A 112,000-nucleotide genomic window follows, 5' to 3' on the forward strand; every position below is an offset into this window, starting at 1 on the left:
TGAATTAAACTGTTTCTCTATTGCAATTCCCCCATCTTGATAAATTGGCTTAGTTGAGGCAGCGGGTGAGAAGAACCCATTGGGCAGTTACATCACTATGTTGCCCAGGTTCGACTCGAATTCCTGGGCTTGAGCAATCCTCCTGCCTCAGCCTCCCAACATGTTGGGATTACAGGCATGAGTCACTGCACCCGGCCAAGTCTGTCCTTAATCAGGGTTCTTTTGGGTCTCATTTTCCTAAGCTGCAAAAGCCATTGGACCAGGTGATGTTGCCAACCCCTTTAAGCTGCTGTAACCGTAGTTTCGGCTCCTGGGTCTGCTTTCAATTAGTTATGTTCCCCATCACTTTGGACAAGTCATCCCAACTCCCTGGCTTGTTTCTGTAACTCGATTATGGTCCAGAAGCCCGAGTTCTAAAGTGCTGATTCTGATGAGGGCCCACTTACCAGGCACTCTGATCCCATCATAGCATCTACTACAGCCTGGGAGGTGTATTCAAGTGTGCATTCATGTTAAGCAGAAACACCAATCAAATCACTTAAATAACGTAGGTAATAATCCAATAGCACAGCCAGACATGGTGGCTCACACATGTAATCCCAGCACTTTGGGAGGCCGAGGTAGGCAGATCACCTGGGGTCAGGAGTTCGAGACCAGCCTGGCCAAGGTGGTGAAACCCTGACTCTAAAAAAATACAAAATTGCCGGGCGCGGTGGCTCAAGCCTGTAATCCCAGCACTCTGGGAGGCCGAGACGGGCGGATCACGAGGTCAGGAGATCGAGACCATCCTGGATAACATGGTGAAACCCCGTCTCTACTAAAAAATACAAAAAACTAGCCGGGCGAGGTGGCGGGCGCCTGTAGTCCCAGCTACTCAGGAGGCTGAGGCAGGACAACGGCATAAACCCGGGAGGCGGAGCTTGCAGTGAGCTGAGATCTGGCCACTGCACTCCAGCCTGGGCAACAGAGCGAGACTCCGTCTCAGAAAAACAAAAACAAAAACAAAAACAAAATTAGCTGGGCGTGGTGGCGCATGCCTGTAATGCCAGCTACTTGGGAGGCTAAGGCAGGAGAATCGCTTGAACCCGGGAGGGGGAGGTTGCAGTGAGCTGAGATTGCGCCATTGCACTCCAGCTTGGATGAGAGAGTCTAAAAAAAAAAAAGAAAAAGAAAATAATAATAATCCAACAGCACATCCAAACAAGGCTGAAAGTTGTAAAATAAAATTACACTGTGTGGAGGGTGTGCGTGTGTGTTAGAGACGAGGTCTCTGTCATCCAGCCTGGAGTGCAACAGTGCCATCATACCTCACTGTGGCCTCCAATTCCTGGCCTCAAGCAATAATCCCGCCTTGGCCTCCCAAATAGCTGAGACTAGAGGCACGTGTCACCACACCTTGTTTGTTGTTGTTGTGTGTTTTTATGAGACGGAGTCTCACTCTGCGCCCAGGATGGAGTGCAGTGGTAAGATCTAGGCTCATTGTAACCTTCACCTCCCAAGTTCAAGCGATTCTCCTGCCTCAGCCTCCCTAGTAGCTGGGAGGCTACGCACCACCACGCTGGGCTAATTTTGAGGCGGGGTCTCGCTCTGTCGCCCAGGCTGGAGTGCAGTGGCGCGATCTCGGCTCACTGCAAGCTCCGCCTCCCGGGTTCCCGCCATTCTCCTGCCTCAGCCTCCCGAGTAGCTGGGACTACAGGCGCCGCCACCACGCCCGGCTAATTTTTTTGTATTTTTAGTGGAGACGGGGTTTCATTGTGTTAGCCAGGATGGTCTCGATCTCCTGACCTCGTGATCCGCCCGTCTCGGCCTCCCAAAGTGCTGGGATTACAGGCTTGAGCCACCGCGCCCGGCCTAATTTTTGTAATTTTAGTAGACGGGGTTTCACCATGTTGGCCAGGCTGGTCTTGAACTCCTGACCTCAGGGGATCCGCCCACCTCGGCCTCCCACAGTGCTGGGATTACAGGCGTGAGCCACCATGCCCGGCTAATTCCTGTATTTTCATACTCAGTTGTAGCTCCTATTAGGGCCTTGAATCCCGAGTATAATTTTGTACTCAAATATAATTTAAAAATATGGCCTTAGCCTCCCAACAACGTCAAAGCAGCTAAAAAGTCAGTCCTCCCAACCACTGACATTCCCAGCCCCCAGCCCTCAGTCCCAGCCCAGCAGGCTAACTAGGGTCCGGTCGCAGAGAGGGTCTCAGGGATCCCAGAGGCGGGAAAGTCTCCGGAGGCGCAGGCCCCGGTCTCCAGCTTCACCAGGGTCGGCCGCAGCTGGGCTGTGCGCGCCGCGGCCCCACGCCCACTTCCGCTTCCCGTGCTGGGGGCTGTGGCAGGGCCGGTAGGCGGTGGCGGCTCCGGGTCCCGGCCTGGGCGCGGCCCTGCGCAGCCCGTCCCCCAGCCGCAGGGGCGCTCCTGAGCTAAGCGGGGCCGCCGCCCGGGCTGCCTGCGCGGAGGGCGGGGCGGAGGGCCGGCCGTGGCCGACGTGGGTGTTAAGTGGCCGCCCCAGCCGGCGACCCGGAGCCGAGAGCGGCGGCAGAGCCTGAGCGGGACGCGGCCACGCCGGCGCGGCGGTGAGCGCAGCCCGGCCTGGCGCCTGCAGCGGCAGGGAGCGCGCCAGGCGGAGGGAGCGGGGCGCGGGGCGGGCCTCAGTGTCCGGGCGGCGTGACCTTCCCGGGCGGCGGGGGAAGCAGCCAGCGTAGCCGCACACGTGCCGTGGAACCCAGAGAATCTCGGGGTCGTCGGCCTCCTTCCCGCAGTGCCCACCTAGTGGGAACTTTTGTCCTTCTTTGCCCGCAAGTCGTGTCATTTGGCTGCGGGGCTCCGCACCCCCGGGGCGCCAGTGCTGGGCAGCACAGAGCCGCTTCTGAATGGAGACTTGCAGGCTGTCCAGGAGTGGGCGGCTGGGCAGCGGCGGCGAGCGTTTAGGGCCGGGCAGAGAAAGTTGGAAGTCGTCTCCCTGACCTGTTCCTTGCGAGGCCCGGGAAGACACGCGCCTGGCTGGGTCCTTGGCGGCAAAACTGATTGGCATCTCCACGCCTTACCTAAAGCCCGGGCTCTGGGGACTGGATGGCGAGCTGGCCAGCGGCTCATGCCGCCCCAGCTTTAGCGAGAAGCCAGGATCTTCCCGCAGCGGTTCATGTTCGCTCGTGGAAAATGCAGCCTCATCTACTGACTCTCCCTCCCATCCAAAAACAAAACAAAACAAAACAAAAAGTTAATTTCCCCAAGGGTGGAGAAAAATGGGTGGTTGGCACTGTTGTTCCTCAGTCGCACCCTGTTGTAATTTGAGAGAGGGGTCAAAGGCGCTGAAAAGATTCTTTTTTCTATTCCAAGTGCTACAGCAAGCTCATAAATCAATTTTAATTCATGGTGAAGTCTTGCCTTCTCCAAGCCCTGTGTCTTCTCCAAGCCAGAGCTACACATAATGTGAATTAGTTGCCCACTCCTTCTGAGTGAATCTGTTAGTACCCGTCATCGTTTTCTATCCTAGTAATTCTAGTGGCTATTTGTAGAATTTATTTATTTGTTTATTTTTTTGAGATGGAGTTTCGCTCTTGTTGCCCAGCCTGGAGTGCAATGGGGGCGATCTGGGCTCACTGCAACCTCCGCCTCCTGGGTTCAAGCTATTCTCCTCCCTCAGCCTCCCTAGTAGCTGGGATTATAGGCATGGCCCAGTACGCCAAGCTAATTTTGTATTTTTAATAGAGACGGGGTTTCTCCGTGTGATCAGGCTGGTCTCGAACTCCCGACCTCAGGTGATCCGCCCGCTTTGGCCTCCCAAAGTGCTGGGATTACAGGTGTGAGCCACTGTGCCTGGCCTATTTGTAGAATTTAATGTGTTTAAGTTTGGCCCACCTAACAGGGTTTAATTCATATGGACAGACAGAGTGTGATGTGATGTGACTTTCCTTCAAAGTTAAGAGAGAAGTGTCTGTGCCAAAAGAAATAAGCGCATTGAGGTTTATCTGGGAGGCCACATTGGATTTGCCTCTGTCTGTCTTCTCAGTTGCCCCGGTTTTTTTCTTTCCCTAAAATACAGGGTTGGGTGTTTTGTGTTGCCTTTGGCCAGGTTGAAATACTCAGATTAAGTGTTGGTTTGTAGGCACAGGCCTGAAAGGACAGGACTTTGAACTGAATCCTCTGTCACTGACAGTTGGGTGGCTTTGGTTGACCTTGCCTTGCTCCAGGCCTTAGTTTGCCTTCTGGGAAGGGATTAGGACCCTGATAAACTTTTTTAAAAATGTTTTTTTGAGATGGAATCTCGCTCTGTTGCCCAGGCTGAAGTGCAGTGCCACAATCTCAGCTCACTGCAACCTCCGCCTCCCGAGTTCAAGTGATTCTTCTGCCTCAGCCTCCCGAGTAGCTGGAACTACAGGTGTGCACCACCATGCCGGGGTCATTTTTATATTTTAAGTAGAGAGGGGGTTTCACCATATTCGTCAGGCTGGTCTCAAACTCCTGACCTCGTGATCCGCTGGCCCAAAGTGCTGGGATTACAGGCGTGAGCCACCGCACCTGGCCAGGACCCTGATAAAGTTTTTTAGGAAGATACCAGATGGCCGCCACCTTTTCAGCCTAGTAAATGGTCCTGTCTCTTCAGATCTATCAACAGCGTATAATCAGTGTCTTGCACTTCTTAGTTGCTTTATTAAGTAATGTGCTGTTGTTGCCACTGGTTTTAAATTTTTTGTAAATAAAGGAAAATTATTGAAGTCTGGTCATTGGCAAAATGCTTCAAGAGGTTTAAACAACTTCTCCGCAGCCAGTGTTTCCTGTTGACGTTCAGGGTGACATTGGTGTTAGGAGGGCACTTGGTGTTCATCTCTGATCCAGCACGATGGGTCATACGGCTCCTCAATGTGATGAGGAATAAGTTGTTCCTTATTATTTGCAAATAAGTTACTGGCACGGTTTGAAAGTTATACAGGATTGGTTGTTGAGTTGGATATTTTAGTCAACGTTTATTAAGCCCACGCCTCAACAGTGGTTGACTTTTGTCTTAAGGGAGAGAAAGAAATTCTCTTTTTCCCAAATATCCAAGGCTCCAACCCAAACATACTGAATCAAGATTTCCAGAAGAAAGTCCTGGCAATTTGGATATTTAATAAGTACTCCAGGTGATCAAGCGGATTTGGACACAACGGGCCAGGTGTTGTATCTCAAAGTGTGAGTTTGTGGACTGGCATTGTCCGCCTCACTTGGGAGCTCATCAAAACAGGCAGAATCTCTGGTCCTGGCCGAGGCTACTGAAACAGAAGCTGCGTTTTATTTAGCAAGGCCCCCCAGGCGACTCTTGCGCACGTTTACATTTGAAGGGCTAGTGGACTGTGGTGACAGGAAGATGTGTGTGACAGGAAGGTGCTTGTGCAGGGCCTTGTTCTAAGAGCACGTGATGCTTGTGCACAGTGGGGCGTCCCATCAGTCTGATGTGGCTATTTGTGACTACCTTTGTTTTACAATATTTTTATTATTCACCTTGTACAGATGAGGACTCCCAGCTGTAGAGGCTGAAGGAGCCACGCTGCAGGTAGAGCAGGCATTCACTGAGGCGTATGTGATCCAGGGTGCAGCTCCCAGCCTTGGCCACCTGCGTGTTCCTTTCCAGACCTACTGTCTTGTGAGATCCCCTTAGGCACCCAGCACAGGCTGCTGTCTGAATTTAGAACTGAGCCTGTTCAACTGCTGGCTCAACGTAGGCCTCTAAAAAAACGAGTCTGATGCGGTTTGGTACTGTGATTGGCTTACTTATTTGGTGTTCATTTTTTCAGTTTTCAGAAAGGTCACTTGAAGTGCTGCTGGTGGCTGTAGCATTGATACGCAGGGGAGGTTTTTGATCTGTGAGTTTTCCAGGGGGCAGTTGCTAAGCGGCACTGATACCTTGAGCCCCTTTCCTTTGGAACGATGTGGAGCCCAGTTCATGGCTCCCAGAAGTTTGGGTTCCGTCATTTGGCTGCAGGCCTAGAGAACAGGATGCTGCAGACTTGGACTAATGGTGAACTCTTGCCTCCCTGCAGGGATATGTGGTGCCTGTCATAAGCTCCAGAGAGTTGCCTTCCACAAGACCAGCAGAAGAGTGGGCAAACATGAAGTCCAATCCGGCTATCCAGGCTGCTATTGACCTCACGGCGGGGGCTGCAGGTACAGTCATGTGCCTTATCACATGTTTCTGTCGGTGATGGACGGCGTATCTGGTGGTGGTCCCATGAGATTATACTACCGTATTTTTGCTATACCTTTTCTGTGTTTAGGTACATTTAGATGCACAAATACCACTGTGTTATAGTTGCCTACAGCATCCTGTACAGTAACATGCTGTACAGGTGTGTGGCCTAGGAGCCACAGGCCATACGGTCTAGCCTAGGTGTGGAGTAGGCTATGCCATCTCGAGTCGGGTGTGTATGCTCAGTGATAGCACAATGATGAAGCTGTGTGATGACGCGTATTTCAGAACGTGTCCCAGTCATTAGCAATGCCTAACTGTAGTCCCAGAGAAAACCCAGTTCTCTGTATTCCTCAGCTACCCTGTAAATGAGATCAGATGAAAGTGGTATGAAAATATTACCTCTCTCCCTCCAGAAGCGACGTGCTTTACCTTTGGGATGAATCCATTTGATGGAAGTATAGTATTGGTCAGAGCGTGGCAGAAGGTAGAGGAGTGTCCATTATTGTTAACACCTTGTGAGTCAGGGTGAGGGGTGGAATGTGCCCAGTACAGCTGGAAAACAGCTCAGAGGTGAAGCCGCTTGTCCATTGTCACCTGACTGGGATATGCAGGTGACATGGTTCTTCACTTCAAGCCTGACAGTCTTCAGAGCCCTTGTAGTGCAAAAATAACACCATAGCATCTCCTGGGAAATACCACTTACTGTCCCTGCTAGTGTTGGGAAAGAAAGGAGGACACTTTTAGAAATGTCTTTAAAAGGCTGGGCGCAGTGGCTCACGCCTGTGATCCTAGCATTTTAGGAGGCCGAGGCAGGCAGATCACCTGAGGTCAGGAGTTCAAGACCAGCCTGACCAACGTGGAGAAACCACATCTCTTCTAAAAATACAAAATTAGCCAGGTGTGGTGGTGGGTGCCTGTAATCCCAGCTACCTGGGAGGCTGAGGCAGGAGAATCGCTTGAACCCGGGAGGCGGAGGTTGTGGTGAGCCGAGATCACACCATTGCACTCCAGCCTGGGCAATGAGAGGGAAACTCCGTCTCAAAAAAAAAAAGACATGTCTTTGAAAATGAGATTGATAACGGACTGTGTCTCAGAGCTGTGAAAGAAGTTGTGGGATTTGCTGGGAATGTCAGCTAACCTGAGCCCAGGGACCTAAACCCAAGAGCCTGAGGCTCCCCCAGCACGGGGAGGTGCTGCCTGTGATAAGGGGGTAGTGCTGGCATCGTGCAGGCTACTCCTTAGAAAGATCAGCTTGAACCTGCAAGAAGAGCAGGACCCTCAGGCTGAGGCACAGGCAGAATGGGAAGGGCGTGGTGGTAATTTGGTTCTCCAGAGTCCAGAAGTAGGAGGAGCAGCTGGAATGCCGATTGTCCAAAGGGAAACCCCGGACTACCCTGGCCTCCCACAGGATTCTCGTAGTAGTTGCAGCTCCCTGGAGTGGGGAGGCCAGAGGGCGTGTTGTCCAGTGCCGTCCTTCTCCAGCACACCCCACCCCACCACCAGCAGATGAGTATAGTCATGAGTGTGGCCACCTCATCAGTCATTTGCCCCATTGTGAAAAATAAATTGTTCAGGGAAGAGCAAACTGTTTTCCCATGAGCCAAAGGTCGGCCAAGGTATGCTAATGAGGAGGACTGGAGAGAGCGTGTCACTGACACTAATGAGGAGCACTGGGCAAGGGTACTTCTCCCAGGGCAGAACCCACAAGGCGCGTCCCGGCCCCAGATGCCTGGGGAACTGAAGGCTGGTGGGGGTCTGCCCAGTAGTCTCTTGCCCACTGTGTGCCTTTAGGCTACAGCCTCCTGGGCCCCGGGCCCCCTCCCCTCCCCCATGGCACACTGGGGAGGATGCTGACCCTGAGAATGGTGCAACCATCTGCCTGCCCCTGGCCGCCTGTCACCAGCAAGTGAATGCTCCTGGGCTCAGTTCTGTGTCTGCAGTAGGAGGGTGTTTAGCCACATGTAGTCTCAGCTTTTGACATTTTATGTCTTTCAGTCAATCTGTCAAAGATCTAGAACCTATGGTGATAGAATTTAAAAGTCTACCTTTTCCTATTTATGTGCATACAGGTATTTGGGTACCATATTTATAATTTACCGTTAGTTTGAAAGATAGAAATTGCAACAGTATGGTTGGGAGGCTGGTATGTAAGGCATCTGCTGGTGGGCATGTTTTGAACACATATTGGTCCCTTATGTGTACTGACACACTGTCCCCATCACTGTTGGACAGGTATTTCTCCCTGTGCTGGCGACACAGAGATGCCCCTCACTGAGTAGAGCTGCGATGGGTAGTCTAATTTCTGAGGACAACGAAGCCCATTCCTGGGGGGATGGGATGGGGAAGAGGAGGGAGACTTGGTCTTTAGGTTGGGGCCTGGGCAGAGGAGGTGCCCATCAGTGACACAAAAACCTCTGTTCTGCTGTGAGGCCCATGGGATGCAAATGGAAAGCAGATTCCCACTTTAGAGGATCGTGGAGTCTTTGAGTGCTGGAGCTAGAGCGACCTTTAGACATTGTTGGCTCCAGTGCTCGTTGAGTATGTAGAAAAAGGCCCACGAGGAGCAGTAGATTTGTTCAAGGTTATGCAACAAGATGGTGCGAAGACAGGGCAGGACCGAGGTCCCTGGGTCCGTTGTCTGGTGGTGGTGCCGTCTCTGTTTTAGTACTCCGTAATGCGTCTGCAGCACACTGGAGGGGAGGGTGAGTCTGGAGCCTTTGGGCCCTGACTTTCTGGATGTGGAACTTGCTGGGCTTTGGGATTTTTCTGCCAGCCATTGGATAGGAGCAGAGGACCTGTAGTGTTTTGTGGCAGAGGTCACCCATGGAAGCGATCTGACTGTAAGCACACAGCCAGCTGCTGCCCGAGGTGATGTGGATAGAGCTTAAATGTGTTGTGGTGTGTATTTCTTCTTTTCCTTTTAAACAAAGTTTTCCCCGCCACAGAGGTTTTCAGCCAGCTCATCTAGTCTAAAGTGCTGGGAAGTTCTCATTTCCCTATCTGCAATGGCTGTAAGAGATCTAGGTCCCTAATCAGCTAGGACGAAGGAGGATTTCAAGAACTTAGTTAGGTAATCAGATAATTATTGAAATGGGGGCACGTGGATCCCAAAAGTTAAATAGTCTTGGAGGGAAACTTGGTACCACTTTAAGAGTTAGTCATTCAGCAGCTCTAAAACAATGCAGTCACTACTTTGACTACTGTTGCAGTGTAGCTTGTTTGGCGTAGTTGGGGAATGTGGCATTTCAGATAATTGAAGTTTATCTTCTCAAATGCCAAAATTAAAAACAACCCCAAACCTGTTTTGATTGGAGTTTCTTGAAAATGATATACCTCCCTGCCCTGTTAAACCTTTACGGATGGCCTCCAGAGGGGATTGAGGGCCTCACCTCTGCTCGGGTGGACCTGTCCTGTGGTGTGAGTCTGCTTCTCTCTTCCCACCTCTCTGCCTTCTTCAGAGCTGTCCCTTCCCTGAGACACTGCCCCTGCCCGGATAGATTTCGTCTGTATCTCAAGATTTAGTGATTCTATGTCAAGGACTGAAAATCCAAACCACCACCCTTGGTAAAGTGTTAGGTACGACATAGTCTGAGTGCCTTTCCTGCGGAATAAGGTGCTTGGCTGGCCACCACACCGCCTAAAGAATGTTGTTATTTGTCTTTTAAGGAGAATAAGATCAGAAGTCTGACTTCTAGGCAAGTGGAGAAATATAATATTTATTCATGGCTTTATGGACTTGATAGATCTTTAAGAACCTACTAGGTGTCAGGCTCCGTGGTTGGTACTGGTGTTAGAACAGTCTTCTCTCACTTGAGGGCACCGTGAGCACCATGACCGTGTCATTTGCGGTAAATTACACAGGAAGTTAGCTTACCCTCGCAGAGGACGGGAGACAGTTGTCCTAGCATTTGTACATTCATTAGCCTCCCCCTTCTCCCTGTTGGAAATGTAACTATCCCAGCTATACAGCAAATGTGTATTCTAGTAACCTGTGATGCCTGAACTGTTCAAGATGATCAACTTCAAAGATGAATGTGCTGAATTAAATGCTTTATGGCTAGATGCAGCTTATCTGCATCTAGGCTCTCTGAATTACACTCCCACTTAAAACATTCTGTCACCTCTTCTCTTGGAATAATTAAATTATTTTAATGTCATTCAGATATCTTTTTATCCTAGCCCAGCAGTACCTGGGAGAGAATGACTCAGGATTAATCATGGTAAAATCATATTAACTTATATTCCACTAATTCAGAATTGGGGATTATTTGGCAGTTAAAGGCAGAAGTGTGTCATTCCTCTCCTGGAAGAAATGAACAGTAACGATGGGCTCACACAGATCATATTGCTTGTTGTTTAAAAAAGAGATCAAAAGCTGGGCGCGGTGGCTCACGCCTGTAATCCCAGCACTTTGGGAGGCCGAGGCAGGCAGATCACGAGGTCAGGAGATCGAGACCATCCTGGCAAACACAGTGAAACCCCGTCTCTACTGAAAATACAAAAAAATTAGCTGGGCATGGTAGCGGGCGTCTGTAGTCCCAGCTTCTCGGGAGGCTGAGGCAGGAGAATGACGTGAACCCAGGAGGCGGCAGAGCTTGCAGTGAGCAGAAATCGTGCCACTGCACTCCAGCCTGGGCGACAGAGCGAGACTCCGTCTCAAAAAAAAAGAGATCAAGTGGTTTTCAGACTCTTTGGAAGTGTTGGCTTATTTGCCAATAAATAATTGAGAATTATTCTTAATGTCCCTTCCCCCAACTCCACTTTCCAGAGTTTAGGTGGAATAACTATGTATAATGTCAAAGTCAGGAAGTTGCATTTGTCAGATATTTTCTGTAAGCCTTCTTTTGCATTTTGATGAAGGTTTAAGAGCTCCTCTCAGGTCCAGGAGGAGATGGTAAATGCTAACCACTGGGAGTTCCCACGACACCAACCCTGCTACAGGGTGTGGGGATGTGGTAGGGTGGTTACAGTTCATTCCTTTTCTGCTGTTTAGAATTTTTATTAAAATGATTTCACGTGGCTGGGCATGGTGGCTCATGCCTCCCAGCATTTTGGGAGGCCGAGGCAGGAGGATCATTTGAGGCCAGGAGTTCGAGACCAACCTTGGCAACATGGTGAAACCCCCATCTCTATGAAAAGTACAAAAATTAGTCAGGTGTGGTGGCGGGCACCTATAATCCCAGCTACTCGGGAAGCTGAGGCACAGGAATTCCTTGAACCTGGGAGGTGGAGGTTGCAGTGAGCTGAGATTGCACCACTGCACTCCAGCCTGGGTGACAGAGCAAGATACCATCTCAAAAAAAAAAAAAAAATATTTTGTGCAATGTAGACTTTGCTGTATTTAATATTCTTATAAAAGTATATAAATAAAGGATTTAAGCTAAGCATAAATAAATTTCAGTCCATTCTCTAAATACACGTTATTAATCGGTAGAGCTCAAATTAAAGAGGTTTTTCTATAGAATGAAATATTTAGCTCTTTGGGGATTAATTAGCCAGACTCCTTGTTTCCTTTCTGTGGTGCCGGGTCTGATCAGTCCCACTGGGCGTTAGGCAAAGTGAGTGATGAAGTCTTCCCACATTTCCCCTCCCTTTCTGGGGTTTCCGTTTCACACACACACAGTAGCCACTGGTTACTAACCACTTACGTAACTGGTGCTGTGCTAAGCCTGTCTCCTCCATTTTTATTTAATCCTCATGCTAACCCTATGAGGTGGCATGGATGAGGAGCTGAGGCTCAGAAGTTACGTGGCTTGTCCAGGATCTCGCAGCAAAGCCGTAGTCCCTCTGACCCTATTGCACAGGCTCCTACATGCTCACTGCACTGCTGCATCCTCTGCCTGCCACTGTTGAGCACATGTCTGTCTCTCTCCCCTGCCTGGCATGAGCTCCTTCAGGGTGCGACTTAGATGCCAGGCACATCAAGGGCCTGCTATAAATCGTTTGCTGGACATGGCTGGAAGGTTTTGGAGGAAAAGAGGTTGAAATGAACTGAAGCAGGGGTAAGTTCTGGGGTAGGCTGCCTGTGCCTTCTTTCCATAGATAATGGAAATGTAGCCTCATACTAGAGCAGTCATCTGTCCTGATTCCAGGGGGCACAGCGTGTGTACTGACCGGGCAGCCCTTTGACACGATGAAAGTGAAGATGCAGACGTTCCCTGACCTGTACCGGGGCCTCACGGACTGCTGCCTGAAGACTTACTCCCAGGTGGGCTTCCGTGGCTTCTACAAAGGGACCAGCCCAGCACTAATCGCCAACATCGCTGAGAACTCAGTCCTGTTCATGTGCTATGGCTTCTGCCAGCAGGTGGTGCGGAAAGTGGCTGGACTGGACAAGCAGGCAAAGCTGAGGTGAGTCAAGGACACACGCTTTGTTTTATTTTTAAAAACCCCACAAAACTGGGAAGGCATGGTGGCTCATGCCTGTAATCCCAGCACTTTGGGAGGCAAAGGCAGGAGAATGGCTTGAGGCTAAGACTTCAAAACCAGCCTGGGCAACATAGCAAGATCCCCATCTCTACAAAAAATAAAAATTAAAAAACATCTACTGTTGTAGGGTCACAATTTTACTGATGCCTTATGTGGAAGAACATTTCTTTTTAAAAAAAAAACTGCTTTCCTTTTATTTATGAAGTTATACATTGTCATCATATAAAACTTTGATTTATGATTGTCATCATGTAAAACTTGGAAACCACATATGCACGTCACAGAGGAGACCTGCTCGTCATCCACCACTGAGAACGAACCGCCCTGCGGTTTCAGTTTTCTCCAGTAGAATGCTGTTCAAATGCAGCTGGCGGTGCTACCTGTCGTCAGCAGACATGCTGCACTAAAACTGTAGATGCCGCTTATGATCCACGTTTTAGCTTTTCTTTCATTAGCAAAAAGCAGAGTATTGGAAGAGGTTGTCTGAGCCAGATGAGTTGGAGGAGTTTTGGGAAGGGTCGGAAATGTTTGCAAAGATGCAAGGGAACCCACCTTTCACTGTCCGGATCTTCCCAAAACATCAGACTTCGCCTGGTTCTTGGTCTTGCCTTGGGTATTTATTATATAGAGGCTAAAGAGAATTCGGAAACCACTGGGATGTTTAGCTATCCCTGCTTTGAACGTTGATTTCATTTTATACCACTTAAAATTATTATATAAGCTTCAAGATTGCAAAGGGCAGTCTTAGTTATTTCAGTAGGAGTTTGAAACCTGATTGCAGCTGCAGGTCCCACACAACTGAATTCGGTTCCTTGTGCACAGCAGTGTTCTCTGGAGGTGCCTGGAGGTCTGAAGGTATGCCCTTTTCTAGGCAGGAATTCCACCATGATGAGTAGAGCTCGAGGCTTGGGACTGGATACGATTGCCCAAGAAGACGGTGTAGACAGCGAGGAGGGCTGAGCATGAATGAGATGAGCCTCCAGCACAGAAAGGGCAGGCAGGAGGGCAGTAAAGAAACAAGCAGGGCACAGACCAGGAGAGTGTGGCGTGCCACGATGGAGACTGAACAGAAGCAAAAACCACAGACGACTGTAGTTTTGTTCCCTGTTGAGGGAGAGACACTCTATTAGAGAAGACCTGGACTTCAGTTCAGTTCAGTTTCCTTAGCAAAGGACAAAATGGGGAGGGAAGACAGGGAAACAGTAAGCAGCCACGTGAGATTCTGGAGAAGACCTGTGTCTTCTGAGCAAAGCAGCCCCTCCAGCCGCAGGACAGACAGTGACTCCTGTCTTGCATGAGCGAAACCACTGGGGATCTGGCCCTGCCTGCCCCTCCACTTTCTTGCTTCCTTAGCCTGTGAACAAAGTGAAGGACAGGTAAGAGCGTATTGCTTTTCTGCTGAGAACAATCTAATACCTTACAGCTGCATTTCCCCACACTGCTTTCAGAACATTGAATTGCTGGGTGTCCTTAAGAAAGAGTTGGGAAATTACGTCACAGTGTCTCTCTCATGAAGAATCACTCTGGGTACATTTATTTCATGTAGTGTATGTGTTATTTAGTTCATTAAAGATGCTTAAAGCTGGGCATAGTGGCTCACGCCTGTAGTCCCAGCACTTTGAGAGGCTTAGGTGGGCAGATTACTTGAGCCCAGGAGTTTGAGACCAACCTGAGCAACATGGCAAAACCCCATCTCTACAAAAAATACAAAACTTAGCTGAGTGTGGTAGCACACGTCTGTGGTCCCAGCTACTGGGGAGGCTGAGGTGGGAGGATTGCTTGAGCTCAGGAGGCAGAGGTTGCAGTGAGATGACACCACCGCACTCCAGCCTGGGCAACAGAGCGAGACCCTGTCTCTCAAAAAAAGAAAAGATGCTTAGTTGTTTTGCAGTAAAGAAACCATCCTGATGAACGTCGTCTAATCCAGTGCTCATCTTTTTTGAGCTTGGGCCTTTTTTTTCTTTTTCCATTCTGAGGAACAGTGTTTGCTGGTTACCTGTTGGGGAAATGCTTAGAGTCTGCAAAGCTCTGACATGTGTATCATGTCTCCGTAGCCCTCACCGTGATCCTGTGAGAAGAGCAAGGCAGATGTTCTCTCTGTTAGGGATGGAGGAACTAAGGTGCCGATATTGACATGCGCAAGGTCACCCCGCTAAGGCCTTGGACTTGTGTCCTCTGAGCTCCTGCCCAGTCTCCTTTCCATCAGACCACGGTTGGGGATCTGGAATGTTTTATAAGGGTCAGTTCTAGAGAGAAGATTAATCAGGAGCAGTGAAAGGAAAGAACTGCTTGTGAGAGCCTGTGGTGAATTTCTGCAATCACACTGTAAATATTTGTCTGTTCCCGGTTTCAGCATGACCCAGAGCGTTGTTCCGCTTTGACGTTTTGCTGGACAGGGTCTTACACAGCAGGAGGGCTCAGGTCCATGTTTGTTGAATATATGACAAACGGATGATTCTTACAAAATCCCATCCTATACTTACTACCATTTCAATTCCAGTTCTGCACATTCGTACTCCATGCAGAACCAGGGGCCCGTGCACCTCCTCCTGTGCACTAGTCGATGAAAGTATGTATCGGAAAGCCAAAGTCCACTGCATATCTGATTTGACCGTGTCCTTGCACTATAAGAATGTGCTTGGTGTTCCTTCAGATGCCTGAGCCATTATTATATCTTCAACTCAATAGACTTCTACATTTATTGACGGCCACCTTTGTCCTGGCAAACTTGGCAGACCGTGGTTAATGCTCCTAATTGACTATTGCCTGTCAGCAGGTTAACACAGAGTCCCTGAGGGAGGCCAACTGTGGATCTGCAGGCTGACTGAAAGACAGCAGAAACCATTTTAAGCTTTGGTTCTAACAAGCTGCTAAGGAGTGAAGTGGGGGAAAGGAGTGGACTGAACAGCACTGGATGGTTTCCACAAGCCATAAAAGCATGTGCAAGTACATTTGCGTACCTGGTTCTTCTTTGTTAATGGTTTTAGGCTTAATTCTCTAACATCAAAAGGAAGTCTGCACTGCAAGCAGTGTCTTCCTACTGAAAGAAAGCCCCACTCCAGGCCAAGTCTTCTGAAAGATTTGGGTGTATCAAAGGCCAGCTCAGCCTCTGGGAACCCCCCCTTGCATCTGGCCATGGCACAGAAGCTAGACCGCCAGGGACTAGCAAACCAGGGCCAAGACTAGCGCAGCCTTGATTTTATATTAATCTTTAACACTGGAAAAACTTTAGTGCCCCTGAATGTGGTAGGTCCCTCTGTGCTTTTTTTTTTTTTTTTTTTTTTTTGAGAATGGAGTCTCACTCTGTTGCCAGGCTGGAGTGCAGTGGTGTGATCTTGACTCACTGCAACCTCTGCCTCCCGGGTTCAAGCAATTCTCCTGCCTCAGCCTCCCAAGTAGCTGGGACTACAGGTGCGCACTACCATGCCCACCTAATTTTTGTATTTTAGTAGAGATGAGGTTTCACCATGTTGGCCAGGATGGTCTTGATCTCTTGACCTCATGATCTGCCCACCTCGGCCTCCCAAAGTGCTGGGATTACAGGTGTGAGCCCCCGCGCCCGGCTCCGTCTGCGCTTTTGCTCACACTTTGGAGAAAAATTGTTAGGGGATTCTCTCTCTACCTGGGTAGTTAGCTGAGGAGATTCCCACCCACCCTTGGGGGTTTTTGGAAATCTGTGAGGGCGATCTTGGCTGTCCAGTGAGAGCGCGATGCCAGCATTGAATGGGTGTCAGGGAACCAGTTCAGTTCTTCCTCCCCAATGAAGGATTGTCCCACCCCAAATGCCAGTCATGATCCTATGACGCAACACTCTTCCGGGGCTGGAAGGGACCTTCTATCCCGACTCCCGTGAACCATGAACTCGCAGAGAAGCCTTTCTTTTGAAACACTTCTCAGACTTTTCCCCATATTCATTTTTTTTTTGGAAAGCGTCTCACTGTGTCGCCCAGGCTGGAGTGCAGTGGCATGATCTCGGCTCACTGCAACCTCCGTCTCCCTGGTTTAAGCGCTTCTTGTGCCTCAGCCACTGGGGTAGCTGGGATTACAGGCGTGCACCACCAGGCATGGCTAATTTTTAGTAGAGACAGGGTTTTGCCATGTTGGCCAGGCCTCAAGTGATCTGCCTGCCTTGGCCTCCCAAAGTGCTGGGGTTACAGGTGTGAGCCACACGCCTGGCCTCCCATATTCTTGAACTCTTACTGGATTCCAGTTTCACAACCCTGCTAGTGACCTTTGGCTGCTGGTACTAAATCCATACAGGAGGCGAATGTTTCTGTTTTTGTATTTGTGCATTCATCGCGCTGCCTAGTTTAGATTTCCAGTTCAGCCATTTCACCTAATACCATTGAGCTTGCAGACTTGTACTGGCTTCACCCACTCCTGTGGCACCATTTTACCCTCTTCTGTGTTGCTGAGGTGGTAGGTCATCAGCTGAACTGGAAAATCTTTTTGTGATGCAGCAACTTTTGGTTAAAATTTTTTCTGGCTTTTCATCTGTGGCAGTTACATTGCACATCTGGCTGCTCCAGGTTGGATTGTGGGCGTGTGGGGATAGTCTTAGAGCCTAGCTTTGTTTAAAACTTAGGGCAAATACACTGAAGTATTAATAGTGTGTGTTTTTCAGTGGGGGACTATGGGTAATGTTTTTCTCCTTGCCTTTGGGTTTTTTTGTGGAGTTTTATTTTGTTATGTTGCAATGTATCTTGGCTTTGGCTGCTGTAACAGAATACTACAGACTGAGTGACTAAAACAAACATTTCTCATAGTTCTAGGGGCTGAAAAGTCTAAGATCAAGGTTCCAGCAGATCTGGTATCTGACGAGGGCTTGTTCTTAATTTGAACATAGCCATCTTCTCACTGTGTCCTCGTATGGCAGAGAGTGAGCGATCTCTCTGGCCTGTTCTTCTAAGGGACTAATCCCATCACAGTGGCCCTATCTTCATGACCTCATCTATACCTGACTATTCCCAAAGGCCCCATCTCCTAACACCATCACCTTGGGGGGATCAAATTCAGTCCATAGCGCTGTGTGTAATCAAAAGAATATGGGTGTTGCAGTCAGGAAGACCTGGGTTCACATCTTAGCAAATAGTAGCTGTGTGACTGGCCACATTATCTCATCTCTAAGTGTCACTTCCCATAGGGAATTGGGGTGCTGCTATCTGCCTTACAGGGTTGTGGGATCCTTAGATGAAACAGCACATGCAAGTTTCCTTCCTTTCATCATTTTTTTAGACATGGAGGTCTCTCTTTGTTGCCCAAGCTGGAATGCAGTGGCTATTCACAGATGCAGTCATAGCACTGTAGCCTAGAACACATGGACTCAAGTGCTCTTCCCACCTCAGTCTCCTGAGTAGCTGAAATCACAGGTTCATGCCCTCACAGCCGGCTCCTTACCCTGCTTTATCACCAGAGTGCCCTCCGTGTGGTGGGTGCCGAAGGAATGAAGAAGCTGAGGGGTAACTGTCTGCTTGTGTGCTTTCAGTGATCTGCAGAATGCAGCTGCCGGTTCCTTCGCCTCTGCCTTTGCTGCACTGGTGCTCTGCCCCACGGAGCTCGTGAAGTGCCGGCTGCAGACCATGTATGAGATGGAGACATCAGGAAAGATAGCCAAAAGCCAGAAGTAAGCACCACTTGGGCACAAACGTCAGGTCTCTATGGCCCTAGTGAATTGGATGATTTCTCATTTTATATTGTACTAAAGTGGCAGATGTGGAAGCCGATTTATCTACTCAAAATATTGTTTCTAGAATGCTTTCCCCTATCAGTCAGAGATTTTCTGAAGGGATTGGCTGTGATTAGACCCACCACCCACTGCATAGAAAGTCTTAGACAGATATTTAATACCCCAGAACTGGAGAAACCAGGAGCTTACCACCCTTTTTGGCCTCTTGGAAACGTAAGGCGTGATCTTCAACCATTTTTGGAGGTACATAGTGGGTGGCTTCTGAACTTTGCCTTAGACCTGAGCCTTCATAAGTGCCAATTTGGATTCTGAGATGAATATTTGATGCCCACTTCCAGGTTTCACATGGGTATTCAGGCTGATTGCCCCAGTTCCTAGAGGTAACTTTCCTTACCCCACTTATCCCCAGTCCTTCAAGTGTACCTGCAAATGGTCCAAGTTCTGAGAACATTAATCAATACTTTTGTAAGCATAGCTACTCTTCAATGATTAAATCACTCTCTAGCTCACTCTTGAAAACACATTCCCATTATCCTCGGAGAGTGCTCTGTCATACACAATTTGATTTACTTGAATTGGAAAGCAATTTATTATCCTTATTAACTGCAAAACTTGCCTACTTATCTTGACATCTGGCCGAGTTCTGACCAAGGATATTGCTGTGGTTAACTCAAAGCCTATAAATCTGCTGGGAAAAAGCAGTAGATAAATTGACCATTTTCAGGGATCAGTCCCTACTCAGTGAGAATGGGGTTTGGAAGAGTGCCCTGTTTTCTACACCCCTGAGACACATTACAACCAATTTGAATCTAATATTCATTGCGTAGAAGTCCAAGAGTGTAAGTCTTTAAAACTTTTTATTCAGATATACACATAGTATCATGAATGCACATGTAAGTCACAAGTATGCAGTTCTATATTTAGTGACACAATTTATGTGCCTTTGTAACCTGTGTCCAGATTAACAGATAGAACATTAACACCACCCAGGAAGCTGCCCTCATGTCCCTTGGAAGTAATTCAAGGTAATTAAAAGATAGTAATAGTTATATCCAAAGGACTTAGGCAGATCGACACCTTGAATTATCAGCTGACTTTGTATTTGAGGTCTAGCAGTGTTCACACAAAGCATATGGTATGGTAACTTGGGGCTAAGCCTCGGATTGGAAGGGAGGTTAATTGTGTTGAGCTGGATTACTTTTATTAAATTCCATGTAGCAGTGCCTTCTGAAGCTCTCGGAAGGAAAATAGTTATTAAACGTCTGTGGCCTTTATTACCTTGGGACTTGATCCTTTATCTATCCAAGCCAAGTCCCCTTCTTACTGAGAACCAAGTGTGGAGAGAGGGATTCACTGAGTTGCACTGAGTGTGTGATTTCTTGGCCTGTTCTTAGCAGGGATAAACCCGCCCTGGTAGCCCCCCAGTATGAAGGGGAGTCAGACAAAAAGTGTTCTGTGTTCTGGCTGCTACAGGAGCAGGGCTGTGATCTGCTTAGAAGAAATTCTCCTGCATCCCTGGTGCTCTGAGAAATAAATTCTTGGTGCTTCTGCATAACAGGAGCTATAACTTGTTCTCAGAATTTGTCTTGCCTTCAAACAACATTTACTCCTTCACTCATTTCTCTGCACTAAAACAAAACAAATCCTATAAGCACCTGAACAGATTTCCCAAAAACACACCAGAAAGATTGAGGAAATAGGCCGGGCGCGGTGGCTCAAGCCTGTAATCCCAGCACTTTGGGAGGCCGAGACAGGCGGATCACGAGGTCAGGAGATCGAGACCATCCTGGCTAATATGGTGAAACACTGTCTCTACTAAAAAATACAAAAAACTAGCCGGGCGAGGTGGTGGGCGCCTGTAGTCCCAGCTACTCGGGAGGCTGAGGCAGGAGAATGGCGTAAACCCGGGAGGCGGAGCTTGCAGTGAGCTGAGATCCGGCCACTGCACTCCAGCCTGGGCGACAAAGCGAGACTCCGTCTCAAAAAAAAAAAAAAAAAAAAAAAAAAAAGAAAGATTGAGGAAATAGGAATCACGGCAATAAAGGACCGGGCAATAAAATGCCATTTTATGCTTGCTGAGTTTAGATAATTCCTTCCTGTAAATAAATTTCCTTCCCACAGAAGGATGCCTTTTAGTCTCAGTTCCTGGCTCTTCATTCAGAAAATCAGCTTCTTCCTTGCTAGTGCTTGACCAGATCTGTTAACTGGTTGCAAATGCCCTTGTCCTTTCTTCCTTCCCACCTGCCATAACCATGCTCTTTGTGTTTCCTCCCAGTACAGTGTGGTCTGTCATCAAAAGTATCCTTAGGAAGGATGGCCCCTTGGGCTTCTACCATGGACTCTCAAGCACTTTACTTCGAGAAGTACCGGGCTATTTCTTCTTCTTTGGTGGCTATGAACTGAGCCGGTCCTTTTTTGCATCAGGGAGATCAAAAGATGAACTAGGTAAATGTGTTTGCGTTGACAGCAGTGGGGTGTGATGGTGTTTGCTCCTTACAGGTGTGGTTTCTGTGGATTCTCTGCCCTTTGTGCTCTCCTCCCCACATTGGTGGCTGCATCTGGCACAGGGAAGCTTCTGGATGCCAGAAGGTAACATGGTGGCAGGCAGTTGATAGCACCCACCCTCCAGGCCTGATAATTTCCTTAGGACAGGGCCTGAAGCAGTACATCCCAAACTTTCTTACTGGAATAAAGTTTGTTAATTTTTCTGGATCTATATTAGGGGAGAAGAAATCCAGAAATGACTTTCCCAATTGGGGAATCACCTATAAATAATCTTGAAATAAGCTTAAAACTTGGTCATCTTAATAGTGTTTTGAGAGCAGCGGAAACCATAGTTCTTTGTAGCTTATCATGTTTAGCTGGTTGGTTTAACTACACGCCATGTTTGGCTCACATAAGTGAGTTGTTCTTACCATCTCTCTCAGTGTGTGTTGAATCTATTCTGTGGTTAGTCAAGCTCCCAGACTTAACTGCTATGTTTAATAAAAACAATTTTGGCGTTTAATGGTAAAGGAAGAATCAGGGCTATTAAAATACTTAAGAGTGAGAAAGTTGAAAAAAGACGTAGATTGTGTTTGGCCTGTCTTCTCCCCACTGTAGGGGGTTGCCACTCAGCTGGAGGCCTGCTGGTTCATGTGGGCCAGCCCTCGATACCTCAGTGACCAAACTAAATATAACCCTCACTAGGGCTTCTTGTACTTGGCATGACCCAGGGGTAGACCTGGGCTACCAAACAAAACCTTGTGTTCTTAGAGCTTGGTAACAAGAGCTTTGACCGTTTCCTCAAAGAATTGTATTCTGCCGCATTAGCATTTTTATTTTCATCTACCTGCAGCCATTGCTACATTGACTTCTGGAAATGCCACATCAGCTGTTCTTGAGACAAAATTCCATTTGCTATTTTTTTTTTCTCTAGGCCCTGTCCCTTTGATGTTAAGTGGTGGAGTTGGTGGGATTTGCCTCTGGCTTGCGGTATACCCAGTGGATTGTATCAAATCCAGAATTCAAGTTCTTTCCATGTCTGGAAAACAGGCAGGATTTATGAGAACCTTTATAAATGTTGTGAAAAATGAAGGTGAGTAAATACCTGTTTCTCAAGCATCCATATACATGTTAAAATCTGAGATATGGGCCAGACGCGGTGGCTCATGCCTGTGATCCCAGCACTTTGGGAGGCCGAGGTGGGCAGATCACGAGGTCAGGAGATTGAGACCATCCTGGCTAACACGGTGAAACCCCATCTCTACTAAAAATACAAAAAAGATTAGCCGGGCGTGGTGGTGGGCACTTGTAATCCCAGCTACTAGGGAGGCTGAGGCAGAAGAATAGCGTGAACCCGGGAGGCGGAACTTGCAGTGAGCCGAGATCGCACCACTGCACGCCAGCCTGGGCGACAGAGCGAGACTCCGTCTCAAAAAAAAAAAAAGAAAAAAAAAATCTGAGATATGAACTTCTCTGTTTTGATTGGAGAAAGAAAGAGGACAGTAACACAGAAACTCTGTGTCCCAAATAGAGCACAGATACCTTGTCTATTACTCATAGTAATCCTCCCTTAAATCTGTATAACAGGTAAAGTTTTACAAAGTATTTACACCTTCCTTCCTTATCTAATTCAATCTTCATAACCACCCTGGGCAGTACTAATAGTATAAACAGGTCTCCGGCTTCAAGGTTGGTGCTCCTGCCACTGCCCAGGTGAAGCTGCAGAGCTGCTGCCACCTCTGTCTCCATGGTTGCCTCTGTCTGGCCATCTCAGGCCTTAGCTCTGCCGCATCCATATACTAAGAGTGAACCAAGCATGGATTTGGGGTATGTTACCTGAGCATCAGTCAGTTTTGCCAGGAGACCTGATACTTGTCCTTGTTTCTGTTAGTCTATTTAGGGAAAGCTGGGAATGCATCCTTCCATGACTTGTGCTAGCACTGTTGTCTGGGTTTGCATATGTAAATATACCGGTGCTATGCAGCTGCGTGGGTGTCCCCAAAGGAGGGATTGTTGCAGTCTTTGATCGCCCTTTTATTTGCTAGGAATAACGGCCTTATATTCTGGACTGAAACCTACTATGATTCGAGCATTCCCTGCCAATGGAGCACTCTTTTTGGCCTATGAATATAGCAGGAAGTTGATGATGAACCAGTTGGAAACATACTGAAGTGTCTTGGTGAGCCTGAGCCAAGCACAGGTGTTTGAGGACTACAGTTCATCTCAGGGTTTCTTGGAGTACAAGACCAGTGTGAAGTTATTCTGATTTCTTGGGAATTTTGCTTTTTGTCTTCCTTTCTACCCTACATCTTAAACTTTATGGAAGAACCTCTATTTTGCATCATATTGTTTCTGCCCATAATCGTACTGAAATAGAAAAGTCACCTCACTTGCTCTTGGTAAAATATAGAGTGGTCAGTAGCCTTATGCGCCTAATTCAAACGGCAGAATATAGTTCCTACAACCTCCACTTGTACATGCAATTTGGACATTATGTGTTGAGGGAAACACAGTTTGGTTCCATGTTTATTTCAAATATCAGAAAAACCCAGAGGTGATCATTTCTCATGAAGATGCTTATAAATGGTTGCTTAACCCATTCTAGATGTAGGGTCTGCTTAATGGGTATACTTTTCTAAGTGGTTGATTATTATTATTATTTTTTTGATATGGAGTCTCACTCTGTCACCCAGGCTGGAGTGCAGTGGCATGATCTCAGTTCACTGCAACCTCTGCCTCCTGGGTTCAAGCAATTCTCTCACCTCAGCCTCCCGAGTAGCTGGGATTACAGGTGCGCGCCACCATGCCCAGCTAATTTTTTTTGGTATTTTTTGTAGAGACGAGGTTTCATGTTGTCCAGGCTGGTCTCGAACTCTTTACCTCAAGTGATTTGCCCACCTCGGCCTCCCAAAGTGCTAGGATTACTGGTGTGAGCCACCATGCCTAGCCAGTGGTTGAATTTTTAAAAAAGTGTTCATGGGGTACTTGAAAACGAAAATATTCTTCTAGATTTGTAAGACAGTATACCTGCATACTGGTGTGGCTTCCACACTTGAGTAAAAGCTTCAGAGTAGGCATCCTAGATTTCCCCAAGATGCTGTACTCTTAAAAGAGTGCCATTCATTTTCTTGGTGGGATCATATTCCACACTGACTATATTGCTGGGGGTGGCCCAGAGGGTCAGGCCTTTGGGAAATAGCACGGCCTTTACCAGCTTCCCTTCTCTCCCCAAGAACTTCCCCTCTTGGACTTTAGATTGAGGAAGGGGCTGAGTGGTAGGCAGTGCCGCTGTGCTTTGATGAAGACCCACGTGGCTGGCAACAGCTCTTACCTTTTGTCTCTGGGTCCTGGCCTGGGTAGGATTCCTGGGTGTTCTGTTGGCTCATTTGGGGCCATCAGTCCACTTTGGACCACTCACTGTCTGCTCTGCCTCCACCAATCGGAAACCCTTCCAAGGAACAGTGAGAGCCAAAGCCAAGAGAAGCCTTCCTCCCTATTTGGTGATTGTGTGACCGTGGGTAAAATCCTCTCTCAGAACTAGAAAGAACTCAGTGCTTTTACTCTATAGTGAGTAATGTCAGGGCTGACCCATCCTGAAGTCTATCTTGCCATGCTTTTACAGCGTTGGAGGCTTCTCCATTTGGTACTGGCAGTCAGCAAGTCTTAATGATGACTGTATATGGGATATGAGTTTATAAAGCAATGCAACATAAGCAATTGTAGGCCAGGCGCGGTGGCTCACGCCTATAATCTTAGCACTTTGGGAGGCTGAGGTGGGTGGATCACAAGGTCAGGAGTTCGAGAACAGCCTGACCAACATGGCGAAACCCCATCTCTACTAAAAATACAAAAATAAGCTGGGCGTGGTGGCGTGCGCCTGTAATCCCAGCTACTCAGGAGACTGAGGCAGGAGAATCACTTGAACCCGGGAGGCAGAGGTTGCAGTGAACTGAGATTGTACCACTGCACTGCAGCCTGGGTGACACAGCGAGACTTTGTCTCAAAAAAAAAAGAAAAAGAAAAGCAATTATACTTAACCATGCCATATATATGTGTTCACTGACCACAAATTCACTGACCAACCAACCAAACTCCACACTTCATCTGATCCCCCACAGACTTGGGGATGGACAGCTGTTCTTTGGCTATATGGTATAAGAGGGTCATTCTTGTCACTACTAAAGTTAACCTCATCATTTTGTGCTGCTCCAAGACCAGCAGGGTATCTTCCAATAAAGTGTTCCTAAGCAGCCTGTATACTGAGTGCAAGCAGGCTAACAATTTGAGTAAGAGTCCATACCATGTATGTGTTTCTGTCAGCAGAATGTACATGTTGTACAAAACCTCCAGGTTCCTTAAGCTTTTTGCTGTCCATGAATCCTCTGTGGCAACTGTCGTCATAGAGCCAGAAGCCAGAGGGTCAGGGATATGAGGGACTGACAAACAGCAGGGGACATCTGGGGAGGAGATCCCTGTCATGTCTCTTGTGCCACAGGGCTATTATGGCTGGTCTTCCATTTGCTTTTTCTTTCTTTAAGTAAAAACCATTTTTCTACTTTGCTTTTCTCTCCATACTTAAATGGTCAGTAGCTACTGAGTGGTGCTTTATCTGAATAGGCCTGGATTGAAGCAAAATATAAATGGGACTGGCTTTCCACAGGAAGTAAACTGCTTCAGAGCCCACAGTCCCCTGCTCAGTGCCCAGAAACAAGTCAGTCATCCCTGTTGGCAGTAAATCTTCCCACAGGCTGTCCATTAGAGATTTAACTATAGATCTTCAATAGAAAGAGTCTGAGGCAAGTGGGAGTGAGGAATGGAAGCTTAGGTTGGGAGAATTTTTTTTCATTCTGTTTGCTTAATTCAGAGTCCCGTTTGTGGTATTTCATATCTGTACTCCAGGCAGAAATATAACTTGAAAATACTGTGTCTAAAGACATTTCAGTGTTCTATCATTAAATTATTTACTTAATATTTGAGTCTGATGAATTTCATTGAAGTTCTTTACATCCATGTTAGGAACCAACTGTCAGGAATGTTAAAGAGTTATGTGTAGTAGTGTTTCAAGGCAGCGGTTTTACTGCAACAAGCATTGTATTCAGTCAGCAAGACACCTGATGTAATTTCACTATAGGTGACAACAATATTTCTATGCACTGAAGTTATGGAACTTGGCTCACCAGAATTACTTTCTCCCTCCACCTCTTTTTATCCCTCTATTTTAAAAAATAGTTAAACTGTCTCCTCTTAAGTTTTGGATGATTCCATTCCAAGTTACTAAATTCTACTTAAGAAAACACGTATCTGAAGTGCCAAGATGGCTGACTAGAAGCAGCTAGTGTGCGCAGCTCTCACAAGAGGAGACAGAGTGGTGAGTGAACACGAGCTCTTCAGGTTGGTCATCCAGCAGGTTGTGTTGGGATTCAAGGAAGCAGTGGTGAGTCATGGAGAGCAGAGGGGAATAAGGCAGGACAGCCACCCACCTGGGATTGGTGCAGAGCAAGGGGAGGCTCCCTACAGCAGGGAAAGGGTGAGCGAGTGAAGGCTCCTGGGGACTCACACTTCTGCCATGGACCTTTGCAATCCCCGGGCACAGGAGATCATCCATGACTCCACTTACCCTCCCCCCGCCACACACACACCCTGGGGCTCTAGACTGACACAGAGAGCTGCTTGGAGTCTGGGCAGAGCCACTGCTCAAACCAGTGTGGATCCCTGAGCTGCTATGGCCCCAGCTGCCATAGTCCGGCCAAGGTAGGCCAGGCTCTCTCGTGTGCCCCTAGGATAGGGGCCATCTCCATGGTGCTGAGGAGTGGACAGACTGCAGGCCTCACCTCCGCTGCACCTTGCCAGGCAAGGCCCACTGGCCTGGGCCTTCATCGCAGCCATCCTGCCCGCTGCCTGTACACTCCAACTGGTCACAGCCCTCATTTCTCTGGGATGGAGCGCCCAGAAGTAACCAACAGACCCTCTGCCCTGCCGTAGCCTGTGCCCCTGCTGCCCTCAGGCTGGAGAGGGAGCAAAAAGCCCAACAGCTGTCATGGGCCTCCAGCCTGCCACACCTGGCATATGGAAAGGCAACCCAGACCGTTTTCCACACGAGTCCCTGGTCCTGCTGCTACTCACTGGGCAGGATGGCTCCTGGCTTGGGCCCCCAGCATAGCTCCTGCCTGATCACCAGTTGGTGGTGGCTCTGTGTTTCTCTGGGATGGAGCTTCCAGAGACAACTGACAGGCGTCTGCAGTTGCTGCCACCACAGTAGCCACTCTTGCTTCCCCCAGGCTAGGGAGGGAACGAAGAGCCTGACTACTTTCTCAGCATCCTGCAGAGAGGAGGCCGGACTGTCTTCTGGGTCGGGTTGCCTGACCTCCCTGCTCTTCAGGCAGGGCCCCCAGCTTGGGCCCAGCCGCACAGCTGCCCCAACCCTGGCTGATAACAATTGGCTGTGGTTTTGCATTTGTCTGGGGTAGAGTCCCCAGAGGCAACTGATAGGCCCTCTGCCATTGCCACTGCCCGGGTCTACACTCCTGTTGTCTCTAAGCTGAGGAGGGAACAAAAAGCCTGAGCTTGCCCTGGGGCTGCAGCGTGGCAGCTTGGGAGTGCCAAGGCGAGATCTGTAGCAGGCACTAGAGCAGGAGAGGAGCCCACACTCTCAGAGTACTGAGAGGGCTGTTACATGAACCTGTGGGCTACCACAGCAGTGGGTGTGCCTCCCTGTGCAGGGCCAGCTGGCTGGGAAAAGGGTGGCCTATTTCCCTACCTCAGCCTCTGCCTGAGGGAGCACACCTGACAAAAGAAACACGGGCACAGTGCCATTGGTTGGAAGGGGCTCCCCCAGGGCCCAAGAGCGGACCTGATGAGGTGGTCACCTCTCTTCCCACTGTACCGCAGAGCACAGCCAGAAACACCAGGAAATACAAAGGAGCCAAGTGGCTAAGATCTATCTACCGACCATTACTCCTAAGTGCCATCTACTGGAATTCAGCCCAAACTACAAAAATAGTTTGCTAATATACCTTCCTGTAAAACCAAGGTAAGAATTCAAGCACAAATAAAGACCCTGCATGGAGTCTTGGCCCTCGGAAAACATGAAGAAATGCAGCCAACTGACTATGCTCAACTTACACCACAGTTAAAGGAATACCAACCCTCTCAGATGAGAAAGAATCAGCGAAAGAACTCTGGCCATTCAAAGAGCCAGAGTGTCCCCTTACCTCGAAATGAGTCCGCTAGCTCCCTAGCAATGGTTCTTAACCAGTTGGAAATGGCTGAAATGACAGATGTAGAATACAGAATCTGGATGCCAAGGAAGCTCATCAAGATTCAGAAGAAAGCTGAAAATGAATCCAAGGTTTCCAGTAAAGTGATCCAAGAGCTGAAAGATGAAATAGCCATTTTAAGAAAGAACCAAACTGGATTTCCATAGCTGAGAAATTCACTGTAAGAATTTTATAATACAATTGGAAGTATTAACAGCAGAACAGACCAAGCTGAGGAATCTCAGAGCTCTTCTAACCAACTCAGACAAAAATAAAAAAAGAATTTAAAAAAATGAGCAAAACTTCTGAGAAATACTGGATTATGTAAAGAGACCAAGTCTGTCACTCATTGGCATTCCTGAGAGAAAAGGAGAGAGAATAAACACTTGGAAAATATATTTGAGGATACAGTTTATGTAACTTTCCCTAATCTTGTTAGAAAGGTTGACATGCAAATCCAAGAAATACAGAGAACCCAAGCTAAATACTATATAAGATGGTCATCCTCAAGGCACATAGTCATCAGATTCACCAAGGTCAATGGAAAAGGATAAAGTCTTAAAGGAAGCAGAAGAGAAGGGCCAGGTTATGTATATAGGGAAGCCCATCAGGCTAGCAGCAGACTTTTTAGCAGAAACCTTACAAGCCAGAAGAGATTGGGGATCTGCTTTCAGTGTCCTTAAAGAAAATAAATTCCAATGAAGAATTTCATATCCCACCAAAAAGCTTCATAAGTGATGGAGAAATAAAATGCTCAGAGAAACAAGCACTTAGGGAATTCATTTTAACTAGACCAGCCTTATAAGAGATCTTTTAGAAAGTGCTAAACGTGGAATTGAAAGAACCTGCTACCACAAAACACATTTAAGCACATAGCTCATAGGCAATACAGAACAACCACACAAACAAGTCTATACAACAACCAGCTAACAACATGATGACAGGATGAAAATCTCACATATCAGTACTAACCCTGAATGTAAATGGGCTAAACTCCTCACTTAAAAGGCAAAAAGTGACAGGCTGGATCAAAAGACAAGACTCAATCATCTGCTGTCTTCAAGAAACCTACCTCACTCCTGATGACATCCACAGGGTGAAAGTAAAGGGATGAAGAAAGATCTATCATGCAAATGGAAAACAAAAAAGAGCAGGAGTCGCTATTCTTATGTTAGATAAAACATGTTTTTAACCAATAAAAAGGACAAAAGAAGGGCATTATAGAATGTTGAAGGGTATTATAGAATGTTAAAGGGCAAAATCCAACCAGAAGACCTAGCCTAAATATGTACATAACCAATACTGGAGCGCCCAGATTCATAAAACAAGTTTTTCTTGGCCTACAAAAAGATTAAGACAACCACACAATAATAGTAGGAGACTTCAACACCCCACTGACAGCAATAGACAGATCACTGAGGTAGAAAACTAACTCTGTGCTTAAACTTGACAGTTGACCAATTGGAGCTGATAGACATCTACAGAACACTTTACCCAATAAACACAGAAGATACATTCTCATGTGCTCACAGAACATAATGTAAGATCAACCACATGCTTGGCCATAAAGCAAGCCTCATTAAATTGAAAAAGTTTGAAATCACACCAAGCACACACTCTGACCACAGTGCAACAAAAATAGAAATCAGTATCAAGATCTTTCAAAAATACATAAATACATAGAAATTAAATAACTTGCTCCTGAATCACTCCTGGGGTGAACATTTAAATTAAGGGAGAAATAAAAAAATTCTTTCAAATTAATGAAAATAGGGACAAAACATATCAACATCTCTGGGATGCAGCTAAAGCAATGTTAAGAGGAAAGTTTACAGCACTGAAGGCCTTTGCCAAGAAGTTAGAAATATCTGAAATTAATATTCCTACTTTGCACTTAAGGGAACTAGGAAAAAAAAAGAATAAATGAACCCCAAAGCTGGCAGAAGAGAAACAACTAAAATTAGAGAAGCACGAAATGAAGTGTTTTTTGAGGTGCTGTTTTTTTTGGTTTTTTTGTTTTTGTTTTTGTTTTTGAGACTAGATGCAAAAATCCACACAAAAGATCAATTAAACCAATAATTAGTTTTTTTAAATAAACAAGATTGATAGGCTGATAGCTAAACAAAGAAAAAGAAGAACCAAATAAGTACAATCAGAAATGACAAAGATGACATTACAACCAATCCCACAGAAATACAAAAGATCCTCAGAGAATACTATAAACAACTCCATGCAAACAAATTATGTCATCTAGAGGAAATGGATAGGCCAGGCACGGTGGCTCACGCCTGTAATCCCAGCACTTTGGGAGGCCAAGGCGGGTGGATCACGAGGTCAGGGGTTCAAGACCAGCCTGGCCAACATAGTGAAACCCTGTCTCTACTAAAAATACAAAAAATTAGCCGGGTGTGGTGGCAGGCACCTGTAATATCAGTTACTCTGGAGGCTGAGGCAGGAGAATCACTTGAACCTGGGAGGCAGAGGTTGCAGTGAGCCAAGATTGTGCCACTGTACTCCAGCCTGGGCAACAGTGCGAGACTCTGTCTCAAAAAAAAAAAAAAAAAAAGGAAAGGAAATGGATAAATTCCTGGAAACATAAAATCTCCCAAGATTGAATCAGAAAGAGATTGAAACCTTAAATAGACAAATATCGAGTTCTGAGATCAAATCATTAATTAAAAAATCTACCAACAAAGAAAAGCCCAGATGGAGCCACAGCTGAATTCTACCAGATGTAGAAATAACTGGTACTGGGTCTAGTGAAACTATTCCAAAGAATTGAGAATGAGGGGCTCCTCCCTAATTCACTCTATGAAGCCAGTATCAGCCTAATACCAAAATCTGGCAAAGACACACACAGAAATAAAACTTCAGGCCAATTACTCTGATGAACACAGACACAAAACTTCTTAATACTAGGAAACAGAATCCAGCACATCAGTAAGTTAACACACCACAATCAAGAAGGCTTCAGTCCAGGGATGCAAGGCTGGTTCAACATATGCAAATAGGCTGGGCACGGTGGCTCAGACCTGTAATCCAAGCACTCTGGGAGGCCGAGGCGGGCAGATCATGAGGTCAGGAGATCGAGACCATCCTGGCTAACACAACGAAACCCCATCTCTACCAAATATACAAAAAAAAAAAAAATTAGCCAGGCGTGGTGGCGGGCACCTGTAGTCCCAGCTACTCGGGAGGCTGAGACAGGAGAATGGCGTGGACCCAGGAGGCGGAGCTTGCACTACTGCAAGAGTGCAAGATCGCACTACTGCAAGAGTGCGAGATCGCACTACTGCACTCCAGCCTGGGTGACAGAGCGAGACTCCGTGTCAAAAAAAAAAAAAAAAACAAAAAAAAAAAAAAACAAAAAAAAGCAAACATGCAAATAAATGTGATTCACCACATAAACAGGACTAAAAGCCGAAACCACATGATCATCTTGATAGATGCGGAAACAGCTTTTGATAAAATCCAACATCCCTTCACATTAAAAACCTCAACAAATTAGGTATCAAAGGAACATACCTCAAAATAGTAAGAGCCATCTATGACAAAGCCACAGCCACCAACCTACTGAATGAGCAAAAGCTGGAACCAATCCCCATGGGAAATGAAACAAGACAATGATGCCCACTCTCACCACTCCTATTCAACATAGTACTGGAAGTCCTACCCAGAGCACTCAGTCAGGAGAAAGAAAGAAAGGCATCCAAATAGCAAAAAGAAGCAAACTCTCTCTCTTTGCTGATGATATTATTCTATATTCAGAAAACCCTGAAGACTGCCAAAAGGCTACTAGAACTGGTAAACAACTTTAGCAAAGTTTCAAGATAAAAAAAATCAATGTACAAAAATCAACAGCATTTCTATACACCAATAATGTCCAGGCTGAGTCAAATCAAGAACAGAATCCCATTTACAGTAGCCACAAAGAAAACGAAATACCTAGGAATACAGCTAACAAAGGATGTGAAAGATCTCTACAAGAACCACAAAACACTGCTGAAAGAAATCAGAGATAACAATTAAATGGAAAAACATTCCATGCTCATGGACTGGAAGAATCAGTATCACTCAAATGGCCATACTGCCCAAAGCAGTTTACAGATTCAGTGCTATTTCTATCAAACTACCAATGTCATTCTTCACAGAATTAGAAAAATGTATTCTAAAATTCATATGAAAGCAAAAGAGAGCCTGAATAGCCAAAGCAAATCTGAGCAAAAAGGGCAAAGCCAGAGGCTTCAAACTATAACACTATAGTAGCCCAAACAGCATGGTACTGGTACAAAAGCAGACACAGACCAATGGAACAGAATAGAAAACCCAGAATCAAGCCTTACACTTAACAACCATCTGATCTTTGACAAGGCTGACAAAAACAAGCAATGGGGGAAGGACTCCCTAGTCAATAAATGGTGCTGGGGTAACTGGCTGGCTATATGCAGAATAATGATACTGGACCCATACCTTTCATCATATACAGAAATAAACTGGAGATAGATTTAAATGTAAGACCTCAAATGATAAAAATCCTAGAAGAAAACCTCAGAAATACCCTTCTTGACATTGGCCTTGGCAAAGAATTTTTAAGTCCCCAAAAGCAATTGCAATAAAAACAGATTGACAAGTGGGACCTAATAAAACTAAAGATTTTCTGCACAGCAAGATAAATGATTGACAGAGTAAACAGACAACCTACAGAACAGGAGAAAACATTTGCAAACTATACATCCAACAAAGGTCTAATATCCATATAAGGAACTTACAGAAAATCAACACGCAGAAACCAAATAACTCCATTAAAAAAATGGGTAAAGAACATGAACACATACTTCCCAAAAGAAGACATACAAGTGACCAATGAACATATGAAAAAATGCTTCATGTCACTAATTGTCAGAGAAGTGCAAATCAAAACCACAATGAGATACCCTCTCACACTAGTCAGAATGGCTATTAATAAAAAGTCAAAAACAACAAATGCTGGCAAGGCTACAGAGAAAAGGGAATGTTTATGCATTGTTGGTGGGCATCTAAATTAGTTCAGCCACTGTAGAAAGCAGTCTGGAGACTTCTCAAAGAACTTAACAGAGCTACCATTTGACCCAGTAATCCCATTATTGGATATATACCCAATGGAAAAAAGATCATTCTACCGAAAGACACGCACACTGATATGTTCATTGCTGTGCTATTTACAATAGCAAAGATGTGGAAGCTGTGCTATTCACAAGAGCAAAGATACGGAATCAACCTACGTGCCCATCAGTGGTGGACTGGATAAAGAAAATGTGGTACATATACACGATGGAATTCTACGCAGCCACAAAAATGAGTGAAATCATGTCTTTTGCAGCAGCATAGCTGGAGCTGGAGGCCATTATCCTAAGCAAATTAATAAAGGGACAGAAAACCACATAACACATGTTCTCACTCATAAGAGCTAAACAACAGGTACTCTTGGACATAAATATGGGAACAATAGACACTGTGGACTACTCGAGGGGGATGGAGAGGAGTGCAGGTTGAAAAACTACCTATTGGGTACAATGCTTACTACCAGGGTATGATATACTGATGTGACAAACTTGCACACATACCCCCATGTTTAAAATTAAAGTCTTAAAACATGAGTATCATTCTGATATGTTTCTTGAGTTGTTCAAATAATCATTCATTTTGCATTCTAAGAAAGCAATACCCAAAGAGGTCTTAAACAAGTTTTCTTTGAATAAGCAAAAGCAGAATAGTGTAACAACTCATGATTTCCAGAAATTTTGGTGAGTCTTGGAGGTTTGGGGAAGAGAAACCTTAATGGTAATCTTATTTCAGAAAGTGAAATTCTTAAAATAAAAAAGGGGATTTCTTTTCTTCCTGTATTGCTAGTATTGAAAAAGACAGATCTTACTCTTCCCTGAGCCAGCTAAGTATTTTCCTCCATATTCACCTAAATCCAGGACATAATCTGCCCTCTGTAAATTACTGCTGTGTGAATTTTAAATGAAATAGTCCTATGTTGTGCCTACACATGTTTCTGTAATATGAATGGCAGGGTATAATAATAATAATAACATGAAGGGAATTTGAAAGCATGTTATATGATTTTTTTTTTTTCCCTCAAAGTGGGAACCAGATTAGCGGGAATAAGAACATAAGCCTTTAGTTGGGCTGCTGCCCTGGCAGTTGGAACCTTTCTTGGAATATTTAGAAGAGGAAAAATCACCTGCAGCTAGGCTGCGCACCAGCCTCGTGGGGCTCTTGGCTCCTGGCAGGTTGCTGCCTTCCATGCCCACCATGGCTCGGGGCTCTACTCTCATCTGCGCCACTCTGGTACCCGCAGCCCTTATATATTCTATTTCCACTCAAAAATAAAAAAGCTCCTATGGCAAACTCCAGATATTGAGCTGCTGAGGTGGGTGGTCCAAATGGTTAGTGTGTTGGTTACAAAGTTGTTATGCTGTAGTGGTTTGCCTTGAACTCTCAAACCCTATATTTTCGTGAACTGCTTCTTTTTTTAGTGCCTTCTGTAGAGTGCAAAGTTTTTCAGGAATGAGTATATCGTGTTTTAGCAGTGACCCTTGTCTTATTAGTTGCTACCTTTCATTTCCTGATGAATTCATCTTGGTCTAGATTGTTGAGAGCCTTGTCCATAAAAGGAAAATCATTCAAATAAGATTAATTTCAATAAAGCCAAAATAGAACTTTTTCAAGGACAATCATGGCCTGAAGATACAGTGGCAATGAAGGTACTTTGAATAAAGTAACACCCACAGGCTGGGCATGGTGGTTCATGCCTGTAATCCCAACACTTTGGGAGACTGAGGCAGGCAGATTGCTTGAGTTCAGGAATTCGAGACCAGCCTGGGCAACATGACGAAACTTCATCTCTACTAAAAATACAAAAATTAGCCGGGTGTGGTGACGTGTGCCTATAGTCCCAGCTACTCGGGAGGCTGGAGGTGGGAGAATCACCTGAGCCTGGGAGGTCGAGGCTGCAGTGAACCAAGATCACACCACTGCACTCCAATCTTGACAACCAGAGTGAGACCCTGTCTCAAAAATAAAAAATAAAAATAAAAAATGTGTTTTAAAAAAGTAGCACCCAGCACCAAAGAGGAAATAATAATGATTTCCCATAGACATAAGGCTAACCAGTGTTTATAATGAAAAGATTACCTCCCTTCAGAGTTCCCCCATTCCCCCAAGCTCAGGTGAAGTTAGTTGTGAGCAGGAGTAGTGGATTTCAAAATAATACGCCTAGATTACTCTAAGAACAAATATTTCTTTTGATTCACTTACAATTTTATACAAAAACAGAAGTTACTGAAGATTATTTATCCTTCATATTTTTTACCACGATCTTCTTACCCCAACCCCCATGTCTGTGTGTAATTAAAGGAAGCTTGTTAAGTAAGCTACTCATTTCGTGCTTGGAATGAGAGAAAAGAGTGTGTGCTGGGAGTTGGGGGACTGCCTGTGTGAAACATTTCTCTCTTCTGGATTTAAAACTTAGTCTTTGCTGCCAATCTGTTAACAGACAGTTTGTAAATGAAGTAGAAGAAAAAAATATAAATTAGCTTTCTAATAAATGTGAAATTACAAATGTGAAACAAAGCAGGGAATAAATACTTGACCAAAAGTATGTAAGTGGGTGTTGGGGAATCACAATTTTTAAATATCTCAATTATTTTGATATGAAAGTTCTATTTCAACGTTCTTCAGAATGATGCCTAATGTTCCTGCATACTGTGTTCCAGATTTATATAAATACAAGATAGAAACTGTGAAGTATATGCCTTCAAAAAAGAAAAAAAAAAAGACATTTTATCTATATATATTTAATAGCTTTATCAAGAACATATGTAAACCTATATAAATATAGATATACCATCAAGGAAGATTTAGAACATGTAACTATGTGGCAGGGGTTGGAAAGAACATAATTCTTTCCCAGAAGGGGAAGGGGGAACTACACTTAATCAGATACCAGCTACAACGTAACTATAAGTCATTTCTAATAAAAAAAAAAATCTCTACTGCAAATTCTGGTGGGTAAATTTTCCATGTCTTTTGTTCATGTGGATTATCCAATTCCTTTCTTCGTGGTTTAAGCCTAAGAATAGAAAAAAAAATTATTACATTTTTATATTGGGGCTAACTGAAAAGCCATGCAGTTGGGTGCTCTTGTTAGAGCTTGAAGAAATAAGAAAAGAACCTTACCATGAATAGAACCTCAGCCCCTTTTTTGTGTCTCATTTGGCTCCAGCAACACATCAGTAACTGATTCTTTTTTTTTCTTTTGAGACCGAGTCTTGCTTTCTTGCCAGGCTGGAGTGCAGTGGCCTGATCTCAGCTCACTGCAACCTCCTACTCCCTGGTTCAAGAGATTCTGCCTCAGCCTCCTGAGTAGCTGGGAGTACAGGCACTCGCCACCACACCCAGCTAATTTTTGTATTTTTTAGTAGAGACAGGATTTCACCATGTTGGCCAGGATGGTCTTGATCTCCTGACCTCATGATCCACCTGCCTCAGCCTCCCAAAGTGCTGGGACTACAGGCGTGAGTCACTGTGCCCGGCCGCTGATTCTTTTTTTTTTTTTTTTGAGACGGAGTCTCCCTCTGTCGCCCAGGCTGGAGTGCAGTGCTGTGATCTCGGCTCACTGCAAGCTCCGCCTCCCGGGTTCAGGCCATTCTCCTGCCTCAGCCTCCTGAGTAGCTGGGACTACAGGTGCCCGCCACCACGCCCAGCTAATTTTGTTTTTGCATTTTTACTAGAGACGGGGTTTCACCATGTTAGCCAGGATGGTCTCGATCTCCTGACCTCGTGATCTGCCTGCCTTGGACTCCCAAAGTGCTGGGATTACAGGTGTGAGCCACCGCGCCTGGCCGCCTGGTCTCTGATTCTTTTAATATTGCTTTTTATGGAATTAATGACATTCAGGTTTAATAAAATATCTAAATTTCAGAAATCAGGCTAGGTATGAATGAAAACCCAGTAATAAAATACTATATCCCTTTAAATTTATGTGTGAGGTTGCAATTTTTTGAATTTTTACGATCAGACCTTGGAGATGACCTTGAGCAGTAGTATATAACTCCCACACGCTTAGCGTTCCAATAATAGAACACTAGGCATAAATTTGTTAACCCAATTATGCCTAATATTCTAAATGATAGAAGTTGGCATTTTTGGCTATAACAATCTCATAACAAAAACAGCTTTGCCAAGTAGTATGTAAATTTAAACGTTACAGAAATCTTTAGAAATTTATATAAAAGTGAGAATAAAAGTGATCTAACTTATTGCTGCTTCAAAATGAAAATGGTGTTTTAAAGGAAAAAAACTATCCTTTAGCAAGAACCACTTTTGAGGAACAGCATCAAATGAAGCTCCACCCAGCTCTCCAGCATCAAACGAAGCTCCATCCAGCTCTCATTATTTGAGACTTTGCTCATGTTAGAAGAAAAAGTTTATTGTTTGTATACATTCAAGAAAAAAAAATTGTAAAAAATTTCCATCAAATCCAAAGTTCACTCTATCAAAATCCATTAAACGTATACACATTACAGGTGTGTAGACCACAGGTTTAATTTACCGTTGCCTTGCTGGACTTAAGGAGTTATTAGATCCAGTCCACATCTGAAGAAAAGATTAGGACTGGATGTAACAATAACTATCAATTCATGCCGCATATAATCATAGCCACTTCTTCAACTCTCACCTAAATCATTTAAAAAATATTTTCTCCTTTTGTATTGAAGAGTATGGTTGATTAGAAAAAAATCTCAATTTTTCACCACCACAGAACAAATGCTACTTATAGTGGATAACTTCTAGACTGAAAAATGAGTTTCCAAATATGGCAGAAGGTTTTTTTGGAACAATAATCTCCAAATCCAATTAATAATTTTTCAGAAAGTTTTCCCAATTCAGTTATTAGAAAGCCACATTTAAATGGGAGGTTATTACTTAATGATATTTTTTTAGCTGTAGTCCTTAATACTTATTGTGTCTTATAACTTCTCCTAGATATAAGTGTGTCAGTCAGCTTTTCAGCTAGCTGAAGCCTCCCTAGGTCCTGCCTTACTTTAGCACAAAATTTGGTGGTGGTTTGTCATTGGTAAATCAGCACCTACTGAGGACCTGACATATTGAAAGTACTGAGCAGACTCATATTGAACTTCTCTGGGAAGAATTTGCTATCACACTTAAGATCTGGTTATAATATTTTTGAACTCATAACACAGTCCTATGGCATGGACCTTAAGGATACTGCAACAGTGGGTCTCAAGAACAACTAACTGTATTTTTAAAATAACCAAATTAAGAGGAGTAAGGCAATGGTCAATGGTGGCTTGAGGAGTTTTTGCTTTCTATAAAGTTCTTGACAACCAGGAAAAGACTTGCCATTACACCTTATACATAGACATTGAAGATTAGGCTGTTTCTATAGGTTTATATTATATCCATATCTGTTATTTTGTATAAAAGATGTGTTAAACCAGAAGAAAAAAGGACAGTTGTCATAGTATTTAGGAAGATCCTAAAAAGAAAAAAAAATTTTTTTTTCAAAGTAAAACTGATACCAAGAACTAATCATTCCAAAGAAATTAAACTTCATTCCTTTATATATTTACCAAACAATTATAACCATTAAACACATAGCACTCTGCAGTCTACAACAATAAACTCAAGACACAAAGGAGGAGGCTTAAGAAAATGCTATTGCATTCTCTTGCTGTTTCTATCAAAAATTCAATGCTAGATATTTAATTTAATATTAAATTAAAATGTAAATGCTGATATTTGAATCTAGTTTAGATAGTGCTAAACAGAATCTACTAAGGACCTATGCCTAAGGACCCAAGTATATTGTAGTGAATTCTTACAATTTTTTTGTTGCCTCAGCATCCCTTTTAAATATAAATTGGACTTTCTGATATCGGAAGCAGGGTTCAGTCACCCTCAGCAGTTTCCAGTTCACCTCCTCCCAGTTTCTCAATGTGACTGATCCTGTTAGCTACCTTATTCAACCTTCTCCTGGGGACTACTTCATTATGGGACAGCTAGATATAACCTACTTGACTTACCCCACAGACCCCCATACTCCACATGAACCATGTGGATATAACAGTGACCACCTCTCAGTTACAACAGAGACTCATGGCTGCTTGCATTAAACCAAATTGGACCTCCCTGTAGGAAACCTGCTCAGATAGCACCTTACATCCCAATAAAGAATTCCACTCCCAGGCCCCTTCCTCTCTCTCGCTATTGATCCCCATTGAGCACAGGTCTCCTGGATGACTCTCCCTTCCAGTTAGCCCTGCGAAGTGTGCTGCCCTCTTCTCTCTGGAATAAAAAAAACTGCTTCAGTTATTTGATGTGTTTTATTGTGCTGCCTTCTCTGTGTTTCACCCAACGGAGTCACCCAAACTTAACTCTCTTTCCAGTCAGTGCTCCGAGCTACTTGGGAGGCTGAAGTGGGAAGACTGCTTGAGTCCAGGAGGTTAAAGCTGCAGTTAGCTATGATCACGCCACTGCACTCCAGCCTGGGTGATAGAGTGAGACCCTGTCTCATTTTTTTTTTTTTTTTTTTTTGGAGACAGGGTCTCACTCTTGTTGCCCAGGCTGGAGTGCAGTGCTGCAATCTCAGCTCACTGCAACCTCCGCCTCCCAGGTTCAAGCGATTCTCCTGCCTCCGCCTCCCGAGTAGCTGAGATTACAGGCATGCGCCACCATGCCCAGCTGCTTTTGTATTTTTAGTAGAGACAGGGTTTCTCCATGTTGGTCAGGCTGGTCTTGAACCCCCAACCTCATGTGATCCGCCCGCCTCGGCCTCCCAAATTGCTGGGATTACAGGCATGATTACTTTTTTAATTTAAAAAAAGATGCAAAACAAAATGTAATCATTGCTATGCAGTAAAACATAACTTTGGTTTTTTTTAGCATCTTGGCTTTTTGTGTGTGTATTTTGTATTTTTTGTATTTGATAATTAACATATGTAAATTTAGACAAATTTAGAAAATTTACAATTTAGAAAAAACAAGTGAACAAAAATTATTCAAATTACATATGTTCTTTTAAAAAAATTTATTATAAATCTGATTTATTGTTTTTCTCCCCCTCCCTCTGTGGGATGACATCTATCATCTCCCTTTTTGGGAATTGTAGTAAAGCAAATCTTAAATAAAATCATTCAAAAGACCAGACAAGAACAATGGCAGAGGCTGTTTCTTGATTACTCACCAAAGAGAAAAACTGCACTTTCACATCATCATGCAGAGGCGGATAGTTGAATACATCAATTACTGCTCTATTTCAGTGTCATGAAATACCTGTGAATGAACACATGGAATTTAGAACTATAAACCTAACTAACGATAACAATGAAGTTTCCTTTCACTTATTATGACTTCCAATATTTATCAAGTACTTTTGGTCTCACAGCCCAATCACTACATGTATAAATAATTATTAATCTTTTCTAGTTGTAATACTGTTGTTTATGTGTGTGTGTGTGTTTGAGATAGAGTCTTACTGTCACCCAGGCTGAAGTGCAGGGGCATGATCTCAGCTCATTGCAACCTCTGCCTCCCAGGTTCGAGTGATTCCTGTGCCTCAGCTTCCTGAGTAGCTGGGACTATAGGCACATGCCACCACACCTGGCTAATTTTTGTATTTTTAGTAGACATGGGGTTTCATTATATTGGCCAGGCTGGTCTTGAACTCCTGGCCTCAAGTGATTTGCCCACCTGGGCCTCCCAAAGTGCTGGGATTACAGGCATGAGCCACTGCACTGGGCCTGTTGTTCACGTTTTTTAAATGCCAACATGTTTGAGGGTTATCATGAGGCACTTTTCTTTTTTTTTTTTTTTTGGAGACAGAGTCTCGCTCTATCACCATGCTGAGTGCAATGGTGGGATCTCGGCTCACTGCAACCTCCGCCTCCCGGGTTCAAGCGACTTTCCTGCCTCCACTTCCCGAGTAGCTGGGACTACAGGCATGCACCACCAGGCCGAACTAATTTTTGTATTTTAAGTAGAGACCAGGTTTCACCATGTTGGCCAGGATGGTCTCGATCTCTTGACCTTGTGATCTGCCCATCTCGGCCTCCCAAAGTGCTGGGATTAGAGGCATGAGCCACCATGCTTGCCCATGAGGCACTGTTAAAAAGTGCCTCACTTTTAAAAAATATTGAATTTTCTATTAGACTTTAATCAATTAATTATTATAATTTAATGTGTGTCATTTGATGTTCATGCATTAGGGCCTCTTTTGAGAATACATTAAGAAGCTCAACTTTAAAGCTAGCATTGACATTCAAAAAGCAATGTGTAACTCACCAAGGTTTTTTATTTTCTAAATTTAAAAAATAACAACAGGGGCCTGTAACACTTGGGTGGTGGGTCCACCCGCCCCTCCCGAGGGAGGGGAAGAGCGGGGTCCCCCTACTCATCATGTTTTATCAGAACTCTTATGTTTGTCAATGGGATCTTTGGACTTGACCATTGCAGGTTGGTAGATGAAGTGACCAAAGATAGGTCAAGTTTTGGAATGAATGACTTCGAAGCTATACTATTTCTTTGACTCACTCTCCTATAAATAATGGCACCCACAATAAGAAAGGTCGAGGTCCTGTGAAAAACACAAAAGGAGGTACAGACTCCGTAGGTTTCTTCAGGGAGCTGTACACATAAGAAACAATAGTAGAATGGTATATAACTCAATCTGTATAATGAAGACTGGGTGTGCTGTTATGCACTATTGGGGGCTAGTTAACACGAGGTGCAGAATGCAAAAATTTCACTGAGGAGGTAAAAATTGAATTGGACATGAAACAGTTTAGATAGAGGAAGAAGGGCTCTGAAAATAGAATCTAGTCCATACAGAGGGAAAAAGACCAGCAATAATGCGAAATAGAAATTAGAAAAATAGGCTGGGCATGGTGGCTCACGTCTATAATCCCAACACTTTGGGAGGCCAAGACGGGCAGATCACCTGAGGTCGGCAGTTCGAGATCAGCCTGACCAACATGGAGAAACCCTGTCTCTACTAAAAATACAAAAATGAGCCAGGCGTGGTGGCGCATGCCTGTAATCCCAGCTACTTGGGAGGCTGAGGCAGGAGAATCACTTGAACCCACGAGGTGGAGGTTGCAGTGAGCCGAGATTGCACCATTGTACTCCAGCCTGGGCAACAAGAGTGAAACTTCATCTCAAAAAAAGAAAAAGAAAAAAAGAAATCAGAAAAACAACAACAAAAAAGGTCAGGCAGTGTGGCTCATGCCTATAATCCTGGCACGTTGCGAGGCTGAGGTGGAAAGGCTGCTTGAGCCCAGGAGTTTGAGACCAGCCTGGGCAACATAGCAAGATCTGGGCTCTATAAAAAATAAAAGAATTGGGGGATTGCTTGAGTTTAGGAGGTCGAGGCTGCAGTGAGCCATGATCACGCCACTGTGCTACAGCCTGGGTGACAGAATGAGACCCTGACTCAAGAAAAGAAAAAGAAAAGGAAGAAAGGAAGGAAAGAAAGAAATAACCAACTAACTAACTAAATAAATTAGAGTTGTGTTCCAAGAGCCAAAGAGGATGACCCAGTTTATTTGGAATGAAGTCTGTTGGTCAAACTACTGATGGAAAAAGCTCAGGTATTACATTAGGGCTATTACATCTTAAGAGCTCAAGAGTCAAAGAAATAAGAGTGAAGTTGTTGAAGAATATGGTGGGGCATTTCCTACGTGACAAAGATGCCTGATAATTATCACATATAACACTTATTTAGTGATTTATAGTTTACAAAGAAACTTCATATATATTATCTAATTTAATTCCCATAACACTTGAGATATGATATTTATTTTACAGATAAGGATGTTGGGCAAAAGGTGTGAACTGGCTCTGATCACGGGCACACAGTGTGTCTTCTGCTCTACCTACAACTTTTCACAATGAGAGAATATTCCAGGATGCATATTTGAGGATTCTATACATTGCATTATATAAGGAGAAAGAAAAGGTAAGGAGACCATTGTAGAAATCTAAGCATGAGCAAATGAGGTTCTGGACAGTTAGTGGCAGTGAGAACAGAAAGGAAGGAGAACACAGAAAAATTTCAAAGGCATAATCAGCAGGGATTGATAACTAACTGGATTTAGGGAGCCGAGGCAAAGAGAATCAAAGCACAAGGCCTGAGTTGGAGAATGCTGGTGCCATTTGCAGAAGCAGAGAAAGCTCATTGACAATTCAGACTGGCTAATGCATTTGAGTTGGAGTGGAAACTGTTCATGTTGTAGCTCCTGCATCTACAACTCAGTGGGTTCTCATAAACATCTGACCAGTAAATGAACAAATAATAGTTTAAGTAAGGGGAATGGGTCATTCTTCAACCAAGAATGAAGCATTTGCTAAGAACAGAAAGCCAAGGGTCAGGCCTGGGTGAATGCCCTCAGTTGAGAGAGGCCAAAAAAAGAGCAGGAGAGAGGGGGCGATGCAGAGAGGGAAGGAATAGGGTAACAGGAGAATCTGAGACAAAGGCCTGGGTAGGAAAAGTTTATGGTTATTAGACCCATGAAGGAAGCTTTCTTATTGTTTCAGAAAAGGTATATAGTTTTAGGCATTTCTTCATTGCAGCAAAACATTGACTACCAGGTCCTTTTTGCTTTGGATAAAGAGACTCCTCCCCAGTTCATTCACTCTTGCATTATTTCTCATAGGGTCATCCCACAGAACGTCTGACTTAGAATCACCTGGGACATTGCTAAGTCTGTAGATTCCTGGCCCCCATTCCAGATTTCCCGAATCACACTTTGGGGGTACAACCTAAGAATGTAAATCTTTACAAGCTCCTTGGTGGTTTTCATGCACACTAAAATTTTAGAATCAGTACTATATAATTAAAGATAAAATGAACAACAAGAGAATATGGCTGTAAAGACCAGATATGTAAATTAAAATCCTTAACACATTCCTGGGAACATGCTCAGCATTTATGGAAAAGTGAAAGGCAAAGCAACACTGAACAGAAATAAATTCTGGAAAGGACCCTGAAAAAACTGTTTTGAACAAACAGGTTAATTTATCTCTGGTTTGCAACCAAACCCAGTGACACCAAGTTGGATGGTAACCAGAAAGCGTTATGGACTCTCTATGGTGAGTGATAGTTTAGGGAGGTGAATATTGCTGCTTTGACATTCAGCCTTAAAACAAACATCAGATTTTTTTCAATTCACATGCTTTCTCTTACCTAACAATTTCTTAAATAAGTACAGGAAAAGACAACCTTTTTCTCTATTACTATTTTGACTTTTAGATCATATCCATCATCTGCTCCAACACCTAAATGAAATTTAAAAGTTAGGTTGGTTAGCACGAAGATCAAAATGTCTCACCAATTAACATCATGGATGAAAAAGAGAAAAAGTTATCCAAGCTAACAATGTATCAGTAGTTACTATTTGGTCTTGCATGGATTTTGTCCTTGAAAGACAAGGCTTCAAGCCCAGTTCTGTCTCCTAAAGCAGATTTTATAAGTCTAGAGAGGAGAAAAAAATTTACATATAGTTCAGCTTTAAAGACTTAGAATCCCATCACTATATCTTTCCAGAAAAAATATCTGGGGAAGGTGGGCCGGGCACGGTGGCTCACACCACCATAATCCCAGTACTTTGGGAGGCCGAGGTGGATGGATTAGTTGAGGTCAGGAGTTCGAGACCAGCCTGGTCAACATGGTGAAACCCCATCTCTACTAAAAATAACAAAAATTAGCTGGGCGTGGTGGCACGTGCCTGTAATCCCAGCTACTCAGGAGGCTGAAATAGGAGAATCACTTCAACCTAGGAGGTGGAGGTTGCAGTGAACCAAGACCGCACCACTGCACTCCAGCCTGGGTGACAGAGCAAGACTCTGTCTCCAAAAAAAAAAAAAAAAAAAAAAAAAAAGAAAGGAAGGTAACTTGCAACCTTTCTTGCTAATATGTTGCTTTCTTCAGACTTCTAATCATGATTCTTAATAATAAATACTGTAGTCTAAACTACTTTGGCCCTACTTTAAGTCTAGTTCCTATTGTAATCCCTATAAAAATATATGATAGTTATATCCAAAAATTCCTGTGGTGTTCAGCATATATTTACAGAAAAAGGCTCTTTTGCCCTTCTTTTCAATTCAAATGACTCACTTCCTTTAGCATTTCCTCAAAGACTTGGTTTCTCAGCCAATTAACTCTTTATTGCTTTACTCTCAATTCTACATTTTTAATTTAAATATGCACAAAATTAAAGGTAGAGAATTAAAACAAATATTTTAATAAACTAGTGTATTAATTATTCTTGATTGCTCATATTGTATGCTGTTTGTTTTCTTTTCATTTAATTTTGTTTTCACTAACACTATGCTATTAATTTGTCATTAGAAATCACAGTTTCTTGCCTCAGTTCCCTCTTTCCCATTCCAGCTGCAGAACTTCTTTCTATTGATGTCTACCAGAAATCAGTGAAATGTAGAACTAAATTCAGAAAGCTAAAAATACTAGGCTGTCTGTGTGGAAACCAGCATCCTGGCACCATGGCACCTATAACACCCAGCACTGGCACCACCTCAGGTCCACTAGCTGGCTGCTAGAAGAGGTTTGTTTTAGGGGTTCAGAAGCATCGCCTCCTCCCTGCTACCTCTCTGGCAGTGGGAGTGGTGAGACCCCATCCCTTCCACACAGATACATCCTGCTTTTCCACCTCCCCTGAGTGTAAGCTGGGAGTGAGAGGGTTACAGATGGACGAGACAGGGGAAAGGGAGAGCCCAGGGTGATAAGAAAAAAATATGCCTCTGAAAGAAGGTGAGAAAATGATATGGTATGGAGACACCTGCACCAAGACAAGCTCTGAACTAGAGGTGGTTATGAGAAATAACTAGTCTTGAGGGCACATGGGTCCTCCTCCTCCCTCATCAGAGGCTCACTCTGCCCTGAAAAGTCCACCCTGGGTTGAGACCAGAGGAGCAACAAGAACAGGAGAGATGGGAAGGGGATGAAGTCCCCCAAAAGAAAAAGTGAAGAACATCTAAGGGCTGGCAATCAATGGACAATTGCAGGAGGATGGGCATACATAAGGAGTTCATGTGTGAGGATATGTAAAAAGACAGATATGAGTTAGGATCATCTGTATATGTAACTATGAGCAAAAGCCTCCCAGAGCGGAAACATTGGCCCTCCTGCCCAATTCTCCAATTATACATAAAGCACTTACCATGAATTGAATAAATAATGAATGCTTTTATAAAAAGTATCCTTCTTGGAGGGAGATTCCAGTTGTAGATATGTTTCACTTGTGCAAAATATCCAACATATCTATTCTGAAAAGCAACAGAAGCCTCACTTGAAGTGGAGATGAAAAGTCTAAAGTCAGCGTTCCTATATATATATATATTTATTTTATTTTGCATAAAGCTTTTTAAGGGAAGTAAGTAATTAAGGAAACATTTAATGGATGACATTATATAACTAGACATTTTGAGGGATGCTGCCTCACAACTAATACCTTGGGGGTAAAATACTGAATTAAGTGCTATGGGGAATTAAGAAGGATGGAGCCAGGTCTTGTTTATAGGCTGCTTACAGTTGAGAGGGCAACTAATCAGAACCAACAACAAAACAGTTACAGCATTATCAGTGTACAGATAGAAGCTTGGTTGTGACTGAGTTAGAGGAAGGTTTGTGGTTTGGTGAAGAGCAGCTTGCTGGGCATGAGAGAATGGTATATGTGAAAACTCAAGAGGAATACCTCCATATCTCAGTAGCAGATTTCATGTCATTCTCTTGTTCCTGACAGCTACAACTTCTTCACTTTCCATTTCCCCAATTCTGTTTTCACAAGTAAGCCCTAGAATTCTCTTAGCCTGGTCCTTTCCCTGGGGCAGGCCATTCACAACTGCTCTCCTTGAATCTTTCTTCAAGGTGTTGAAGAGCTCTGGTACTGAATCAACTGGTTCAGAATTCAAAAGTTGGCTGGGTGCTGTGGCTCACGCCTGTAATTCCAATACTTTGGGAGGCTGACATGGGTAGATCACTTGAGGACAGGAGTTTGAGACCAGCCTGGCCAACAGGGTGAGACCCTATCTATACTAAAAATACAAAAATTAGCTGTGCGTGGTGATGGGCACCTGTAATCCCAACCACTTGGGAGGCTGAGGCAGGAGAATCGCTTAAACCCAAGAGGTCGAGATTGCAGTGAGCTGAGATTGCACCACTGCACACCAGTCTGGGCGACAGAGCAAGACTCTGTCTCAAAAAAAAAAAAAAAGTTCACAGACTATTCCTTACCCATTGGGAAATGCTCATTAAAGTAACTAACTGACATACTTTCCTTTAGAAAGGGCCAGTCATGAGGAAGGCTCATGAAAGTTCTTAAGAGTAGATGTAAGGCTGGGCACGGTGGCTCATGCCTGTAATCCCAGCACTTTGGGAGGCTGAGGCGGGCGGATAACAAGGTCAGGAGATCGAGACCACGGTGAAACCCCGTCTCTACTAAAAATACAAAAAATTAGCCGGGCACAGTGGTGGACGCCTGTAGTCCCAGCTACTCAGGAGGCTGAGGCAAGAGAATGGCGTGAACCCGGGAGGCGGAGCTTACAGTGAGCCGAGATCGCGCCACTGCACTCCAGCCTGGGGGACAGAGCGAGACTCCATGTCAAAAAAAAAAAAGAGTAGATATAGTCAGTAGAATAGCCCCCAGTGCAGGATCAGAATGTGATGGTGTCTGAGAATCACCAGCAGACACACAGGTTACTCTGTCCTGAGGTCTTGCCAACACAGCTCTCAAACATGCAGCAGAGTCCCTGTGTTGCTTTCTCAGTGATTCAGAAGAGATTCAGTTGCAGCCTTTGGTGTGCTAGTTCTGGACTAAAGTTTGGGAAACTATGCATGACTGCAGAAGAAATGGGGATGGGGAGATGTGTGGGGAGAGGTGTTGAAGGAGCTCCATCTAGCATCCCCTTAGCTCCTGCCACCAGATTCTCCACCTTCCCCTAAAGGCTGTAGCCTACCAGGGCCCCCAAGCTGCTTGTGCTCCCATGCTTCCTTCTCCTAAACTTAAAACAACATGGATGTGTAGTAGAAATTAATACAATCAACACATAGGAGCCACTCACTAACAAACAAAGAAGATATTATAAGAAAAAGGTGGAAAGATGGGTAAGCCATGGACTTTGCCTTTAAAGGCGATACAGAAGTCACCACTTCAAATACCTAGAGAATAATGAAAAGTAATGTAGTCCCTAAGAGAAACACAAAGGGCTTAAAGAATTGAAAAAGCAAGACTACTTCAGGTTGAGAAGGGAAAGAGACTCCAGGAAAAGGGGCATGAGCAATGGCACAAGGGAATCACGTGTCCACAGGCTGGGAAACAGCACACAGCCTAAATGTGTTCAAGTGTGGGATGTGTGCATGCACACAGCGGAAGAAAAGGTTGGAAAAGTCAAACTGCGGCTTCTGAGTGCCAGGTTGAAACATTTAGCTTATTGCCATTGGCAGTGGGGACATAGTATGGATTCTGAGCATGGAAGTGGCATGATTAGGGCTGCACTTCAGTAAATTCACCTATTACTTTTAGCTTAGGGTCTATGACTGTCTTTGTTTTGTTTTGTTTTTGGCTGGGGTGTGGGAGAAAAGTATCAGTGGATAAGGCTGAGTTCTTTTGACCCAAACTAAGGGTTTAGGGCCAGTAGTTACAGTGTTCTTCTAACGGGGCCAAGAGTACTTACTCAGCTCCCACCACTTAAAGAAAAACTCATTTACAGCCACATCCAAATCTATTTAAGAATTCCCAACCCACTCTCACTTCGGTTTTAGGGGCAATACAGAAAAGGCACTATAAATGAGAAGCAGTGCACAGCAATGGCTTCAGGGTCTGACATCTAGATTTCAGTCCTTGGTTCAAAAGTTACTTTCTCTGAACCTCAGTTTTCTAATTTATAAGATGAGAATCATAGTAGTGGCTACTCATAGAGTTACTGAGAATACTAAACGAGCTGGTGAATATGTAACTCTTAGAATAGCTCAGCAAAGTCTAGAATGTTGTAAATGCTATAGGATAAACATCCTGGTTTCTTCAATAAACAAATTACAAGTAATAAAAAATGGTGAGAAATCCATGAACTTAGATTCTTAAAAGAGACTTAGGAGACAGAGCAACCAAATGAAATGTGTGGGCCTTGTTTGAATTCTGGTTGAAACAAACTAAATTTTTAAAGATTTTAAGACAATTTTGGAAACAAACATGGACTACAAATTTGATATTAAGGATTTTTAAGGTGTAATATTTTTATATATGATAAAGAGTATTCAGGGTTTTTTGTTGTTGTTGTTAAGAGTCCTTAAATGTCATACTGAAATACCTGTGGGATAAAATGATCTGAGGACTGAAATTTCCTTTAAAACAACCCAGGTTTAGGGAAAGCAAGAGTAGAGAGTGGGGTTAGGGGTGTGAGTAGAGTGGGAAAAGAATGGATGAAATGTGGCTGGTTGCAGGCTGAAATGACTTGCAGCAATGTGATGACTATATGGGGATATATTGTATGCTTCTCTGGACTTTTGTATATGATTAAACTTTTCCATAACAAATGTTTTTCTTTTTTTTTTTTTTAAAGGAGTTTCACTCTGTCACCAAGGGTTGGAGTGCAGTGGCGCTATCTCAGCTCACTGCAACCTCTGCCTCCTGGGTTCAAGGGATTCTCCTGCCTCAGCCTCCTGAGTAGCTGGGATTACAGGCACCCGCCACTACGCCCAGCTAATTTTTGTATTTTCAGTAGAGACAGGGTTTCACCATGTTGGCCAGGATGGTCTGAACTCCTGACCTCGTGATTCGCCCCACCTTGGCCTCCCAAACTGTTGGGATTACAGGCATGAGCCACTGTGCCCAGCCAACAAATGTTTTCAAAAAATAGAGTAACAGTGTATATTTCACATAGGTGTTATGGGTATTAAATGAGATATGTAAAGGTGCAATACTGTCTGATATATAAAGAGTTTTTGTAAAGTTTATTTCCCCTTTACTTTCTCTTTTAACATACACCTCCCCTACAACACACAGAAAAGACACACACACACACACACACACACACACACACAGGAGTCACCCAAAACAGTCTTTGTGATGTTCTGCAGGGTTGAATTGCCCAAGTAAGGGTTTGTGAAAGACTTGGATCTTTTTTATATTGAAATCAAAGGCTGGTGATTTTAGATAAACTTCAGGGTCCTGGAGCCTTAGGTATTGGACCTTCCTACTTTGGGAAAATAATCACCTCCTGAGCTCTGTAAACAATAACCAGTGTACCAGGATGCTCTGAGGAGAAGCCAGAGCCCCCAGCCTGGGAAGCATGGCCCTCAGCCTCAGGGAGGGACAGAGGCCTGTCACAAGGTGCCCAAATGCTGCTGCCTGATCACCAAAGGAGAAGAGTCTAAAATGAAATCAAATAACAGGTGGCAATCTTAACCCATTGCCCTAAAAACACTCCCCTTTTAAAAAGGAAAACTTACCTGAGAAGGAGTTTCTACTCCCTGAAATTCAGTGCTGTTGGTTTTATCTGTTCGCCTTTCTCCAAAATAACACAGGCTTTCCTACAAAAAAGGGTCTAATCCAACCATGGTTCATTTCTACACTCTTTCCTTGCATATATTAGGTACCCTTAGTGTTTCTATGGCCACCTTCTTTCCTAAAGTCAGTGATTTTTTTTTTTTTTTTTTTTGGTAGATTCTTGCTCTGTCACCCAGGCTGGAATGCGGTGGTAGGATCTTAGCTCACTACAACCTCTGCCTCCCAGGTTCAAGTGATTTTACTGCCTCAGTCTCCTGAGTAGCTGGGACTACCACCATGCCCAGTTAATTTTTTGTATTTTTAATAGAGATAGAGATTTTGCCGTGTTGGCCAGGCTGCTCTCGAACTTCTGACCTCAAGAGATCCGCCTGCCTCAGCCTCCCAAAGTGCTGTGATTACAGGCATGAGCCACCGTTCCCAGCTGCAGTGATCTTTGGGCAGAGGCTACCCTGCCACATCAAGGACTTATCTCATTCAAGGATTCATAAATTCATAAAATTTTAGAGCTGGAAAGACCTTAGAAATCACTTGGTCCAACCCTTCTTTCCATATTACAAATGAGAACACTGAGACCAAAAGAAAACCAAGCAATCTGCCATGGAGATGCTGCAGCCAGTTAGAGGCAGGTCCCTGGTTCTCACTCTAGGGCTCTGGATCAATGGCTGTCAATGACTTTCAAAACCTTTGTTTTTTAAGCTGCAATCCACATTAATAAACCTAGGAGACACACACACACACACATACACACACTCCCACACACACACACACCCAATACTTAAACCTTTTGATATTTTCCATTCTGCTCTATTTACTTTTATTTTTAAAAGATGTTAGTCACAACCCAGTCACTTTATTTTACAACTCACTGATAAGTCATGATCCATAGCTTAAAAAACACCATCCTAGAACATCCATTTTCTAAATCTGTGTGTCTCAAATTAGAAAAACCAAAGATGGTGGAATTGGAGTGCTGGGCATTGTGCATAACCACCACTTCTTCCCTAGACTGTAGGCCAAACAACTCGAGCGGAGCTGCTGGAATGGTAGCATCTCAGCAAGAAAATGACAGAAAGAAAAATGACCGAGAACTCTACTTTAAGTGGAAACAGCCCACCTTGTCTTTTTTTTTTTTTTTTTTTTTTTTTTTTTTGAGACGGAGTCTCGCTCTGTCGCCCAGGCTGGAGTGCAGTGGCTGGATCTCAGCTCACTGCAAGCTCCGCCTCCCGGGTTTACGCCATTCTCCTGGCTCAGCCTCCCGAGTAGCTGGGACTACAGGCGCCCGCCACCTCGCCCGGCTATTGTATTTTTAGTAGAGACGGGGTTTCACCATGTTAGCCAGGATGGTCTCGATCTCCTGACCTTGTGATCCGCCCGTCTCGGCCTCCCAAAGTGCTGGGATTACAGGCTTGAGCCACCGCGCCCGGCCTACCTTGTCTTATCTGAAATTTCTAGAGGTCAGACTCCACATGTATTGACTAAGCAAAGATATTTACATTCAGGGGATGCTTTGAGTTGCAAAATGTTGCTTTTATCTATCTAAGAGTTGTGAGGATGGCCAAGGCTCTTTGGAGAATTTATCTAATTAAGCCTGATAATATTCTCACCAGGAAGGAAGAAGTCATGGTGAGAGACACGACTAGCTGGATTTCCTAAGTTGACTAAGATTTCCTAAGCGTAGCTGGGGAAGGTGACAGCGCCCACCTTTAAACATGGGGCTGGTAACTCAGCTCACACCCAACCCATCAGGTAGTAAAGGGAGCTCACTAAAATACCAATTAGACTAAAAGCAGGAGGTAAAGAAATAGTCAATCATCTATCCCCTGAGAGCACAGCGGGAGGGACAATGATCAGGCTATAAACCAGGCATTCGAGCCAGCAGTGGCAACCCACTTTGGGTCCCCTCCCATTGTATGGGAGCTCTGTTTTCACTCTATTAAATCTTGCAACTGCACACTCTTCTGGTTCGTGTTTGTTCCGGCTTGAGCTGAGCTTTCACTCACCATCTACCACTGCTGATCGCCCCCGTCCCAGACCCATTGCTGACTTCCACCCCTCTGGATCTGGCAGGGTGTCCTCTGCACTTCTGATCCATCCAGGCGCCTATTGCTGCTCCTGATTGGGCTAGAGGCTCGCCATTGTTCCTGCGCAGCTAAGTGCCCGGGTTCGTCCTAATCGAGCGGAACACTAGTCACTGGGTTCCATGGTTCTCTGTGACCCACGGATTCTATAGCTATAACACTCACTGCATAGCCCAAGGTTCCATTACTTGGAATCCGTGAGGCCAAGAACCCCAGGTCAGAGAACAAAAGGCTTGCTGCCATCTTGGGAGTGGCCCGCCACCATCTTGGGAATGGGCTGCCACCATCTTGGGAGCTCTAAGAACAAAGACCCACTGGTAACAATGGTACTAGCAGGAGTAAGAGCAGGGCCAGGTGAGGTGAGGGAAGCACTATGATTACTGAATGTTTTTGTATCTGTGTAACATGGCTTTACTCCCTTCACCTTAATCCGGCCCCATCAGGTCTTGTCTTTATTTAAAATGTTGATATTATATACATCACAGATTTTAGCATTAATTTTTATTGTTAAAATATTGCATTAAAAATTATTTATTTTAATGCAATTTTTAGCATTCCCTTAAATTTTGCACTTCATTGACCTTACTCTAGTCTTGGCCCAAAGAGATTTTCTTAAGTCAGCTACTAACTACTGCATGTTAAATAAGAAAGTATCAAAAACAGGCTTTCTAAAAACTACTTCTCCAATTAGTTTCACTAAGCACCATGACTAAATCATCTTAACATCCTACCAGTGATGTTTCAGAACTAGCAAACTCAGTCATCATAAGACAAAGTTTGTAGTAACATCTTTCATACCTTTGCAGTTAAAACTAGTTCAGAGGCAATAAGGAAGGCACAAACCACAGTTCCAGTTCTTCCTAGAAAAGAAGTTAGTTCAAGGAACATACGTGGTATAAAAACACACTCAAAAATATTCAAGGAGTTCATTTTAAATTGATTTTCTTTCTTTTTTTGAGACAGAGTCTTGCTGTGTCACCCAGGCCGAAGTGCAGTGGCACAATCTTGGTTCACTGCAACCTCCACCTCACAGGTTAAAAATACGCAAATTACATTTACAGTAAAAATATTTCTCACCACCTCTCTACAAAAAGACATGATGAAGTTTTTACTAAATCTATAAGAAAGCAATAATTCATGTGTTTATAAATTTTTTGGGATAATAGTAAAAAAGAAAAATTCCTTTAGTCAACTTGTTTAGTACACTAATATAACTGATTCCAAACTTGTACAAATATAGAAGAAGAAAAGATAACTTTATACCAGTCTATACACATGAATGTAGATTTAAAAATATACATATTTTCAAAATGAATTCAGCAATGTAGAAACACCATGTATCAACACCAAGTGCCATTTCTCTTAAGAATGCAAGGATTTTTTTTCCAAGATGGCAGATTACAGGCTTTTAGCATGCCTCAGTCATTTGGAAATAGCAAGCTAGTACATAAAGATAAACTCTGTGAACTTTAATTCAAGAAAGAAAATGGCAATTCCCTGGAATTATGAAGGACACCCCAGATCCTGGGGAGGACAATGCAGCCCAAACAGCCCTCATTACAGCATTCGACTGATAAAAGAGAGTGAAGCCTCAGTATGTGAGAAAGGCAGACAACATCCTTCTGTCTTACCTTTCCACTGGGGATTCAAGCAACCTGGGGATTCAAGCAACCTGGGGCTTCTCCCAAGCCCTGGAACTAATTTGAGGAGAGAGTGGGAGACTTTGTGAGGGAAAGACACACGGAAAAGCTGCAGGCATTTTCCCAAATCTGAACTGAGAGAAGGGCAATATTGGGGGACTTTCCCCATCTGGCTCCACCCATGTTGTACCCCCAACACCCCTACCCCTAAGGCTGAGGAGGGAGCTCAGATTAATGTATACTCTGGGAATCAGTCCATTGCCTGAGGCAACAGAAAGCTCCTCTCCATAAACAAGGATCAAGTATATAGCCAGCAGCAGTGGCCACAGCCAGCTCTTACCCATGGTGCCATCTACTGGCTTGTAGGTCAAACCACACACCCAATATAAAACTTTCTGACCGAAGTGCATAGGGCTACAGAAGCAAAGCCAAAAGATGCCATCTAGCATGCTCTACAGTCACACCCCCTAGGGAAGAGGGAAAGGGAAAGAAGAAGAAAGAAGAAAGAAGGAGAAGGAGGAGGAGGAGGAGGAGGAGGAGGAAGAGGAAGAAGAAGAAGAAATATAATAATAATATCATCATAGGAAAGGAAAGGAAAAAAAAATCTACTCAAAGAAAAATAATTACAAAAACTAGAAGTGCTAGCATCTCCAGATGAGAAGGACCAGTGCAAGAATTCTGGCACCATGAGAAATCTGAATGTAGTGACACCACCAAAGGATCACACTAGCTCTCTGGCAATGCTTTCTACCAAAATGAAAACTCAGAAATGACAAAGAATTCAAAGCATGGGTTGCAAGAAAGCGCAATGAGATTCAAGGTTTAAATCAACAAAAAGAAACTTCTAAATCAACCCAGGAAATGAAGGAAGAGATAAACATCTTAATAAGAAATTAATCAGAACTTCTGGAATTAAAAAAACTCACTTAAGGAATTTCAAAATACAATTGAAAGCTTTTATCAATAGACTGGACCAAGTAGAAAACATAATTTCAGAGCTTGAAAACTGATCTATTGAATTAATGCAGTCAGACAAAAATAAAGAAAAAGATTTTTTAAAAGTGAAGAAAGGCTTTCAGAGATATAAGATTATGTAAAGTGATCAAACCTACAAATTACTGGCATTCCATAGAGAAAAGGAGAAAAAGAAAACAACCTGGAAAACATATTTGATGGAATAATTCAAGAAAATTTATTGACTCTTGCTAGAAAGGTAGACATCTAGGTACAATAAAGCCAGAGAGCACCTGCAAGATACTATAAAAAAATGAACATTACCAAGGCATATACTCACCAGACTGTCCAAGGTCACCATTAAAGAAAAAATCCTAAAAGGCACTAGAGAAAAAGGCCAGTTCACATACAAAGGGAGCCCCATCAGGATAAGAGCAGACTTCTCAGCAGAAACCTTACAAGCCAGGAGAGATTGGGGGGTCTATTTTCAGAATTCTTAAAGAAAATAAATTATAATCAAAAGATTCATATCCTTCCAAACTAGCTTCAGGAGTGAAGGAGAAAAAAAAAAAACAAAAACATTTTTCCAGAGAGGCAAGTGCCAAGAGAATTCATTACCACTAGACCACTCTTACAAGAGATGCCTAAGGGAGTTCTAAACATGGAAATGAAGGAATGATGCCTGCTATATAACATACTTAAGTACATAGCACACAGACCCTATAAAACAACCACACAATAGAAAGTACAAAATACCAGCTAACAATTTCACGATAGGGTGAAAAGCTCACAGGTCAATATTAGCCTTGAATGGCAAATGGTTTAAAGACACCACTTAAAAGTCACAGAGTGGCAAGTTGGATTACAAAAACAAAAAAAATTAAAAAACAAAACCCATCTGTCTGCTGTCTTCAAGAGACCCATTTCACATGTAACAACACCATTACATTCAAAGTAAAGGGTTGAAGAAAGATCTATCACACAAACAAAACACAAAAAAGAGCAGGGGTCACTATTCCTAAAACCGATAAAACAGGCTTTAAGCCAACAATAGTAAAAAAGGACAAAAAAGGGCATTACATAATGATAAGGAATTCAATTCAACAAGAAGCCTTAACTATCCTAAATATATATGCACCCAACATTGGCTCACCCAGGTTAATAAAACAGACACTTCTAGACCTGTGAAAACACTTAGCCACACAACAATAGTTAGGAAACTTCAACATCTACTGATAACATTACACAGATCATTAAGGCAGAAAACTAAAAAAGAAATTAACTTTGGACTTAAATTCAATACTTGACCAATTGTACCTAATAGAAACCTAAAGAACACTCCACCCATCAACCACAGAATATACATTCTTCTCATTTGCATACCAAACGTATTTCAAGATCAACCACATGTTCCACCATGAAGCAGGACTCAATAAATTAAAAAAAAAAAAATTGAAATCATACCGATCATTCTTTTGGACCACAGTTGAATAAAAATAGAAACCAATACCAAGAAGATCTCTAAAAACCACACAATTACATGGAAATTAAACAACTTGCTCCTGAATGACTTTTGGGTAAACAATAAAATTAAGGCAGAAATAAAAAAATTCTTTGAGGAAGTTGGTTCTAAGATGGCCGAATAGGAACAGCTCCACTCTGCAGCTCCCAGCGTGACTGATACAGCAGACAGGTGAATTCTGCATTTCCAACTGAGGTACCTGGTTCATCTCACTAGGACTTGTCAGACAGTGAGTGCAGCCCACAGAGGGTGAGCCGAAACAGGGTTGGACATCACCTCACCTGGAAAGCACAAGGGGTCGGGGGATTTCCCTTTCCTAGCCAAGGGAAGCCGTGACAGACTGTACTGGGAAAATCGGGACACTGCCACCTAAATACTGCTTGCACTTTTCCAGTGGTTTTAGCAAACGGCACACCAGAAGATTATATCCTGCGTCTAGCTCAGCAGGTCCCATGCCCATGGAGACTTGCTCACTGCTAGCGCAGCAGTCTGAGACTGAACTGTGAGGCGGTATGCCTGGCTGAGGGAGGGGCGTCCACCATTGCTAAGGATTGAGTAGGTAAACAAAGCAGGTGGGAAACTCGAACTGGGTGGAACCCACCGCAGCTCAAGGAGGACCACCTGCCTCTGTAGACTTGACCTCTGGGGGAAGGGCATAGCTGAACAAAAGGCAGCAGAAGCTTCTGCAGACTTAAATGTCCCTATCTGACAGCTCTGAAGACAGCAGTGGTTCTCCCAGAATAGTGTTTGAGCTCTGAGAATGAACAGACTGCCTCCTCAAGTGGGTCCCTGACCCCTGTTTAGCCTAATTTGGAGACAACTCCCAGTAGGGGCGAACTGACACCTCATACAGCTGGGTGCCCCTCTGAGATGAAGCTTCCAGAGGAAGGATGAGGCAGCAATATTTGCTGTTCTGCAATATTTGCTGTTCTGCAGCCTCCACTGGTGATACCCAGGCAAACAGGGTCTGGAGTGGACCTCCAGCAAACTCCAACAGACCTGCAGCTGAGGGACCTGACTGTTAGGAGGAAAACTAACAAACAGAAAGGAATAGCATCAATATCAACAAAAAGGGCATCCACACCAAAACCCCATCTGTAGGTCACCATCATCAAAGACCAAAGGTAGCTAAAACCACAAAGATGAGGAGAATCCAGAGCAGAAAAGCTGAAAATTCTAAAAACCAGAGCACTCCTTCTCCTCCAAAGGATTGCAGCTCCTCACCAGCAACGGAACAAAGCTGGACGGAAAATGACTTTGATGAATTGACAGAAGTAGGCTTCAGAACGTTGGTAATAACAAAGTTCTCCAAAGTAAAGGAAGATGTTCACACCCATCGCAAGGAAGCTAAAAACCTTTAAAAAAGATTAGATGAATGGCTAACTAGAATAAACAGTGTAGCGAAGACCTTAAATGACCTGATGGAGCTGAAAACCATGGCGCGAGAACTATGTGACGCATGCACAAGCTTCAGCAGCCAATTCAATCAAGTGGAAGAAAGGGTATCAGTGATTGAAGATCAAATGAATGAAGAGAAGTTTAAAGAAAAAAAGAGTAAAAAGAAATGAACAAAGCCTCCAAGAAATATGGGACTATGTGAAAAGACAAAATCTACGTTTGATTGGTGTACCTGAAAGTGAAAGGGAGAATGGAAGTAAGAAAACACTTCAGGATATTATCCAGGAGAACTTCCCCAACTAGCAAGGCAGGCCAACATTCAAATTCAGGAAATACAGAGAACACCACAAAGATACTCCTCGAGAAGAGCAACCCCAAGAAACATAATTGTCAGATTCACCAAGGTTGAAATGAAGGAAAAAATGTTAAGGGCAGCCAGAGAGAAAGGTCAGGTTACCCACAAAGGGAAGCCCATCAGACTAGCAGCAGATTGCTTGGCGGAAACTCTATAAGTCAGAAGACAGTGGGGGCCAATATTCAACATTCTTAAAGAAAAGAATTTTCAACCCAGAATTTCACATCCAGCCAAACTAAGCTTCATAAGTGAAGGACAGATAAAATCCTTTACAGATAAGCAAATGCTGACAGATTTTGTCACCACCAGGCCTGCCTTACAAGAGCTCCTGGAGGAAGCACTAAACACAGAAAGGAACAACTGGTACCAGCCACTACAAAAACATGCCAAAGTGTAAAGACCATCAATACTAGGAAGAAACTGCATCAACTAATGGGCAAAATAATCAGCTAACGTCATAATGACAGGATAAAATTCACACATAACAATATTAACCTTAAATGTAAATGGGTTAAATGCCCCAGTTAAAAGACACAGATTGACAAATTGGATAAAGAGTCAAGACCCATCAGTGTGCTGTATTCAGGAGACCCATCTCACATGCAGAGACACACATAGGCTCAAAATAAAGGGGTGAAGGAAGATCTACCAAGCAAATGGAAAACAACAAAAAAGCAGGGGTTGCAATCCTAGTCTCTAATAAAACAGACTTTAAACTAACAAAGATCAAAAGAGACAAAGAAGGGCATTACATAATGGTAAAGGGATCAATTCAACAAGAAAAGCTAACTATCCTAAATATATATGCACTCAATATAGGAGCACCCAGATTAATAAAGCAAGTCCTTAGAGATCTACAAAGAGACTCAGACTCCCACACAATAATAATAGGAAAATTTAACATCCCACTGTCAATATTAGACACATCAGTGAGACAGAAGGTTAACAAGGATATCCAGGACTTGAACTCAGCTCTGAACCAAGCAGACTTAATAGACATCTACAGAACTCTCCACCCCATATCAACAGAATATACATTATTCTCAGCACAACATTGCATTTATTCCAAACTTGACCACATAGTTGCAAGTAAAGCACTCCTCAGCAAACGTAAAAGAACAGAAATCACAACGAACTGTCTCTCAGACCACAGTGCAATCAAATTAGAATGCAGGGTTAAGAAACTCACTCAAAACTGCACAACTACATGGAAACTGAACAACCTGCTCCTGAATGACTACTGGGTAAATAACGAAATGAAGGCAGAAATACCAATGGTCTTTGAAACCAATGAGAACAAAGATACAACATACCAGAATCTCTGGCACATATTTAAAGCAGCATGTAGAGGGAAATTTATAGGACTAAATGCCCACAAGAGAAAGCAGGAAAGATATAAAATTGATACCCTAACATCACAATTAAAAGAACTAGAGAAGCAAGAGCAAACACATTCAAAAGCTAGCAGAAGGGAAGAAATAACTAAGATCAGAGCAAAACTGAAGGAGATAGAGACACAAAAAACCCTTCAAAAAATCAGTGAATCCAGGAGCTGGTTTTTTGAAAAGATCAACAAAAATGATAGACCACTAGCAAGACTAATAAAGAAGAAAAGAGAGAAGAATCAAATAGACACAATAAAAAATGATTATCAAGGAGTTATCACCACCTCTCCCACAGAACTACAAATTACCATCAGAAAATACTATAAACACCTCTATGCAAATAAACTAGAAGATCTAGAAGAAATGGATAAATTCCTGGACACATACACCCTCCAAGACTAAACAGGAAGATGTCGAATTCCTGAATAGACCGATAACAGGCACTGAAATTGAGGCAATAATTAATAGCTTACCAACCAAAAAAAGTTCAGGACCAGACGGATTCACAGCCGAATTCTCAAGAGGTACAAAGAGGAGCTGGTACCATTCTTTCTGAAATTATTCCAATCAACAAAAAAAGAGGGAATCCTCCCTAACTCATTTTATGAGGCCAGCATCATATTGATACCAAAGCCTGGCAGAGACACACACACACAAAAAAGAGAATTTTAGACCAATATCCCGGATGAACATCGATGAGAAAATCCTCAATAAAATACTGGCAAACCGAATCCAGCAGCACATCAAAAAGCTTATCCACCATGATCAAGTGGGCTTCATCCCTGGGATGCAAGGCTGGTTCAACATACACAAATCAATAAACATAATCTATCATATAAACAGAATCAAAGACAAAAACCACATGATTATCTCAATAGATGCAGGAAATGCCTTCGACAAAATTCAACAGCCCTTCATGCTAAAAACTCTCTATAAACTAGGTATTGATGGACCTTATCTTAAAATAACAAAAGTTATTTATGACGAACCCACAGCCAATATCGCACTGAATGGGCAAAAACTGGAAGCATTCCCTTTGAAAACTGGCACAAGACAGGGATGCCCTCTCTCACCACTCCTATTCAACACAGTGTTGGAAGTTCTGACCAGGGCAATCAGGCAGGAGAAAGAAATAAAGGGTATTCAATTAGGAAAAGAGGAAGTCAAATTGTCCCTGTTCGCAGATGACATGATTGTATATTTAGAAAACCCCATCGTCTCAGCCCAAAATCTCCTTAAGCTGATAAGCAACTTCAGCAAAGTCTCAGGATACAAAATCAATGTGCAAAAATCACAAGCATTCTTATACACCAGTAACAGACAAACAGAGAGCCAAATCATGCGTGAACTCCTATTCACAATAGCTTCAAAGAGAATAAAATACCTAGGAATCCAACTTACAAGGGATGTAAAGGACCTCTTCAAGGAGAACTACAAACCACTGCCCAGTGAAATAAAAGAGGACACAAACAAATGGAAGAATATACCATGCTCATGGATAGGAAGAATCAATATTGTGAAAATGGCCATACTGCCCAAGGTAATTTATAGATTCAATGCCATCTCCATTAAGCTACCAATGACTTTCTTCACAGAATTGGAAAAAACTGCTTTAAAGTTCATATGGAACCAAAAAAGACCCCGCATTGCCAAGACAATCCTAAGCCAAAAGAACAAAGCTGGAGGCATCATGCTACCTGACTTCAAACTATACTACAAGGCTACAGTAACCAAAACAGCATGGTACTGGTACCAAAACAAAGATATAGACCAACGGAACAGAACAGAGCCCTCAGAAATCATACCACACATCTACAACCATCTGATCTTTGACAAACCTGACAAAAACAAGAAATGGGGAAAGGATTCCCTATTTTTTTTTTTTTTTTTTTTTTTTTTTTTTTTTTTTTTTTTTTTTTTGAGACGGAGTCTCGCTCTGCCGCCCAGGCTGGAGTGCAGTGGCCGGATCTCAGCTCACTGCAAGCTCCGCCTCCCGGGTTTACGCCATTCTCCTGCCTCAGCCTCCCGAGTAGCTGGGACTACAGGCGCCCGCCACCTCGCCCGGCTAGTTTTTTGTATTTTTTAGTAGAGACGGGGTTTCACCGTGTTCGCCAGGATGGTCTCGATCTCCTGACCTCGTGATCCGCCCGTCTCGGCCTCCCAAAGTGCTGGGATTACAGGCTTGAGCCACCGCGCCCGGCCAGGATTCCCTATTTAATAAATGGTGCTGGGTAAGTTGGCTAGCCATAAGTAGAAAGCTAAAACTGGATCCTTTCCTTACTCCTAATACGAAAATTAATTCAAGATGGATTAGAGACTTAAATATTAGACTTAAAACCATAAAAACCCTAGAAGAAAACCTAGGTAATACCATTCAGGACTTAGGCATGGGCAAGAACTTCATGTCTAAAATACCAAAAGCAACGGCAACAAAAGCCAAAATTGACAAATGGGATCTAATTAAACTAAAGAGCTTCTGCACAGCAAAAGAAACTACCATCAGAGTAAACAGGCAACCTACAGAATGGGAGAAAATTTTTGCAATCTGCTCATCTGACAAAGGGCTAATATCCAGAACCTACAAAGAACTTAAACAAATTTACAAGAAAAAAACAAACAACCCCATCAAAAAGTGGGCAAAGGATATGAACAGACACTTCTCAAAAGAAGACATTCATACAGCCAACAGACACATGAAAAAATGCTCATCATCACTCGCCATCAGAGAAATGCAAATCAAAACCACAATGAGATACCATCTCACACCAGTTAGAATGGCAATCATTAAAAAATCAGGAAACGACAGGTGCTGGAGAGGATGTGGAGAAATAGGAACACTTTTACACTGTTGGTGGGACTGTAAACTAGTTCAACCATTGTGGAAAACAGTGTGGCGATTCCTCAAGGATCTAGAACTAGAAATACCATTTGACCCAGGCATCCCATTACTGGGTATATACCCAAAGGATTATAAACCATGCTGCTATAAGGACACATGCACACGTATGTTTATTGCAGTACTATTCACAATAGCAAAGACTTGGAATCAACCCAAATGTCCATCAGTGACAGACTGGATTAGGAAAACGTGGCACACGTTTCCACACCATGGAATACTATGCAGCCATAAAAAAGGGATGAGTTTGTGTCCTCTGTAGGGACATGGATGCAGGTGGAAACCATCATTCTCAGCAAACTATCTCAAGAACAAAAAACCAAATACCACATGTTCTCACTCATAGGTGGGAATTGAACAATGAGATCACTTGGACACAGGAAGGGGAACATCACACACCAGGGCCTATTGTGGTGGGGGGGAGGGATAGCATTAGGAGATATACCTAATGTAAATGATGAGTTAATGGGTGCAGCACTCCAACATGGCACATGTATACATATGTAACAAACCTGCACGTTGTGCACATGTACCCTAGAACTTAAAGTGTAATAATAATTTAAAAAATCCTCAACAAAATACTAACCAATTGAATCCAAAAGCATATCAAAAAGATATGATAGCAGGATCAAGTGGGATTTGTCCCAGAAATGCAAAGGTAGTTCAACATACACAAATCCACAAAGAGGACACATCACATCAACCGAATGAAGGACAAAAACCATATCATCATTTCAAGAGATCTAGAAAAAGCATTTGATAAAATTCAAAGTCTCTTCATGATAAAAACTCTCAACAAACTAGGTATTGAAGGAGCATATTAATACCTCAACATAATAAAGACTACATATGACAAACCCACAGTTAATATCATACTATCATAGCGTTCAGCTTTTCCTCTAGGAACTGGAACAAGGCAAGGATGTCTATTTTCACCACTCATATTCAACACAGTACTGGAAGTCTTAGCCAGAGCAATCAGGCAATAGAAACAAGTAAAAGACATCCAAATTGGAAGAGAGGAAGTAGAACTGTCCCTCTTTGCAGATGACATGATCTTGTATCTAGAAAAACCTAAAGACTCCACAAAAAACTCCCAGATCTGATAAATAAGTTCAGTAAAGTTGTAGGATACAGCCGGGTGTGGTGGTTCACGCCTGTAATCCCAGCACTTTGGGAGTCCTAGGCAGGAAGATCACCTAAGGTCAGGAGTTCAAGACCAGCCTGACCAATACAGTGAAACCCCATCTTAACTAAAAACATAAAAATTAGCCAGGCATGGTAGCATGCGTTTGTAGTCCCAGCTACTCAGGAGGCTGAGATAGGAGAAGCACTTGAACCCAGGAGGCGGAGGTTGCAATGAGCCAAGACTGCTCCACTGCACTCCAGCCTGGGCTACAGAGCAAGACTCTGTCTCAAAAAAAAAAAAAAGAAAAGAAAAAAGAAAAGAAAAAAGAAAAGAAAAAAGAAAAAAGTTGTAGTATGCAAAATCAACATACAAAAATCAGTCGCATTTCTATACACCAATAATAAACTAGCTGAGAAAGAAATCAAGAAGGAAATCCCACTTATAAGAGCTAAAAGAAAATAAAATACGTAGGAAATAAATTTAACCAAGTAGGTGAAAACCTCTACAAGGAAAACTACAGAACATTGATGAAAGAAATTAAAAAAGACTTAAAGAAATGGAAAGACAATCCATGCTTATGGATCAGAAAAAATTAATGCTGTTAAAATGACCATACAACCCAAAGCAATCTACAGATTCAATAAAATCTCTATCAAAATATCAACGTCATTTTTCACAGAAGTAGAAAAAATAATCCTAAAATTCATATGGAACCAAAAAAAAATAGCTCAAATAGCCAAAGCAATCCTAAGTAAAAAGAAAGCTGGAGACATTATACTATCTGGCTTCAACATATATTACAATGCTCTAGTGATCAAAATAGCATGGTATTGGTATAAAAACAGGTATAACATGAAACAGAATAGAAAACTCAGAAATAGATCCATACATTTACAGCCAATTGATTTTCAACAAAGGTGTCAAGGACATTCATTGGGGAAAGGATATCTTCTTCAATAAATGGTGCTGGGAAAATTGGATGTCCATATGCAAAAGAACATGACTAACCTCCTACCTTTCACTATATACAAAAATCAACTCAAGATGGATTAAAGACTTAAACACAAGGCCTGAAATCATAAAACTACTAGAAAAAAACAGGGGAAGCACTTAAGGACACTGGTCTAGGAAAAGATTTTATGGCTAAGACTTCAAAAGCACAGGCAACAAAAACAAAAGTAGACAAACTGAACTATATTAAATTAAAAAGCTTCTGCACATCAGAGGAAACAACACAGTGAAGAGACAACCTGTTCAATGGGAGAAAATACTTGCAAACTATTCATCCAACAAGGAATTAACATCCAGAATATACAAGGAACTCAAACACCTCGACAGTAAAAAATAATAATTCCATTTAAAAGTGGGCAAAGGGTCAGGCATGATGACTCTTTGGGAAGCTGATGCATGTGGACCGCTTGAGCCCAGGAATTTGAGACCAGCCTGGGCAACATAGCGAAACTCCATCTCTACCAAAAAAAAAAAAAAAAAAATTAGGCTGGGACTGGTGGTTCATGCCTGTAATCTCAGCCCTTGGGGAGGCCAAGATGGTATGATCGCTTGAGCCAAGAGTTCAAGACCAGCCTGGGCAACATAGTGAGACCTCATCTCTACAAAAAAATCAAAAAATGAGGTGAGAGGATCACTTGAGCCGAGGAGGTTGAGGCTACAATGAGCAGTGATTGTACCACTACACTCCCATCCCCTGTCTCAAACACACACACACACACACACACACACACAAATAAATAAAAACTTAGCTGGGCATAGTGGCACATGCCTGTGGTCTCAACTACTCTGGAGTTGAGGCAGGAGAATCATCTGAGCCCAGGAAGTGAAGGCTGCAATGACTCGTGATTGCACCACTACACTCCAGCCTGGGCAACAGAGCAAAACCCTGACTCCAATAAATAAATATATAAATAGTGGGCAAAGGACATAAATAGATATTTCTCCAAAGAAGACATACAGGTATATGAAAACATGCTCAATGTCATTAATCATAAGGGAAATGCACAATAAGGTATCATCTTCACCCAGTGAGAATGGCTATGATTAAAAAGACAAAATAATAATGGATGTGGGTAAGGATGCAGAGAAAAGGGAACTCTTATGCACTGTTGGGTGGGAATGTAAATTAGTACAGTCACTGTGGAAAACAGTATGGAGATTTCTCAGGAAAAGGAAAATAGAACTACCATACATTCCAGCAATGCCACTACTGGGTGTTTATCCAAAGGAAAGAAAACTAGTATATCGAAGGGATACCTGTACTTCCATGTTTACCACAGCACTATTCACAATAGCAAAAATATAGAATCAACTTAATGTCCATCAACAGACAAATAAATAAAGAAAATGTGGGCTGGGTGTGGTGGCTTACCCCTGCAATCCCAGCACTTTGGGTACTCAGGAGGCTGAGGCAGAGAATTGCTTGAACCTGGGAGGCAGAGATTGCCATGAGCCGAGATCGCACCACTGCACTCCAGCCTGGCCAACAGAGCGAGTGAGACTCTGTCTTTAAAAAAAAAAAAAAAAAAAAAAAAGGAAAATAAAACAAAATGCGGTATGTACACACACACACACACACAATCAAGTACTATTCAGCCATACATAAAAAAGAATGCAATCACGTCATTTGCAACAACGTGGATGGAACTGGAAGTCATTGTTACATGAAGTAAGCCTGGCACAGACAGACAAATATTGCATGTTATCACATATGTAGGAGCTAAAAAAGTTGATGATGGATACAGAGATACCAGAGGCTGGGAAGGGTGTGTGGGTTGGTATGGAAAAGTGGTTGGTTAATGCGGTTAGATAGAAAGAATAAGTTCTAATGTTCTATAGTAGACTAGGGTGCCTACAGTTAACAATGTATTGTGTATTTCAAAATGGCTATAAGACTTGAAATGTTCCCAACATATAGAAATGACAAACACTTAAAGTGACAGATACATTAAATACCTTGACTGATCATTACACATTCTATGCATGTAACAATATATCATGTGTACCCCATAAATACGTACAAATATTTGTTGTGTACCAATTAAAAATAAACAAAATTTAAAAAATAAAAATATGGTATCTCCACACAATGGAATATTATTCAGCATTAATACACTGCAAGTTGGATGAATCTTGAAAACATGCTACATGAAAGAAACAGTGCATAAAAGATCACAAATCTGGCTGAGCATGGTGGCTCACGCCTGTAATCTCAGCACTTTGGCAGATCGAGGCAGGCACATTGCTTGAGCTCAGGAGTTCCAGACCAGCCTGGGCAACTTGATGAAACCTGTCTCTAAAAAAAATAATTAGGCGGTGCACGCCTGTGGTCCCAGCTACTGGCTACTTACGAGGCTGATATAGGAGGATCACTTGAGCCTCTCCTGCTTGCTTCACTGAAGGCATCAGGCAGTTTCATGTCTGGGAAAAACTTCTTGAAGCAGCTCCTAGTAGGACTGGGTGTCCACATCCAGGATATGGCTCCTGTAGAGAGTTTGGAATACTTACCCCTCAATCTTGGGGGAGGAGCAGGGGCTGGCGCCATGAGGACTTACTGTCCTTCTGACCAGTCCTGATGTTTCCAAGGTATTGGGGTTTTCAGGACAGGATAAGACTGTTCTAAGGCCACAGGGTGGCAACTGCAGCAAGTCACAGGCCAAATCCTCAACTCTGGCACTGTCTAAAGCACCTTTCTTGAGCGGGTGCAGCGTCTCACGCCTGTAATCCCAGCACTTTGGGTGGCTGCGGTGGGTGAATTACTGGAGGTTAGGAGTTCAAGAGTAGCCTGGCCAACATGGTGAAACCCTGTCTCTACTAAAAATACAAAAATTAGCTGAGTGTGTTGGCATATGCTTGTAATCCCAGCTACTTGAGAGGTTGATGCAGGAGAATAGCTTGAAACTGGGAGGCAGAGGTTGTAGTGAGCCAAGATTGCACCAGTACACTCCAGCCTAGGCGACACAGCAAGACTCCATCTCAAAAATAATAACAATAGTAATTTTAAAAATAAATAAATAAAAATAAAGTGCCTTTCTTGCCCATTCCACGTCTCACCACAACTCTATTAGGCAAGTATTAATGGCTCTCCATGGCTATAATAGAGGAAATCTGGGCCTTAGATTCCACCCTTCGCCCAAGTGCCTAGTGGAGGTTCAATATAACAGTAGTCAGTATTATTACTATCTTATTACCACTCTCTCTGTGAAATTCCAGCAAGGAGGGTTTCCGCATCTTGTTGGGGGCCAGTTCCTGAGCAGGGCTTTGAGCACCCACTCGAGGCAGTGGCGCAAGGGCCCGCGGGGGCTCTGAGGCTCTTCCTGGGTCTTGTGGGCCCTCACAAAAATGGCAGGGCATTGGAGCAAGCTCCTCAGGCTGTGCAGGCTGAAAGGTCCCTCGGGCATCCAGAAAGCTCACCTGACCCTCACCAGTGAGGTTGGACCCCTACTCATATCTTGGGGAAACCATGGAGGTGGAATTCAGTTTCAACCAGTGAAGTCAACCAAAACGGCCATGCTGAAGCCTGAGCAGAGCTCCCGCCAGGCCCTGCTCTTGGTGCCAGGCTCACTGGGCAGCGCCTCCTCCCAGAAGTCTCTCCTGTGGTTCCTTCATTCTGCTAAATGGTTAGTGAGCATCAAGCACATGCTGAACTGGGGACAGACAGTGAGCTGATACACATGGACTCTGACCTCCAAGAAGACAGATAAGCTAGCGAAAGTCACTATACAGTGTGAAAACTGCTAGAATGAAGAAAGGAAAGGACAAGGAGAGTCTCCTAGAGAGACACCTCTTTCAAAATAAAAGGGAGGGGCTGGGCACAATGTCTCACGCCTGTATTCCAGCGGTGGCGAGATTACTTGAGGTCAGGAGTTCGAAACCAGCCTGGCCAACCTGGTGAAATACCGTCTCTACTAAAAATACAAAAATTGGGCATGGTGGCATGTGCCTGTAGTACCAGCTACTCAGAAGACTGACGCAGGAGAATCGCTTGAACCCAGAGGCAGAAGTTGCAGTGAGCAGAGATCATGCTATTGTACTTCAGCCTGGGTGACAAGAGTGAAACTCTGTCTCAGATAAAAAGCTTTTTAAAAAACTAGTTTTAAAACATAAATCATTTTTATTGAAGTGTATTATATCATGCCCATAGTATTTAATTATTAAATTTGACTTTTATTTAAAAAAAAGTATCACACTTAGATAAGCATATGTAAGTAGAACATACATGGAGCTTATATTGTTGCGGGAATCAGGAGGATGAGAGACCTCAGGGAAAAGCAGGAGGATCTTTATTGAGTGCACTCAGACCCAGTGGATTAACATCCAAAAACTGGGCCTAAAACAAAGGCAGGTCTTGGCTTTTATATACACTTCAAAAAGGGGGTGTGCTAGCTTGAACCAGGCTTACAGTGGCATGAAAGCAAGGATAGAGAGGCAGAACAACAGCAGTTAATCAAATTGTGACAGGTGAATCACTCAGGATTACACATGACCATTGCCAAGCAACCCACATGGCCGTTACCTAGGTTTTGCTCAAGAGCCTTGCACTGATTTCTCTCATGACCTTCGCTGTGGTGCCCAGACGGCTGTAGTTCAGGCCTGCTCAGGCTTCTCATGACCTTCACTCCCCTGATTAGATAAAACAATACTTGAAGTCACTAGTTGCAGAGAACAGGAATCTATAAACTCATACCATAAGAGAAAGGAAAATTTGTTTTTCTTCTCCCTATGTTAAGGGAGTGCTGGGAGAGTCTCCAGACTCCAGACAAACATTCCTTTGTGTCCTGGCTTCTTAGATAGTATTATCAAGAGTTTTCCTGGGTCTGGGCTGTGCCTGTTGCTGCCTCTGGGATAAGTCAGCCTAATACAGGAAAGCTTATTTCTTTTTCTTTTTAATTTTATTTTTCTTTCTATAATTTCCCACCTTAATATAGTAATTATATTTCTTTTTCTCTTTTTTCTTACACATTCTTAAATACAAGTCCTTTGTTTCTATAGGAGATATTCTCAAAGTGGGATGTGCATCTACGTTATGAAGCATAACAATTAAATAACATCCATACACCCATCACCTCATGCATAATGAAATATTTCTAGTCTTGTCAAAGCTACAGGACTGCTGGAATTTCTTCTCTGATTCGGTCCCCTTGCTTCACCACAGAGGTGACTACTCTTCTGAAGGTTATATTCATAACCCCTGTGCTTTTCTTTATAGTCTACATATATATCTATGTATAGAGAGGGGAGGTGTAGGTATAAATATACACATATCTAAAAATATATTATTTTGTCATATTTATTTTTAAGCTTTATAAAAATGGGTATCATGCTGAAATGGTATTTACCTTGAAGCACACTGTGATCAAAAAAAAAAAAAAAACAAACCACCATCACGCCCAGTGGTATAAGCATGGCTCACATAGCTCATTCTGGCATTTTGGGAGGCCGTGGCAGGAAGAGTTCAAGACTAGCTCTATAAAAAATGGGACCAGGAGTTCAAGACAAGCTCTACAAAAAATGAGACCCAGTCCCTACAAAAAAATTTAAAAATTAGCCAGGCATAATAGCATATGCCTGTAGTCCCAGCTACTCAGGAGGCTAGGGGAGGATAATTGTGTGAATACAGGAATTCAAGGCTGCAGTGAGTTGTGATCAGACTACTTCACTCCAGCCTAAGTGACAGAACGAGACCCTATCTTAAAGGACAGAAAAAGGGAGAGAGGCAAAGATGGCTGATTCAGAGCTGCTGCGGTCCATGGCTCTTATGGAAAAGAATGAAAACAGTGAGTGAATTCAGCACCTTCAACTGAAATATCCAGGTTCTCACATTGGGACTGACTAGGGAGATGGCTTGACCCACAGAGAATGAAGAAAAGCAGGGTGGGGCGATGGCCCACCTGGGAGCAGCATGGAGTCAAAGGAATCCTATCATGGTTAATACTGACTGTCTACTTTATTGGATTGAGGGATACAAAGTATTAATCCTGGGTGTGTCTGTGTGCATGTTGCCAAAAGAGATTAACATTTGAGTCAGTGGGCTGGGGAAGTCAGATCCACCCTTAATCTTGTGGTCACAATCTAATCAGCTTCCAGCAAATATAAAGCAGGCAGAAAAACATGAAAAAGACGAGATTAGCCTAGCCTCCCAGCCTACATCTTTCTCCCATGCTGGATGCTTCCTGCCGTTGAAGGTTAGACTCCAAGTTCTTCAGTTTTGAGACTTGGACTGGCTCTCCTTGCTCCTCAGCTTGCAGACAGCCTAATATAGGACCTTGTGATTGTGTAAGTTAATACTTAATAAACTCATATATATATATATATATAGTGAAACTTTCTATTCTGTTTTGTCTTAATTACTGATGCATGCAGCCCCAGCCTGTACCCCATGCTTGCTCAATTGATCACAACCCTTTCAGGTAGACCCCCTTAGAATTGTAAGGCCTTAAAAGGGACAGGAATTTCTCTCTTGGAGAGCTTGGTTTTTGAGAGGCAAGTCTGCTGACACTCCTGGCCAAATAAATCTACTTCCTTCCTCAACCTGGTGTCTGAGAGGTTTTGTCCATGGCTCATCCTGCTACAGATCCAACTCTATGTTCCTTCCACCACTATCCCATACCCTTAATATCCATTCCCATGCCTGTTCTCCAGATTGCTGTTTATATAAATTAGAGAACTCAAACAGTTCAAGTATAGCACACCTCCTCATGGGTCACTCTCAATCTCATCCTTAGGGGCCCACCAGGACTTTAGTTATAGGTTTAGATGCAAACGGAGGTGTTGAGGGTGGCCTCTGAGGAGACTCAACATTATCTTGCCTGGCAACTGGCTCAGGGGAGGCCATCACTGTTGCTGCAGGCAGCATAGGGTTCTATTACATATATAATAGAAAATATATATATTTTCTATTCTGTCCCTCTAAGAGAACCCTAATACAGATTAGATTCTGGTACTGGGAGTATGGTTCTAGAGGAACAGAATATAAAGGATGGAGTTCTTTTGTTGGTTTGGGGGTCTCCGGGGTTGGCTGATTAATATAATTAGACCCAAAAATGCTAAGGTCTCTACTTCTAATAGTATGGAGAACACTGATAGTTTTTGGCAGAAACTGTTTAGAGAGTTATACAAAATAAATGCATTTAATTCTCCTGATTCACCACTCGTGAGAGGCAAGGAGTTTAGTGACTCTATACATATCTTTGACCATATGTGGAGAATCAAGGAACATAATGAAGCTAGTTGGTTGCTCCTAAGTTCAGCGGACAAAGTGACAAAAGACAATGATGAACTCAAGGATTCTGTCTCCTGGGTTTAGAAGCAGATAGGGAGCCTCAAATCTGCTAAGACTGCCCTGAATGAGAGTCTTATCTCCTGTAGAGAAAGAGCTGAAATTGTGGAAAAACAGACCCAAGCTCTTACATAAGTGGCTGACCAGCAATGAAAGATGCATGCACAGCCTCACCAAGTGTCTACTGTTAAAGTGAGGGCATTGATCGGAAAAGAATGGAACCCGGCAACTTGGAATTGGGACATGTGGAAGGACCCTGATGAAGTTGGGGACACTGAGTTTATAAACTCTGATAAACCTTTTTTGCCAGAAGGAACAGCTTCCCCATCCCCAGTAGTGGCAACAAAGCCTCCCTGACCTATGCTGCTATCAGCCTTTCCACCTTTGTCCGAGGAGAAGAACCCTATGCTGCCTGCAGCAACAGTGACGGCCTCCCCTGAGCCAGTTGCCAGGCAAGATAATGTTGAGTCTCCTCAGAGGCCACCCTCAACACCTCCGTTTGCATCTAAACCTATAACTAAAGTCCTGGTGGGCCCCTAAGGATGAGATTGAGAGTGACCCATGAGGAGGTGTGCTATACTTGAACTGTTTGAGTTCTCTAATTTATATAAACAGCAATCTGGAGAACAGGCATGGGAATGGATATTAAGGGTATGGGATAGTGGTGGAAGGAACATAGAATTGGATCTGTAGCAGGATGAGCCATGGACAAAACCCCTCAGATACCAGGTTGAGGAAGGAAGTAGATTTATTTGGCCAGGAGTGTCAGCAGACTTGCCTCTCAAAAACCAAGCTCCCCAAGAGAGAAATTCCTGTCCCTTTTAAGGCCTTACAATTCTAAGGGGGTCTACCTGAAAGGGTTGTGATCAATTGAGCAAGCATGGGGTACAGGCTGGGGCTGCATGCATCAGTAATTAAGACAAAACAGAACAGAAAGTTTCACAATGCTTCCTCATACAATGTCTAGAATCTATATATAATACAAGCAGTTAGGTCAGGGGTTGAAATTTAACTACCAGACCAGGCCTGGTGTGCGGGGCCAGGCTGCCTATTGATCTCATTTTTCCTTTCTTTAACTTTTATTTCCTCTTTCTTTTTCTGAGGTATGAGACAATAAGAGGTGGTCTCCTTCCTCATTCCCCTCTTTGAGAATCTCACTTATTAGTGGGAGTTCTCACTTTCATCTTCACTACCCAGGTCTTCCTGCAAGATAGACTGATAATGATTCATGTAATACATTTGAGCCTTATCTGTACTTGCTAGTTTCACATTCCTTGAGGCTCAGCAAGTTCCTCCTTCACCTCCCTAGTGCAGCTGCAAAGTTACAAGGTTTATACAGAAACATGGTTTCCCAAGGATGTGGAATATGTAGTATAGATAAATGTAAAAGACTGATCAACTGCCTTTGTTCTTGCTTCTGTAAGTACGCTTCCTGCATCATGTAGCTTCCAGCCACTGACTGCTTAAAAGGTGGCTGCTTTCTTTGTCTGGGGCTCAGACTTTCCTGGACACTAGTCCTACTGAGTTAGGTGATCACCTTTTAATAAAGACCTTTCCTGAACTCACTCTGTTCGGTCTCTCCCATCTTTGATTGTCCCGCAACAATAATAATTATAAAACAGAAAGACTGCTTTAACTTGTTGCCCTATCCCAGTGACCTGATGAATACACTGGGAACAGTCCTCCATGCAGGGAAAATCAGTGAAAGTCCTTATTATATAAGACCAAATTTTAAGGAGAATAAGTCCCATGATAAGTTTCCTCATGCTTCAGCCATGCGTAGATGAGTCAGCTTCTGGGTGTAACAGGAGCAGGGCTTGTCGTCCTTCTCAGAGTCACTTTGCAGGGGTTATCTGGGCTTGCACTCTCACCTCCCAGGTCTCAGAGGCTGCAGGTTTCACATGGCTGTGATGGATCCAGGCTGGGATTCCTTCTATCTTTACAGCTGTGGGGGTGATCAAGATGACGGTCTGGGGTCTTTCCACCATGGTTGCAAGGGGACTACATTCCAATCCTTGATCCACACTTGATCCCCTGGGGAGAAAGGGTGAACTGGGGAGAATAAGCTGATGGGGCACCTCTCATTTACCCAGGATGAAATTGTTTGAGCAATTTCTCCTCAGGCCTGTAGCTGTCATTGTAACTCAATTTCACCTAGCTCTTGTGGAGTGTCTGGGAGTCCCTGTAGTATGGGAGGGGGTCTATGATACAATATTTTATAAGGGGAATATCCTATCCTTTTAGAAGGGGTACAGCTTATTTCAAACAATACCATCGGGAGAGCCTGTATCTATTTTAATCCTGTTTCCTGACACACTTTCCCTAAGCTATTCTTGATAGTCCGATTCATTTGTTCCACCTTTCCAGAACTTTTAGGTCAGGAGGCAGCATGCAGTTTCCATGTGATCCCTAATACCTTTGCTGTCTTCTGTACCAAGTCAGCCACAAATGCCTGCCCATTATCTGAGCCAATTCCTAAGAGCAGTCCAAATCTAGGAATAAGATCTCGAAGAAGCATACAGGTTGCTTCACAAGCTTTCTCAGTTCGTGTTGGATAAGCCTCCACTCACCCAGAGTAGATACACATGAGAACTAGTAAATACTTGTTACCTCCACACTTGGGCATTTCTGTGAAGTCCACCTGGAGATCTTCAACGGGAGCTGCTCCATAAACTTGTATGCTGGGCAGAATGGCTGGACCCTGCCTCGCATTGAACTGTCGGCAGGTTACACACCACTGCGCCACTATTTTGGCAAGGGCTGACAAATGCGAGATGTAGAAGTACTGGCCTATCAACTTTTCAAGTGACTCCTGACCTAGACAGGTGGTTTCATGCACAGCCAGTACAACTGCTGCTCCCAGCAGCTATGGCACAGCTACTTTCCTATCTGGTAACCAGGTCCATCCTTCTTCCATCACCTGTCCTCCCTCTGCCTGTAGAAAGTCCTTTTCTTCTTTAGAATAAGTAGGTACAAAGTCAGGTGCTTGAGGGGGACTATGACTGATGCCCAGTAGGGGGCAGATGCTGCTTTTTGAGCCTCTGAGTCACCTTGGGAGTTTCCCAAGGCAACTGAGGTGGAAGCTGGCTGGTGTCCTCTGCAGTGCATGACTGCCACCTTTTGAGGTTTCCACACTGCTTCTAATAATTCCAAGATTTCTTGCTGATATTTTATGTCCTTTCCCCTAGAGTTCAACAGGCCCTTTTCTTTATATAATGCTCCATGTACTTGGAGGATTAAAAAGGCATACCGGAAGTCAGTGTAAATGTTTACAGCCTTACCTTCACTGAGTGCTAAGGCCGGAATTAAAGCAATGAGCTCGGCTTTCTGGGCTGAGGTACCTTGAGGCAATGAGTCGGCCTGAATGACAGCGTCCAGGGTTACCACTGCCTATCCCGCACACCTTTCTCCTTGTGCTTTGACGAAGCTGCTCCCGTCCATGTACGGCTCCCAGTCCATTGATGCCCAAGGTGGGCCCCGGAGGTCAAGTCTGCTCGAGTAAACTGAGCCTAACACCTCTACACAGTTATGCTTGACAGGGCTCTCTGATACCGGGAGCAAGGTGGCGGGGTTCAGGGTGTTACAAACTTCAATGGTTATGCAGGGATTTTCACAGAGCAAGCTTTGGTACTTTGTTAGTCTAGCATTCATTAGCCAATGATGTCCTTTGGTATTCATTAAAGTCACCACAGCATGGGGGGCCTTCATGTTCAGGTTTTGCCCAAGAGTTAGTTTATCTGCTTCTTGTGCTAGCAGGGCAGTTGCTATTAAGGCCCTCAAACCCGGGGGTCAACCTTTAGAAACCCTGTCTAGTTGTTTAGAGAGGTGAGCCACTGGCCTTGGCCAGGGCCCCACAGTCTTGGTCAAAACCCTAACTGCCATTTTTTCTCTCTCTGACACATATAGTGTAAATGGCTTTGTCAGGTCAGGCAGACCCAGGGCTGGGGTTGACACAAGTTTTTCTTTTAACTCATGAAAAGCCTATTGCTGTTGGGACCCCCGTTCAAAAGGTTCCGTGTCACCCCGCTTTGTAACTTGGTACAGAGGTTTGGCCAGTACTGCAAAATTTGGGATCCATAACCTGCAGAACCCCACACAGCTCCTAAGAATTCTCTCACCTGCCTTCTGGTCTTAGGCTCTGGTAGGTTGCAAATGACCTGCTTTCTTTCTGATCCTAGGCTATGCTCCCCATGTTGGATAGTAAATCCTAGGTAGCATACCTGCTGTCTGCAGATCTGAGCTTTCTTCTTGGACACCTTATACTCACAGTCCTCCAGGTGCCAGAGCAGGGTGTCTGTTCCTTTGGCGCACCCAGCTGCTGTGGGGTGTCCCAGCAGGAGGTCGTCGACATACTGGAGCAACACACAGCCTAGGTCTCTGGTGGGAAACTTTTGCAGGTCTCGAGCCAGGGTCTCCCTGAAGATAGTGAGGGAGTTCCCGAACCCTTGGGAAGCCGGGTCCAAGTGTACTAAGTGGTGACACCTGATCCCAGATCTTCCCACTGGAAAGCAAACAGTTTCTGGCTCTCAGGAGCTAGTCTGGTGCTAAAGAAAGTGTCCTTCAAGTCCAGGCAGGTGAACCAGCTGTCCTCAGCTGGTAGTAACCCTAACAACATGTATGGGTGAGGTACCATTGGGTGCAAAGTCATTGTAGCTTGGTTAACCAAGTGCAAGTCCAGTACTGGTCTGTAATCCTTGGTTTCTGGATAGAAAACAGACACAAGAGGCGTGCTGCAGGGAGACTTGACAGGGGGCTATAATTCCATAGGTCTTCAGGCGCTGGAGATGGATCTGGATACCTTCAAGAGCTTCTCTGGGTACTGGGTACTGTTTCTGCCTGACTGGCTGGGCCCCAGGCTTAACTTCTATGAGTATAGGGGCTTGGTTGACTGCTAGCCCCAGAGAATTATCTTCCACCCACACCCTTGGCCACTGCTTAGCTGGTACTTCAGGCATGTGCTACTATGCCCTGCTAATTTTTGTATTTGTGGTAGAGATGGGGTTTGACCATGTTGGCCAGGCTGGTCTTGAACTCTTTACCTCAAGTGATTGGCCCGCTTTGGCCTCCCAAAGTGCTAGGATTACAAGAGTCAGCCACCATGCCTGGCCCTCTTTTCTTTATGAATTACCCAGTGTCAGGTATTCCTTTACAGCAAGGCAAGAACACACACAATCCCACAGGACAAAATAAATACCCATAAATCCATATGGACATAAATAAATAATTCAATAAATAAATATATGAGAGAAGAGACACTTCTTCCTTACAGAATTCCAGTTAATCAATGTAGAAGGAATGAGTAAAATAAAAAATCCCCACTAGAACACCACAGTAGTAACTGTTGACAAGATCCACCAATGAATGCGAAAATCAGCAGGCAAAAGTTTGAGAAGAAACAGGATGCTAGCACAGTCTCAAAGCATCACTCCAAGATGTCTGTCATTTACAGAGGGAGAAAAGTAACTTTACAGTAATGAAACGTGGGAGAGTCCACCTTAACCAAGTGATCGTGGTAAATATCACTAATAAGCCACGTTGTCATCCTGTACCCCTGATAGGAAATAACAAGAGCATTTCACCTTGTGATCTTCTTCCCCAAACCCCATCACTGTAGTCTAATCATGAGGAAAACATGGACAAACCCAAACTGAGGATCATTCTACAAAACACCTGGCCAGTACTCATCAAGAGTCCATGAAAGACAAGGAAATACAGAGCAACTGTCACAGATAGGAGGAAACTGAGGGGACATAGAAACAAATGCAACATGGGATCTTAGATTATATCCTGGAATATTAAAAAGGCATGGTAGGGGGTGGGAGGGGATGGTGAAAATCAAAGGGCTATAGTTTAATTCATAGTATTGTATCATAGTTTAATTCATAGTATCGTATCAAAGTTAATTTCTTCATTTTGATTATTGAACTACAGTTATATAAGTTTTTAACATCAGCGGAAACAAAGTGCTCTGTAGTATTTCTTCAAATTTTCTGTAAGTCTAAAATTATTTCAAAAATAAAATAAATACACACGCATCCACAAAATACTAACTATGGAGAGGTGATAATGTGTTGATTAGCTTGATTTTGATGGTCATTTCACAATGCATGTGTGTATCAACCATCGAATTGTACACCATATATAATTTTTATGTCAATAAATCTGTTAAAATATATAAACATAAATGAATAAAATAAAAAATAAATTAAAAATAAGAATAAGCTCCACCTGAAGCGCTACTTGCATAGTGCACATGGAAAACCACATCCTGCTGCTGCTGGCTGGAGGACTTGAACACCATTCAGAATTTCCCCTAGCCCTGTGCAGCTCTTCATCTAAAATCATAACTACAAAATTGCTGGCAAGGTACTCTCCTTGGTCCTCAATTTTCCACACCTATAAAATGAAAATGTTAGGAAAAAAGATATTATTCTTTCTCAGTTTTTTTTTTTTTTTTTTTTTTGAGATGGAGTCTCACTCTGTTGCCCAGGCTGAAGTACAGTGGCACAATCTCAGCTCACTGTAAGCTCTGCCTCCCGGGTTCACGCCATTCTCCTGCCTCAGCCTCCTGAGTAGCTGGGACTACAGGTGTCCGCCACCATGCCTGGCTAAGTTTTTGGTAGTTTTTGTAGAGACAGGGTTTCACTGTGTTAGCCAGGATGGTCTCGATGTCCCGACTTCATGATCTGCCTGCCTCGGCCTCCCAAAGTGCTGGGATTACAGATGTGAGCCACCGTGCCTGGCCTTTTTCTCAGTTTTGAAATTCTGTGCTTCATGCTTCATAATTCTCAACTCTTCTTAGCTTGGCCTTCATTGGCAAGTTAAGCTAACAGCTTTGGTGTAGAAGTGACAGAGATTATATATACCAGTTTGGGGCTTAGTATGTCACCACATTAACCAAGGACAGTCAATGTATGTGGCAGAGGTAATTTGGTTCTTAGTTTTCTTTTTTGTTTTCCTTTTTTCTTTTTGAGACACAGTCTCACTCTGCACCCAGGCTGGAGTGCAGTGGCACGATCTTGGCTCACTGCATCCTCCGCCTCTGCTTCAAGTGATTCTCCTGCCTCAGCCTCCCAAGTAGCTGGGATTACAGGGATGCGCCACCACGCCTGGCTAATTTTTATATTTTTGGTAGAGACAGAGTTTCACCATGTTAGCCAGGCTGGTCTCGAACTCCTGACCTCGGGTGATCCACCCGCCTCAGCCTCCCAAAGTGCTGAGATTACAAGTGTGAGCCACCGCACCTGGCCAGGTTCTTAGGTTTCAATATCTCAGAAAGCTAATTAACGATCTTAATCTCATTTAAATCTCTTGATTTTATACACAGTAATAACAGTGAACACATGGTGAATTTCAGCTCATCTAACTCAGAAACTTCATTTTAGGACAATATTTCAAACACCTTTCCCATCTAGGCATTTTTCAGTAGCAGACATGTGGCACACCTGACTCCCTTCACTTCCCTCTTAGTGAAGGTTTAGGGATTAGAGATGTACTCAGAGCCAGAACTCAGTGGCCTAAATCACCAGTCCTTGCATTACTACAAGCTCATCTAGAGCATAAAAGATCAATTCTCTTTATGCCCATTGTGATGCTGGAAACATTACTTCTCTCCTCAGTTGCTGTTTTTCACTTAGCATCTCATTTTGAAAATCTTTGTTTCTCTGTGGCCACTATGACATTTGCTCCACTGAGCTTTCTGGCTTTAATTTTTGTCCCCTCAATCAGTTCCAAATGCCCTACTGAAGTAGCCCCAGAAACTTGCATTGCGATTCCACTCTTCAATGATTTCTCATCGAAATATTAACCAGCATCCAACATTCCTGCATTTGTGGTCATCTTGTCAGTACATCTCGCTGACCTACATGAAGAAATTCCTATTCCTTTTACTCCAGATTATCCATATAATTCTTCTTCAAAGCTACTCTTGGGATATACTGAGGAAAGTACTTCACTTTTGGAGTCTGCTGATCTAGGGTTTAAGTGCTGGCTGCACCACTGAGCAAATTTCAGAAAGGTATTAAATTCCTATAAATGGGAATAATGTCTACTTTATAAGATGTCTCAAAAATTCAGTGATAATGTATGTGATATTCACAGCACAGGGTCAGTCTGTCCAGCAGGACCCTGCTACTGGTGGCTAAGAAGATGATGATAAGTACCTATGGGGTGCCATGAACAGAGCAGTCACCTCTACTGACCTCAGCCACAAAACACTAGCCCTTCTAGCTTCCCTGGATCCTTTGTTAACTGTGCTTTTTTCTGGGATAGTATGTGTTTCTCTATTTGGCTTGAGAACTGAACAATCCTTCAAAGGGTTGAAGTATCGTTATTATATGTATGGTCTGTGCTTTATCATACTAATTTTTTTTGGAGGCAGGGTCTCCCTCTCTTGTCCAGGCTGGAATGCAGTGGCATGATCACAGATCACCGTAGCCTTGAACTCATGGGCTCAAGTGATCCTCCTGTCTCAGCCTCCTGAGTAGCTGGGACTATAGGCACACACCACCAGGTCTGGCTAATTTTTTTTTTTAGAGATGGGGTCTCACTATGTTGCCCAGGTTGGTCTCAAACTCCTGGGCTCAAGTGATCCTCCCATCTCGGCCTCTCAATGTGTTGAGATTACAGATGTAAGCCACCTTGCCCAGCCCTAAATTTTTTTTTCTTATGGTAAAATACACAAAAATGTACCATCCTAACCATGTTTAAGTGTGCAATTCAGTGGTGTGAAGTACATTCACATTGTTATGTAGCCATCACTACTATCCATCCCCTGAACTTTTAAAAAATCATCCCAACAGAAAGTCTATACCCATTAAACACTAACTCTCTATTCTCCCCTACCCGCAGCCCCTGGAAACTACTTTCTGTCTCTATGAATTTGCCTATTCTAGGTTCCTCACATATGTGGAATCATGTATTTGTCCTTTTGTGACTGGCTTATTTCACTTAGTATAATGTTCTCAAGGTTTACCTATGTTGTAGCATATATAAGAATTGCACTTCTTTTTAAAGCTGAATCATAGTCCATTGTAAACATATACCTCATTTTGTTTATCCATTCATCCACAGATGAACATTTGGGTTGTTTCCACATTTTGGCTATTGTGACTTTATCCTATTTTACATTCTGCAGCAATTTACATCTTTATTTTCAGAACTATTAAGTTTCCTCATATTAACAGTCACAGGAAGAGAGTCATGAAAGACTTTTATTTGATTTCATTTTTTGGCCATTTATTCTTTTTTTTTTCTTTTGGCAGTCACAAAGACTGGGATTTCTAATTCTAGTTATGATAAGTAGACAATTTAAGCCATTTATTCTTTTTTCTGTTTCCTTTTCAAAAGAAGAAAATAGTATTTTTATAAAATATGATGTCAGTTTGGTCTATTTTTATGTGTGTTAAGGAGAGCAACAATAGACAAAAGAACAACAATATAACGATTAGGTATTTCGTTTTTTTTTTAAAGTAGAAGATGGGGCAATAGATAGCCTGCCTCTTCTCTAACCAATTTGTTAACTGTTTAAGAAATTGACAACAAAGAATATGGCATATGGAGGCCAGAATGTTATTATTATTATGAACAAAGCTGATTTGGGAGAATGCAGCTTATCTCTACTTGCAGGCAGACGGCCATCTTAATTCTACACCCCAGAATTAAACAGGTCTCCCAGCCACTCACAGACAGGTCTCCTGCAGGGAAGGAAAGATTATCAACTGACAAACAGTCTGATTAAATTGCTTGTCTTTTATACCTGCTATGGTTTGAATGTGTCTCCTCCAAAACTTAGGTGTTGCTAATGTGATGGTATTAAGAGGTGGGGCCTTTAAAAGGTGATTAGGCGACGAGGGCTCCTATCTTGTGAATGGGATTAGATGCCCTTATAAAAGGGCTTGAAAGAGGGAGTTCATCCCTTTTTGTCTTTTTGCCTTCTGTTATGAGGACACAGCATTCTTCCCCCACTCCTCAAGATGCAACAGTCAAGCCACCATCTTGGAAGTAAAAAGACCAGACCCTCACCAGGTAACTGAACCTGCCAGTGCCTTCATCTTGGACTTTCTGACTTCCAGACCTGTGGGGAAACAAATTCCTGTTCTTTATAAATTACCCAGTCTCTGGTATTCTGGTATAACAGCTTAAAACAGACTAACACTTGCCCTCAACCCACCTCTCTGCCTTGGCACCCATCACACTGTGTAGCAATGAATCTTGGCCTGTCTCTTCCCTATGAGCATGTTGCCTTCATCCATTCTTCCACTCCCTCAACTGGTTTTATTGAGTGCCTATTTTGGGCCTAGCAATATGCTAGGTCTTGCATTCAAGACCTCACAGAGGTGACAGAAACTGACACAACCCCTACCCTTGAGGAAAGCAGCATAGAAAAAAATATCATAAAGGAGACAGAGTGCGGCATTGACAATAAGAAGGGCAGAGTGACTTCACAAAGTGGGGGAAGGCTTTTCTTGGGAAGTCACATTTTTGATGATGCCTCAAGGTTAAGGAGTACTTCACCAATATATTATACTCTGGTGTCCAGTAGAGGCATTGTATGTAGCAGGGCTCAGTAAATGCTTAACAAATGCATGAATGAGTGATATATGTGAAAACACTTTATATGCAGTCAAAGTACCACACAGATGTTAACCATTATCAAATAGTTAATATGGAGAGATCTACTTTTATTCAGCTTCTCTGGAACACCCAAAAAGATATATGGCAGTGTCTGGAGACATTGTGAGTTGTCACAACTGGAGTTGAGGGGAGATGTGGTAATGGCATCTAGTGAGTAGAGACCATAGTTGCTACTAAACATCCTACAATATACACAGCAATCCCTCAAAATGTCAATAATGCCACTATTAAGAAATCTGATTCTAAAATAATTACTGCATTTACATGTGCATTCATCTGTTTTACAGTGGAGAAACATTTCACTGTATAAACATAATACAATGAATGCTAACATTTTTGTATTCATTCATTCAACAAATAATTACTAAACACCTACTATAAGATGTCATAGTCCTCAAGACTGTGGCGGATTTTTATTTTATTTGTAGAGAAAAGGGGCTTGCTCTGTCTCCCAGGTTGGAGGGCGGTGGAAGGATCATAGCTCACTGCAGCCTTGAACTTCTAGGCTCAAGTGATTCTCCGGTCTCAGCTTCCCAAGTAGCTGGGACTACAGACATGTGCCACCACTCCCAGCTAATTTTTCTAATTTTTGTAGAGACAGGGTCTCACTATGTTGCCCATGCTGGTCTGAAAGTCCTGGCCTCAAGCCATTCTCCCACCTCGGCCTCCCAAAGTGCTAGGATTACAGGCATGAGCCACCACATGGATTTTTAAAATATTAAAGACACATCCTCGACCATCTGGAAGTATGTGAGATACTTTAAGAAAGTTACTAAGGTTCTAAATAAATAAATGTGCTAAAAGCTCAGGAGAGACCACACCTGACTGTGAAGAGGAAAGGCTTTACACATCCCTAAGGGCTTTGGAGAGTAGAAGCATTTACAAGAGTGAAGGGGTGGGTCTCCAGAGGCACAGGGAATGGCAGAACTGGAGCACTGGGGTATGAAAAGACACTGCATCAGGGAGTATGGAGAAGCCCAATTTGCCTCACGTCCAGGACTTGACTTGAAAATAAAATCAACGCAGTGAAAAATACAGATAAAAATCAAGCAGAGCTGGGCACAGTGGCACGCCTGTAATCCTAACACTTTGGGAGGCCGAGGTGGGCTGATCACCTGAGGTCGGGAGTTCGAGACCAGCCTGACCAACATGGAGAAACCCCATCTCTACTAAAAATACAAAATTAGCTGGGCGTGGTGGCGCATGCCTGTAATCCTAGCTACTCAGGAGGCTGAGGCAGGAGAATCACTTGAACCCGGGAGGTGGAGGTTGCGGTGAGCCAAGATCTTGCCATTGCACTCCAGCCTGGGGCAACAAGAGCAAAACACTGTCTCAAAAAAAAAAAAAAAAAAAAAAAAAAAAGAAGAAGAAGAAGAAGTTAAGAACTTCCAAATGCTAGACTAAGTTCACTTATTAAAATTAAAAATTAATAGTATCCTAATAGCATCTTTTACTCTCTAATCAAGGCTAGTCCCCTGAGTCTATCCTTACCCCTATACACACAATCACATAGCATTTATATCTCCCTTTTGTTTTCTTTATTCAAATAATGCTCTCACCTCTATTTTTTAAGTGGCTAAAATCAGCATTTTTAATGCAAATATTAAAGTAAGCACCGTAACATTATATAAAACAGTTTAAGTGAATAATTGAATTAGAATGTTATATTCTAGTTTTTTCTATGAAAAGGATCATTAGTTTTGCAAAAAGAATTTAAAAAGCAAAAGGCAGACTTAACAAAAAGAGAAGCCCATTTACCCCTAGGTTCTTTGACTTCTTTTTATCAGATGATTATACCATCTGCCTTTAGCAAAAAAAAACTTTCAAAATTTGCACCTTAAAATACGCTAACAAAGTGCTAACATAGGGAAAACTGCCAACATTTTTAATCAGACATCAAGTGATGGTATATGTACATGGGGTACGTGGTCTCGAGTGTTTATTTTCTTTAGGAGCAAAGAAATGTAATTAACAATTGTTTTCATAATAAGAAAAATATGAAACCATGTCACTGGTATAAGGGTGGAGTATAGCATCTTTAGTGTAACTTACATGTTTAAACTCTACAAAACAAATATTTCATAAGAATCTCTAGAATTCCCTAATTATGATTTTTTTTTTTTTTTTTTTTTTTTTTTGAGACAGAGTCTCTGTCACCCAGGCTGGAGGGCAGTGGTGTGATCTCGGCTTACTGCAACCTCTGCCTCCCGGGTTCAAGTGATTCTCCTGCCTCAGCCTCCTGAGTAGCTAGGATTACAGGCATGAGCCACTATGCCCAGCTAATTTTTTATAAAATAATATACCACCAATATATTCTCATACACGGTATTAAGTGATAGTACTCTGGTTACTTTGAAGTGTCACTTCTGGTATATTCATCAAAAGAAGACAGAAATCCAACAGCTGGCAATAACACAGCAACAGTTACTGAAAAGGACTGTTAATGTTATCTGAAAGATTAAAATTGCATCTTGCTCCTTTAATTTTCAACTCATCTAAAAGATGAGGGCCTGGAAAGTACTGTGTTCATCACCACACTAAACCTGGCCACAGGGCACCCTATATTCACCCTTCATGTTCCTGTAACTATGTACACATTGTCTATAAAAAGTTCCTTGTTTCACCTGAAAAGCTGTACAGACTAGCATTCACATCTACTGAGAGCCTTCCTGACCTATGTAATTGTGTAGTATGAACAAAGACGCCTTTATAAAGCCAAAGGCCAAGCTAACAACAACCTGTTTCAGCCGAGACAAGCTGACCTCCGCTTCTGAAATTATACTTAATCATTCACCAAAATAGCTGCATGTAATAAACCACTTAAAGCAGCTTTTTTTAAAAAAGGTAAAGGGGGCTGGGTGCAGTGGCTCACACCTGTAATCCTGGCACTTTGGGAGGCTGAAGTGGAAGGATCACTTGAGCCCAGGCAGTTGAGACTGCAGTGAGCCATGACAGTGCCACTGTACTCCAGCATAGGCAACAGAGTAAGACCTCCAGCAAAAAAAAAAAAAAAAAAAAAAATTGGAGGGGCTAATTTTCTATTAATTCCCTTTTACACTTAATTCACGTTCACTGCTTGTACTTTCAAATGTTTCAATGTTTTTAAAAATGAAATTTTAAGTCTTGATTCTGGCAGATAGTTCTAGAATTGGCACTAGTACAATTCAGAGGATTTTATTGCAACCATTAAGAAACGATCTTATTTTCATTTAAGTCAAACACTTTAAAAGTTAACTTAAAACTTTGGTAGTTTGCTTGAATATTGTTCTCATATGTACCGGGAAGGCTCTCAAGATGTTAATATCCCAAAAGAGGATTCACAGGTTATCAGTAAGAATCCCTACTGTGGGGTCATTAGTTCCCAACATCATATGTATTACCATCCACCTCTAAAGTCTCCTCTGCATAGCACAGTTTACTTTTTTTCCAATGAAAGAAACTTCAAAATTAAAGAGATGTCATTACTCTTAAGCAATCATGATATCCAGACACCACCATCTTAAATGGTAAGTAAGATCTCACTTACCACTACAGGCTAACATGAAGGATCTTTCCCAGAGACTAAAGAGCTGGGGCAATTTATCGGCAAACTTTTGAGAACCATATACTTCAAGACTGTACTCATTAAATAATTGCTTCCCTGATCTTCAGAATGCAACCTTCCCAACATACCCTTACTGAGCTCTTTGCACATTTAATTGTTACATCAAATTCCTTTGTCTGATAATAGCTCAGTCTTCCTGAGCTCAACTGAATACATCTACCTTTGTTTTTAAAGTAAAATATTTTTATAATCATTTTTTAAACGCAAAAAATGGCAATGAAAGGAGAAGACCTCAGAAGTCTTCTCCCAAGTTTCTAACAGCTCATTTCAAATGCTTGTTGAGTACCTACTCTGAGCCAGAAACAGCGCTGGTACATAAGGACACAGCCTCTGTTCTTCTTAAAGAAATTAATCAGAAGAGACATTCCCAAAAGTAAAAACACTCCAATATGTGTCATGTGTAGTGACTGACCTGTGTATCAGGAAATAATGAGTTATCCTGAGGGAAATACGCTAAAATGTCATCAGTGGTGAGTCTGAGTGATTACTTCCTAAGCTCCTTTCTCTCTTCCAGGTTTTCTATGATATGTTATAATATGCATTTACTGCTTTTACAGCCTGAATAAAAATCTAAATAACCAAAATAAAACAATAGGAATAGTACTAGTAACATTTATCGACTTTTATTATATACCCTGTGTGCTACATGCTTCACATACATTATCTCACTTAATAGAATCACCCTATTAAAAAAAGACTATTATTGATATTTTAGAGAAGAGGGAGCCAAAATATGAAATAATTTGCTGGAAATGTCTTTTCAGCTAGAATTTTTACTTATTTCCTCAGAAATAAGCAGGGGTTGAGACAAAAACAATCAGTTGCATAAACAGAAAGAGTCGGAAATAGGTGCCATTTGTTGGATGTATAACCATAAGCAAGCAACTTAATCTCAGTGAGCCTCAGTTTCTCCTACTGTATTGTATTGTAAATGATTTAGTAGGCCCTAACTCATTTAGGGTTCTCAAGAATAAATGATATTATGTATAAAAAAAATCAAGAACCCTGTCTGACAAATAACTGACGAGAGAATGCTAGTATCAGTATCTTCATCAGTATAATCAGCCAAAAAACTTGGGCAAATTATTTAACATCTCTGGGTTCAGTTTCTCTACCTGAAAACTGGGGATAAAAATACCTACACCATGCAGTAACTATGAGAATTACATGAGATAATACACAGTACAGTGAAAAATTATGTAGAGTAAAATTCTTCTTTTAAAAATATATGAATATATATTACAAAATATATGAAAAGTAACAAGAATACATTCCAAGATCTACAATTTGTGGATCTTTATTTTTAACTAACCCAGTTAAAAAAAATAAACAATTCTCACTGTTATCACCACCACTGTATGAAGCAAGACATTAAGACAACAATTTTGGCCGGGCGCAGTGGCTCACGCCTGTAATCCCAGCACTTTGGGAGGCCGAGGCGGGCGGATCACAAGGTCAGGAGATCAAGACCATCCTGGCTAACACGGTGAAACCCCGTCTCTACTAAAAATACAAAAAATTAGCCAGGCATGGTGGCAGGTGCCTGTAGACCCAGCTACTTGGGAGGCTGAGGCAGAAGAATGGCATGAACCTGGGAGGTGGAGCTTGCAGTGAGCTGAGATCGTGCCACTGCACTCCAGTCTAGGAGACAGAGCAAGACTCCATCTCAAAAAAAAAAAAAAAAAAAAAAAACCAGGAGCATCATGCCCAGATACCCCATTCCATTCCATTATCACCAGGATTCTCTAACATATATATATTCTTCTCTGAACATTAAAAAAAGGGATCCACTTTCAAACTTCAAAGTGAAGAGAAAAGGAGGCTATTTTGTTTCTGAGACACATATTTTATTTCCCACAATTCCAGGCTTTCACATTTTGTATTGTTTAATACAGAAAAATTATTCTGACTGAAAATAGGAATACAACAACATTTCCACAAGGGCAAATTCACCCCAAAAGACTGAGAATTCTAATTCTTAAAGGGAATAAAAATTAATGCCAGGCACGGTGGCTCACGCCTGTAATCCCAAAATTTTGGGAGGCTGAGGCAGGTGGATCATGAGGTCAGGAGTTTGAGACCAGCCTGGTCAGCATGGTGAAACTCCATCTCTACTAAAAATATAAAAAATTAGCTGGGCATGGTGGCGGGCACCTGTAGTCCCAGCTACTCAGGAGGCTAAGGCAGGAGAATTGCTTGAACCCAGCAGGCAGAGGTTGCAGTGAGTCAAGATCACGCCACTGCACTCCAGCCTGGAAAACAGAGTGTGACTCCGTCTCAAAAAAAATTTAATTTTTAAAATGACTATTTCACAATATAGGTGACACTAAAGTCACAATTCTGAGACCGTGACCAGAGAATAGTGTCATTAAATTAACAAAATGAAATAAAAATATTATAGTTTCTTAATTTCTAAAAAATTAATAGGCTAACATGAAAGGTGATATTCAGTAAAAGGTAGAAATAACTATCAGAGATACTGAAAAAATAATGAATCCTGGCTTGGAAAAAGCATATTAAATATTATATTGTAAAATAGTTAAGAAATGCTATTTCATTAATTTCAAGGTTTTACCTCTTTCTCTTCCTACTTTCATTGCAAATTATATATCACTCAAATTAATAACACTTAACCACTGACTACACATGGATATGCAACATTCATTCAACCTTGAAGGTGGGAAAGAAGAGAATTCTCAAAAGCATAGAAATCACCCTTAATCACCCTTGTAGCTTAAAAGCTGCAAATTTTACAGAATCTCTAATACTAAGCAGATTCTCCCCAGCAAAATGCATCTTCTCTCAATTTACAAAGAATCAAGATATCTGAACAGTGAAATACAATCAAGATATCTGAATACATGCAAAACAAAATATTTTAGTACTGTTCTCTCTTAGTGTCCACAAAGTAAGCCTCAGTAACTCACAGATTTTATTTTCAGTATTCTAATACTGTCTCCCTCTACTGTATTAAAAAGGAAATTGAAAGATTTTTATCATTTATTTCCCTTAAGACATAATTAAGAAAAACTTTTCAATTTTTTCCCCAAATAGTTTTTAGAGTTAGTAATCTAACAAGAATATATTTGTGTGTGTGTGTGTATGTGTGTGTGTATATATATCTATAGATATATAGATATATATATGGAGATTCCAGGGTCAAGACAAGAAAAATAATCATCCTTTAGAACAAATCCTTAGAATCTAAGTTCTTCGATTCAAAACTTAGAAAAAACTAAGCAAAGATGCACTAGTTTGGTTGGGAGTCAGAAATATATGTATGTCTCCTGGGCCAGGCTGAGCAATTTAGTTAACTAGGTAAACTTGGGGAAAGATTTAGAGTCCGTTAACTTCAGATTTTTTCCACCTGCAAAACTAGGACTAAAAATACTCTGCCAATGTCTAACAGGACTAAAACTAGAACCCAATTTTGATTCATTCACTGAACTAAGCACCCGCTGCACAATACACACGGCAAGGGCTACCAAGTTTAGCAAACAAAAATACAATACAGAACATACTTATAAAATAAAAAATTAGGCCAGGTGTAATGGCTCATGCCCATAATCCCAACACTTTAGGAGGCCAAAGCGGGCAGATCACTTGAGGTCAGGAGTTCAAGTCCAGCCTGGCCAACATAGTGAAAACCCATCTCTACTAAAAATACAAAAATTAGCTGGGTGTGGTAGCACATGCCTGTAATCCCAACTACTCAGGAGGCTGAGACAGGAGAATCGCTTGAACCAGAGAGGCAGAGGTTGCAGTGAGCCAAGATTGGGCCACTGCACTCCAGCCTGGGCGACATAGTGAGACTCTGTTTCAAAAAAAAATAAAATAAAATAAACATTCATTGTTTATCAGAAATACAAACTTAATTGAGCATGCTGTACTTTATCTGGGAACCCTAACTGGGGCACATACAAAAATACAAGTAAGACATGCTTCTTATCCTCAAAGACTTACATAGGCATGAGGGATATGAAATGTACACATGAACTGCTATACAAGGAAGAAAAGTAGTTACTTAGCATTTAAAGAGGAAAGGGGAAGAAAAGACAAATTGAGAACATAGTAAGTAGGATTGAAGAATGGTTAAAATCAACAAATGCAAGATTCAAAACAGAAAAAACAATGGGAGATGAGAGTGCTTAATTACATCCTCAATTCTAGCGACACAGACCTGTGTATTTACCGCACATGCTATTCTTCCACCAGTATATGAGATGGCTCAGTAATACAAGTTCTTAAGTCATTTATCATTTATTCACACTCAATGTGAATTACTTCAAATGGACCTGCATTAGCAATCTCTTGACAGACATACACCAAAAAAATCAAATTCATAATTTTCAGAACTACATCCCTTTCAAATCTACCTAGAGTTTTGTGCTTGATTACTCAAAAGTATTTTATTAAGCAAATTCTACACTATGTGGATAGGACCAGAGACAGACCAAAATCCTGATAAGGGCTGGGCATGGTGGCTCACGCCTATCATCTCAGCACTTTGGGAGGCCAAGGTGGGTGGATCACCTGAGGTCAGGACTTCGAGACCAGCTTGGCCAACATGGAGAAACCCCATCTCTACTAAAAATACAAAAATTAGCCAGGCGTGGTGGCATGTACCTATAACCCCAGCTACTCAGGAGGCTGAGGCAAGAGAATTACTTGAACCCAGGAGGTGGAGGTTGCAGTGAGCTGAGATCGTGCCACTGCACTCTAGCTTGGGCAACAAGAACGAAACTCGGTCTCAAAACAAACAAACAAACAAACAAAAATCTTGACAAGATTTCATCCCTTTTCTCACTTTCTATTGTCCCAAGCAGCTTTTCATAAATCTGCCTCATAATTAAACAGCTCTGTTCCTGACAATCTTTAAATAAATAAATAGGCAGATCCTTTTTAGCTAGATGCAAAAAACTACTTCACTTTACACTTCCTGCTCCAACCCTCTGAACCTGTCTCCTTTCTGAAGTCCCAGTTACCATTCTCCACGACACAGGCCAACCCTGATCCTATTCCACAATAGGAAACTTCACATGTCCTTAGAACTTCAAGTTAATAAATAGTAGTAACACAGTATGCTACAGGACTTTGTATAAAAAAGGTGTAGTGGCCAAGCCTGTAATCCCAGTGCTTTGGGAGGCCAAGGCAGGCGGATCACTTAAGGTCAGGAGTTTGAGACCAGTCCGGCCAACAATGGTGAAATCCCATCTCTGCTGAAAATATATAAATCAGCCGGGCATGGTGGTGGGCTCCGGTAGTCCCAGCTACTCAGAAGGCTGAGGCAGGAGAATCACTTGAACCCAGGAGGTGAAGGTTGCAGTGAGCTGGGGTTGCACCACTGTACTCCAGCCTGGACAACAAAGCAAGACTCTGTCTCAAAAATAAATAAACAAATAAAATATAAAAAAGGAGTAGTAATGGAAAAAGCCTATCTATATCATGTATTCGCATTAACTCATTTATCATTATACCTTCATATAATTTTACAGCTGAAAGGGTTCCAGAGCTCATTTGGTCCACGGACTTCCTTTCAAAGGTACTGAAAATTTAGTCATAGTCATTTTGTGCCTAGACTAAATTCACAGGGCAAGCAAAGATCCAGAGTCAGATTTCTTGATTTTCAGTTCACTACTTTTCTTACTAAACCACACTATTATCTCTATATATATATTTTTTAACTGAGGCAGAGTCTCACTCTGTTACCCAGGCTGGAGTGCACTGGCATGATCTCGGCTAGCTGCAACCTCTGTCTCCCGGGCTCAAGTGATTCGTCTGCTTCAGCCTCCCGAGTAGCTGGGATTACAGATACGCCACACCCGGCTAATTCTTGTATTTTTAGTAGAGATGCGGTTTCACCATGTTGGCCAGGCTGGTCTCTAGCTCCTGACCTCAGGTGATCCGCGCAACTGGGCCTCCCAAAGTGCTGGGATTGCAGGCATGAGCTACCGCGCCTGGCTATTATCTACATATTTTGAGTAACGGTTACATATTATCTGAATATTAATTCTATTGTATATCTTTCTTTTTGAAAATATAAAGGAATCTAAAACTTAGTTACTTAAACTGTAATTTAAATTATTCACTGTTCCCTCATAATAAAGTAACGTAAAATTCAGCTTAATTAAAAAACAAAACAAAAAAGCAGATTCATCTTAATAGTAGTTTGTACTTTTTTTTTTTTTTTTTTTTTGAGATGGAGTCTCACTGTGTCACCCAGACTGGAGTGCAGTGGCATGATTTTGGGTGACTGCAACCTCCACCTCCCAGGCTCCAGGGATTCTCCCACCTCAGCTTCGTGAGTAGCTGGGATTGCAGGCACCCACCACCACACCTGGCTAATTTTTGTATTTTTAGTAGAGACAGGGTTTCACTATGTTGCCCAGCCTGGTCTTGAACTCCTGACCTCAACTGATCCTCCTGCGTCAGCCTCCCAAAGTGTTGGGATTACAGGTTTAAGTCACTGCACCCAGCCTAAAAAGCGTTTTAAAGAAAAAGAACATATATTAGTAGGCTTGGTGCGGTGACAAGCACCTGTAGTCCCAGCTACTTGGGAGGCAGAGATAGGAAAACTGCTTGAGCCCAGGAGTTCGAGGCTGCAGTGAGCTATGATGGCGCCACTGCACTCCAGCCTGCATAACAGAGCAAGACCCTGCCTTTAAAAAAAAAAAAAAACCATTAAAAGTTACTCTATTCAATTCCACCGTAATTTTTAATAATTGAAAAGACTTGAAGGCCTTCATGTCCAAAACAATAAACATTACACTGAATTACAGATAAACATTTCCAATTTTCCTTAACTTTTGTCTTAGCCTATCATAAAAAGCCCTACAAGTGATTCAAACTGTTGGACCTAAATCAATGTAATAAGGTTTTAGTAAGGAACAGATAAAATAATCATTTTGTTCATACTAAAATATACCAAATCAATTTTAACCACACAATAAATTCATTGAAATAGCCCAATAAATTTCATGACTAGAAACTTCTATATCTATCAAAAATGATTTTATTTCACTTCCTAGAGGAACCAGTGCTTAAATGGAATTGCTTAATATTTAACTGACAGAGAGCTCATCCTGAGTCCTGACTTAAGTATATTTGGTACTTGAAATTTAATATAAGTAAATAAAAACATGAAGAATGAAAACTCTGGACGTACCATCTCAGATTCTGAGCCTATTAAAACATAAAAAGGAAGCATTTTCAGGTGACAGTACATTTATAGGCAAAGGTATTCATATGATTTTTATTGCACAAACATACTGATGAAGCAAGCCAATTCTCCATACCTTTCAACTGAAGAAAAGTAGTTTCATTTTGCCTCCTGAATTCATTTTAGACTCCTTAGTCATTTCTTTTTTTGAGCTGGAGTCTCGTTCTGTCACCCAGGCTGCAGTGCAGTGGCATGATCTCAGCTCACTGCAGCCTCCGCCTCCCAGGTTCAAGCCATTCTCCTGCCTCAGCCTCCCGTGTACCTGGGACTATAGGCAGGCACCACCACGCCCAGCTAATTTTTGTATTTTTTTTAGTAGAGATGGGGTTTTACGATGTTGGCCAGGATGGTCTTGACCTCCTGACCTCGTGATCCACCTGCTTCAACCTCCCAAAGTGCTGGGATTACAGGTGTGAGCCACCATGCCCAACCTAGACTCCTTAGTAATTTCTTACTAAGAATATTAATTCTATTGTATATCTTTCTTTTTGAAAATATAAAGGAATCTAAAACTTAGTTACGTAAACTGTAATTTAAATTATTTACTGTTCCCTCATAATAAAGTAACATAAAATTCAGCTTAATTAAAAAACAAAACAAAAAAGCAGATTCATCTTAATAGTAGTTTGTACTTTTTTTTTTTTTGAGATAGAGTCTCGCTCTGTCGCCCATACAAGTAAATCCACCCAAATCTCCTTTTCAACATAAGAAGCTAGGCAAAACCAGTGTAATTTTGGAAGTCTATATTTAAGGAACATGTATTATTTTAAATAAATTATAAATGTAAAAACAAATTTGTTTAAACCAAAAAATTTCAAATGTTTACTTCTTTTTAAATTGAAATACCACGGGAGACCTACATACCATTCTGAGCTTCTCAACACCTTTTAATTCAGTCACTGACATTAAAATCTGCACCTAGAAAGAAAAAAACTATCACATCACTCATCTCCACAACCTATTAATCAGCAAATAATTATTAAATACTTACTGCACCCCATGCACTGTTCTTGGCACTGGGGAGTCAGCAGTGAATAAAACCTGTCTTAACAGAATTTAATGGCAAACTGTTATAGCTATAAATATACCCATAGTTTAATATTTAGCTGTTCGTCCTGAAACATTTTGATTTTTTAAATTAATTTTAACTATGGTCAACCTAATTTCACAGATAAAAATAATGTACATTTCCCTCAACCACTCTGCCCTTAGAGAAGTTTCCTCATACACACAACAAAGTCAGAACTAAATCAGACTCCTAATATGCCATTAGTTAGGTTGGGGAGGAGGCTTGGTAACTGGGAGCTGAGTTGAAGCCCATAAGCCTTTACCAGCCCCAGCTTGCTCTTCAATGCAGCTACCTCTTCAGTCTACTATTCTCTCAGTGGCTTTATCTGTTACCATGCCTTTCCTACCAACAACGAGAAGCATCTTGAAATTCCGTAAAGTTTTGTCATATCTCCAAGCTACATGGCAGTCGAGAGGCTACAGGTGATAAATTATATACTTACAGATAATAGTGTAAATATTACAACTTTTTCATCTCTGGGGACACAGAACAATGATTACATTTAAACACAGTGCATAGTAAAATAAGTTAAAAATATTGAAAGTACTCTAAATAAAAGCTTACTAATTCAAGATAACTGTAGGCAAGAGCAATCTGGAAATTTTAAATTAAAAATTTCTTAAAATTTCCCAATTTACTAATTTATAAAATAAATACAACTACATGGGCCTTAATAAAAATTTTAAATACACTGTCACACACACACTATATTCTAGAGAAGAACTATTCCATCAAAATCCTAGCTTTGAATAACTTATTATTTTAAATAATCAGTAACTAAAACCAAGCAATCTATCACACAGAGAGGGGAAAAGGTAATACTCTGAGTTATAAATTTTTTACCCTGTCTCATAAAAATAGAAGCATAAAAGCTTAACTTAAATTTTTCCTGGATTTAAATTTATAGATAAATTTGCTTTTCAGTGAAATATCCTCAATAGCAATTTTACCAAGGAGGCCTTCTTCTGAAGGCCACCTCTGAAATAATTAGAGAATTAATGTCAATGGCATGATATTAAGATGTTATTCGGCTGGGCGCAGTGGCTCATGTCTGTAATCCCAGCACTCTGGGAGCTAAGGCGGGCAGATCATGAGGTCAGGAGTTTGAGACCAGCCTGGCTAACATGGTAAAACTCCGTCTCTACTAAAGATACAAAAAATTAGCCGGGTATGGCACTGTGCGCCTGTAATCCCAGTTACTCAGGAGGCTGAGGCAAGAGGATCACTTGAACCCAGGAGGCAGAGGTTGCAGTGAGCCGAGATTGTGCCATTGTACTCCAGCCTGGGTGACAGGGTGAGATTCCATGGAGAAAGAAAGGAAAGGAAAGAAAAGAAAAAAGAAAAGAAAGAGAAAGAAAGAAAAGAAGAGAAAAGAAAAGGAAAGAAAAGAAAAGAAAAAAGAAAAAAGAAAAAAAAAGAAAAAAGAAAAGACAAGACAAGACAGATTATTCAAGAAAAGCATTTCAGGGCCAGGTGCAGTGGCTCATGTCTGTAATGCCAGCACTTTGGGAGGCCAAGGCAGTAGGATCACTTGAGGCCAGGAGTTCAGAGGCCAGTCTGGGCAGTGTAGCAAGACCTCGTCTCTACAAAAAAATGTTTAACGAATTAGCTCAGTGTGGTGGCACGTGCCTGTAGTCCCAGCTACTCAGGAGGCAGAGGCAGAAGGATGGCTTGAGCCCTGGAATTCAAGGCTGCAGTGAACTATGACGGTGCCATTGCACTCAAGCCTGGGTGACAGAGCAAGACTCTGCGCCCCCAGCCCCCAAAAAAAGAAAAACAGGAAAGGAATTTAGGTAGGAAATTTTTCTATTGCTCTTAAAAGTAATAGGACCTAGAAAGGTAGAGGATGAGGCCAGGCACAACGGTTCACACCTGTAACCCCAACACTTTGGGAGGCCGAGGCAGGCGGATCACTTGAGCTCAGGAGTTCAAGACCAGCCTTTTCAACATGGCAAAACCCTGTCTCTGAAAAAAAAAAAAGCAAAAATTAGTCAGATGTGGTGGCATGTACTTGTAGCCCCAGTTACTTGGGAGGCTGGAGTGGGTGGATCACTTGAGCCCAGGAGGAGGAGGGTGCAATGGCCCAAGACCGCACTATTGTACTCCAGTCTGGGCAACAGAGTGAGACCTTGTCTCAAAAAAAAGAAAATGTAGAGGACGGTATGACTCATGTTTTTTCAGGATTTTCACATATGTATCAAGGCACTAGATAACTTGACTCTAGAATTTGCTAGGAGTGTAGATATCTTGCTGACTGAATAGCCCTATTACTCACATGCCAAAACTGAAACTGGGATAAGCACATTTGAGAATAAGCCCTATCACCCAGACCTTTCCTTTCCTAATTTGTAGCTTCCATTTGTGTAATCAGGCCGAAAGTCCTTTTTTTGAACAGATATACAGCAGAAAAGCAAACATTTAAAGCAGGACAGAGTAAGAATTTAACATATAATATGTAAGAGCAGAGTTTCTTAACTCAGCACTACTGACATTTTGAACCAGATACTTCTGTGTTGGGCAGGACTGTCCTGGGCATTAGAGGATATTTAGTAGCACCCCTGGTTTATATTCATTACATGTCAGTAGCTCATCCCCTATCCAACATTCATGATAACCAAAAATCTCTTCAAACATTGCCTAAAGTTTCCTGGGAAACAAAATATTTCCAGTTAAGAACCACTGCTTTAGAGAATTGTGATAAAATTCTATCATAACATAAAGATAAAATAATAGTACAAGTAGGATTATGTAGTCTACAATTTTCTGGGATCACTCACAACCTCTTAGTATTTTTCTGACTTTAAAATTCTTGCTCTCACAATTTCTATATATGTCTAGATATCCACACTGCTGTGATAATTTTCATATATTCCCCTAAAAAATACAACATTAAAAACTCACAATACTCTCAAAACTCTGTGTTTCTTCTGTACCCTCTCATAATTTATCGAAATATACACTTCATTCCTCTATAAAAACCTTATTGTTAAGATTTCCCATCTCAGCATTCTGGTTAACTTAAAATGAACAGACTTCTGACCAAGAAAGCAAATTAAACTTTCATTTCTCCATTAGAAAAAAACAAAGCCAGACTAAGTTGAGAGAGCATGTTAAGTGTTTCCATATAGTTTTTTTTACTTCTAATGGTAAGTTTATCTGTGGTTTAAATGCTAAAAGACTGATTTAACCAATTTTAAGTGATCTCATATCTGCAAACAATATGAAATGTAATTAAGATGAGAAAAATAGGTATTGGGTTTCTGTAATTAAGTTGAGATTAACATTAACAAAATTCAGCTTTGCTATTTAAGACAGAAATGGATACGTTTATAAAATTATAATTTAATACTTACTATCTAATTTTTGTCCTTCTATAAAAGTTTCTAGAGCAGCAGCATAGTTTTTTTAATGGTATTCACATATCCTGCATGAACATATTTAAAACAAATTAACACACACACAAGATCTGGAAAATAGCCTTCTTTCTAAATAGAAACATCTTAGTATTTTCTATTGTTGAAAGAAAAAATTTAAGTATATGTTAGTATGCCAAGACACTTTCTAAAATACTATTAACATCTAGTACCATTTCCAGTAAAATTCAATTTTAGAACTTACTTCAGAAGGAATTTCACTTTAATTGTACATACTTGCTTGTTCCAAAATATCATTATACCAAGGAATTAAAGCAGTTTCTTACTTAAAGAATAAAGTTACACTTATCAACAGAAACAAGATGGGATATAAAGCTAATAGATATAGAGCTTTCATAGCGTTAAATGTAGCCTATTCAGCTTGATTGAAGAATAGGATGTTCTCTAGTCAGTTAAATAGAGTAAATTCCAAATGATAAACAAAAAAGGAATGTGAAATCCATCAGTTTCATCTATACCTTGCAGTTATTTCAATCATCACTATATTAAAATATATTAAGTATAGATCTCCTATCACATACTAGGTTAACAAAATAATAGAACTATAACTTTATATTTAAAGTTGAATCATACCTGCTATAAATACATACATACAGCATCAAGCTTACGTTGCCCTCTCTTATCCTCTATCAATAGCACACAACTCTAATAAAATGCAATTAAACATTCTGTTCAAAGCCAGATACAATCTAATAGATGGCTACAGCAACTGATCAAGAGTTAACATTAGAGAGATTAAAACTTTTTCACCCTGTGCAGTCACAACATGTAGGTGTGGTAGCTGGAAAAATAATTATGTAAGAGATTACACAACTAGGGAGATCAAGGACAAGTGCAGGAACACAGGAGCACTTTTATTTTCTGCCAACTGCCTACAAACGCTAGGGATTTTTCCAGTTTTCTTAAATCGTAAAATTATTTCAATAGCCACATGTGTCACTGACTTTGCTTTAACCTAGTAGCATAATTCTCACAAAGCAATGAATACAGATGCCCCTCAACTCACCTGGGGTTACATTCGATCAACAGAAAGAAAGTGTGGCTCCAACTAAGAGAGCAAAGAAGCTATAAGATGCTGCTTCAAGGGCCTCACTTTGTACCTTGCAGGCTGTTATAAGAAATTTGGACCTTAGGTGCGATGGAAAGCCATGGAAAGTTTGTTGTTAGTAGGAGAGAGACATGGTCCAATTTACTCTTTTTAAATGTCATTCTGGTTGCTGTATGGTGAATACATAATAACAAATCAGGACTGGAAATGGAAACTTCTTAGGAAACTTCTACCTTAAGTTTAGGCTAGAAAAGGATGTTAGCCACACAGGTGATGAAGAGAAATATAATGAGCTGGAATATATTAGAACCAGCAAGACTTGCCAATGCAGGATAAGATAAACTGAAGATCAATCCAGGGTTTTGGGCTTACTTAGATCTATACCTAGCACCCAGTAAGCACTCAATGAAAAGTATTGATTTCTCTCCTTGCAGACATTTTTCTGCCTTTTCCCCAATCTCTAATTTGACCACATCTCCTTTGCCACAAAATATAAAAACGTTTGCCTCTCTAGTCTCAATCTTCTCAAAGCCACTAGTAACCCCTTATCAAATCCAGCAAGCTGAAAGGTAAGTTCTTTCAGCTGACCATTCTGTTTGCTTCTTAAAAACTAATGTTTTCTGGGTTGGGCGCGGTGGTTCACACCTGTAATCCCAGCACTTTAGGTGGCCCAGATGGGTGGATCACCTGAGGTCAGAAGTTCAAGACCAGCCTGGCCAACATGGCAAAACCCCATCTCTACTAAAAACACAAAATTAGCCAGGCATGGTGTGCATGCCTGTAATCCCAGCTACTCAGGAGGCTGAGGCAGGAGAATCGCTTGAACCCAGGAGGCAGAGGTTGCAGTGAGCCGAGACTGTGCCATTGCATTTCAGCCTGAGTGACAAGAGCAAAACTCTGTCTCAAAAAATAAAAAAATAAAAAATAAATAAAAATTAAAAATCTGATGTTTTCCTTGGGCTCAGTACTTAGACTTCCTCCCCTTTAGAAACATTCTTTGACTCTCTAAGTGGTGTCGGGGCTTCACATATGTCTTGAATCACCCTGATGACTCAAGTCTATCTTGAGAGCCTAAACAGTGCTCCCGTGCAATATCAGCATTGTTTTCTCTAGACTTCACCCGAAATGTCCCAGAGGCAATTCAAAGACAAATATTCAAAATCTAAAACTACTTCCTGTCTTCAAACCTATTCCCTCATGCTGAATGCAGTCTTTAAGTGCTATCATCCTAGGTGCCATTTAAGTGAAAGGCACGAATTCCTACTACATTCCGCCAGCCAGAAACTCAGGAGTCATCCCTTATATTCCAATCATCAAGTCCAGTGCATTTTACATAAAACAACTCCCCTCCATGCCCTCAATCACTGCCCTACATGCAGATATTCATCTTTGACCGGGTCTGCACCACCATCTTCCTGCTATCCCTTGTCACTCCTCCAATTCATTATCTACTCTGCTTTTAAAGTAGGTTTTGTAATTCAGAAAATTTCATTTCTTTCCTCCAAATTCTTCACAGATCTCCATGATCATATGATAAAATGAAAACCATCTGCTGAGCTTTAATGCCTTTGATGGCCTGGGCTCTCTCCACTTGTTTAGCCTTTATCTCCTGGCACTTGCCTCCTCACATTTTATGTTCTAATACTACTAACAACTTGTATTATTCCCAAAACAGAACAGTTATGTAGTCTTTGCCATGTGCCTGGCACTGTACTAAGCATACAATACAGGGTACCTCACTTATCCTCATAATAACCCTTTCAAGTAGGTCCTATTTGTTCCCATTTGGCAGATGAGAAGTCTGCTCCGGAGTGATGACAGGAACCTTACCAAAGTTACACAGTTATCATGAAACCAGAATTTTGACCCAAGAGTCTCTGACTCCAGAGCCTGGACTCTTCACCACCACACACACTGGGCCTTGAACGATTCTCAAAATTCACATGTTTTCCCTCCCTACTGAATTCTGCAACCTCCTCTGTAAAGTTTTTTAACTCCCTCAGTCAGATTCTATTCTGCTATGCTCTTTTATACACAACACCATTACAGTAGTTACCTTATATTTTAATGATCTGTTGACTTGTCTTTCCACTAGACTGAAAACTCACTTATTGAAGTTTTTTCATCCTGAGAGTCCTGATTTCCACTACAACATTCACCACTTAATGTTCATTCTTTGTTGAACGAATGAAAAATGTGAAACAGCATATGTGATAAGAATAATTCCCCTTTATTCCTAATTGGATGACCTTATATAAAATGTACACATTTTAACTCACATGATACCAAGTGACCTGAATCCCAAATGGCTGTTAAAGCAGCCCTTGGGAAAATCCAGGAGAAATACCCTCACATTCATCATCAAGGTTTCAGCCCTACTTATCACTACCAATTATTTAATAATTTACATTGATCTGTTCATTTTTGTGAGGTCATCTCACAGTTTAAAAAGAACATTTCTTCTTAACACAGCTGGTTCTTATCATGATCATCCTCCCCACACCCAAGGTTTCTGATTAGGGGTCTGTGGTGGGTCCTGAGAATTTGCATTTCTAGGGCCAGGCACAGTGGCTCACACCTGTAATCCCAGCACTTTGGGAGGCTGAGGGTAGTGGATCATTTGAGGCTAAGAGTTTGAGACCAGCCTGGCCAACACAGTGAAACCCCGTCTCTACTAAATCTATAAAAATCAGCTGGGTGTGGTTACACATGCCTGTAATCCCAGCTAATTGGGAAGCAGACGCAGGAGAATTGCTTGAACCTGGGAGGTGGAGGTTGCAGTGAGCTGAGATTGCACCACTGCATTCCAGCCTGGGTGACAGAGCAAGACTCTGTCTCAAATAAATAAATAAATAAATAATTTGCATTTCTAATATGTTGATGCTGCAGCTCAACTGGAGCCCATACCTTTGAGGACCACTGTTCTATAGCACTAGACTAAAATTTGGGAAACCTGTGTCCTGAGGTCCCCCTTCTGCCGTAACTGGTGTGTCTCTATGACAGATCATTTGGATTTACTTGGGTCTCAGTTTTCTTTTTAAGAAATGGGGTATCTTTATGTTGCCTAGGCTGGTCTTGAACTCCTGATCTCAAACTCCTAGTCTCATGTGATCCTCCCACCTCAGCCTCCCAAAGGGGTAAGATTACAGGCATGTTGCCGGGCGCGGTGGCTCACGCCTGTAATCCCAGCACTTTGGGAGGCCGAGGCGGGCGGATCATGAGGTCAGGAGATCGAGACCATCCTGGCTAACACGGTGAAACCCCGTCTCTACTAAAAATGCAAAAAATTAGCCGGGCGAGGCGGCGGGCGCCTGTAGTCCCAGCTACTCGGGAGGCTAAGGCAGGAGAATGGCGTGAACCCGGGAGGCGGAGCTTGCAGTGAGCCGAGATCGCGCCATTGCACTCCAGCCTGGGCGACTAAGCGAGACTCTGTCTCAAAAAAAAAAAAAAAAAAGATTACAGGCATGAGCCACCACACTCAGCCAGGTCTGCTTTCTTATGTACACTGTGAAAAGGAAGAGTAAGAAGTACTGGACTACATGAGTCATAAGGACATTTTTTAAAAAAGCGAAATCTCACTCTCTCACCCAGGCTGGAGTGCAATGGTGTGATCTCGGCTCACTGCAACCTCCACCTCCCAGGTTCAAGCAATTTTCCTGCCTCAGCCTCCCAAGTAGCTGGGATTTCAGGCACCTGCCACCAGGGCCCAGCTAATTTTTTGTATTTTTAATAGAGACAGGGTTTCATTATGTTGGCCAGGCTGGTCTTAAACTTCTGACCTCAGGTGATCCACCCGCCTCGGCCTCCCAAAGTGCTGGGATTACAGGCGTGAGCCACCACACCTGGCCCATAAGGATTTTCAATGACAATTTGCACTTCTGATGAACTGCCAGGTGATCCTGATACTGCTGGTCCAAGAGCCACACATTAAAAACCAAGGTACTAGTGCTATCCACATGACTATTCTATGCAATTCTACTCCTAGGTATATATAATCAAAAGAAAGAAATGCATGTGTTCACCAGAATACACACAAGAGTACTCACAGAAGCTTTATTTATGCTAGCTAATAACTAGAAATAAACCAGATGTCCAATCAGAATAAACTGTGCTATACTTACATTCATACAACATATATTTATACAATTATGCAACGGAATACTACACAGCAATGCAAAAGAACTACTGCTTCACACAATATGGATGTATACTCATGTAATGATTAAAGCAAAAACAGACTGCCTACATTGAATAAAGCACCTACTATATGATTCTGTTTATGAGTCAATATCAAGCAAAACGAACTGATGGTGATGGAGGTGAAAACAGGAGTCAGCAGGACAGTAAGAAGAATTGCTGGCTGGGAAGGAGCATGAAGGAACTTTATGAATGGAGACGCTCTATATCTTGATCTGGGTGGTGTACACATAGGTAAAAACTCATCAAACTGTAGAACTTAAAATTTGTGTTATTTACACGTATCATATATGCCTCAATAAAAAATTTGAAGCCAGGTGCAGTCACACCTGTAATCCCAGCACTTTGGGAGGCTGAGGCAGGCGGATCAGCTGAGATCAGGAGTTTGAGACCAGCCTGGCCAACATGGCCAAACTCCATCTCTACTAAAAAGTACAAAAATTAGCCAGGTGTGGTGGTGTGCGCCTGTAATCCCAGCTACTTGGGAGGCTGAGGCAGGAGAATCACTTGAACCTGGGAGGTGGAGGTTGCAGTGAGCCGAGATTGTGCCATTGTACTCCAGCCTGGGTGACAGAGTGAGACCCTGTCTCAAAAATAATAATAATAAGTAAAATAAGATGGAAAGTGACAATGAAGTTCATTATATTAATATTCTTTAAAAGCAACTTTTTTTTTTTTTTTTTTTTGAGACAGAGTCTCACTCTGTCACCCAGGCTGGAGTGCAGTGTCATGATCTCAGCTCACTGCAACCTCCGCTTCCCAGGTTCAAGCGATTCTCCTGCCTCAGCCTCCCAAGTAGCTGCGATTTCAGGCACCTGCCACCATGGCCCAGCTAATTTTACAGACATGGGCCACTGCGCCCAGCCTAAAAGCAACTTTTATATAAACTGGATTTCCAAAGGAAGCACTAGGCCTAACATGAAAATTAAGAAATGTAATTCAAAGTAATAGCTATCTAATATAAAAAATTATGGAGAAAAATTCTCACTGCTTCCTGTAACATTATCCCAAAACTGATCCCAGAAGCCTTATTGCTGGTGTCTAAAGGTCTATATATTTAGATTCGAAAAACATACCTGGACCCTAAAAGGCCTTACAGGACCTGGCTCCTAGTTTCCTGTCCAACCTTATCTCCTAATCAAATGGGCTCTCTAACAAAAAGGGCCTTTTTGCTGCTCCATATACAGACCCACTTCATTCCTACTTCAGGGTCTCTGCACTGGCTCTTGGTCCTGCCTGGAATGTTCTTTCCCAGAGCTTCCAAGCTCATTCTCTTATTCCTTCAGGTCTCTGCTCAACTATCACCTTAACAGAGGCTCTAGTACCCTGTGGCACATTTCTTATAAAAGCCATAGCTAGAAAAGATGCTGTCTTGCCTGAAATTGTTAACCTTACTTATGTTAGATCATAACAACAAAACAGGGTTTCCTTTTTTTTCTGTGCTTTAAAGCAAAAAGAAACAGAACAAAAACCAAAAAAGATCTCCTGTTAAAATTCTGTGACCCACAGCATCATTTATGTTTAGGCTCTTCTTTAACTCTTATTAACTCTTGCTCTTTTACATTCCTTTACAGCTTTATAGTTTGTCTTCACTACACACCTACGAGAAGTGATTTCTAGGTTAGCTAAGTATATAACTAAGACTAACCCATAGCAATCAGCGCCTTTGCACACAGCAACTCCTAAAAATTTTTTGATAAACAAATGAGTGAATAAAGAACTATGACAAGACATCTAGAAAGTTTTAGGGACGTGAGGGAGAAGGTTTTTGTTCCAGTAGACTGACATCATACCGACACTTTCATATAAGAATGGCAACAATGATTATCAAACGAAAAAATTAATTTTCATCGAGCCCAGAGTCCACTTTTCTCTTCTAGTCATAAACGCCATTAAAAAAAAAAAAAAATCCTTTCAGCCCAACTACAGATGCCAACCATGCTCCCAATAAATAGAGGAGGTTTTTCTCAGAAGCTTCAGGAATGCAGGAGTCTGGAAGTGGAAAGGGCAAGACAGGAGGAGTCTGAGGTAACGCGGCTACCGGGAGACAGAGAAAGGAGACAGAGAATCTCAACACTGGGGCTGAGACGCAGCATCCCTAGAGCCTGGGTGCCAATCAGGCGGTGCTGGCAGGAGGCGGGTCAGCCGGGAGTGGAGGGAGCAGAAAAGGCTCTCTCACCTCTAACGCCGCCTGGGGGTCCCGGTCGATTAGAGCATCTGAGAAGCTCTGGAAAAATCTGTCAGAAAAACGACTCCAGCAGAGCCCACTGGCCAAGGAAAGGGGGATAAAATAAATAGCAAAGGGAAGGAAAAACACGCACCTCTGGGATGCTGCAGGTCCTGCTGCAACCGCCGCCATCCCTCGTAGTCACTGTTGCTGCCGCCGGAGCTGCTACTACCGCGCTCAGAAACTCCGCCACCGCCCAAGGGGGAAACTTCGGCAGAAACACCAACCGAGCTTCCGTCCTAAGTAGCCAACGAGCAGCCACGCAGCGTGCTGCTAGCGGGACGGGGAGGCGACCCGCGGGCGCGTGGCCGGCTGGGTCAGTGGAGGACCGAGTTCTCCCAGCCGGCACCCGGGCCCGGGACCCGCGCTCACAGTCCCCGCCCCCTCGCAGCTATGGTTACGGAGGCCTGGGCCTACGGGTTCTCCCTCTTTTCCTCCGCGCCCACGCCCGCGGGCACTCCGACAGAGCCTCCAGGAGTAGTAGCTCAGAGGCACTTTTGTAACACACCGTTATCCTTCAGGAAAGTGTACGGGCAGGGGCGTTTGCTTGTCCGTTAATAACAGAAGCTACAGGCCGGGCGTCGTGGCTCACGCCTATAATCCCAGCACTTTGGGAGGCCGAGACGGGTGGATCACGAGGTCAGGAGTTCAAGACCAGCCTGGCCAAGATGCTGAAACCCTGTCTACTAAAACTATAAAAACTAGCCGGGCGTAGTGGCACGCGCCTGTAATCCCAGCTATTCGGGAGGCTGAGGCAAGAGAATCCCTTGAACCCGGGCAGCAGAGGTTGCAGTGGGTCAAGATTGTGCCACTGCACTCCTGCCTGGGCGACAGAGCGAGACTCCGTTTCAAAAATATAATAATAATAATAACACAAGCTACTTCAAGCTCCGTTTTCCCTAGGTTTTATCATGGCTTTCGTCTCCGTGATGTCACTGGCGGCTGCGCGGTCTTTTCAGGGGACAGAGAGGCCTGGATGGCGCCTGGATTCCCGCGATCATTGCGCTGGGAATGGAAAAGGGCTGGGACTCGCTGGAAATCGTTCTGACCTAATAGCCTTCTGGTTCCGGGGAGACGCGCCCGGCGCCCGCGTGCTATTCATTCCCTTCCTCATAACTCCACAGCTCAGGATTTCTTCTTAGTGGGTTTCCCAGATCAAGAAGGAAAACCTTTTCTATCCGAAAGCACTGAGGGGCGGAAGGTGGTCTGAAGTGATCTCAGGGCCGCTTTGTTTCCCACTCCAGTCGGTCAGGCCCTCCCTCAGCGCCCTTTGACCCATGCTGAGCGGATGGGGAAAGGTGCTAGCGCGTTCCAGGGATGGGGGCAGATTGGGGAGCTGGAGGGAGTGGTCTTTATCTACCTTTCTACCACTACCAAACTGTGTTAATTAATGTCGCTTTATAATAAGTCTCGAAGTCCTGTGACTTTATTCTCCCAAGATTGCTTTGGCTTATTCTAAGGCCATTGTATTTCTAGGTGAATTTTGGAATTAGTTTGTCAGTTTTAAAAAAAACAAAACTGCTGGAATTTGTACTGGGCTTGCATTGGATCTATAGATCTGTTTGGGGATAACTAGTATATTAACAATATTAAGTCCTTCAGTTCATTTAAGAGGCCGTTTATTTAAGGGCCTCTAATTTCTCCTGGCAATGTTTTGTAGATTGTACACGTATTTATACTTTAATGCAGCTGTGCTTGGATAGATTGCAGTATAGAGATCACACATATCTTTCATTAGATTTCCTCTTGAGTAGTGTTTTGAATGCGATGTTAAATAGCATTTGTAAAATATTCTCATTTGTTGTAAGACTACAGGAACGCTATTGATTTTTACATATTGATGTTATATTCAAGCATCTTGCTAAGTTCCCCTATTATTTGTAATACTGTGTAGAGTCTTTTGGAATTTATGTGATCACAATCTTGGAATCTGTGAATAAAGGTGGTTTAACTTCTCTGTTATCCTTATACCTTTTAGTTTTGTTACTGGCTAGTATGTCCACTATTGAATAGAAATAGTGATAATGGACTTCCTTGTCTTGGTTATAACATCAAGAGGAAAGCATTCAATATCAAGTGCTTTTTCTGCCTTTATTGAAATGTTCATATGTATTTTTTAATAATATGTTACTGTTATATAATAATTTAAAAATAATATTTTAAATAATGTTACAATGTAACCAATTACATTGGTTAATTTTCACATGTTATCTAAATGGCCAGTTGTCCTTCCGGATCCCCATTGATTCCAATTGCGATGGCACTATAGGAGAGGCGGAGCCCGCGAAGGAGATATAAGGTTTATTCAGGACTTACATACAGGGGTGGTCCAGTGGTGGTGGGCTGGCCAGGAGAACTGCTACTGTTCATAAAAAAGGCATGTAGTCTATACAGCATTTTCACTTAGCACCCTCCTTCTAGCAACATCCATTTAACCCAAAACAAAGGGCCCTGATCCACTGTACAGCCTGTGTTCCAAGAGATGGGGCACGGGTGTGGATGTCCCTCATAGATAAAGAGTGAATCTTAGTGTTGGCTACTCCTGGATTCCTTAGGCTAGGACTCCAAACACACTTAGAATAGGGTTATTTTCAGGTATGCTCCAGTTATGGCTCAGCCATACACCAAGGTGTGTATAACAGCCCCTGCCATGCATCAATATGCATATAAATATGAATAGTCTCTGAAAGGGCGAATTCCAAGATTGACCTATAGGCCCAATGTGAAAAGTTCTATATTAATAGCTATGTCATGGCCGGGCGCAGTGGCTCACGCCTGTAATCCCAGCATTTTGGGAGGTTGAGGTAGGTGGATCCCTTGAGGCCCGGAGTTGGAGACCAGCCTGGGCAACATGACAAAACCCCATCTCTACTAAAAACATAAAAATTAACTGGGCAGCTGTGGTGAGCACCTGTAATCCCAGCTACTAGGGAGTCTGAGGCACAAAATCGCTCTAACCTGGGAGGCGGAAGTTGCAGTGAGCAAGATGGCACCACTGCACTCCAACCTGGGCAACAGAGTCAGACTCTGTCTCAAAAAAAAAAAATATATATATATATAGCTGTATCATGGACATTGAAATTATAACAAGATTCCAAAATTACCACCAGAATGACTTAAATTAAAAGGACTTCCAATACCAAGTGTCCAGAGCTGCACGCCCCGGCCATAGCGAATAATAATTGAGGATTAAACGCCTGAGCTATATTCATTTCCACCCCACACCTTCTCCCTATCTTTGCCTTTTTTCCCCTGTACTAATACCTCATTAAAGATGGCGCTCTTCCTGCTTCTTCTTCACTCACTTTTCCCGCGCAAGCGAAAATTGTTACTTAGTTGTTACTTAACAGCGCAAGCGCAACATGACGTCCGAGGGGAGAAACCGAAACTAACCTGGCCACGCCCTCAGCAATGAGATCATTTCCGCCTTAGCCCAACCCCTTCCCTTCCAAGTGTATATAAGGCAGTGCATTACCGCCATTAAACGAGACTTGGTCAGAGCACTGTCTTGTCTCCATTTCTCGTGTCTCTTGTTCCCCAAATTCCCACCCCCTCCTCCAGGGCCTGCTCTGACTATCCCGCGGGCCGGGATAACCAAGCATTGACAAGAATATGGAGCAACTATATGTTTCACCCATTGTTGGTGAGTGTTTAAATTGGTTAATCATTTTGGAAAACTGTGTGTCACTGTATTAGTCTGTTCTTGCATTGCTATAAAGAAATACCTGAGACTGGGTAATTTATGAAGAAAAAATGTTTAATTGGCTCATGCTTCTGCAGACTGCACAAGAAGCATAGCAGCTTCTGCTTTTGAGGAGGCCTCAGGAAGCTTCCAATCATAGCAGAAGGCAAAGGTAGAGACGGTATCTTACATGGCAGGAGCAAGAGCAAGTAGGGTGGGGGGAGGTGCCACACACTTTTAAACAACCAGATCTCCCAAGAACTCACTCACTGTTGCAAAGACAGTATTAAGGGGGATGGTACTTAATCATTCATAAGAAACCCACTCCCATGATCCAATTACCTCCCATCAGGCCCAACCTCCAACATTGGGGATTATAATTTGACATGAGGTTTGGGTGAGGACACATACCCAAACTATATCAGACACTATCTACTAAAGCTAGTTATACACAAACCATACTACCCAATAATTCTACCACTGGGCATATACCCGAGTATTTATGATCATATACAAGAATATTCATCGCAGCATTATCCACAGTAGCAAAAACTGGAAATAATCTAAATGTCCTCAAATTGGATAAAAAAATTACATAGCAATGAATAAGAATGTACTACTACTATACACAACAATATGGATGCATCTTATATACATAAGTTGAGGTAAAGAGGCCAGAGTACATCATGATTCATTCCATTTATATGAAGATAAAAAACTGTAGTGAGAGGAATCATAAGGGAATCTCCTGGTTGTCAGGGAGGGTGGGGAGCACGGGCATGAAGAAACCTTCTTCTTGGATGCAGGAAATGTTACATATCTTGATCTGGCTGGTAATCACAGAAGTGTATTGAGACATAAAATTTTATCAAGTTATATACAAGATTTGTGCAGCCTGGGTGCAGTAGCTCATGCCTGTAATCTCAGCACTTTGGGAGGCCAAGCAGAAAAATTGAGCCCAGAAGTTCAAGACCAGCCTGGGCGAGATGGGGAGAACTTGTCTGTACAAAAAATAAATAGAAAGCATTAGCCAAGCACAGTGGCGTGTGCCTTAGCTATTTGGGAGGCTGAGGCAGGAGGATCGCTTGAGCCCAGGAGGTTGAGGCTATGATTGTGCCACTGCACTCCAGCCTGGGCAACAGTGCGAGCCTCTTTCTCTTTAAAAAAACAACAGCAGCAACAACAACAACAACAAAAATTGTTCACTTTATTTTGATTTTGCAGACTAGTTTGGGGAGAAATGATATTTTTCCCTTGTATTGCCTTTTCCTGTCCATGAATACAATTGCTTGCTTCATTCATTCAGTTTCTCATATCTTTTAGTAAACTTTTATAATTTTCTCCATAAATTCTTGGCATCCGTTTATTGAAACCTTGGGAGGAAGGAGAGACAAATACTTAAGAAGTCATTGATGAAATATGTTTTCATATGCAAATGACACAACTAAATATGCCAATGTACTTCGCTTGGGTAATTTAAAGAAGGTGATGAATAACCATGCTGGATTAGGGGACGTTTCTTGAAGGATAATTGGTCTTCAACTCGAAGAGTGAAAATATTTAGTCACTTATACTGTTACCTAACATCTACCTAACATCTATGAGAGGGATTATTTTCATTCATTTGAAAGAGAAAATCTTCCCAATCTAATGTTGAGGCCGTCCTTAAGTAAGTGTATTACACTTGATAATTTCCTTTCGAACTGAATCTAACAAGAATATCTTATTTGTATCTTTTTCACAATAAAGCTTTCCCAAAGAGAGGTTTATGAATATGTGCACTTTACAAAGTTATATATATGGATTTGTGCACTTTACAAAGTTATACTTTAATAAAATAGAAAAAAGATTTAAAGCAAAATCACTAATCAAAAATTAAAATGTAAAAAGCCATGACATTTACAGTAACATAAAAAATATTAAATACTGAAAAGTAAATCTGACAAGACGTATGCAAGACATGTGCACTGGAAACTATAAATCATTGCTGAAAGGAATGAAAGAAGACTTGGGAGGCCGAGACGGGCGAATCATCTGAGGTCGGAAGTTCAAGACCAGCCTGACGAACATGGAGAAACCATGTCTCTACTAAAAATACAAAATTAGTCGGGCGTGGTGGCACATGCCTGTAATCCCAGCTATGCAGGAGGCTGAAGCAGGAGAATCACTTGAACCCGGTAGGCAGTGGTTGCGGTGAGCCAAGATCATTCCATTGCACTCCAGCCTGGGCAACAAGAGTGAAACTCCATCTCAAAAAAAGAAAAAAAAAAAAAGAAAGAAAGAAAGAAAAGAAATTGACCGGGCGCGGTGGCTCATGCCCGTAATCTCAGCACTTTGGGAGGCCAAGGAGGGAGGATCCTGAGGTCAGGAGATCGAGACTATCCTGGCTAACACGGTGAAACTCTGTCTCTACTAAAAAAACAAAAAATACAAAAAAATTAGCCGGGCGTGGTGGCGGGCGCCTGTAATTCCAGCTACCCGGGAGGCTGAGGCAGGAGGATGCCGTGAACCTGGGAAGTGGAGCTGGCAGTGAGCCGAGATCGTACCACTGCAGTCCAGCCTGGACTGTTGTCGGAGGAAGACTCCGTCTCAAAAAGAAAATTAAAGAAGACTGAAAAATGGAGAGCTCCT

The 112,000-nt window shown here is 42.6% G+C and overlaps 2 protein-coding genes and 1 long non-coding RNA gene across 25 annotated transcripts; 1 reads left to right on the forward strand and 2 right to left on the reverse strand.

Annotated features, from left to right (window-relative positions):
* Window positions 1-2,307: 2,307 nt before the first annotated feature.
* Window positions 2,308-25,734, forward strand: SLC25A15 (solute carrier family 25 member 15). Of its 3 annotated transcripts, XM_077974402.1 has the most exons (8): window positions 2,435-2,573; window positions 6,018-6,141; window positions 12,259-12,374; window positions 12,474-12,517; window positions 18,081-18,218; window positions 20,557-20,726; window positions 21,700-21,858; window positions 22,811-25,734. In XM_077974402.1, exons 2-8 carry the CDS (start codon window positions 6,087-6,089, stop codon window positions 22,933-22,935), a joined length of 807 nt encoding a protein of 268 aa, XP_077830528.1. In that variant the 5' UTR covers window positions 2,435-2,573; window positions 6,018-6,086; the 3' UTR covers window positions 22,936-25,734. The 3 variants fall into 3 exon arrangements, with proteins under 3 accessions (XP_077830525.1, XP_077830528.1, XP_077830526.1); XM_077974399.1 differs by having other exon boundaries at window positions 2,308-2,573; window positions 12,259-12,517; XM_077974400.1 differs by lacking the exon at window positions 2,435-2,573 and adding an exon at window positions 4,285-4,378 and having other exon boundaries at window positions 12,259-12,517.
* LOC144336348 (uncharacterized) lies at window positions 12,811-18,165 on the reverse strand. The gene is made up of 2 exons (XR_013408036.1): window positions 17,993-18,165; window positions 12,811-13,699 (listed from the first exon to the last, which is right to left on the reverse strand). It is a non-coding gene; the product is annotated as an uncharacterized LOC144336348 (long non-coding RNA).
* A 10,112-nt stretch (window positions 25,735-35,846) lies between the features above and the next one.
* LOC144336347 (uncharacterized) lies at window positions 35,847-105,839 on the reverse strand. Of its 21 annotated transcripts, XR_013408029.1 has the most exons (9): window positions 98,789-98,957; window positions 98,135-98,205; window positions 96,654-96,746; window positions 94,577-94,630; window positions 67,327-67,459; window positions 66,348-66,482; window positions 46,264-46,369; window positions 40,275-40,363; window positions 35,847-36,137 (listed from the first exon to the last, which is right to left on the reverse strand). XR_013408029.1 is itself a non-coding variant. In XM_077974403.1 (6 exons), exons 1-4 carry the CDS (start codon window positions 105,817-105,819, stop codon window positions 46,339-46,341), a joined length of 309 nt encoding a protein of 102 aa, XP_077830529.1. In that variant the 5' UTR covers window positions 105,820-105,839; the 3' UTR covers window positions 35,847-36,137; window positions 40,275-40,363; window positions 46,264-46,338. The 21 variants fall into 21 exon arrangements, 3 of the variants coding, with proteins under 3 accessions (XP_077830529.1, XP_077830530.1, XP_077830531.1); XR_013408024.1 differs by lacking the exons at window positions 96,654-96,746; window positions 98,789-98,957 and adding an exon at window positions 105,782-105,839; XR_013408027.1 differs by lacking the exons at window positions 46,264-46,369; window positions 66,348-66,482; window positions 96,654-96,746; window positions 98,789-98,957 and adding exons at window positions 69,492-69,598; window positions 94,704-94,757; window positions 105,782-105,839.
* Between the last annotated feature and the right edge of the window lie 6,161 nt (window positions 105,840-112,000).

The sequence above is a fragment of the Macaca mulatta genome, chromosome 17 (assembly GCF_049350105.2).
Source record: "Macaca mulatta isolate MMU2019108-1 chromosome 17, T2T-MMU8v2.0, whole genome shotgun sequence".
NCBI classification, from domain to species: domain Eukaryota; kingdom Metazoa; phylum Chordata; class Mammalia; order Primates; family Cercopithecidae; genus Macaca; species Macaca mulatta.

Excerpts from the sequence above, each read along its gene's own strand:
- LOC144336347 (XM_077974403.1), bottom strand. The coding sequence starts at position 105,819 with ATGGCGGCGGTTGCAGCAGGACCTGCAGCATCCCAGAG. Across the intron at positions 67,460-69,491 it reads GGCTCTTGAGCAAAACCTAG|GAGCCATATCCTGGATGTGG; the intron begins GTAACGGCCATG and ends AACTCTCTACAG. Across the intron at positions 46,370-67,326 it reads GATCCTCCTATATCAGCCTC|AATAGATATGTTGGATATTT; the intron begins GTAAGTAGCCAG and ends GTTGCTTTTCAG.
- SLC25A15 (XM_077974399.1), top strand. The coding sequence starts at position 6,087 with ATGAAGTCCAATCCGGCTATCCAGGCTGCTATTGACCTCACGGCGGGG. Across the intron at positions 6,142-12,258 it reads CCTCACGGCGGGGGCTGCAG|GGGGCACAGCGTGTGTACTG; the intron begins GTACAGTCATGT and ends TCCTGATTCCAG. Across the intron at positions 18,219-20,556 it reads AAGATAGCCAAAAGCCAGAA|TACAGTGTGGTCTGTCATCA; the intron begins GTAAGCACCACT and ends GTTTCCTCCCAG.